Source organism: Genypterus blacodes, unplaced genomic scaffold, assembly GCF_046128005.1.
Source record: "Genypterus blacodes isolate CSIRO-AG114 ecotype Tasmania unplaced genomic scaffold, CSIRO-AGI_Gbla_v1 ptg000067l_1, whole genome shotgun sequence".
NCBI lineage: Eukaryota > Metazoa > Chordata > Actinopteri > Ophidiiformes > Ophidiidae > Genypterus > Genypterus blacodes.
In genome coordinates this window covers 16,998,887-17,138,611 of record NW_027466879.1, presented here as the reverse complement: position 1 = coordinate 17,138,611, position 139,725 = coordinate 16,998,887, and the positions used below count along the sequence as shown (strand labels likewise).

At 43.4% G+C, this 139,725-nt stretch overlaps 12 protein-coding genes across 18 annotated transcripts in view; 6 read left to right on the top strand and 6 right to left on the bottom strand.

The window, feature by feature from the left end:
- abcb10 (ATP-binding cassette, sub-family B (MDR/TAP), member 10) overlaps positions 1-1,992 on the bottom strand; it is a 7,426-nt gene extending 5,434 nt beyond the window's left edge. The window contains exons 1-2 of the mRNA XM_076156046.1: positions 865-1,992; positions 1-128 (exon numbers count right to left, since the gene is read on the bottom strand). The exon at positions 1-128 is cut by the window's left edge and continues 79 nt beyond it. Coding sequence (XP_076012161.1) covers positions 1-128; positions 865-1,267 — 531 coding nt within the window. The 5' untranslated portion in view covers positions 1,268-1,992. The remainder of the gene's footprint in view (positions 129-864) is intronic.
- Positions 1,993-2,301: 309 nt separating this feature from the next.
- On the top strand, positions 2,302-17,990 carry urb2 (URB2 ribosome biogenesis homolog). Of its 2 annotated transcripts, none has more exons than XM_076155744.1 (12): positions 2,302-2,412; positions 2,979-3,133; positions 3,624-3,800; positions 4,000-5,162; positions 5,283-5,421; positions 5,557-8,086; positions 8,356-8,516; positions 9,044-9,154; positions 10,423-10,665; positions 12,584-12,680; positions 13,532-13,659; positions 17,133-17,990. In XM_076155744.1, the coding sequence occupies exons 2-12, from the start codon at positions 3,008-3,010 to the stop codon at positions 17,328-17,330; spliced, it is 5,073 nt and encodes a 1,690-aa protein (XP_076011859.1). In that variant the 5' UTR covers positions 2,302-2,412; positions 2,979-3,007; the 3' UTR covers positions 17,331-17,990. The 2 variants fall into 2 exon arrangements, with proteins under 2 accessions (XP_076011859.1, XP_076011860.1); XM_076155745.1 differs by having other exon boundaries at positions 2,312-2,412; positions 2,982-3,133.
- Positions 17,991-21,064: 3,074 nt separating this feature from the next.
- On the top strand, positions 21,065-58,405 carry galnt2 (UDP-N-acetyl-alpha-D-galactosamine:polypeptide N-acetylgalactosaminyltransferase 2). The gene is made up of 16 exons (XM_076155597.1): positions 21,065-21,441; positions 41,521-41,608; positions 45,291-45,444; positions 47,269-47,367; positions 47,448-47,515; positions 47,612-47,677; positions 48,187-48,308; positions 49,707-49,794; positions 50,289-50,376; positions 50,488-50,591; positions 51,555-51,681; positions 52,808-52,900; positions 53,543-53,626; positions 53,812-53,938; positions 54,500-54,619; positions 54,833-58,405. Exons 1-16 carry the CDS (start codon positions 21,346-21,348, stop codon positions 54,986-54,988), a joined length of 1,680 nt encoding a protein of 559 aa, XP_076011712.1. The 5' UTR covers positions 21,065-21,345; the 3' UTR covers positions 54,989-58,405.
- A 976-nt stretch (positions 58,406-59,381) lies between these two features.
- smyd2a (SET and MYND domain containing 2a) lies at positions 59,382-68,017 on the top strand. Its single transcript, XM_076155987.1, has 12 exons — positions 59,382-59,647; positions 61,083-61,146; positions 61,631-61,741; positions 62,110-62,170; positions 62,871-62,998; positions 63,807-63,874; positions 64,279-64,381; positions 64,460-64,570; positions 64,727-64,847; positions 64,992-65,166; positions 65,274-65,382; positions 65,624-68,017. Exons 1-12 carry the CDS (start codon positions 59,478-59,480, stop codon positions 65,705-65,707), a joined length of 1,305 nt encoding a protein of 434 aa, XP_076012102.1. The 5' UTR covers positions 59,382-59,477; the 3' UTR covers positions 65,708-68,017.
- Positions 68,018-69,303: 1,286 nt separating this feature from the next.
- On the top strand, positions 69,304-84,653 carry cenpf (centromere protein F). 2 transcript variants are annotated; one of them, XM_076156125.1, is made up of 35 exons: positions 69,304-69,352; positions 69,974-70,145; positions 70,264-70,389; positions 70,516-70,586; positions 70,819-70,955; positions 71,299-71,390; positions 71,469-71,754; positions 72,043-72,245; positions 72,402-72,527; positions 72,657-72,785; positions 72,954-73,076; positions 73,220-73,355; positions 73,488-73,617; positions 73,712-73,991; positions 74,080-74,286; positions 74,532-74,719; positions 75,011-75,140; positions 75,452-75,730; positions 75,901-76,416; positions 76,563-76,736; positions 76,996-78,095; positions 78,226-78,398; positions 78,580-78,821; positions 78,925-79,033; positions 79,141-79,346; positions 79,451-79,669; positions 79,758-79,901; positions 80,005-80,194; positions 80,287-80,384; positions 80,500-80,541; positions 80,670-81,704; positions 81,851-81,983; positions 82,096-82,824; positions 82,968-83,089; positions 83,719-84,653. In XM_076156125.1, the coding sequence occupies exons 2-35, from the start codon at positions 69,984-69,986 to the stop codon at positions 83,911-83,913; spliced, it is 8,232 nt and encodes a 2,743-aa protein (XP_076012240.1). In that variant the 5' UTR covers positions 69,304-69,352; positions 69,974-69,983; the 3' UTR covers positions 83,914-84,653. The 2 variants fall into 2 exon arrangements, with proteins under 2 accessions (XP_076012240.1, XP_076012239.1); XM_076156124.1 differs by having other exon boundaries at positions 78,574-78,821.
- Positions 84,654-89,151: 4,498 nt separating this feature from the next.
- On the bottom strand, positions 89,152-97,132 carry LOC143004905 (potassium channel subfamily K member 2-like). The gene is made up of 10 exons (XM_076156082.1): positions 96,974-97,132; positions 96,616-96,649; positions 95,777-95,883; positions 95,304-95,416; positions 95,087-95,177; positions 93,944-94,061; positions 93,157-93,317; positions 92,078-92,264; positions 91,838-91,977; positions 89,152-89,686 (listed from the first exon to the last, which is right to left on the bottom strand). Exons 1-10 carry the CDS (start codon positions 97,130-97,132, stop codon positions 89,366-89,368), a joined length of 1,431 nt encoding a protein of 476 aa, XP_076012197.1. The 3' UTR covers positions 89,152-89,365.
- A 7,633-nt stretch (positions 97,133-104,765) lies between these two features.
- On the top strand, positions 104,766-110,106 carry cgref1 (cell growth regulator with EF-hand domain 1). Its single transcript, XM_076156353.1, has 7 exons — positions 104,766-105,081; positions 105,624-105,729; positions 105,929-106,003; positions 107,143-107,216; positions 107,450-107,571; positions 107,761-107,862; positions 108,076-110,106. Exons 1-7 carry the CDS (start codon positions 105,072-105,074, stop codon positions 108,328-108,330), a joined length of 744 nt encoding a protein of 247 aa, XP_076012468.1. The 5' UTR covers positions 104,766-105,071; the 3' UTR covers positions 108,331-110,106.
- Positions 109,767-111,970, top strand: drc8 (dynein regulatory complex subunit 8). Its single transcript, XM_076156078.1, has 7 exons — positions 109,767-109,788; positions 110,372-110,459; positions 110,649-110,721; positions 111,181-111,257; positions 111,474-111,516; positions 111,682-111,748; positions 111,837-111,970. Exons 1-7 carry the CDS (start codon positions 109,767-109,769, stop codon positions 111,953-111,955), a joined length of 489 nt encoding a protein of 162 aa, XP_076012193.1. The 3' UTR covers positions 111,956-111,970.
- A 516-nt stretch (positions 111,971-112,486) lies between these two features.
- Positions 112,487-120,127, bottom strand: adpgk2 (ADP-dependent glucokinase 2). The gene is made up of 7 exons (XM_076155684.1): positions 119,863-120,127; positions 117,419-117,578; positions 116,738-116,928; positions 116,481-116,577; positions 116,198-116,334; positions 115,967-116,103; positions 112,487-115,329 (listed from the first exon to the last, which is right to left on the bottom strand). Exons 1-7 carry the CDS (start codon positions 120,056-120,058, stop codon positions 114,778-114,780), a joined length of 1,470 nt encoding a protein of 489 aa, XP_076011799.1. The 5' UTR covers positions 120,059-120,127; the 3' UTR covers positions 112,487-114,777.
- Positions 120,128-120,766: 639 nt separating this feature from the next.
- Positions 120,767-126,899, bottom strand: ctsba (cathepsin Ba). The gene is made up of 11 exons (XM_076155926.1): positions 126,764-126,899; positions 124,240-124,367; positions 123,883-123,968; positions 123,548-123,662; positions 123,220-123,335; positions 122,794-122,879; positions 122,567-122,713; positions 122,298-122,414; positions 121,967-122,095; positions 121,463-121,539; positions 120,767-121,244 (listed from the first exon to the last, which is right to left on the bottom strand). Exons 2-10 carry the CDS (start codon positions 124,360-124,362, stop codon positions 121,466-121,468), a joined length of 993 nt encoding a protein of 330 aa, XP_076012041.1. The 5' UTR covers positions 124,363-124,367; positions 126,764-126,899; the 3' UTR covers positions 120,767-121,244; positions 121,463-121,465.
- A 1,129-nt stretch (positions 126,900-128,028) lies between these two features.
- xkr5b (XK related 5b) lies at positions 128,029-135,586 on the bottom strand. The gene is made up of 11 exons (XM_076155310.1): positions 135,478-135,586; positions 135,120-135,286; positions 134,455-134,588; positions 134,225-134,303; positions 133,937-134,106; positions 133,551-133,662; positions 133,253-133,420; positions 132,974-133,164; positions 132,798-132,863; positions 132,484-132,667; positions 128,029-131,996 (listed from the first exon to the last, which is right to left on the bottom strand). The coding sequence occupies exons 1-11, from the start codon at positions 135,555-135,557 to the stop codon at positions 131,404-131,406; spliced, it is 1,944 nt and encodes a 647-aa protein (XP_076011425.1). The 5' UTR covers positions 135,558-135,586; the 3' UTR covers positions 128,029-131,403.
- A 2,989-nt stretch (positions 135,587-138,575) lies between these two features.
- eva1ab (eva-1 homolog A, regulator of programmed cell death b) overlaps positions 138,576-139,725 on the bottom strand; it is a 6,869-nt gene continuing 5,719 nt past the window's right edge. For 4 of the 5 annotated variants that reach the window (XM_076155333.1, XM_076155332.1, XM_076155334.1 and 1 more), the window contains one exon: positions 138,576-139,484. In XM_076155333.1, the coding sequence (XP_076011448.1) occupies positions 139,372-139,484 (113 nt within the window). In that variant the 3' untranslated portion in view covers positions 138,576-139,371. The remainder of the gene's footprint in view (positions 139,485-139,725) is intronic. The other variant, XR_012963966.1, reaches the window with a different exon arrangement.

The window sequence follows — 139,725 nt, the reverse complement described above, 5'->3', positions numbered from 1 at the left end:
CGACGTCAGGGAGGCCGCCATTGTCTCTGCGTCTGTTCCGGTGGCGTAAATGGTGTCTATGACTCGACCCAGGAGGAAAGGAGCCGACATGGTCACTGCACTGGAAACAGTTAGGAAGCCTAATGCACCTGGAGAGGAAATAGACACAAGGAAGTGAGACACAATTATTACTGAGGATGAACACAACTGATTATGGTTTTATTTTAAATTTGGAAACGTTCTGGCAACATTTACTGAAAAGGTGTATGAAAGCTACATGACGTGTTTTTGCCAATGTAAAGGGTTAGGGTTACATGAACAGCAAATGAAGGTCTTTTGACTAACTGTAGATGTTTTGAATTTGGGGAAAGTAGCTCTTAATCCTGTCAAAGCAGGTTAGTACAGGTTCACATTCACAATGTGAACTATCAGATCTCAGGGAGCAAGGCAAGGAAACAGGAACTCACATAGACAGGTTATCACTATCTGGGTCACCACACTGATGGAGGGCCCCTAAAACTGTTTCACTCTGAACTAATTTTAAAACAGGATTTAGACAAAAACCTATAACAAAGCCCTTGCTTAAAGACAGTATGCGGCAATGTTTCAGACGCTGTGTGCAATAAGCAGGAATGTAGCCATTTTCTTCCCTGTGACGACTTATTTCAAATCATCCGTCTGTTAGGTGCGTGAACGATCATGAATCAAGCCTCAGAACCAGGTTGCAACTATATTTAAACTTGTTGTGTGCTTCAAATGTAGTTGAAAGAAGAAGTACAGAGATTGAAACTCACCAAATATGAACTTTAAATGTAAGTAATTGGGACTCTAGACCAAAACAACACAATTTGTGACTCATTATACACACACACACACACAGAGTACCTGCCAGTCTCCATCTCTCAGGGTGAGCCAGTCTCAGAATCCTTTTAACATCATCCAGGGGTAGAGAGGTCGACGTCTGGCCTTTCTCCTCTGTGCCCGCCTGGGTCTTCACAGAATCGGTCGGTGTCGGTGTGGAGGCCGCTGACGAGCTGGCAAAGGCAACAGGTGTGTGTGTGACAGTCCGTGTGTGTGGGCAGAACAGGAGCGACCTGAAAGGCCCGTGTGAGGAGACGGGACGCGGGGGGGAAGCTGAGGCTTTGACCCGGGCTAGCTGTGCCTTTCTCCGCAGGGCAGCACAGCGGGTGAGCCGGTGGTCCAGCCAGGACCGCCCGGACTGGGTGAGCTTCAGTTTGGACAGATTCAGCCCGCTTGAGCACCCGGAGATGCGAATTAAAAGGCGCATTGTATTTGTGAGAATTACACGCCAAAATGTGTGTACAATATCCAAATAGTCTTAAATTCTTCTCTGTATTCGTAGATTGTCAGGATCGGGGCGTCGCTTGATGAGATCCAGTGGGAGGAATCATGCTGTCAGTCCCCCAGCCGTCAGGTCAACACTCTTGTCTCCACAGCTGAGCACTAATGGAGATCGTCGCTGCTCCATCGCTGATTTTCAACCGTTATTATTCGTTTTATCTGCACCTGACAGCCGCTTTCAACAACAACATCGCCTTGTTTATCTCTTATCTCTAAGTAGCTACCAACACCCTGCCTGTCACGTTCATCTGTCGCCAAATGCCCCACTCTGTTAGCCGGGAGAGTAGACACACGAACCGCCCACTAACACCGAGAGCAGTCGGCGAGATCCAGGTGAAGTGAGGTAAAGAGAACCAGCGACCAAAGGTGACCCTGCTTTGGTTTGGATGGAGCCAGACTTGTTTCCTCTGCTGGATTCAATGGCTGATCATATCAGCAAAGTTTACCAGACACACCCAATCAAACACCGAACACTCCTGCCCCTGTCATAACAAGCGATAATTGACTCGATTGACACTATGACACGCAATTCTTCGCACTCAACTGTAGCAACAACAACGACGACGACAACAAAAACAACAACAAGTAGAAGAAGAAGAAGAAGTTTAAAGACAAAATATAATAAAATGTGACTAAGTATACACATTCGACAATAATGATATGGAGATGGGGATATTAGGGCCATTGTTAAAAAATTAAAGGATGATTTTGAGGCTTAAGTTTAAAAACTTCGACATTTTTTCTCTAAACATTATCACTACACTCGGAATCTGACTTATTCTCTTCGCGTTTTTCCCCCTCGAAATAGTCAGATTTCTCGTGTCTGTAACCTTTATTTTTTACTTTGTTTTAAAACAATTTCACTTTACTGAATACATTTTTATTTAAATTCATTTGAAAATTGGTGCTTGGTTGACGGCGTAGCAGTCATAACTGTTCGATATTTGATTACCTTGGTCTGGACGAGAGGGTGAAAGTTGAAAGTTCATCTTCGTCTGACAACAGCCCGCACGTGTAGGCTGTAAAATAGTTAAAATACGTTAAAAGTGCTACTAACCTTCTTTAAAAAAGGTAAACATGCAAAGTTTATTAAAGTTATTGTTTTCTGTGCGTGTGTTTGGATGTGACGCGGGCCTCGCTGGTAGCTTATGTTAACTTCAGCGACGCTATGCTAGCTAGCTTCCATTAGCTTCGCCTCAGTTTGGTTAAGTCGTGGACACTGTGACTGTGACAGTGAGCTAGTAATAAGTTTCACTGCAGCTTTACTGTATAAGCAGGACTGAATGTGGTTTATGCACACACGTTTCCTATTATATGTCTTAAAATATGTGTGTATATAAAAGCCGACCTGAGCATGTGCATGTGTTTGCTTACTCTCATCCTTGTGTAATTCTATCAAATGGCCACATTTAGGATTGAGAGATTTAGTGCCTCATGGGCAGAGTAATTCGAAGCCAAACTGAAATTAAGCGATCACCGTTCAATCTGCATGAACTTTTCCACCAAGGATGTTTTATTAATTGGTTTAACTTATCACTCTGATCTACACTGATGATGATCAAGTAAGAGCTCTGTGATGCTGGGCCAGTCTCCTCATCTGTTTCCCTCCCTGACCCTTATCTTCTCTCTCACACCAGCAGCAGCAGCAGCCGGGTCAGCAGCAACAATGGCTGCCATCTATTCAGGAATCCATCTGAAGCTGAAGAGTCCTCAAACTCAATGGGAGGACAAGCTGAAGCTGGCACGTTTTGCCTGGATTTCCTCCCAGTGTCTGCTGCCCAACAAAGAACAGGTATAGCGCTGTTATGTGTTACATTATATTTATGTCTTTGAATAATGAGGACGATGCTTTATATCTGCTGGATGAGGATCTGTGGTTGTCATGGTGATTGGACTGGAATGTATTGCCTCAGATGAATCAGAAGCTTAACTATTCTGCAAAATCGCTATTGACAATTCTAATTTGATTTGTTTCATTTAAATAACATTAAATTATTTCATAAATATTGTACTAAGTTTGGTTAAAATGAATCAGTTAAGTCATGATGATCCAGAGTAGCCGCTGTGTATTATCCAAATACTAAATTAGGTTCAGTTTAACTCAGCTTTATTTTGTCTCTTATCTGCTTATATCATTCAATCTTTTGGTGTGTTCTGAGGTCACAGAGAGGTCATCTTGGACAGCCGACCATAGACTGTTATAAATGGGGATGAGGCAGCAACATAGAAAGGTAGCACATTAATTTCGACCATCTGTTTGATTATCTCCTGCCATCTACCAGGTGCTGTTGGACTGGTGCACTCACGCGCTGACAGGCTGGTACAGTCAGAAGGTGGAGTTTTCCCAGGATGTTCTGGAAGGTCTGTGGTGTTACCTTGACGACCTGCTGCACAGCCGGAAGCTCCACTCTCTTGTCAAGCAGGGCAAGACTATCAGCCTTCGACTCAACATGGCACAGGTACAGTGGCTCCAACACACACCAGGGTGCGACTGTCCACTGGTTAATCATATACTCGACTGGAGGACTACTTTGAACTGTGGCACATGACACAGGATCCTATAAACTACTATGTGCTGAAATCATTGTTGTGATTGAGGGTCAGTTGACATTTATAAATTAAGGTCTCACTGACACTTATTACTCTTTTTGTCTCCAGCTGCTACTTGACCGTCTCCACGAGTGTGTACGTGTCAGCACCAGACCATCAGTGGGTGTGTCCACTCTGCTCAGTGTGTGTAAAGGAATTCTCTCTTCGCCTGCTTTGTCATCAGTCTTCACCACTAAGTATGAACTCATGGTTGACCTAGCGGTCAAGTTCTGCTCTCTGGCCTGCCATGAGCTACAGCAACCGTCACTCTCAGGACCACTTCAAGACGCCATGCAGCCTGAACACACAACAGAGTCCGTCACACCTCACGATGAGCCGGTGACTCATACTCAGCTGATCAGTGATTCCAGCATTGCCCAATCTGAGCCAGTAGCTGAACCTCTGCTGATTGATAGCAGTGAATCCAAATCCAAGCCAAAGGAAAACATCCGTTCTGCTCATTTGTTTGAGGTTCTACATCAGTCATTGTCATGTTATTTGTCAGTTCAACGGCAACAAGCCAATCCTAACAGAGTCTTTACCATGGTAACCAACCAACTAATACAGACGATAACAGTACTCAGATACCTGCTCACCTCTGGGGAATACACGCTTTCTCGCACACATCTGTGTCTCCGCCCGCAGCTGTGCAGAGACATCCGCATAAAGTTGGACTCCATCCTCCAGTTGGCTCTCTTCCCCCCTGAGCACCTGTCCTCCTACAAGGAGGAGCTCCTTCCATCCAAAGAGGATTGTGGGAAACGTGGAGCTGGAGGGGCTAAAGGCCTCTTAAAGCCAGTCAGTAACATACTTAGCAAGCTGAGTGCCCAGGGCTTCTGTGAATCCACCCTACACTACACTATGAGGGCAAACTCCTCGTCTGTGCTGTTTAAATTCTTCCTGGAAAGTTATGGCAAAGGGAGAGGAGAGAGCGAAGAAGAGCAGAAGATGTTGTGTTTCCATTTTCTCACCAGGTTGACCTCTCTCTTGGATGTAAGTCTGGATGCTGCCTCATCCGTTCAACCAGACCAGTCAGTGTGCGTGTCTCCCCCAACCTCCCTCTGCTCTCCAGAGAGCTGGAGTCTGGCCCTACTGGCTGTGGAGGCCCTGCTGAGCCAGGCCCTGTCTGCAGATATTTATAACGTCGCAGCAGACAGAATAAGACACGGAGAGGTCCAACTCAACTTTTACAGAGGCCTGGCACAAATACTCTTCAACCATGCCCAGCCAAGGTGACTGATACACTCAATCATTTTTGTCGTATTTTCTTTGTCTGGGGATTATTGGTATTACAAAAATGCCCCTTCATGTTTTTAAATGTCTCTTTTAAAATTCCCTGTCTTGTCCTCCAGTATCCCAGCATGGTACCGCTGTTTGAAGGCGCTATTGAGTCTCAACCACCTGATTCTTGAACCAGACCTGGACCAGCTCCTATCTTCAGCCTGGGTTAACGCTGAATGCATGGAAACTCGAGTGCAATTGGCCAGACAGGTCAGACAGTTAATCATGTTGTACTGTACTGTCTGCCAGTGCTATTAAATTCAGCAGTCAAGCTTTTTCTTAGAATTCAGGAGGTGATCCCAGAGCTTCATTTGGACTCAAGACAAGATGCTTGTTTCCCTGCAGGTCCTGGTGTCTAGTCTGCTCCAGACCTACACTAAGCTCCGTCAGCTCCCACGACTCTTCTCTGTGCTCCTGTCTATCATCTGTCAACCGGCCCTGGATGATCTTCGACCTCCTCTGCTGTCTGAGATGATGTCCGCCTCCCTCAGGTCCTGTCTTCAGGACACACCCCCTTCCCAGGTCCTAGAGATCTGCTCGTTGGTGTTGCAGAGCATAAAGAGTTTTATTCTGCCCGGTTTGATGAAGGACACAACAGAGGTAGAGGAGATGGAGTTGGAGGACAACGGAGGGGATGAAAGAGAGAGTGGAGAGGAAATGGCCGATCAAGAGAAAAGAGATGCATCTCTAAAGCTCTTCTCTCTCAGCCAGCTGCTTCATGCAGTTTTATTCAATCTGAAGACTCTAGAAAACGCTTCTCCTCTTCCATTAGTCAAGCAAAGCCGAAGCCTGATGGAGGAGATGCAGCTTGTAGTCAAGGAGTTACTACAATTGGTATCATTAGAAAAGAAGAATTCTAATGGTGTACAAACTACCAAGGGTTCAACTAAAAAGACTCCAAAGAAAGGAAAAACTGATTTGGACCATAATCACTCACAGAAGGTCTCTGATTATGAAACAGTGGTCATGTGGACACAAAAGACCCAGGAGGCTGCTCTTCTTCTCAGGTACACCTGGGTGGAAGTGGACACACTTTTCCATATCCACTGCAGCAAATACACATCTCTTGAATCACCCCAGGCCATTGAAGGCCAGGATGAAGCCTGCGCTCTTGTCTTATCTGGTGTGAGCTTTCCAGCCTCTGTGAGCTCCCCCTCTTGCAGCCCCATGAGCTGTTTGCTTCTCAAACTCCTCACTTTGCAACAGATGAAGAAAGCTCTGTACGAAGCTCCCTTACTTGCCGAGCCCGGCACAGCAGCACTTCTGAGCACAGCGGCCCAGTTCATTTTAGCTAGAGGGGAGCTTGATGTCAGTGTGGATGGAGAGCAGGTATGGAATGGGCAGATTGGCAGTGTGAATGCCAGCTCCTACCCAGTAGCACACTGGTGTCTTGTCACATCCAATTTGCCGTTGATTGCTCCCTACCTGTCCATGGAAGATTCAAGCCGCGTAGCCGATGCTCTCGTCAGTTCACTGCTCAGCGGGCAGACGAGTATAGGCAACAACCGGCCACCTGGCTGTCTGTCCGTCTCCATCATATCGTCGCAGCTTCTCCAAAGCCCCATTCTCAACGAGTTACAGCCACTGTTTTCTGCCACAGTTCAATGCCTCAGACAAAAGATTGTTAGAGTTATCAAGGCAGCAGATGGATCCCAGGTTTGTACAACACTCCTGAAGTTTGACGTCATGGAGAGAGAAGTTAACCAATCAGAAAGTGACCCTAGTAAGCCGATGCACACCGAGGCTGTAGTTGAAGAGATACTGGCAGCCTCAAAAACTGGAGGGGCCCCTGTATTGTTGTCTGACGTACAGACCAAAGAACTGTCAAAATTACTCCAAATTATAACAAACCTTAACTCAGATGGGATGAGCTCTGAGGATCTCTCCTCTCTCTTCCTCCTTCTCTTGTTCATGCTTACCTCCACCTGTAGTCAAACACACCAGGTGGTCATGGAGCCTCCTAACTCTGGTGATTATGCTCTGCTTCTGGGGAAGCTGCTCAGACTTCTAACTTGTCTCTTGGAAGGCAGAAACTTCCAAAGTGTGCTGAAGCTCATGCACGGAGGCACTCTTCTCCAAGTTGTTGTGACCTCCCTGCTCCGTCTTAGCAACAGTGGACAATTTCACTCCACAGGCAGCACTGATTGGCTGGATTTAGTCACAGCGCTGCAGGGCTTCATCAGGTCCTTGGTCAGGTTGATCATAATCAGAAACAGCAGCGTTCGCCTCAACCTGGAGCAGTTTGCTTCCTATCTTACCAGTGAAGATGTAGCAAGAAGGGAAATTGTTGCATCCAAACCAGCAGAAGCAGCCGTTTCTGAAAAACCAGATGCAGGAGCAGCCATTTGTGTCATTCATCTTCTCCTGGCATCGCTGAGCTCTTTTTCACAAGAAATGACTAGCAACCTGGGGAGGAGTAAACCAATAGATCAAACGTTGACGCAGATGCTTGCTCGGACTGCTGCTTCACTGGGGCCAACTATCAAGGCCGCCCTGACACCTCAGACTGTCAGCGAGCCTGCCATGGAGTCGAGCAGCGTCCTGGGTCAGGCCTTTGTAGTAGAAGTCATGACCGTTATGATGAACTCTGAACTGTCCTCCCTGTCAGTGGAGAGTGAGAACATCACCAAAGCCACCATGACTCACAGGGCCCTCTATCAGCGCTTTTGCCAGCAGATCCTCAAGGAAATGACCTCTGCCCCAAGACCCATGGACTTCCTGTTGTCCTCTCTCACCTTTCTGTCCACGTTCTACAAAGCTGCTGAGAAGACGGTAGGAGAGGGAGAAGAGGAGGGAGGAGAGGAGAGGAAAGGAGCAAAAGAGTTGGACGAGTTGTACGTTCAGATACTGCAGATCGTGCACAGGCTGCTGGCAGGTACACGCACACATGTAGCCAACAAAGAGACAGAGTTGTAAATATGATTAGATTCAGTTTATCTCATTCCAACCCTTACAGAAAATGAGTGTGCACCTTTGATGTTCTACTGATGTAGTCGTCAGGGATCAATCATCACAATCATCACAACAGACAGCATCAGTTAGGCTTTACGCAACGAGCTTTACAGTATAATAAAGTGTACACAACAGTTGGGTGGGGGGGGTTTGGACTGCATTCATTCACCTTTACACTCATTTTGCCCTCAGCTCCTTGGCTGTCACCAAATGACATTGGTGAGCTGGAGCCTTCTGTGGTGGAGCTGCTGCGCCATCTGCTGGGGAAAAGCAGCACCAGTCAATTTAACCTGCTGCTCCTGCTCATCAGAGAACGATTGGATGCCGTCAAGCTGAAGGCAGGAAACTACAGGGTGAGACCAGGATCACACTGAGCTCCACACACATTTATGTTGCTGCCACCAACCAAGATCCTGTAGTTCAGATTTACAAAGGCAAAACTAAATGTGCTCACGTTTTGTAACACAGTTGTTTGACGTTCAATTCACCTAATAATTCAGCAAAGATCTGTTTAGAGTTATTTTCTAAATGTGAAGATATGTAAGGAAAAAGGATTTAGTTAGCAAACACACAAACCTAGTTTAAATAGAAATCAAAGCAAAAGCATCTGCACCAGAAATAATAACATGGTAACGTTTTCTTATCATGACTCTTGTGATCAATTAACACTCTTTACTTTGTGAGATCTGTAGAAGTTGAATGTATGCCTGTTAATTACAGTACAAAAGCCTTTTTAATATACTGACATAGAAAGCTCTCACATTTGAAGGATGCGCTGATTTGCATTACTTTTTCCCTAGGATTCATATTTGCTCTCATATAAAATATCTTGCAAAATGATGATGATGTCATCCCCCACCCCCTCTTTCCTGTTCTCTAGGAGGTCCTGTCTGCAGTAGTCGTCACTAAGGCGCTTTCCTGTTGTCAGTTACCTGAACTCTGCTCTAAAGCTCTGTGGCTCATCACGCCTCAAATCATATCTGCCATGGTGGTGAGAACACACACACAGGCACATGCTGTATACATACATGAAATGCCCCACTGGGATTACGGTGTCATTTGGGATCTATTCATTGTGTAATGGAGAGGAAGCTAAGCAATTTAACCAGTCATGTGACACAGTTGCTCTGCCCCCATTGAATTTGAAATGTGTAACTAAGCTGACAGGATATTATCTTGTCTCAGCAGCCTTACATAACATAAGAAACCCTACCCAGGAATGAACATATATTTTTTTAAATCTTCAACCTGTACACAGCTCTGTCCAAATCAAAGAGGAGGTTTCTTTGACTAAATTCAATGGTAGCCTGCTGGGTAAAGGTAAGATGGCTATCATTACATTTTGATGCTGCTGTCACTGAAGTCATTATTTCTTCCATATGTACACAGAAGGAAATATGGAACACTTCAAATAATTCAAATCACAAAAGCACCATGCAGAGAGTGTTTGACATTGTGTTCCTGCAGCCTCCATCAGTAATCATTTGTGTGGCAGTGCAGTCAAAGTGGATGTGACGGCCATCAGCAGCCAAATGAGAGCAACAGGCTGCTGCTTTCAATTGCAGCTCCGCATTTGTTGTTATTCCAAGTGCAGCTTATGTAGGCAGTGTGTTTTCTATCAGGCCATCTAGATGGAGCACGCACAGACTCCAATGATCTGCTACACACACACACACATTCACTATGCTTTACTATCTTAAAGATGCTGTTCTGTCCTTTTGGTGTTGTATATTTTTATTAAAGCAAGCGTTTGACATGACAGTGCGCATACAGTTATGGGACATTTTGGAGATCATTTTTGATACAGAAAGAGGGGGAAAAGGAGAGGGAAAGAGAGAAAAAAAGACGGTGTTATTGTTATTGTTGTTTAACATTTTTCAAAGAGAGGAAGAGAGACAAAGGAGAACTTAGACCCTGAGGTGAAATAGGCAATATGAGGTACAAGTAACGTTTTATATCCATACAGTAAAGATCCTACTGTTTATACATTGCTCATCCAGACATTTTGGTAATATGGTAATGTAGTACAATACACACAATGCTTTATTCATCAGAACTGCCTCAAGGACAGCTGGACTTGTTTTTCCTTTCCCTCTTATTGTTCATTGTTGCTGTCTGCAGACAGCTTTGAAAAAGTTCCTAAAAACAACACACAGAATATCTCATTTTTGAGGTGTGTGTGTGTGTAGGTGTGTCAAATTTCAGTTTGATTTCATAGTTTAATCTCTATGCATTCCTGCGTGTCTTAATGTTTTGCAGTTCCTCGTCAGATCCTCCAGCCAGGATACTTCTATGACTGTTCCCTTTACCATTCCAACCGTAAAGTCCATGACGTTCTTGCTGAGGCAGGGGGAGGGGCGCATCTCCAACCCTCACCATGTGACCTTGGTCTTTGGAGCGCTCCAGGCGGTGCCCCTCGATCACCTGAGCCCACTCGTCTATCAGTCTGTGTTCCTGGCTGTTCATGAGGCGCTGTTTGCCATCATCCAGTGTCATCCTCAGGTATGAAGAGATGGTCGAATGAATGATGAAGTGAATGAATGGAAGCAATAGCAAATATGCAAGAGGAAGCAATCGAAATCAGTTTATGTGGCTTCAAAAGGAAGATGAATTTTGAGTATATTTTGGTAATAACATCTGGGGCTCGGATGGGAGAAGGATAGTGTAGTTTGCTATAAATAAAATATCAATCAAAAGATCAGAGAAACTGGTGCAGCTTCTGTCAGCATGCGTACAGCAGAGATATTAAATACAAATTAGATGAACGATGATGCACAAAAACCAAATGCCAAATGTAACCATGAGTGAGATTAGAGGATTATATGGGGAGAATCATGACTGCAACATGACTGCAACATGTACATCTCATATGTTTTTATCGTTTGTGTCCACCGGGGGGCACACAGTGTGAACGTGAAGTCTGCAAACTTTACACCTCTTAGACACCATTAACCTTATCCTTTTGCAAGACTCTGCCATAAAAAGCAAAGACATCGTTTCACATTTTTATGACGGCCATCTGGAGGCAAGGGAACACGCAAGCTCGTTTTACACCACATTTATAGCCCATTTACAGCTTCCAGCTCAGCTCACCTACATACGAGTGTTTGCGCCTTGTAGAGCCGGGAAATTGATGACATGCAATGACGATCATAAATTGCTGTTTTTGGTTATTCAAAGTGAGTGCATGATGGGGCCTCAGATGTGCTGAGCCCACGGGATGCACCACAGGAATGGAGCTTTAGACCAAAGGTTATTGCAGCGCAACAGTGTGGTACAACAGCTGTGTGAAAAAGCTCCTATCTGTGAAATGTTCTGGTTTTACTGTAACCCAGTCTGCCAAGTAAGAGCAAACACATTGTGACCAAGACATGAAAACGCCACTAAAACCATTTGCTTGGTTTGCCAACTGTATTTTGGTTGTAATGTGTGATCAGTTTCTCACATGCTGGATTTTCTGTGCTTAAAACGGTGACCAGAGTGTGGCAGAAATGGGGCCGCTGCACCAAATAGAACTGGCGGGCACCAGCTAACTAGTATCAGATGTTTGTGAGGACAAAAGACAACGAGGAGGGAGGGGGAGTTAAATAATGAGAGCAGGGGAGGAAAGGAGGAACGATGGACCTGATATATAAAAGGTGGGGCCGAATGGAAAAGCTTGGGATGGAGACGAAAAGAAGGTACAAATGGGACTGGAATGTGATATAGGAGGAAGGTTTTCAGCACAAGAGAGGAGAGAGCTGTGATAGGCAGAGCGGGGGAGGAGGGGAAAGAGGTAAGGGGTAAGGGAGCTGGCATGCTGTGTTGGCATGAGGTGGGCTTGGGTAGATGGAAACCATTACCAAGCTCCAAACAGAAGTGGTGACATCATCCCTCTCATTTATATTCTCTTTCTCCTTCCTCTCCATCCTTCCATCAGTCATCCATAGGCAATGAATAGAGAAGGGGGGAAGAGGGAGGTTTGTTGGGACAGAAATGCAAACATAGCTCTTTTTGGGAGTCCAACTTTTACCCCAGTAATCTCCTGAGCTTAAACTTTACAGCTGAAGGGAACTGGCTGGGATCTGAGTCATGTTTCTCTCTCATTAGACTGGAAGCTGTATTGTTTCTCAGTAACTATGCTTTACAATGTTTAATAAGTGGACTACACTGGGTGCTCTGTTGAGCACAGGGGAGTTCTGAGATTGATGTATATAGCAGAGCTGCAAATCTGCATTCACACATTGTGAAGACAATGAGATATTGTCAGAGAGATAGATACTGTCACAAAGAATGCTTTGTTTGTCTCTTTGCCTGTCAGCAGTACCAGGTGATCAGCTTTTAGCAAACACACCACCATAGCCAAGTTCATGACTCAACCAAGGTTCTACCCCGCCCAGTTACATGAATGTAAAACTGCATATGCTCTGTGTTTGTCTAGGTAATGTTGAATGCAGCTCCATCGTTCTTGAACGTCTTCTATCGTCTGGTAGCATCCATTATGCAGGAAGGGCGGCAAAGAGGAGACGCTGACACAGGTAATAAGTACAAACACACTCGCACTCAAACAAATGACAACACATTCATGTCTTTATATACATTCACACAGGTGTTGGTCTTGAGAGGAATGTTCTAATTTTATCTAAGGAAACTGTATGATCAGGGAGTTGATGATTAGAACATGTGAGTGCAAGTATTTTGTATTAACATTCTGTAGAAGACTTCAATAACGGGGTGTGTTAGTTCCCCAGCAGCAGCGTCCTCCCGCTACTACAGAAATGTTAAGTGAAATCGATTTATAAGAGAAACCAGTGAAGCATGAAGATAGAAAAACACAGCAAATGTCAGTTAGGTTTAAAAGCCATGGAGAATAAATAGGGTTTCAGCCAAGGTTTAAAAGTAAACAGTGTCGGAGCAGATCTAATTTTAAGGGGTGAACTACCACAAAGGCACTTTCACCCCTAAGGTTCAGCCGAGCCCAACAGCCAAACTCATCTGGTCAGAAGACCTCAGTGACCTAGAGGGAATGTGGGCATGAAAGAGGGCTGTGCTGACACATTACATGACTTCACAAGAGACAATAAAGTCAATTCTAAAACCAATTTAAGTGCATTTTCAGCATTATGTTTGTTCATTCACTATTTGAACCTTCTACGGAAAAAGGATAACTCGGGGATTGAAAATAATGAAGTAACATCAGTGTGTGTGTGTGTGTGTGTGTGTGTGTGTGTGTGTGTGTGTGTGTGTGTGTGTGTGTGTGTGTGTGTGTGTGTGTGTGTGTGTGTGTGTGTGTGTGTGTGTGTGTGTGTGTGTGTGTGTGTGTGTGTGTGTGTGTGTGTGTGTGTGTGTGTGTGTGTGTGTGTGTGTGTGTGTGTCTCTCTATATGCAGACAGTGACGTGTATGTCCAGTGCTCCAGACTGATAGAGAGAATGTACTCTCACATCGCTGCCACGGCCGAGAGCTTCACCACAATGTCTGCCTTCATGGTGGCTCAGTATGTCACAGAACTGCAGAAAGTACGTATATGCACACAGACTTGCACACATATGTCTGCTCCCAGTTTCTTGTTATGTCTGTGTTCAAATCAAGAGGAGAGTCAGTAAGGAAAGGAGGCACATGGGTACAGCTGTGCAAAAAAGAAAGTGCCTGCATACACTCTCTGCAACATAATCACCCAGAGCCAACACGCTTCCTCATCCAAAACCTGTCTGTCAGCACACCATGATCTTCTACAGCGGTGACACACTTTAGACAAACGCACACTTGTGTAAAGGGGGCAGCAGACACTTAGTTTGCTCGTCCGTGCACGTCGGGTAGGCGACATTCAGCCGAGCAGAGCGAAGAAGAGCCCGACGAGCAGAAGCAGAGGTGGGAACTGTTTCCATTGCCTGCTTCTTGAACATTTACAAATCCCCGACATGCAGGTCCAAGCTTACAGGAGCTCCACGCTCTGAATTAGAGGTTTAGGGTGGATGCTCCCTCAAAGCGGTGAGTCATGTCTGGTCATTAAACGTGGCTCCTCTGTACTGCCAGACTGTATTTAACATGATGCCAACCTGACTCAGCTTTTTCCACCAGCATTGCACATTGATGGGGACACATAGCTCTACTCCGACAGACAGACAGACAGACAGACAGACATGCAGACATGCAGACAGGAAGGCAGTTAGCTCCATAGGCAGATAGAGAGGTTGGGACATGGCTGGGTGTTCAGGGAACAGTGTATGACTCATCTAATAGGCCACTGCTAAAGCTCCATTGATGTTGCACTTTTCACAGTCTTTTGAAAGAAATCAAGTCTTGCTTACTTCAGCTGAATCGGGACTATTTCTGATGGCTCTTGGCCCTAACTGAACTTTTCATGCCGCGGGCTGTATAAATGAAAAAAAGTAGTCAGAAAAGCATATTAAATTTGAAATTCATTATTGAAGTTTAGGCTAATAAATCACAAATTCCTCTGCAATTGCCAATGGACCCAATAAAAGATAATAAATATTCAGTTTGGGTGAGACGAGCTTCATGAAGGTAAAGCCAGTGATTCACCAGGCAGTTCATCTCACAGGCTGACATGCACCAAACTTAATATGGTGCAATTTGCATCTCAAAACTATAGCTACTGTATGTTCCCATTCAGGTTTTGAATAAAATCTAAGCAACCACATGTTGCACATGTGTGACTTCATGTTTGCCAACATGGCACCCCAGTTCCTGGCCCATGAAAGCATTCTTTTTTCTGTCTGATATTACGCTTGTGTTTGTCTCATATTTGAGATTCAGGAAAGGTTTGCCCATTTTTGATTTCTTCACATTGCAGCTGCGTCACAGACAGAAACCACTCGGATGTCAAAGTGAAAAATGGGTTTTTAATTCACGTTTTTTTTTCCCATTTCCATTAAGTTTTTGTTTTTTAAATTGCATAGGAATGGTGGAGTGTGACATGCAGTGATGAGCTGTTATCTCACAGTCTGCAGGAGGCTTTAACATTAGCAGCCAGCACCGCAGAAGAACATAACTTCAGCCTGACCTCATTACAGTCAACTCCCACTGGTGGAGCTTGTTGTTATCTTTGGTTAACACTGATACCGGAGCAGGTGTAGTAATACTAGGTACTTAGACGGCTGGTGCACCACTAACTAGCTCAGGTAAAACACTGCTCTACATGAGATCAGATAGCCAAGCTTTGTTCACAGAAAGCCCATAATAAACTGTTCCTTAGGAATTATTTAGGGTGTGATTAACTGGGATTCATGTAAACCTTTAAAGCGAGTAGAACCAGCAGCATGTGCCACCGCATACACTTACTTAATCGTGGACTAATGAATATGTAGTTTGTAGTTGAGTATTGAGAGTGTGTGTGCATGTGTGTCAGCCAGTGTGTGTCAAAGAGGGAGTGATAGTAGAAAGTTGGCTTTGGCATATGTGTGCTTAATAGCAGTGTTGGTTTACCTGTTTGGCTGTACACTCTGCCCTCATTCACTTACACAGGTAACAGTGTGTGTGTCTATCTGTGTCGGAATTTTTGACAGGTGCTATTGTATCCAGACTAGAGTGTTGTGAGTTAGCATTGTGGCTGGGATGGTGTTGTATTAGGAAACCAGATCTGGATCAGATTGTGTAGATGTGGGTGAACTAAGCTGTTTTGTTTCAGATCTGAGCCTTGATACAAAATCCTCTCAGCTGTGTCGCCCATCTACTTTTCAGTCCAGTTGAGGACAAAACAATGAGACCGATTGATGACGGTTATGTTGATTTGGAAATACCAAGGCCAATCATTGTCGCTCACATTATGACACACATGCAGCGCAGCAGACTGGAAACATCGACAGCATTATGTTGTACTCATTCCATTTTGTTTTGTAGCAGCGTAATCTGTATTGATTCTGGTTTCCCCTTGGTCACTTTAAGCATCATTTCATTTCTTCCATTTGTGATTCTCAACCCTGGTCCCCAAGGAGCTCAGCACTGCTTACTGTCATCACTCTCACACCTTACAAGCTACATCAGGTGTGTTTGCTTGATCAGGAGCTGGTGCTTCCCAGATCTTGATGGACTAAACACAACTGATTTAGCTGCTCAGGTGCCAGCAGAATACGAAGAGATGGAAACTATGCAGTGCTGTAGATCAGCATTGACAAACACTGTGTGTTTATCAATAGAAAATTGATGGACAAATTTAATAATCAAAAATAAATCATCAAATTAGATATATATAAATTCAATATATTTTATATTCTTGTAAATTGTATAGATGTTTTTTTCTCAGAAGCAGTTCAGCAGTTTAACTTGTTTGCCCCTGAAACTGTTTTTCGACATTTTAACAATAAATGTATAATTCACATTAACAATAGACAGATTCATTAATAATGTAAATGGTCATTAGTTACAGACCCTAGACACTTGAATGCAACATGCCCAGATTTATGCACGTCTACCCTCTAAACCACCTTCCCTCTCCCTTCACTCAATCAATATTTGTGATATGCTCCAAACGTAAGTGATTGATCATGGGCATAGCCCCATATTTAGCATTTGCATTAACATTAATTTTGCCTCTTGGGTTCCACCTGGGATGAATATTACAAGCATCCATCCTTTGATGACATTCTCATTATATTCCCAGTTACAGGAAGTTGGGTGTGTGACACTCAAATGAGTCTGAATATTCATCCATCCTGACACATCATTTATGTAGTGATGTGAGTGCCTCAGGCCGCTCCCCGGGCCATAAAGGATGGCCACATATCATTATGTCATTAACTCACAAAGAATGAGCTGAAGATGATCTTGTCAAAAGTGCTTAAGGGAGAAGCAAAGGCGACAGGGGGTCAATGTGAGATAATTACGCACTGCCTAATGAGGGAAGTTGGGCCGGTAAAACAAAGACGTTCCTGACAAATTTGATAATGTGGAAATACTGTATAGGAACTCTTTGACCTCCATTCAATCTGTTCTGTCCTTTGCCCTCCTCTCCCGCAATTCACCTCTGCAGGTAACTCTTCGACCAGACATTAAGCTGCACCTAACAGAGGGCATCTATCGGATACTGGACCTGTGTATGGAGCAGGATATCAAGTTCCTGACGGCTGGACTGCAGATGGGAGTCAGAGAAGTGTTCAACGAGCTGTACAGCAGCTACACCCACTACCACAAAACACAGAGGCAAGGAGAGGACAAGTACACAGCTTGAACTGCCACACAAAGCAGTGCCATCTATCCTTCCTTGTACGTTTAAATGAGTCCTTGCTATATAAAGACTATGATGATGTGTAAAATGTGCTTTTGATAAGTTAGATATGCAGCAGTATCATGCAGCTTTTGATGAGCAGAAAAAGCAGCTGCAGATACACAGATTGTATAAGTGGTTGTCATTTACAGCTAAGATGCTGTTGTAAAGTGACTAATAGTAAAACAAGTGAAGCACACATGAGCTTCTTCAACTTTGAGTAAGAAGGTTTTTACAACCTCAAGCAGCCACTTGGTGACTCAATGAGGGAAAACACCCAACCATACGGCTCCACAACACATTCAGGTGTTTGGCGTCTTTAAACAGGTCATGCTGAATAGGTATGACTGCCGTGGTCCACAATGGCATGAATAGGGTTGAGACCTACTGGCAACAAGTAGGCAGCTGGCAACACAAATCTATATCAGATTGTATAAACAATAGAGTTTACGGACTGATTTCCTTATGACACGATCATTTTATTGAACTGATGAACAAAATATATTTTTCACAGCTGATGTGTGAAGTGTACAGTCTCTGCTGTATTGTGTATGTTTTGTTGTTTTTGTTTTACCATAATTGTATGAATCATGCCAGATGGATTTAAATATGTTTCTCACAAAATTGCATTCTTTATTTATTTCTATTTAGACAAGATGGGTTTATAGTTGTGTTAAACATATTTGAATGTGATGATAGTGCAATACATAAACACTGTCGGACCAGAAACAGCACCAGGACAGGAATGATGAGCTTCCCTTCACCTTTGTCATGCAGCAGTTCCCTCTCAGGCTGACTTTCACTGCAACCATTAACAAAGGTCAAGGTCAAGACAATGAGTGAGTGGCATCTAAGTCCCTTAGCCCCTTAGATTCCTCACAGCAGCTCTACACGGCCGTTTCCAGGGGAGAGCTTTGCTCTAGTTGGTAGAATCGAGCGATTTGACAAGGTTATAGGCTGTTTCATTATTGAACTCCACAAGAGACCTAGCAGGAGATGTATGACACTGATTTGCTATGCAGTTTATTTAGATAAACTGTGCTTTGTGGATACTGGAGCAGTACTGTAAATGTCTACTGTTGCAATCCCTGCCAACCCCATAAGCTTTTTATGGATAAGATTTTAAGGGCTATAGGCTCCTTTGGGTAAAGCACAGAATGAGAAATATTTTCTAACTTAGACAATAGATTTTGGACCTTAACAACTATTTTGTTTCAATGTCAATGCTGGAAACACTTGTTACCCCGGCTTCTTGTTCAGATGACTTGAACTGATTCATATGTCATAAATAGGAACATATGTAATTTATATGAATGTGGGCTTCATAAATATTCATTAGGACATTTTTATACAGTATCATTGTTCTTGGATGAAGTAAAGTTTACTGAACGACAGCCTCACAAACACGAGGCGTTGCACTTAAAGTTCAACAGGAAACCACACCACTCTTTCAGCTCTTCAGAGGCCGTTTCAGATGTCTGTGGGTTATGTTGCTTTTATGTATAATCTAAATGTACATTCAGCACTCAGGGCTGTAGTATTTGTCATGCTGGCCTACATGCAACCAAATGGAACAATGACATTAATTCAAGTAGTTACACACCTACTTTTCCTGCTTTGACAAGTGAAAATGTGTCATATCAAGTTTTCAATGCACACACTCACTGACTTGTCACCAAGTAGGTGAGCCCCAGAGTTTCAGTTTCAGGTTATTACATCACTGAAGAATGCAAGTGTCCCCATCTAGCCACAGTCCTGATGGACTGAAATGTTGGCAAAGTAACTCCATGCTAGTTGACAGTTTTATGCTTGTGCTCGATGTTTCTCAGAAATCTATGACTTGCTGCTAAATATTTCAGTGTGTGATTCATGAGTCCATATTCCACATCTCAAAAAAGGTTTCACAGCAGCAGTTCTTCCTTTTAGGCCAGTTTAGTGCATCTGTCCTGCACTTTTAGAGTAACATTGGTTTTTTCAACTATGTGAAGTTGTATCTGACATAAGTCTGGGGTTTGAACTGCCTGGGAATCTGTAAATCATTTGATTGTGTACGTCACATTATTTACACATACTTGGAAACTTGTTTGTTTGGGATTTGAGGTGCCCATAACACTGATTTAGAAGTGGAACAAAGGGCAACCAGCTCTAAGAAAAAATGCTTTAACTGTACCTCTTCAGCTAAAACGGCAGAGCATCTGTTCCTCTGCCTCAGCCTTTAACACAACCCCACCACTCTCTTTCTCAGTTTGACTTCCACCCATCCATGCTGTAACGCTACTGTAGGTAATATAAATACATTCAGTCCCTCTTCAGACCACCGTAGCTGGACTGACTATGAATACGTAGCTCTGTGTGTGCATGTGTGTAATACTATTGGGACTTTTTTGGGGGGAGGAATAGTACAAAGTGTGCATTGATAATAACTTTTTCTAAAACTAGCATTTTGTTCTGAAATTCAAAAGGGCATTTTGTCAGCAAGATGGAAAATAGACTGTTTGGAACACGCTGAACATTAACAAATACCTCTGGTTTAGTCAAAGGTACTCCAGCTGAAATTCCTCCCACAGAGAAATGGTCATACAGCCACAGACCACAGATAATCAATTTTAGATACACTTCCACATGTTTCAATTCTGACAGGAACACTTAGTCTGCAGTGTGTCTCACAAAGTATTCAGATTGATCACCTACAAGTGTTCACTTAATCATATTTCTGCTGTCTGTAAGACTTGCACAGTTGTTAAATAAACGGTTGTTAAAAATAGTGCAGTGTAAGAGAGAAGTGTGGAAAAGATGTATCAATTATTTCACAGTGTATTTGTATGGTTCATGTTCTCCTTGCTCCCTGGGATGTCACGGTCATGATCCACACTAACGTTACTCATGAGGATGAAGTCAGGAAGCAACAAAGCCTCATACAAAACACTTGAAAATGAAATCTATTACTCCAAATGTATTAATTTTTGTGGCCTCTAAGCATCGGATCAACTTCAACTTTTACTGATATTGGTTTTATTGGAGATCCTAAGTGTGCCATGTACCATGAACGAACACAGTTTCATAGTCTTTTCCATTATAGATTTCCAATGTGCTCTATGAAGACAAAGCAGATAACTCAAATAAAAGCGTTTTATTACTCTACTTCACATGTTCTCTACTGTAAGAGGTTATACAATGAGATGTTCATGATGATTGCTGTATGGCTGCTCGTAAAACAGGTTTCTATGTGGGAGGAACACGCTAACCACAGGACATGGTCTTTAAGTGCATAATAACAGAGCTGATGAAGATGCTTCGGGGGGTCGTACAGAACACAGAGCTGAAGAACCAGCGCCCAGAGAACAGATGTGGTGAACTTCTCAGTTTTGCACCAAGAATAATCATGTAGTTTCGAAGTCTTCAGTGCATCATAACAAACTATGAATCATTGAAATAACCCTTGTAATTCCACTGAGGATGGGTGGATGGATGGATGGATGGATGGAAAAAAGAAAATTATGATATGGAACACAGTGGAAGCATCTTTTCTCCTTTTAAATGGATTTTAAATGTCTTTGCTCTCTGGCTCCCCTAGCGTCGCTTTAAGGCAAAGTCCTACAGTCGGAACCTCTGACTCGAAGAGCCAAAATCACAGAAATTTTTACAACAACCATTTCCTCCTGGCTCCTGTCTCCACCCCCTCTACTTGGCTCTGCACGGCACGGCTCGCTGCCGGGACCCGGCCCTCCTCCAGGGCTCTGCCTGAGCCGGCGTTTGATTGGATTAGAGTCGGCTTGCCTTTGCCCTCTAACCCCGGTGATGTTGGCTGGCTGCTTCCTGCTGCCTCCGCTTTCCCTGACCGACTGACGAAGTCTGCCGATCCCGCACGGCGAAGTGCCCTGAACGGACAGAGCCCACCGGGACGAGCCGCTAGCCAGAGCAGAGCCACGGCCATCGCGTACACGGGCTGGCGGGCGGACGGACGACAAACGAGACAAGCATGCGGAGGAAATCGAGGATATTGATGTGTTTTGCGGTGCTGTGGGTTCTGGGAATAGCCTACTACTTCTACTCGGGAACATCGTTGAGTCGGAAGGTAGGATCCCGTTCCTCGATCGTCTATTCGGGCTGCACCGCCCGTCTCCCTGTGCGTGCGGCTTTTCTTCTAGGACAAAGCGAAGATGGGGCGGTTAAACTCGGCGCTGTTGTCCGTTTTCCTCTTTTTGGGGGGGTCGACTGGGCGCCGCAGCGATGCCGTGAGGAATCAGATAAAGGCCCTGCTAGTATCGGTGTGCATGCATTGATTTGCTGGAGATGAGTGTGGACAAGGGCAGCGGGGAGCAGAACTGGCCGGCGGGCGTGCACAGTCCTCCCGCTGTGCCTGAGAGAGTCTCCTCCGTAGCAGCAAGGAGCGGAGCACAACCACGCCGGTTAGCGTGATACAAGCTTGACCCGGCAGATAAGGTTTGCTGCTCACGCCGAATTACGGGTGAAACGATGCGGGGTGCAGGGTGTTCCTATCGGGCTGTACTGGCCTTGCTCACGGGGCTTGGAGCCTGTGGAGCGCGTCAGCATTAAGTGTCGAGCAGGGGGGGGGGGGCGAACAGGCATCAGGAAGTGGACCTATGAACGCCGGGGTGAATCTCCGCCGAGATGTGATTCATTAACTACAACTGTTTAATTAGATTGTTGTCCCGAGCAGCAGCTGTCCCTCCAGTCAGCTGATGTGTCACCTAATCACACGTTTAATGGTTAAAGCTATACCCGAGGCCATACTCCTTAAACTCCATGTCACGTGAAAGGTTTACGTCAACTCGTACATCTGTAAACTCACACCAAGAAACTGGGTATGTTTGGTTGAACCCGCTTGAAGACTTCTAGTAGTACTAATACCATTACTACAGTGCTGGTAAGACTGATTGGGTACTGGTGGACGGGGTGGATTCCAGCCAAGCCTATACATGCAAAAGTTATTTTAGGCATTTAATGAAAGTTAAGTCTCATACAGGTGATCACATGCAGCTGTGTGTGGCTGTGTGCATATGAGGAAGGACACGTTTCATTGTGTGTGTGTCTGCCTCTATCAATGTGTGCCACCCTTTCCTGCTGGGTATGTCTGAACTGCTCTGCATGTCTGATTGTCTGCACAGCACTGCTTCTCTTACTCTTCTAGGTTGAATTGTGTGTCTGTGTGTGCATGCATGCATGCGTGTGTGAGATTGTCATGTATGTTCTCCACCTGCCCCTTCTCTTGCCCTATCTTCTTTTCTCAGTTTACTTTGCTCCAGTAAACCAGAGCAGCCTTTTTGCTTTTCCAGCTGATTTGTGTGTGTGTCTCTCTCTCTCTCTCTCTCTCTCTCTCTCTCTTTCTTTCTCTCTTTCTCTCTCTCTTTCTCTCTCTCTCTCTCTTTCTCTCTCTCTCAAGGCCACCAAGGTGACACTCTGTCATATGAAACTTTCACTGGAGTTGGTGTGTGTGTGTAGGATTAATGCAGAGTCCAGGTGATCTGCTGCACCCAGCTGCTGCCATTACACAGTGGGTGATTTAATCTGTTTAAACACGGGCGGGGCAGGTAATTGTTCTCTATCACCTCGGTCCTCTATTTGGCAGAGCAAAATCAATCAATTATTTCTGCTGTCGTCATAAAAAATCTCACTGCAGGTATGTGAGTGTAATAAGGGGAAATAAAGGGGCCAAGCCAGGCTGCTTGACTCGGTTCCTTACCTGGTGAATTAGCTAATATTCAATTTGTATCTATATGGATAGTAGTTGAGCTGGGGCCATTAACCCTGTTCTTCCATGCTTCCCCGCTTTACCTGAATCTCAACATATTTCTTCTCTTTCTGGAGGTTTGAAATGGTTCCAAATAGTTGCACAACAAAGCAGGGAGGTTTCCACACTCCGGCTGCTGCTGCTGCTGCTGCTTCCTGGGTGTTGCCTTAACTCTGTGATGATTCACAAATGGATCAGATTAGATTTTATTTTGTTAGATTTTGATAATGAGATCATGATAATAATGGGATCTTGCTGATGTCTGTGTCGTGTTGAGCTGTAGTAACAATAGCAGAAAAAATGTCTAACCATAGAAATCCCACATAATTTATTCCCAGTGGCCGTAAAAGTACGTGTTAATATACGTCACATTTCTGGCCAGCGTCAATCCAAAACCACACTGCTGAAGTAGTAAAGTTAAATGGCTTGACGTTGTTGAGTTGTTTCAGTATGCAGAGTTCCATCTCTTTGCCTCAGACACACACACCCACCCCCCCACACACACACGGCCCGTCTTCCTCATCTGTGTTTATGCTGTCTGTGTTCAGAAGAGGTTCCCACTCTTGAGTAAATAAATGGACCGTTGGATTACTTGTGTTGATCTTGGTGTGGTTGCTCTTTGCTGTTGGACCCGTTGGGCTTCTCAGTTTGTTAAAGCTCTTCTGGTTTAACCTTGTCTTTGTGCTTCTCTCTGTGCTGTGGTTGCAGCCTTGTCAGACAGTTTTGATGTTTTTGTGTATCCTGATTTTCAATGGTTATGATAGTGCAGTGTGTGTGTGTGTGCTGATACACTAGTATGTTTGGGGGAATTTCTAGAGCAAGCTGTATACAATTGTACCTCTCTTCTTCTTTTACTATAGTCGGGTTTTGCTGTGCTTGGTTGGTGTTATTGTGTTTTTCCTCCCTAGAAAAGGTTGTGTGGAATTGTCAGTGTGAGCAGCTCTGTGCCTGACAGCATAATCAGGGTTCGCATTGTCACGGCAGCTAATTAAAATGCCCAATTTCCAATAATCTAAAGGACGTTGCCTGTGCCAGAGGAATTAGTTTAACTGGCTTCTCAGGCTCTGTCACACACACACACACACACACACACACACATTCTCGTGATGCTGCGGCTCTTCAAATCAAAGCTCTCGCCAATCAGATTTTCTGCTGTTATCATCTCCACACCACCCTATCTGGAATAAGGTCTCTTTTGTTGCAGTCTGTATGCCAGGGGATTTTTGAGACGCTTTGAACTGGATCTCAGTGCCTGTGTTCCATTTCTGTCTATTATCACAGTATCCTGTTCATAACTGAGGTTTCTGACAAACTAGGATTTTTACTTCATTATACAGTGAAGTGTGCATATAGACCTTCTTACTTATGTTCCCTATAACTTTGTAAACACATTTTGACTCACTTCAGCAGTTGTTGGAACCTATTTTGGTATTCAAGCGCAAAGGTTCCTTCCTGTATCAATTCATGAGTGGAGATTTCCACTTTACCAAACCATTCTGAAATAGAAATTTTGTTGGAAAAGAAATATTGTAGGAAATTTTACGAAATTCATAATTGTGCTTTTAATCTTTGCCTGCAGGAGCTGTTTTCTTGTGAAACCAGAAATCCATCATTTGGCAGCATTTGGCAAATATTTAGCATCAAATATTGCAGGGTAATTGTGACAACACAAGTAGCAAATGTTTAGTGTGTGTGTTTGACTGACTGTGTCCGTAGGTGCATTGTTGTACATACAAGTGCACAGTTAGCTCGCTGTCCCACCAGGATGTCCCATTACCCTCTTCCTTGTCGGAGAGATCTCAGAGAGGTTTTCCTGACAGCTCGAGGGGGAAAGTAACATCCTATTGTTCAGCCTCTTTTTTTCCTGCTAATCAGTGGAGTGTTTATGGAGGTTACAGGCAGATAGGGGCACCGGCGGTGGAGGGTGACACCGCAGGAAACATCAACAGACGAGGCCTCCTTATCAGCCGTTTCAGCAAAGCTTCAGTCGGTAATTGGAGATGATGAAGTAGTTAAAACAGCTTTTAGATTTTTTTGGAGAAGTGACTTGTTGGTTGGCGCTCTGCAGCAGGATGAGACACTGGCGCCTGTGTGAGGCAGCTGAAGTAGTGAGTTCAGTGAGATTCTCCCAGCTTACTGTGGAACACCCATGAATGAAGTCAGTAGGGACATTAACAGTCTGAAATGCTGGATGGACGGAAAAGTGTGGAGTGTGTATCTGCAGCTGGAGGCTCCCAGTCTTTGCCTGCCTGCGCATGTTTCAGACTGCGGCTCCATCAGTCTTCCCATGTCGCACTGTGAGGCAGCATGACGTGACTCGGCCAAAAATGTTGGAAAAACTGTGAGGCCGTTGCTCACGGTTTCCTCTGTGGTGTCAGATGATGCTGCTGTTTGTTAAACAAAGTCACGACCCCATCGTCACTCTCCCCCTCTCTGTCTTTCTGTCTCTCACTCCATCTCTCAAGGTTGCACATTCAATTCCATTTGCCGTACATGCATGCTTGAACACCCACATCACCATACAGATCACCACGCTGATTACATGTTCTCAAGTTCCCACAGTGTTACCAGTAACTGCAGTCAGAACAGACGCGGCTTGAGGCCACTGCGGTTGGATATTGTTAAAATCCCAGAATACTGTGTAATTCCAGCCATGTCTATTATTGATAATTGCATAATTGCCGTTCCGTAGAGTACAAACTAAATTAATAAAAGGTTTAAATGAAGGTGGGAAACCCTGACTATTGCAGCGTGTGCAAAAATACAGCTTTGTTTTTGTGTGTGTGACTGATTCAGCATGTGAAGATACTAAATAGTTATTTTTTAAGGCTTTACATACCAAGAACCTGCTTAATATTCACATTGGAATTCCACGTTATCAAAACTGAGCTTCACAGACGGTCCTGTCCTGTTGGGGTGAAGTATTATTAAACACACACCATGTTGCTCGGGGGTGATGAGAAGCGTACCTTTCCGCTCGGCTGTGATGGCTTTTCACAGCTGGAATGAGCTAATTTAAACCGCTAATTCGCACAAAATGGACAGAGGAGGAGGAAGCGATGATGGGAAAGATGGAGTTCACATGCAGAGACTAAGGCTGTGGGGTAAAACTGGCAGGATCCTGCAGGGTGGAGGGTTGGCAGCCTTTCTTTCCAGCAGTGGGGAGGTGTGAGGCCTGGTCTGCCCACTCTACAGCGTCATGACTGGCTGGCTGTTCTTGCTGCTGTTCTTTGATTTTTCATTTGTCAATCGGCACAAAGTTGACTGAGTGTGGCTCATTCTTCAAAAGTGCTGTATCATGAATGAAACTTTTGCTCTATTTTTTTATTGAAGAAAGCATTTAGTGCGAAATTGAGCATTGTGGTGACGGTGACATATCACTGCCTGTACAGATGGGTTGTACAGGTAATGTACAATATCGTTATTGCTGATGAATAACTCTGAACTAAAGTGTCACCAAATAGTCATGGTCCTTTTACACGGTTCCTTGTGTGTAACTCATTTTCTTTTGGAGATTATTTTTGTACATACAGACGGAAAGACACAGAAAAAGAAGAGAACTAAAACAATAAAGGGAGACCACAGCCAGCAAGGGTTATGTCAAAATAACATCTGAATCTCTGCAGTTGCATTATTATGACTTCAGTGTTGCTGGTTTGATGATCACAGCAGTTGCAAATCGAATCATTGGCTGCGGCGAGAGAGACAAAGGGGGGAAATCAGAAAAAAAAAAAAGGGGAAAAATCCCTTGTAAATCAGAGGAAGGATGATGGATCTTTTATTATTTGACAAATGTAGAGTTCAGATGTGTCGCTGTGGAAGTGGAACAGAAGAGGCGGGGAATAAAACAAAACGGCGCTCTGCTCGCTGGTGCCTCACCAACAATGCAACCAGCCATGTGATATTTGGACCAGTTATGGCTCTGAAGAGGTCATAAATAGAAAAGACAAAGGTTTTTCTTGAACATTGAAATGTGTGATTTGTTTTAAAAGTATCCCGGGGCTTGGTATCTGTGCCGCTGTTATCAGGTCAAATTATTCAAACTGGCAGAGCAAATGTAATCAGGAGCAGAGGTAACCATGACATTTTGCATGTGGCTTGCCTTTGTGGCAAGGACATTGAAAGAGCACGATACAAACAACAGGGAGAACGCTTCTAATTAGAATAATCATGTATCAATGTTAAATGAGTTGCTACATTGTCAGGCACTGAACTGTGATGAAGTTGTAATGGAAATACGTGCCGGCTTAAATGTATATCGCCAGGGGACACGGATGTGTTGCTATGGCAAAGGGACTGCTTAGATGAACAGCAGCACTGGTTGGTAAATAAATGTATAATCTCTTCTAATTCGCTGTCCTTATATGACGAACAAGTGAGGATGAGAAGTTACAGGAAGTGAGATGCAGCGCTGCATGTGTCAGGCTTTTGACTCTAATCCTACCTGAGCCATGTAGAGCCGCAGCTAACCAGCCCTCAGGTCTCTTCTGCACCATTATGGTGCTAATTCCATAGCAGGGTAGCCTGAGGGCTGAGGCGTGCTGAGCATAGGTTCAAGTCAGTGATGGATAAAGCAAAGCAATCAGACTGATGCACATGAAGCTTTATCAATCACATTACATTTCCACTTATATAATAACTTGTGGATTACCAGCGATAAAGTACACATTATGTAATGTGACCAATAGCTATTTTAAATCGGGATGTTACAGTTTGCAGTGCAGCTCACATCCCACCACACTGTACTGTGAAAGAGCTGAACACCTCTGGATCGAATGTAGTAATGTAAATGTATTCTGCAGTGATGTATACATTATAGTATGACAAACTTTAAATATTTTTTTGTCTCATTCAGTTAGAGTTCTTAAGTATTACTTTCAGAGTGTGTGTGTGTGTGTGTGTGTGTGTGTGTGTGTGTGTGTGTGTGTGTGTGTGTGTGTGTGTGTGTGTGTGTGTGTGTGTGTGTGTGTGTGTGTGTGTGTGTGTGTGTGTGTGTGTGTGTGTGTGTGTGTGTGTGTGTGTGTGTGTGTGTGTGTGTGTGTGTGTGTGTGTGTGTGTGTTCGTGTGTGTGTGTTCGTGTGTTCGTGTTCGTGTTCAAATCCATATCCAGATAGTGGGTGGTAGTCTGCCAAAGAAGTGGGTAGACCAAACAAATTCAGCCCAACCCACTGCAGCCTTATCAGCTCTGTGCTTGGGGGAGGTGCCAGTAATGAACTTCTACTCCTTGCTTGCATTTTGTTGCCAAGTTCATTGAAGAATAAGCTGATGATGTGTCAGTTTTTCCAACAATGGCGGCTGCCGTTGACCAATTGGAACAACTCTTGCCATTACTGCCACTTTGGTGGTGGGAAAGTGGCTGAAATTAGGAAAATTGTGGAGAAAAAAAACGTGGTTGAATACATCTTGCTCACATACTGTGTGTGTGTGTGTGTGTGTGTGTGTGTCCTTGCACGAAGAGGTTAAAAACTCTGCTAATGTAATATTACTGGGCAATAGTGGTAAGGGAAAAGCTTGTTGTCAGTAAAGCAGCTGATGTTGAAATAGGTTTCAGGAAGCATGCTGACTCGCCGGCTCTACAGAGCTCTTCTGATTTCTTTTCAAATACGGAGTGGTTTGAGCAACTGCCAGCAAAGTCATTGAGGCAAACTGATCACCAGAGGCTGAAATGATCTGTGCCCATAGACTCCACAGCTGGTGATTCATACACTGGACAAGTAATGACGTTTACAAGTCTGTTCGCCCCAACCACATCAGTAGGTTGCTCGAGACACATTTGAGACTCATTTTAGCCAGATGTAAATGTCTCTCCAACCCTCATATCCATCACAAGACATTACATGCCCTGGAAAATGAAGGAAATACACTTTTCATGAAATAACTATGGCTACAGATGACTGAAAGTTAAGATTCTGAGCCTAATGACACAAAAATGGTCTTTCCATTGGGTATAATTCTGGATAAATAAACGTCCCTGGCAGTAAAGCCATGGTGGTATTAATACCAGACTGCTGTGATGTAATCCTCTGCTGACAGAAACCCTGGATGGCAGTTATGTTAAAACAGAGACACACACTTAACACAAGTGTAAATTATGCCTCTATTTTAACATAAACCCCAGCCAGGGTTCCTGTCGACAAAGGATTACGAGTAACAGTGTGTCTTTAACACCAGGCTAGTTTCACTACCCTAGAAGCCTGTACAGCCTGTGGCCGATGTAATTGTGTAACAGTGTAGGTGATTTATAGCAGGAAATGCTCTTATTTCATCTAAGCAGCTGTACCCATTGGTTTGAGGCTGAAATGCCAAGACTGCCTGTACATTTTCAAGATGGTTAACATAGAAACTGGTTTAAGGACTTGTTTTCTGCTGTATTGAGATCATTTGTTTGGATGTGGAAGCACATTTCAACCCATAGATAGTGTGATTGTTTTTTAACTGAATGTGTGGAACATTTTTACATGACAAACCAGTTTGATTACTTCCTTGTTTCAGACTAATCCCTCGAGCAGTTTCCAGCCATGCCATCACAAGAGTAACAGCAAATTCCGCCACTCCCTACATTTTCTATGAGAGAGAAAGGTAAAAAAATTAGAATGTTCACAAAATTGTGCATTCACCAGCATTAAATAAGTTCACACCTGGCATAGTTCACACAGTGACTCTGGAACCCATCAGGATTATATGATTGGTCGACCAATCTGGAAAGCTGAATTGAGGCGCACATTTAAGTTGTGTAAAATGGTGAAGCTTTGAGAGGGTCGTGGTGATGTAAAAGTGCGGTGTCTTTAATCTTCCTTCTTCACCCAGAGTTCAAGTGTCTGCAAGAATGTGGTCAGGAGGTGTGTGTGCACTTTGACCTTAAAGGCTTGGAGACGCTTGTCTACATGGTTATAAAATGTCAGTGTTTATTACTGTGCATGTAATCATTCCGCCGTGTGTGTGTGTGTGTGTGTGTGTGTGTGTGTGTGTGTGTGTGTGTGTGTGTGTGTGTGTGTGTGTGTGTGTGTGTGTGTGTGTGTGTGTGTGTGTGTGTGTGTGTGTGTGTGTGTGTGTGTGTGTGTGTGTGTGTGTGTGTGAGATAAGTTCCCCAGTTTCTCTGCAGCAGACCATATGGTAATGTATTAATTTCCCTGTGCCTCTAGCTCTCTCTCTTTCCCCCTTTCCTCTTCATTTGAGAGCAGCTTTCATTGTGTTTCTTACATACTTTCCTGTTTTCATTGTTTATATGTTCTTTTGATGTAGGCCAGAAATAAATCGCTTTCCTCGGGAACCGATCATCAAACCACCATAATCTCAGTCTGTGTACAGACCTACCGCAAATATTCGGGCCTGTGACCCGTCGTGGGCCCTAGCCCACAGTTTTAGAAACAACTGGTGTAACGAGAGTAACAGAATCTCCTGAGCTGTTAGACCTTCTGCCCCTTCTCCCTTTGAAAAGGTTGGTTTGATTTATCTGTGCTTTCAGCTAGGAGGGGGTGGAGCGATGTGATTGTGTCAGACCCCATCCGGAGGAATAAAAATTGCAAACGCCATTAAACACCTTAGCTTGGGTTGATTTGAAATGGGTTGTACAAGCTTTTCCTGCTGCGTGTAATTATGCACTAGAGCCTACTGCCACTTTAGAGTCTGCTACTGACTGAGCATACATAGAATTCTTTTGTCTTCTTTAGTACATAATAACTCTCCTCACGTCAATTCATGGACAATTTCATTACGACAAGACCACCTGCTGTCAGCTGTGTTTATTCCCGACACACACTTTCCTGCCACCGTCTCGCCTCTCTGCTGCCCCTCTTCTTCCTGCTGCCGTCCATTAACGTGGCATCCACAGATTGAGTGTGTGTGTGTATGTGTGTCTGCTGATCTGCGTGTGTTTTCCCAGGTCAAAGTTCAGTGTCCCACCCAGCCTGTGAGTCATTGACCCAGAAGTGTGTAAATCCGAGTGAGATGTGGGGCACAGAACCGCAAACGGTGACATTCAGTGTTCAGACGTGGCGCGGGGCTCTTTCAGCTCAAGTCATTAAAAAGTTGAAGAATGAGCACGGCGACACAAAATTAAAAATGCCAAGTCTGAGATGAATGGCGGCATTAGCGGGTTGGCATTCTAGCCCGGCTGATCTCTGCTGATTCTCTCGTGGCAAATGCCAGCACATAAGCATTCTGTAAGGAGAGAGAGAGAGAGAGAGGCAGGCTGAATTATGTGCTGTAGCCCAGCTCGCCCTTGGCTGTCAGCGGACCGGCCTTTTCTCCGATGAGACCTAATGTGTCCGTGGAAGTGTGTGCTGTAAGGTACACAACCTGCTGCCGTGCCTCAGGAGCCTTTGTCCTTAACGCTGAGCAGTCATATGCTGTTGTATCAATGCTGTCACGATAAGGCCTTGATACTGGGCTCATATTTATTTACCAAATGCTTTCAATGCAATGGAACACAATGATTCATGATGATAGTGTGTGTAAAGGCAGGTGCGTGTGTGTACCCAGCATTATTACCTTTGATATCTCAAACCAAAGATTCCGAACTATACCGGTGATGCCAATCCCTGAAAAGTGTGTAACTAACATATAATTAGTTGAAATTGGACAAGTCTGTACTTTTACATTGTGTTTCTCTGAGTATAGCAGGGCAGGATAATTGGTATTTTTTTGAATGTCTGAGTCTGTAACTTTGCACATCCAACATGGCGAAGAATTGCATTTTACAAGCCGAGATGATGTTGTTGTCTTTGCATGTAAAATTGTGGGCTTCCTTTAATCACTCGCACACAACCACATATAGACACATAGGGGCCAGATGTATAAGTAACCCATGGAAGAAAAAGAATGTATGTGCGCAGTGTGGTTTTGTGTGTGTGTGTGTGTGTGTGTGTGTGTGTGTGTGTGTGTGTGTGTGCTTCTGTCATCCATGTTGTACAGTAATGATGTGTGTGTCTGGTGTTTTTAGTGGCCAAACTATCTTGACTTGCCATGTGTGGTGTGTAACTTGGCGTCTGTTAATGCTTAAGTTACTGCCACACATCAACATTGTGTGTCCAGCACATGTCGGGACTGAAATAAATGAAAAGAAGACACTCACTCACTTCTCCTCCATTCACTTCACACAGCAGACACACACGTTGGAAGGAAATCCCTCACACGGGTTTTCTCTCTGCCCGTCTGCCTCCAGGGCGGCAACGCTGACACGTTACGCACCGTTGGAAACTGAGCACAGTCAGCTACAATTCTAAAGTAATTGTCTGACATTTATATCTCAATGTTAATTAAACATGCAAATACTTGTTATAATACTCAGCAAATACACCCCTGCTCACATCGGATCATGATGTCATCAGGCAGCAGCCCGTCGTAATACATATCATTGGGTAACGGCTGGTGCCAAGCTATCACAGAATCCGTCTGGTTTGTGTCCAGTGTGGGTGTGTCGGTATCCACTTTTGACTCTTGGATGAACATGTGGGTGGGAATTGTCAATGTGTCTATAATTCAACAAAAGCAAAGAGGGGAAAACCTGGATCAGTGTGTATGCAGGTGGCTTAAATTGGGTGAAAAGCGACTTTCAGTGCAGGTCCCATACAAGGTTCTATCCATCTGCTACAAAAAGGCTCTAAGTGCCCTATATGAGCTTCAACATGTGAAGCCATCAGTGGCCAGAGGAAACTGAAAGAATCTTGGCTCTGGTTCAGGTTAAACATAGCAACATACACACAATACACACTTGTCCTACTCACATCCTTTACATGATAACCCACTAAAACACACCTTTCACTACTGGCTCCCAGAAAGCGCTTTGCCTTTTATGGGCAGGAAAATATTTTTAGACTTAAAGCTTTACACTGTTCCAACGAAAACTTCCCCATACATACACACACACACACACCGATACAGTCCTATGGTATGAGGTAACCTGTCATGCGTGTCAGTACTGTAATGATCTCAGCATCCTGGGAATCTGCTTCTTATCACCTGTTTGGCATTTAGTGTGAATTGAGCGTTTTATTACAATCACTTAACTCTTTCAGTTTTATTGCGTAATCATCATAACAGTTTCCAATTTTGATGGTTTTATTTCTGTCCTTTTCCCCCACAAATCTCTCTCTTAAAACACCCGATATTTTCACAAATCACTATAATTATGTAATAAAGAGCGCAGTGAAAGCACAAATCAGCCTGCAGATCATCTTTAGGATGGCGTTTAAAGTCAAAAGCACTTATTTTTGTTGCCGTTGTTGGTCACAGTAATCACAGGCAGCGACTGTGGTCCAGGATAGGACAATCATTGACTGTTGGCAGGGAGGAGTGCAGGGGAGCATCAAAGGAGGAGGAGGAGCAAGGGGGGGAGAACACAGAGGAAGCAAATGCTTGATGAAAGAGTTCAGCACAACTGAATTGGGGATTTAAACTTCCCCTCCCTCTGCACCTCCACCTCCTCCTCTTTCCTCTGCCCTCACTGACCTACTTTTCCCCCCTCTGCTGACACACTCCAATGATTCAGCTCTCTCTCTCTCTCTCTCTCTCTCTCTCTCTCTCCCCCCCTCCCCCCTCCTCCCCCGACACTTTTAAGGAAATTGAATTTGAACTTGCTCACGACGAGGAGTCATTTGTCCAAATCCCCCGGCCTCTCCACAGGCAGGCAGTAGGTGGTTTTCATAATGCCGAGTAATCATTACCACCATACTGAAATCTGACATTTTCAAAACCTTTCAGGAGTGGAGATGTAATATGGATACTTTGGAAGGATTTTTAAAGGACTTCGATTACTTTCAGGCTGTGCTTATGAGTCCCTAAATGTAACACACCCAGCACATAAAGTGTAATGCTTAAATTCATATGGATCACATTAACAAAAGATGAGAAGTAAGAAAAAAGGTTCCAATCCTCCATTGCTTTGCCTTTCTTGTCTCTTGGCTGCTTTGTTTTCCTTTTTTCCTCTCTTTGCTGTGCCCCTGGAGTCCAGAACAGAAACACTGAAGGCCTTGTCTCTGACCATCTCCTTGTACATGAAAAAGACGTGCATGCTCGTGTGCGTGCGTGTGTGTGTGTGTTAATGCCATTCTTCAACAATAGCTGTAATGGACACTATGAACCTGAGCTGTGTTTATTGTGTCTGCAGGGAAACGGTTGGTGGATCTGTGCAGAAGAAATAGAAGATTTTAAAGGAATACAAATTATTCAGACCTTGGTTCTAATACGTTGTTTCATCCATTGTGCAATGGAAATATAGATGACAAGATAATCTGTGTGTCTCTGGTTTATTGTTCCCACTGGTGTGTGTGTGTGTGAGTGACGCTTGAATTGTTAAATGATGGCAGGGAACTCATCATCTCAGGACTGAGAATATGAGAACTTGAAGTCGCTGTTAATTTGTAAAAAACCACAAGTAAGGATTTCTTGGGCAAGAGATTGTGAAATTGTGTGTGTGTGTGCGTGCTGTGTGTGTCGGATGCAGATGGGAATTTGGGAAATGGGCCAGAACTCACAATTACTCCATTGAGCTGTGGTATAACCCTGTCCCTTCCATTGACTCTTGCTCTCTCTCTCTCTCTCTCTCTCTCTCTCTCACTCCCTCCCTCCCTCCCTCCCTCCCTCCCTCCCTCCCTCACTCACACACTCACACTCACACTGGTGTGACTTGTCACAGTTTGCTCAGTGCAGTCTGAATTCTTCTCCAAGTTGAGAATGTTTAGAGAGAGAAATTATTTAAAATCTACACACACCCTGTTTGACACGGAGCACAAAATCTCTCACGCTTCTGATAAGTTCCATTGTGGAACTGCTGAGTGAAAGATCATCTAGATTCTCTGCCCTCTCGTTTGTTTTAGCAGAGATTAATATTATTTATGATATATGTTACTTTGAGATATATTTTGTTTGCCTATCAGATGCAGTGTTTTGAAATCAGCTGATACTGGTTTTCCTGATGGGCTGATAATGATGCTACATATTTTGGATGATTTCAAGTTGTTATTTTATGTCAACTGCTCCTCATTCTTCTCTCTTCGATAGAAGCTTTACTCCAAACAGATCCACTTTGGAGGAGGGATTATTATGTGCTTCTCTCCTGCAGGTGTGAGTCAATTACCAAAAAAAGATTCCAAATGTCAAGGTAGAGACGGAGGAAGAAAATGGAGGGAGAGGAGGCAACAGAGTGAGAATACAGGCGGATCAGTGGAGACGAGAGAGGAGGGATAGATAGGAGAGCCAGTAAGTGGAGGAGATGCCACGGAATGAGTTCTGAGACACTTTAAAAGAGCATAGAGAGGCTGTGAGGTATGAGGGGTTTTGGGAGGTGAGGAGTTCAACGATATAATTTGGCAGCTCCAGTGTTTGCTGCTGCAGAGGCACCAGAACAGTCAGTCTCACCTCACTGAGCTCTCAGCTCAACACTTTGTTGCTAAAAACTCTGCTGGGAGGCAAACCTGAAAATACAGAGACCTCTCTGATCTAACCCGCTCCGTCTCATCTAACCCGATCGCTCTCTGTCTCGTCTAACCCCGCTGTCTCCTCTGTCCTGTCTCTGTTTAGGCAGTTTTAAAAAGCTAATTTTAGTGTGCGTGTGCGTGCGCGTGCGCGCCGCCAGGGGACACAGAGCTGTGATTAAAGAAAAAAGTGCTCAACATTCTTTGTTCTCTTTGATAATGGCCACCACAGGGAGGCTGAATCAGGGATGTTAACACGGTCACAGTGCGCTCACGTGCACTCCTGCTGACTCAGTTCAGCCATTATGTGCAGTACACTGCACACGCTGTGTCCCTAATGTCATCATGTTGAAGGATGTTCTGACAGAGATGCACAGTAATTGATGTTTTCCAGTTTATTAGTTGCTCACCAGCAAACACAACAGCCATTGTTTGTAGTGATCGACCACATCACCCCTAATTTGTGCCTTTCACACCACAGTGAAGAGAGGTTGCTCCTTAATTTGCGGTGACATTTTGATGCGGGTGGAAATGATGCAGCGTTACAGAGCCACTTCCGACTTGAAGCATGGCGGGGATATGAGCAAAGAAGTTCCTAATTGAGTACAGAACAAAGGCACATGTGCTCTAACATGTGCAGAGGCCTGTAGCAAGTCCATGAACTCCAAAGATAACTCCCATGAGGTCCCTTGAAAATTTAGATTTTTCCACTGAATTGCAGAGCTGATGATCAGGCCTAAAAGAAGGGGCTGGTAGTGGAAGTGAGATTTTTTTGTCAATTTCTTCTCATATTGTTTGTTGGTCTGGATTCCCCATTCTACAGTTTAATCAAAATAGAAGTAATACGACTTATTTTTTATACCTACTCAGCTTTAGAAACACTATCACCAGATATGAGGTGCATTTATTGAATTCACCTTGGCAAAGCTGGCTCTGACATGCCAAACATTACTGGTCTAAAATAAGCCCTGGAAATCTTGATGAAATGTTACAGTGGTTTTCCTTTACTTGTGGAGAGTCTGTTCACATCTTAAGTGCTGTTTTTCCATTAATAACACAAGAGAATAACATATTCAGAGGTCTGAAAGAAATATTATCTGTGAATATTAAGAAAGTATTGTGTGTTCTCTCTGGTCTGACAATGACTTTGTGGTGAATCACAAGATTCCTCCTTATAAATGCAAAAAGTATTTTCTTCTCCTGTGACGGTCTTTCAATTATCGGCAGCTTTACACCGGTCTTTGTGATGTTAAGCAGCAGCCTGAGTTCATTCTTGTGTCATTATAGCATCTTCTCTTTAATATTTCATACCCAATCGTAACCTAAGGCTGTCCCTCTAGAAACACTAACCCTGAAAGTGAGCTGCTGTGACCTTCTGTGCATTTTACATTCACACGTTTGGCGTATAACACACTTTCCCCATGCCACTCAAGAAGTATACATTTTTTAAATGAGCAATAAGGAGTAGTGCAGTTTGTTAACAATAATCCTGTGACATATCATGATCATGTTACAGAGCAGTGGTTGTAAATGACATAGGGTACAATTGAAGCATTGTTGATTGATTAGTGTTCTAACTAGTTTACTGTTTGTGGAAGCAGGCAGGTCAGTCTTAAGTAACATTTAAATGGACGGTTTGGTGAAAGTATGGTTGTATTGGTTGACGGTGGCTTCTGGGAGCAACCCATGCAGCATGATTTTTGTGGGATACTGTTTTGATTCTGTCCTGGGGTGTCAAAGGTTGGGCTTGGAGCATACCTGGATTTGGTAGGTATTCACTGCCTTGCTTAAGGGCACTTTAGCAGGACTGATACTTGCTGTCAACGGGATTTGAACCTGAACCCTCCAACCTGAAGGACATTTGTTGAAATTGCTGTTATAACTCTATGGGTGTGGTATAGTATCACAAAGTACTGAGTTGAGGAGAAGACAAAATTAATTAAATTATAATTGATCTATGTGAGTTATAACGTCTCTTCAGAACAAGTTTGTTACAATGCATTGTATCTCTCCAAAGTGCATTATAGCAGCAAATGTGGTGGGTGATGACAATGTTGCTCCATTTGTGAAGTCCTCTTAGGATGTTATCAGGATTTAATCAGGCTTAATTAAGTCCACGTAGCATCAGTTGTTTGTGATTGTGCTGTTATATGCGTATACTATTGGAATATAGACATAATGTAACAAATCCTAACAGAACCGCTCATCTTGTGCTGATGGAAAACCTTCCGCTTCAGTATTTCTCCTCACTGCTGTTGTTTATGAATAATAGACCTTGAGAGTGTTTGCATTAAACTCACAGAACAAATCAGTTCATCAGAGCTGTTTGCTATATCGGAGACAGGCTTCATGCTGGACACGGTGGAATAGAAAGCAATTTTGTCTTGTTTATATTAACTGCAGAGCGTATTTCAGTTAGGTGTGTGTGTGTGTGTGTGTGTGTGTGTGTGTGTGTGTGTGTGTGCGTGTGCGTGCGTGCGTGCGTGCGTGCGTGCGTGCGTGACTTGTTTCTTTATCTGACTTAATCTATCAGTGAATTGATTGGATTACTGTGAATCAGACTGTGGCTGTTACAGACACACACACACACAGATGCACACAGACACTTGTGGGTTGATCATTTTTCACAGCTGAAATCCTTGAGGTGATAGCTATCGTAAAAGTGCAATTGCTCCTTTAAATTTAATCTAGGAATTACAACTAGGAATTTGCTCAAATGAATGAAATTCAAGGGCTGCCAGAAAGCACACATTATATTGTTCAGGTGTTCTGAATCAATTCTGCTGAGCTAATTGACAACATGCAAATTTTACATTTCTCATGTAAATACGTGAAGGATTACAGTTGGTGTGTTTCGCTGAGTACTTAAGCTCATCCAGATATATCCTCAACATTGCTCAGAGGAGGAGGAGGAGGAGGAGATGGAGAGACGGATACGGCATTCAGCACTCGGTACAATCTGACATATGTAGACATGCAACAGGCTGGTTTAAGCTTGGATTTGTCACGCCGTTTAAACATCAGACTGAATTTGAATATGGAAATATGTCCTGACAGCGATGTGTTTGTTTATTGCTGATTTACTTAAGCACAATCACCTACAGAGAGATTGCTTCTCGTGACTTGTCAGGTGTCGCGAACTCACTGGTCTGTTTTTGTATCTGCCACTTTGTGTTATAGAAGGACGCAGAGCTCAAAATAGTGCTTTTTTTCTGTCTCGCTGTGTGCAGTATGCTGCCAACCGCTGCCCTACATAAGCCAACAACAAAGCACTGAGATAAATGCACACAGCAGGGACGTAAACACCCATGGGAGCATTTAGGTGCCTTAAAGTAGGAAAACAAAGGAACACTGGAAATTTTCAGGAAAAGCAGGTCAAGTTAGACACAAACAGCTCCAGACACCATCATAATTAATGAAACCTTTCAGACTTTGTTATGAAATAGCCGGTTCATTTTCTTGACCCCATGCTGAGCTGAGAGCTGGCTTTACACCACACTGACAGACAGATCTGTGTGTCTCCCCCTCCCTTTGTATGTGCGTTCATGCGTGTGTGTGTGTTTGCCTCTACGTGTCATGTCCATCTGTCAAATGGCAGACTAAACGGCTGCCAGGGAAGACAAAAAAGGGAAGAGAGACGGAAAGAAGGAAGGAGAGACAGAATGAAAAGAGAGAAAGACAAAAGATGTAGACGGCAAGGAGTCATTTTGAACAGACTGTCCACATGGTGTCAACCAACCAGCTGTAGTTTATGTCTGCTTTCCAGGTAATTTGGTGTAAATGGATCACATGTATTAAAAACAGACTGCTGTCATCATCTTCCATGTTATGTTGATTTGATGAGAATACATTGAGCTTGTTAATGTAATAGAATTTAACCACTTTTATTGACCAAACATCACAGTGTGCACATTTGACATTCATGTAGTTGGTTGTGATTTTATTTTGCAGATTGGAGGTTACATTGAACTTCCTACACAACTAAATGGAAGCGTGTGTGACATTAGCCCACAGGTCCACTGGTCAGCTTCCGTGTCTGAATGCATTTGTGCTCTTGTAATGATGAGTAGAACTTTTCTCCTGGCAAGCTACAGTTCCACAACTCCATTTCTTGATTGGACTGAGCTGTGGCTAAAATTGTTGGTACCATTCCAGTACAAGACACATATTTTCTCTGAAAGAAGTTGAAACTGACAAATACATAAGAAAACAAATGAAAGCTGTCTGGACAAAATTATTGATACCCCATTATGAGAGTGAATAGATTGTTAGTGATAAGTCAAGCAGACTGTTTTCTTTCATTGGTATCAAAGGTGTCTTCAATCCCACACAGTCATTCAGTCAATTTCAATGGAGAAAAGGCCTCCTATGCTGCTTGGTGTCATTGTGTGCGCCACTCTAAACAAGAGAATGAAAAGAAGTCATCTGAGAAGATAAGAAAGAAAATAGTATTGTAGGTTTTTATTTTATTTTATTCAGCTGGTACCAAAACATTTAGTCCTTTGAAACTGTAAAGAGGTCAGGAGGGAGGACAGAGATTTGTGCAGCAGCTTACTCACATTCAGTCTGTTTTAATATACAGGTGGATGTTCATTGAGACATGTATTCTGTGAGGGAGGAATGTTAATCTAAAGAACAGATTGACCTTCACCCTTCTCACCCACCCACCCACTGGATGACAGTCACAGAAGAAGTGGCAGTTATTTTGATGGCTTAGAGACAAAGCATTCACAAACACCAGCAGGAAATAAGTTGTAGAAAATAGCTGCAATAATCTTCTTTTCTACGTTTTTGCTGCCTCTCTCGTTCTCTCCACCACCTGGCAGACTTAGTAGCCTCGAGTGTCACTCAATCACTAGCTCACCCAAGGTTGTAAGGAAACGGATCAATAAAACATTTTGGAGAAAGGCTGGAGGTAAAAGAAAACAACGGAAAAATAAGAGTAAGACGAGGATTTTCTAAATTCAAGGGCAGCGGTCCGGACAGAGACTGACTGACGCTAATAGCCAGTCGTTTCAGTGTATCGATCTAAGAAGAGCCGCATGCCTGTCTGTTCATTCATGTTAAAGTCAAGGGCATGAAAGTAACTTACTCGTGCGTGGTTGACCTCAATAGGGATCGATGGAACTGATGAACGCAAAGGCGAAAACTGAGTCGAGTGTGGACTGGATGAGTGAATTGATGATTTGATGGGGTGTGATGTTAGATTGCCCGCTTTCATTGTTGTCTAACGGGACTAAAACATTGATGGACTGCACAGGATACAATTGTTTAGAATTTCATATCATCAGTCAAGTCAAGGTTTTGTCGCTGTTGTAGATCGAGGCTCGTTTAGTCTCCAAGACATTTGGCTTTTATCCCAGTAGATTGTTTAGTTCTGAGGCAATTGTAGGCAGCAACCCAGGATTTAACCCTTGAGAGTAATTTAAAGCGTAGGCCAGGCGACTCCTCTGGTGACGTGGGAGTGGTGTGAGGGTGGTCCGATGGCAGACGTTGGATTCATTAAGGAGACTTGACTTGGCGTGCAATCTCTTCTGCAGTTTAGAGCAATGGCTTTGTTTTCAGGCGCCAAGTGGTGTCGCAACACACCTCCTCTGTTTGTAAGGATGTTTGTTATGGCTGGAAGGATTCCTTAACTCTTTTTACCACTTGCCATCTATCTCCAGAATCTGGATTTTGTTTTTTAAAGAAGTGACAGTCTTGCGCTACAACTTTGCATTCAAATTACGCTTGCTTGTACTAAACATTCAAATTATGCTCAGGCACTGGAATAAATTCTTGACAGAAGCAAGGAACAATTGCTTTAGTGCAAAAAAAGAGCTACTGCCTCACTATTATCTTCTCTGGAACTTTCTCTTCTGTCTTAAACTATAATTATGTATCCAAATGATGTTGACGTTATTCAAATACTGTGTGCTGGCTTCCAGGATCAGCTGCATAAACAGGTTTTTGTCTTGAGACTAAATGTTTGTTTTTTTGTTGCTTTCAGGATGATTGGGGCACCAGTGACTCATCCAGTAGGAACAAACTTCACAGCGCCGATGACAAAGTTCACAGCCTGGAGACACTGCCACCAGGTACGAAACGTCACTACCCAACATGCACCAGCACAGGAACAATGTCACTACATCCCCATGGCTGAGATAATAGTAAAGAAGACAGAGAATCCTATGAATAACAGTTAAGCTACAATTGGTGAGGTGTTCACGTGTCCGACCACTATCTCTCTAAAGGTGATGGAATAGATTGATTGATGGATGAATACCACCTGGATTGATCATTTGAGTGTGGATAGATGGTGGAGCAACACAGTCAGCTTTGCAATATGCTAAATGCTCCAGTCTAAACCATGCAAATGTTTATCTAACTAATTTGTGGATCTATTGTGATATCCCTGCAACTCAACTATGCATCTCTCCAACGATGAGAGACGCTGTTTGAAAGAAGAGTCTAACCAAAGTCAGGAGAGGAGGAGACAGACCACCACTCTTCTGTCTGTAGAACATTTTTCAATTGTTTACCCTCTGTGTGGCTCAGCGCAGCAGTGTCAGATTGCTGTATGTTCTCTGAACTCAAAGGACAGGGAACAAACAGCACAGTGCTATAACCAACAATGGCAAAGGTCCAGTAAACACTGAGTCACAAAAAGATACATTCAAAACATTATTTCTGATTGCGAAATATGGCCTTTTTTCTGATTATGTCCGATGTCAGCACCTTCAATTTTGCCAAGATGTCGATTTTGAGATGTCAACATGTATGAGTCAGACTTCGTTTTGAAGCTCAGTCATGAATGATTTTTCGAATCTGAAAGCTTTGTTCTTTGCCTAAGCAGTTTTTCAAAGAGACGACAAAGTGGAAGTTTGAACAGTTTAGAGAGGAGGTACAGCTTATTGAAGTGTTGTTATAACTTACAGGTTTTTAATTAAAAATGTAGAATCAGATTTACATTTCTAAATATTTTTTCTTTATTTGTTAGTTTTAGTTTAATTTGTATTGTCATTTCCCCTTTTATTGAGTCATTTTAATGATAATGACCTTGAATTGGACACATTCTAATCAAATGGACCACTGGAAATTAAGTACAATTTATCAAATTGGGCTTTTTTGATGTCTCAGTGCCTTTATTACACAGTGCAGCATTATGCCATCATATTATCAGCCAGAAACACAGCAGAGAGAGCTCATGGAAAAGGGGAAAACGTATTGGAAAGGATCAATAGTTGTAAACTGATTGAATGAGATGCTGGTAAGGTGTCATACCTCAACACAGATGAATGACAACGTACTGAACGTGAGGCCTGCATTTTCATTGTGACATTATCACAATTATCACAGATTAGCTCCACAGATAATAAAAAAACAAGCAGTCAGCAGCTGTGGGTAGGAGGAAAGAGTGAGAACTGAACCAATGTAGTTGTCGACCAACAGATCAGCTGGGACGTGATGGCTGCTGCACGTTTCAGTGTTGTTATGTCCTTGCTAAGTATCACTCATGGCTGCAGACAGTAGTGTCCTTCAATTAATACATACTTCAACATAGCCGCCATGCTGTGTGTTTGTCTGTGCTACGATTAAAGCTAAACTCAGGATCAGGTGTGTATGATGGAGTAAACAGGATTCCTTTGTTTGCAGAATATACATATTCATACAGCAGGTGAGGAAAGAATCCAGACTATGAGACGGTGGATTGGTTACATGCTTGAGTGAACCAGTTGCGTAATCTAGGTCTGTTTCACTGAGCCGGGTATTTCATTTTATGAAGAGTTCGTCATATGTGTTTATTACGTTACAGTCAGTTATACAGGGTTCATTTTGTTGCCCCCTCAGTTGGGTTTTTGGAGACAAACGTGTAGAATGTCTGGGCGATATTGCATTTTCTGATTATTTCCTACATTGACTCCGAGTGCACCACTGTTGACTTATGCTGATTGTGATTGAAGTGTTTAAGTAGAACTTAAAAAGAACAATGATTACCTGTATTGTAATAGAATCAAAGTCTGAATTTGCATGTATGTGACCTGAGGGTGTATTCAGTGATTAGAGGTAAAGATTAAGATTGTTTTCTCGCCCTTAAAGGGATAGGAAACACTGAGCCGGAGACTTGGAGAGTGAGATGTCGAAATATTATTGTCAGGACATGAATTAATTGTTGGCTGATGCTAAACGAGAAAATCACCAAGGACATGGCACACAATGATGGCTAACTGCACCTCTCACATTGACACATGCAGCAGTGTGAGAGGTGCAGTTAGTCACGGGCACAGCATGGCGTGCGCTTCAGCTGATGAACATGCCACACACACACTCAGAAGCTGTCACATGCGCGCATCGTTCTGTCCCCCTCTGTTCAGCTCGCCTGCTCTCTGTCAGTTTGTCCGTCTCTCTCTATCAGACACAGACACACACACACACACACACACACACACACGCAAATGCTCACTCATCCTTACTGAGAGTGTAATCTTTCACTGCCATATGCTTTGCACAAGTCATTAGCATGGCAGCTGTACACAGTTAATTAGATGCGTTGTTATTTGCGTGTATGTTTGCTTGTGTGTGTGTGGCAGCAGTCTGGGATAAACTGTGAAATTAAACATGACAACTTTATCTGTTTAGTGTGCGATAATCTGGCAGTGTGTGTGTGTGTGGGGGGGGGGGGGGGGGGGGGGGGGGGGGTCTGTGTGTATTCCTCAGCCTTTGCATTAATTCAATCTGTTGTAATGTTATAAATGATAGGTGAATTACTAAAACGTGTGTGTGTGTGTGTGTGTGTGTGTGTGTGTGTGTGTGTGTGTGTGTGTGTGTGTGTGTGTGTGTGTGTGTGTGTGTGTGTGTGTGTGTGTGTGTGTGTGTGTGTGTGTGTGTGTGTGTGTGTGTGTGTGTGTGTGTGTGTGTGTGTGTTTCATGCTGAGTGCACATCTGTGGTATTGTTTTCTGCAGCTTTGTCACAATAGAAAGCGTGACATGTGTCCCGATGCTCCTTTTCCATATTTCAGCATAGGTTTCATTTTGGCCGTGCAGAGTGCATGTCTGTGCAGTCAGGCTGTCGGCTGCCTCCTCCATTTTACATTCCCATTCCTCCATAATCCTATTCAGTGTTTTTTGCTTTCTGATGACAGCATCAACCTGACCTGAAACCTTTTTAAGATCATATGAGGGACATACAGTATCTGATTGGCTCTCTAATGGCAGCCTTTGATGACCTTTCAACATACTAACCTATAGGAAGATCACAGCATAACATTTAATTATATTCATGCGCGTGAAATGTTACTGGCACCAACATAGAATAGAAGAACATTGTGTGTATATAGGACATTTCCACTCCAAAAAATTCTAAAATTCAAAAAAATCTTCAAATATTTCTTCATGAATCCCTTCTTTTGGAGTGAATGATTTATCACAGAATATCCACATATTTTAATAGTTTTAATTCTCTGCGGAAAGTTCCAGAGGTATGTGGCATAATTTGAGAACCACTGTCTCCTAGTTTAGCATTTTTTGGGGAAACTTTATACCAGGAAGGAATTAGGAACTCACTAGCTGATCGATTCTCCATATAAGATGGGCCACAGGAATGTTTGTTGAGGTTGCCAGGTTGCAGTGATACAGTTTGAAATTTCATTGAAATGATTCCACATTGTTGAGCCTGTTGGAATATTTCGTTTCCCGGCTTTCTGTCCTTCCAAACCCACGTACCTATATTTAGTCTTGTAGTAACTGGAGTTGTCTGTCTGTTTGTCTGTCTGTGTCCAGGTAAGGTGCGCTGGCAGGACTTTGACCAGGACCTGTACGTCGGAGCCACGGTGGTCCGCGCTGGCCAAGACCCCTACGCCAGGAACAAGTTCAACCAAGTGGAGAGCGACAAACTCCGTATGGACAGAGCAGTGCCCGACACCAGACATGACCAGTACGTTGTATTAATGTCATTTATTATCAATGTTATCACAGTGACCTAGGCCATCATTGCAGCATGTAGCATTGACGTCACACATGCAGACACACACAACATAAACCACAAGACTCTATTGCTGCATATGTGATCTGATTGTTGTGTGCGCATGGGGGGGGGGGGTCCTTTGCTGTTTGTCCAACACCCTAATTGCCTGTTAAATGGATAAAATCTCTCGGAAAGTCCCGCTATTGAGGCTTATCAGCTGAAACCAGGAAGTAGCAGCGGAACAGTCACTTACTGTTTGGTATCTATTCCTGGCACAATGGCCTTGCGGGGGGGGGGGGGGGGGTGCTGGGCAGAAGAACGACCCGGTTTGAAAAAATACCCATATTGAAAAAGGACAGAAAGAACTTGGAAATTGAGTGGAACCTGTGCGTGTCTCCCAGCCCGGTGCGACTCCTGCAGCGTCTTGGCGGTCGGTCTGTCGAGCGCTCGTCTCCGAGCCAACCAGGATGCTCCCAAACACACAGCATCCTCTTCTGAAAGAACAGAGCGCTGCTATTTTGGTACCCCACGGAGGAGCGCTCGCTCAGTGGAACTGCCTCACGCTTTCTAGCAACAACGCCTGAAGATTCTGGCACGCTGAAACATTTCAGCTCAGCGATTATTTCTAAAGTAGTTTGATAACAGAATAGTTGCTTGTATCACTGTTATTTTTACCCCCTATCTTCCTACTGGTGTCACTAATGATGTATACCGTTAGTACCACAAGTCAGAAATAGTACTACAGCCCTTTTTTATTTATGGCAATCCAATGCTTTTAGCTTTAGGTCTGTAGTTTCTCCTCCGCACGGTGATTAAACACGCTTGAGGGGAAAGTGAAACTACAGCTCACGTTGTCTTTGCTGTGTGTCGGCTTTTATAAAGGCAGTGGCTTGACCTCAGTGATGTATTGATCTCACTTAGACAGCTCGGGCGATTAGCCGACTATAACGGCGGTTTCAGTGTCAGCTATTGATTTTCTCGTGACATGTCATTTACCCAGCATGCAACAGGCTGACCGCTGAAGGGCTCGGACCAGGAGTTACTATAAGACGTGTACGATCCGAATGCAAATCTGCCCTTTGCCATTACGGTCAAAGCAACGTTTGCTGTTGCCTGTCAAGGAGACAAAGGTTAACAATATTGATCATTGATCCAAAATTCACTGGAAGATGATTTAAAATTGAAGATTGGACCACAGTCATTGTGGTCGCATCTCATAGGAATAGTTAGGTAAAGACTAGTTTGTCTTTATATACACACACACACACTTGTTCATGTGATGTAATGTGATGTGTGTACAATCGGGTTTGATGGACATGTTGTAGGATTGGATAGGAAGATGTCCTGCACCCTCTTCATGTCTTTGGCTTACTCTTCCTCCTCCTCCTCCTCCTCCTCCTCTCGCCTCATCCTGTCAGCCATTTCCATCACTCTTGTGTCCGAGGAGGATTTTCTTTCTGTCAGATGCGCAAACACAAACACCTACACACACACACACGTGGGATTTGGCCTATACGCTTTGAAAAATCGGTTACAGCTTCTCTAGAATTCTTCGCCTACGCGTCTTTGTCACTCACGTGTGTGTATGAGCGCGTGTACCTTTTTTGGCACCTTGTGATGCGCTGAATTCTATTTCCTGTGATCATGTGTACAAAATGTGTTCGGGGGAGCGTTTCCAGCTCACAGCTTGGCTCACACGTTCAGCTGTGTGCTCGTGCGCTGAGGAGGAGTGTTCTTGCATGTGTGTGTGTCTTTGAGTCTTTCAATTTTATATTTTCCTGTGTGTGTGTGAAGTTGCAGACATAAGCAGTGGAAGTCCGACCTGCCTGCCTCCAGTGTGGTAATCACCTTTCACAACGAAGCCCGCTCTGCTCTGCTGCGGACTGTGGTCAGGTATGTGTCCACTCTATGCCCTGGACTGATCATCATGACACCTTTGAATCTCCCCGTGACCCCTGTCTTCCTCTGTACAGTGTGCTGAAGAAAAGCCCCGTTCATCTAGTCAAAGAAATCATTCTGGTGGACGACTACAGTGACAACCGTGAGTAATGTTATAAAAAACACGTGCAGAAACGTGCAGGAAAATACTTTGGACTTAATGAGGAGGAGCGTCTAAACTCTGATGTGTGTGTTTCAGCGGAGGATGGAGCTCTGCTGGGGAAGATTGAGAAAGTGCGTGTGTTGCGAAACGACCGCAGAGAAGGTAATTACAAGGGGATCACAAAAGCTCCCTCCAAACAAAATCACCACAGTCTTGTTCCCGGATGTGTTTTCCTCAAATAAGATAAAGCTCCGTCACCACATGCCTAAAATTGATGATGACAGCCTTCCCTTTTGCAGAAATGTTGCAGTTTTTAATTAAGATTGGAGTGATTTTGGTCTTAAACCTTGAAATTTAAGTAGCAGTATTCTTTTGATCCTTGAATGTGTGTTTAGCGTGAACTTGTGACTTTTTTTTACCAGTTCAGTTGGCTCATTGTTGAACTCCCACAGTGTTGTAGTGTCAATCATAAGTCATAATTATGATATTGAACTGTTTATCGGCCTCCTGGGAAGAACAATGAGGCAGCAGCCATAATTAGCATTTCCCACAGCAGGATGTTGAACAGCACGCTAGTCTGACAAAACCTCCCCGTGTTCCTTGAGAAATATGTTTCGGAGGTGTGTTTGAGGTGCCTGTAAGAACATAGACTGAACCTCTGTGTCCCTCAGGTCTGATGCGTTCGAGGGTCCGCGGTGCAGACTCTGCCACAGCACCCGTCCTCACCTTCCTCGACTCCCACTGCGAATGTAATGACCACTGGCTAGAGCCGCTGCTGGAGAGGGTTGCAGAGGTACGCACATGCACACACACACACCTCCTCGTTAAATACAGCTAGAAAAGCTGTTGTTTGTCGTCCTCTCACTTCCTTTAAATTGAGCTTCCATCAACCTGAACATTCCAGCTGTCTTGCATACGTTAATAGTAAAGTTTCACATCCTTTTTCTCTGGTCACAAATACACAAAACATATCAAACAACCCTAAAATGGCCTCAGAGAGGCAAACTATATGATACCAGTATTTTTAACATCTACACGCCCATCGCTGAACATGGTGTCAAACTATTGTTGGTGTTGTTTTCACGTGTAGGGAGGTTGTGTTGGGTGGGCTCCTCTTCACAGGGGGGGTCAGAGGTCAGGGTCGGCTTCAAAGCAGCATCCCTGGAGTGCACATTGCATCTGTAACACAAGCTTGTTTGTAATATTTGTTCATGTTTTCACACACACACACACACACACACACACACACACACACACACACACACACACACACACACACACACACACACACACACACACACACACACACACACACACACACACACACACACACATACACACAGATACACACAGTCTTCACCCCACCTGGAATCATTTAGAGTTCCTTTTTATTACACACTCCCACACACAGTCAGGCGCACAGACGGTAAACCTCATGTGATATTGAATCTTGACATTTGAGCAGATCACGACTTTCCCTGGTGTGGTCAGTAAGAAGTAAACACAAACAAAGGATTCACTTTATCTCACAAGACTGCTCTGGCTTTTGAAGGATCACGACATTCAGATTTGACTGTTGTTAAAAGAGGAATGCAGCTCTGTAACCACAGCACCATTTATCCAATTTCAATATGACCTTTTACCGGCTTCCATTTCTTTATTCTATTGTCAAACAGCTGCTCTCATAAAGAAGTCGCGTAAACAAGACTTAAAGCTGTCTGCTCGCACAGAATCTAAGAATGAGCTACTTAGTGGAATGTCATCTGAATCTGAAGAGAAGGCACTGAACAAAATGGAAGATGTTCTTTAAATATTTATCTGCTTTGGCTCTAAATGGCCCCATTCCACATGTGGTCACCCAAACTTGGCTTCTTGGTCAGAGGTAATGAGTCTTTTTTGCTGTGACAGTAAGTGACTTCAAAAACCTTCTACAAACGGAGAGAAGAAATGAAATGTGTGTGCACGAGACAAGAAAAGCTAAACAAATAACCACACTCAGCACCTGGCAGCTTCTTTCCGACAACTTGAGCAATCGGCTCTCCGACTGTAAACAAAGCTCCTGTAACTTAATCCCCATGGAAGTGATTTGGTTCGGAAAAAACAGCTTTACTTCCCTTTCATAAACTGTGTTTTTTGTCATTTCTCCCTCTTTGTGTCTCCCTGTCCCTCTTTCTCACTCTTTCCTCCCCAGGATAAGACCAGAGTAGTGTCTCCTATTATTGATGTCATCAACATGGACAACTTCCAGTATGTCGGAGCCTCAGCCGACCTCAAAGGAGGTACAGTACACAAATGGACACAGACATGGACACGTGGGACCCATTGTAGTCATTGGAAGCTTCAGTATCTCAGATGTTGCATTGCTTGGCTCTGCCCATAACTTGGGTGTGCTAAGCATATCAGGAGAGGTGACAACTCCTTTTACTTGAAATACACCTGATTTAGCCTATCAGGTGTCTATTGAAAATATGCAGGATTGAAGTTCCTGAGGACCAAGATTGAGAATGACTGGTCATGACAAATTGATACACCAATATTAGTCCAGCCAAGACCTAAATGCATCCAATAGTCTGACTAAGGATTGGCTAAGTTTAGTCTGGATAAAAAGTGGTGGTATTGACTGTGTGTGTGTGTGTGTGTGTGTGTGTGTGTGTGTGTGTGTGTGTGTGTGTGTGTGTGTGTGTGTGTGTGTGTGTGTGTGTGTGTGTGTGTGTGTGTGTGTGTGTGTGTGTGTGTGTGTGTGTGTGTGTGTGTGTGTGTGTTCTCATTCAAGGATTTGACTGGAACTTGGTGTTTAAATGGGACTACATGACTCTGGACCAGAGACGAGGCCGACAAGGCAACCCCAATGCCCCCATAAAGTAAGACACACACACACATAGCCTCTCTTTACCTACAGTGTTTAACACTACGGGGAACCATTTGTAATAATACTCAATCTGCTCCATCATGTCCTTCATCTCTCCCTCCAGGACTCCCATGATAGCAGGAGGTCTTTTTGTGATGGACAAGGACTACTTTGAACTGCTGGGAAAGTACGACATGATGATGGATGTATGGGGCGGAGAAAACCTGGGTGAGTGAAGTCGGACGTAAACTTTGGCAGAATAATCGCAGCGTATCAAAGTGGAAGTAGATCGGGACATGGATCACGCTGAGCTTACCCAGCAGAGAATCACACAAAAGAGAGACTAAGTAGAGCAAAGTGGCCCGTGTGGAAGTGTGTCGGTGTGTTGCGCCCCGATTGCATCATGAGCCTCTGCGTTTGACAGCGCCGTGAGGAATTTTAGGTGCTCTCGGCCCTTAAATCGAGTTTCTTTCTGCTATGAATGCTGTGCTGTTCTGCTAATTTTACAAAATCCTGCACCGCTCTACTTTTGGCTCTGAGGCCAGAGTTTCCTTTGTGCTTGTGAAATCTCCACTGTCCTGTGAGATTTGGTACTAAAGCAGCACCCAGGATGTGGCTCACGCTGTGGTCATTTGGTGAGATCATCCGGGTTTAAGGCCAAGAGCATTAAAAAAAAGGGAATTTCAGGGGAGTAGAACGCTAAGTGTTGAATCCTCCCGAGTACAGTCATAGATCATGGATCATAGACAATTACAGTGATAATGTGATAATGATCCGGGTGTGTGATGATCTAAAATGACCCCAGTGTACACAATCAAGCTGATTTGCAATAGTGCAGTGACATAATAACAGCTGTGTCTCCCTCACAGAGTTTGTTGTTTGACTTTAGTGGGGAAAGTAGCAGCTGCTGGAATTCTCTGTGCTTCTTCCAGGCAGCGAGATGATTCCGATCTACAGTGACAGTTCAGACGCCGGTTCAGTTCTCATTAAGCCAACGCGGCTACAGCGAAACGTTAGAGCCTTGTGTATTTTCAGACGGGTGTGCGGGAGACGGATATCAACACGCTGTAATTACGCGACTCGCATGCTGTTTTCAGTAAACTGTGATAGATTTATTTGAACAGCCCGTGGAGAATAGGACATACTGTGTGTTAATGTGTGTGTGTGTGTGTGCGTGTGTGTGTGTTTCAGAGATCTCGTTTCGTGTGTGGCAGTGTGGTGGCAGCTTGGAGATCATCCCCTGCAGCAGAGTTGGCCACGTCTTCAGAAAGCAGCATCCCTACACCTTCCCTGGGGGCAGTGGGACTGTGTTTGCTAGGTAGCAGACGTGCACACACACTCCCAACACCTTTTAACACACGTTCACGATCCGGGGCTCTACCTGTCTCACACACGCACACACACACACACACACACACACACAGAGTCACTAATATTCCCACCCATCTGTTCTTTATGCTGGTTTATCCCAAACAGGATCTAAGTGAGCTGAAGCGTTGATACTGAAATGATCAATTATATTTCCTACACATGTTGCTGCTAATAGTTCAACCTTAGACCATCCTGGACACACTGTTCTTTCCTTACGGTTGCCTGTGCACAATGCTGATCCAGTCCAAAGTCACACTCTCACTCTGTTTCAATACTTAATTAGAGGCAAGTGGGGAAATTGTCGCTTCGATCGACATAAATTAAGCAAACGTTTGCATTCTTGCGAGTTTGCTTTGCTGTGTATTATTCTCTGATTGCATTATTCTTGGCTCTGACTGACTTACAGACCCTGATGATGAGGATGAGAAAAGTTGATTCCAGATAGCAGGCCGGTTCAATAAGGATCGAATCGAACCGTAAATACACAAATTTGAGAAATGTTTACTGCGCAAAGATCTTAGATGGATCAAAATCCTCGATAGTCTGCAGTCTAGTTTTGTAATACGTAATATTTTGTTGCCCAGTGCTACCAGTGATTATTCACTGTGTATATTCTGATTACAGTTGTCTGATTCTGATTACAAATGTACTGTACTTGAGCTGTATTATATAAAGTGAAGGATCTAGGACTTCATAGGACTCGAGTCAACTCATAGTCCAATAATATCAGTGTGTTCATCATCAGAAAGAATCAAATTGTCCAAATGTCCTTGCAGCACAGGGATCCTTTGTCACCCAGAGCAGCACACATCTTCCTCACCAGTGGAGTTCTGCCCTCTTGTGGTTGTATGGATGTAAATATTGAAACGGGACACTGAAACACTGTAGTGTGATTTATGTGACTTGACGTGTGGGTACACAGCATGTTTCCCTCTGAGCCTGAGAAACATATGGGTGACACGTTGACACACACACACGCACACACACACACACACACACACACATCTGCATGTCGTTTGGATGTTTGTCCTCACTCTTCCTCCCTCTCTGTGTCTCCCCTTTCGCCCTGTCAGAAACACGAGGAGAGCAGCAGAGGTGTGGATGGACGAGTTTAAAAACTTCTACTATGCCGCCGTCCCCTCGGCCAGAAATGTCCCCTACGGAAAGTAAGAACTTTTTACTGCTAGTTGGACAGAATCGTAGTCCGCATAGCTAGAAATAGAAAGTTTCAAAGGCGGCCGCAGGGTTGTGTGAATTGCCAATTAGCAGTTTTAAAGAAGTTTGACAATTTGGTGACCCGAGGCGGTTAACATGGATCCCTAAGAGAGAGTTGGAAATCACGCCAAGGCAAAAGAACCTGCATAGATAATGAGAGCAGTGATCAGAGGGCAAAGCTGAAAGTGGAGACGGATATTAAATGTATGATTTTTGTCAGCCACTGCTGACAGTTTGAGAGCCGCAACACATTTTAAAGCGGATAGGGGCCGAAGTGGAAGCACAAAGGAGATGCGTCACGTAGTTGTTACTGTTATTTAATCTTCTGTATCCTAGTTAACTGTTTACACACTCCTGTATTAAGTGTTGCTTTATGATGTCATATTAATTATCCGAGCCGATGGGAACGCCCTCAGTATTTCTCAGCTGTGACAGAACGGAGAAGTAGCTATTTGCAGACATCCCATAAGTCTTCCCGGTGCGCCTTCTCCTCTCTGCCCTCTCAGAATGTCTGAGCAGGTCTATAATTTAGTAAATCCACCGAGGGAGATGAGTGATTTACCTCTAATTCTCCTGCTCTCCTTTTCTCTCAGTATCCAGAGTCGTTTGGAGATGAAGAAGAGATTAGGCTGTAAACCCTTCAAGTGGTACCTGGAGAACGTCTACCCTGAGCTGCGGTAAGGCAACCATGTAATGAGGCGGTATGATGAAGACATGAAATGATGGAAGAGATTTCAATTCCATCTGGCAAAGACCATTCACCTGGATAACAGTACAAGAACCTGCTTTCCAGTTTAGCAGATTTAATGAACAGAAACCATTAGACGGCGTGTCACATTAGCAGCACTGTGTGTGTGTTCAGGGTCCCTGATCATCAAGACATCGCGTTTGGAGCCTTGCAGCAGGGAGGAAACTGTCTGGACACTCTGGGGCATTTTTCCGATGGGGTGGTGGGCGTCTATGAATGCCACAACGCCGGGGGCAACCAGGTAGCGTACCCACGACAACACAAACAGGTCAGCCTCACCAATACTTGCGCCAGAGACACCTTGGTGTCAGGTGGCACTTGTGGTGAGGCAACGGGGTGAAGGGTGATGATGTCACACATGCTTGTCTTTTGAGGCAGTTTAGTGTAGGACTAACGCACTGTGACCCTCCAAGCAAAACAAAGAGCCCTACATATGAACAACAGCAGAGTTTGAAGTTTATGAGTTTTTCATAATGCTTTCTGTTCATTTCTATACAAAAAACAACTAAACTCAGGCGTAAATGTGTGCTCCACTGAAGTCGCTTCCTCCTCCGGATATAAATCAGATCAAGTGGCCCAAAACGGATCCGGAGACAAATCCCATCTGTGTGGACCTGTAGGCCAAAAAATCAGATGTGGGCCACTTGGGTCTGTAATGTAAAGGAAGCCAGTGTTAGATTTGGTTTAAGATGTAAGCTGGTGTTTTTCTGTTACAGGGTGATTTGGCTGTTAAGCAGGATCAATCTGTAAATATGTGTTTATAGTAATTTTTTGTAATATTTTGTCCTTGTGTTTACCGAAGGAATGGGCTTTGACTAAGGATAAGTCAGTTAAACACATGGACTTGTGTCTCACCGTGGTGGACAGGACAGCCGGGTCCCTCATCAAACTACAAGGCTGTCGAGACAATGACAGCAGACAGGTGTGTGTGTGTGTGTGTGTGTGTGTGTGTGTGTGTGTGTGTGTGTGTGTGTGTGTGTGTGTGTGTGTGTGTGTGTGTGTGTGTGTGTGTGTGTGTGTGTGTGTGTGTGTGTGTGTGTGTGTGTGTGTGTGTGTGTGTGTGTGTGTGTGTGTGTGTGTGTGTGTGTGTGTGAGTGAGAGATATCATTATTTTGCTTTTCTTCACCCTCTGTAGAAATGGGAGCAGATTGAATCCAACTCAAAGCTCCGTCACGTGGGCAGTAACCTCTGCCTGGACAGCCGCAGTGCCAGGATGGGCGGCCTCACTGTGGAGGTGTGCAGCCCCAGCCTCAACCAACAGTGGAAGTTCTCCCTCAATTTACAATCATAGGGGGGAAACGTGCAACCCCCCCCCCCCCCTCCTTCCCCCCACCTTTGGGAAGAATCAAACATGGGACAGACAAACAACAGACACTTGACGCGCAGATAAAACGATGGATGTAGACACAAGGAGAAAGATAAACTTGACGGATAACAGGATCCTTCTTCCTCCTCCGGTCCTTCGGGTTTCTTCCTCTTTGTGAGTCACGCAAGCAGCCAATCCTGTACACCCCCCACCCACCCCCCACCCCCTCCGTCTCCTGCCCCCCGACAAAACAGAGCCACACCCTTGAGGGGAAAGGGGGGTGGAGTTTGTAGACCATAATGGGAGGAAACCAGAAACTGACACTTAAGTGAATGGATGGTGAAATCAATGTTCACGATGATGATGATGATAGTGATGAAGAGGCGTCCCATCCAAACTACGTACCTCAGTGTTTTCATTGATGGTTCCAGAAGCAAATGAGTGTTCTTTGTGTTCTGTCTTTCTTCTATGCTGGTGAAATAGAACTCCGATGTTTTGACTTTGTAATTATTTTATTTTCATATTAATATTTTATTGCTTATTTCAATTCTCCGCAAAGGTGTGCAGGAGCTTTTTCCTTTTTTTTTTGGTTTTAAGGAATGGATGTATGCTTGGTGGATGGTGTTGTTGCTCCAGACTTGCTCGTGGTTCTTGGGTAAGATTTTGGATGTGGACTCGATTGCACTGAGCCTCTTCCTCTTGTTTACTCAACGGCTCACTCATCAATGGACGAAAGCGAGGAGGCCAAGAGCGGAAAGCGCCACGTCGAGTTTGACTTTCTCTACAGTTTTGCCTACCGCGTGTGTCGGAAGCAGGGGTGCGGACCTCGGAAGTGGAATTCCTGAAGCCTGGAAGTGTCTTGAAACCCAGTATGAGGATTTACTGTTTGTTTCCAGACTGTAGCACTGGCTGCTACGGCGTCCTCACTTCTTCACCGTTATCTCTTAAAGAAACAATACACAGAAAACAAGATCTCTTATCAGTCTGTTTTGTTTACTTCAGTGGACAAATGGAGCCTTGTCTAAATGTAATGTTCTCCCGGATGCTTTGTTGTTCCAGCTATACTGTAGAATAAGCAGAAGATAAGAGGAATAGGTGTTGTTTTGTTCCATTTTTTTTTCTACACACACGCTCGCCGCACTCTGCAGGCTCCACAGGGAGTGTTTCCATTCTTTCCTTCCTGCTGACCATTTCCTCCAGTGTTTGATGCTCTGTGTATTATAGATCCGCTCCCATACACGTGACGGACTGGAGGGTTTCCTCAAATCTGAAACAGCTTCCTGCTGTTCCGTGGTTATAATAAGGGAAAGAAGGTTTTCAAAGTGGCTTGCTGGCTTTATTAATGATCCTTATTATTTTATTATTATTAATGAAACCTTCTCTTTCTCAGTCTTTCAGTCTCTCTCACACACACACACTTCCTTACTTGTAAATTCTCCATTTATTTTTGCTGACAAAGACAGCCGATCATGTTTGCTCTGATGTCTGATGATTATTTCTTGTATCCTGACATTTTTGTGCTTTGTTACTGACATTTGCATTTTTTCGTCTTATGCATTCATCCAACTGTACTGAGGCTGGACAGATCAGAGAAGGTCCCTTACAGTGGTTGACTACCTATCCTGTGACTTGATGGGCTGTGGCGTCGCTCTGCTGGACCATTGGGTATGAGGCCAGAGTGACGCTCGCCCAAAGCCAAGCTTAGACAAGACGGTAGTTTTATGTTGCCATGGTGACCAGGCTCAAGGGCCCAAATCCACTTTAGAGTCTCACTTAGATTTCATGATACGGAACTGATCATGAACCAGGAGGTGCATTTTCTTTTTGGTCATTCTGGTTAGAATTTACAAAAGAAAATGATTTATAGATTCAGTTGTTTCTTTATTTCTGAAAGCTGTTGTCACTCGTATTGTGAGTTGTTCATTGTATTTGATGAATCGATTTTAAGTTGTGACCAAATGGTGTCTGTGGTCAGAGCAAAGGCTACTTGAGCCTTTGATGACGTGATTGTGACGGGTCTGAAAGATTTCCTGTGATAGTTTAGGTAATGAGAGGAGTGTGTGTCACTGGGATTTACAGCAGCACGGATGTACTGAGCTGTTGCGGGGTATCATGTCAGGCACAAACCCACCGTACCGCTAAAAGATGAAATTCGCACTACACCACACTGCAGTCAGTGATGCCATAGCAAGTGTAGATCCTTTCACAGCTTACAGCAAACGGTTGCTATGACATCACTGATAGAGATGTGGCCACAAGTGTAACATACTTCAAAGCGTGAGTGTATTATGAGCACCGCAGTGCTTCATCAAGGGAAAGCTTTATTTTCCATATAGAGGCGTGTGGTGCCCTCTGTCGCCACACTCGGGGTGTGTTACAGTTTGAGCAACATGAAAGGAAGGAGATGGGATCCTCTGGTCACAATCACGTGATGGTCAGCGTTCCAATGAAGAGTGTCAGGGTACTCTGAAAATTTCCTTCATTAATCTCCTCCACAGAGCAGATTATCCAGAAGTCGGTCTGAAAAAAGACAATGTTAAAGTGATTACAGGGAGAAAATTTACTTGATTGATTTTTTTCAGTTTATTTGCATTATGGCTATATGTTTCTTCTAATCTAAAGGCATGACAACCAAACTCCATGTTACCTAACTGACCACGGCAGTCCTGTCTGCAACAACATTTCATATGTTGGTAAAAGTCTTTTGTTTTTCAAAATAGTCTTATTCTTGTGAAATTTTAATATTTTATTTTATTTTTTACATTATATATAAAGAATATGTAATAATTAAGGTGGCCTGTAGAGCACCTCATTTTGATTGGAAGATTAAATGTTTACATCTTTAGCACAGCGTGCCAAAGTTCCTTCCTGTCTTGTATGAGGAACAACGAAGGACAGTTTGTGAAAGTACAGAATGAGTAGCAGAGATCTGGAACAGTCGTGGGTGTGTGTGTGGCTGGTGGTGTGTATCCAAATGTTTCTACTCTCATTTGTGCCTGTGGGAAGATGGCTCTCACGCTGGTCTGGTGTCAGTTTTACAGGGTTATATTTGGAAACACTTCACAGTGTAACACATCTAGATGTTAATGATGTTCTGCTGATCTGAACCAGCAGAACTAATTCTGGGTGTGTGTGTTGTGCTTAAAATATCTGGGACCATCATCATCATTCAATAATGTCAGTCTGTTAGAAGACGGGCATCTTAGTAAACAATAAAGGAGAGGAAACAAACAGATCATAGAAGAACATCTTCACCTCTGAGCCATTAGGAATTTACTCTCACCCAACAATAATGGAGCATCACATCACGATTAGTTCAAACAAGACCAGCCCACCTCAAACTCACTTTTTGGGGAAAAACAGAAGTGGAACCCTTCATGATATGTGAAAAGCCTCACTTAAGGTGCCCAGCTCAAAGGATTTAAACTTAGCTCATTGCCCATCCTTTCTACATGTGATTGTAAAGGTGTAAATGTGAATCGGGGGAATACACAGCGGGCAACATGCACATGGACAATAGGCTGTAAAGACTCATCAATGGAAACTGTAATCAACAGGGATGTGAACCAATGGGTTATGTGTTTTATGAGAGGACTGTGTCTTTTGTGAAATGGCCACGGTGTTAAAGGGAGCAGGTGGGCGATATGGCATAAGAGTTGACACATGTAAAAGTGTATATTTTTGTATATACCAGGTCAGTGTGTGTACAGTATGTACATATATACACAGTGTACCCAGCCGCAGTTCCTAGTTTTGTTGTCAGACTGTACAGCGCTTCTAACTGTTCCCTGTTTTATAGATCCTGCAGAAATTCAACTTTGAATGAGAAGAAATGATTAACTTAAATAAATGCATTTATATATATATAAATAAAACGGTGTGAAGTGTTTTGGTCTGCTTCTCCACAGGTATAAAGTATGGTGGCATTGTTGACCTGTTGCACCTTGGTCAAGGTACTTTAATGTTAGTGTTGGTTGAAAAGGATAATCATGTTTCAGATTTTATATACAATACAATGTCGGTATTTTGAGGTTTCACAGGTGTTGGCAGAAATATTTATTAATTCCTACAACAGTTGAGTTCATTCATTTCGACAGTGTAAGAGATGATATTGAAATTTTAGTCAAATCCTTTATTTATGAAAAAAAAGTAATATCACAAAATATTCTATAGCAGTTACAAATCCTGAAACCTGCTAACTAAAAGTATTCGTGATAAGTTAGAACTGTCAGGTGGATATTTTGGAGTTTTGGCTTATATAAATGAAATGAAATGAAGAAAACACTGAGGACCTGAAGAAGTTGTACGTGTGTATCGCCTCCTGTCCAGCAGGGGGCGCGGAGAGTCTGATGAGACACAAATACTTGAGAGCAAAGAAGAAGAAGCGCCCCCGTCAGAATAGAAGCTTGTGTGTTGCAGTACAGGTGGTGCTCAGCAGTCTGTGTGTGTTTGTTGGAACCTAATTACACGGGCCATGAACGAAGGCATCGAGGGGACGGAGCGCTTCCTGAGCCCGGAAAGAGGCAGAGGCCTGCGGGCGCTCGGGCACTTCGCGGTGGGGGAGCTGGTGTTCGCCTGCCCTGCCTACTCCTACGTGCTGACAGTGAATGAGAGGGGCGCCCACTGTGAACACTGCTTCGCCAGGTAACACACACTTACACAGTTAACCGAACCGAACCGACGGCGCAGAGGCTCTTCCAGCCGGTGACTTGGTGGCTTGGTGCAGGTTAACCTGGGTTAGTTCCACGCTGTCTGGCTAAAACGCTCACCGACTAGCTTAGTCTTTAAACCCCATGGACTCAAGCTGAGCCTGTGTGGACTTAAATGGGTCACTGCAGTATGGAGCCTCACCTGACGGGACTCTGCCGGTCTCACTGCTCTGCTTCATGCAGGTGACATCCTTAGAGTCTATCAACGTCAAATACTTTTTCACTGACGAGTTTAAACCCTCACCACAGTCAAGTGGGAGCAACTACTCAACAAACTTACACCTGATGATGCGTTCAAGCCTGAAGTTTGGTTCTGATTTGCTGTTTGGTCTACAACAGTTAAGTTGAGCCAATAGGGGCCCAAAGTCGATCTTGACCAGGTTTGCGTTGTTGTTGTTGTCTTTTTCTGTTTCTGCCAACTGTTTTTGCCAATGTAAACATGATTAATACAGCCTTTGGGCCCAGAATACAGGTGTGTGTCAGATCACACAGGGTTTGATATAGATCTGGGCTGTGCTCACTACATTGTGTTTAAACTTTTGGGGCAGGAATGAGTCTGTCTGACTACCTCTCAGTCTGTGTTTGCCTCATCAAGTGAAGGATATGGATTTGTTATAAAGTACCAGTTTACCAAAGGACAACTGGTTGGAAAGCAGTCAAGTGGTTCTTAATCAGGTTTCAGACCAGCCTAACTTCTTGTCTCTGTGTCTTCTCTGCTCTCTCACATTCACCTCTCTCCACACTCTCACACTCTCACTCACTCACTCATTCACACACATGTACAGACTTTAACCCCCCTGCCATTAAGATTCATATAGCAGCAAAGGGTTAGGGTGCTAAACATAGTCGTCCATGTGTTCAGAGAAAGCAGGAGCCAAGAGACGATAAGGCATGGAGTGTATGTGTGCATTCAGAGGAGATTCTGGCTGTGTGTGTGTATTATGCAATACGAAATACATTTATAGTTTCACTGCGTCAGCCTCACTCTGTATTGTCTGTCGCTGTAATTAATTTGTCACTAAAATAAGCACAGAGTCTCTTTGAGCCAAATTGTGTCCAAATGTTAGGGGATCAGAATTGGCCTTAATCTGAGGCAAAAAAAAAAGGAATGGGCAGCAATCAGTCTGTTTCTGTAGCTGAGATGATGTGGTGTGGTGTGTCTCCTGCCAAAGTTGCCACAGGACTGATTGAGCATCAGTAAAGCAGTAAAGATCCAATGCATCTGAATGTTTTTGGATTGGGACTGTGCAGGCAGACGAGTGATCACACACACACAGCGTGTAAAGATGTCTTCTCAGATGAAGGTTTACAATGTTCTCTTACATGTGTCCCTTTTAATGTGTGTGTGTTGTGTCTTCATGTGATTACAGGAGAGATGACCTATTCAAGTGTGGCAAATGTAAGCAGGCCTACTACTGCAATGTGGACTGTCAGGTAAATACACCATGCATGTGTTTTGTGTGTCTGTTTGTGTCGGCTTCAGTGTTTGTCGGTGTCAGAGAAAGATGGGGGGGGGGGGGGTAGATTGCTTAGGCAGAGCTCAGTTAGCATGACCCTGCTTGTTACAAAACCAGTTCCCTGCTGAGTCGCATTCATCCAGCATAGCAAATGAATCCACTGAAAACTCTGTCACAAGCATTTATGTGTATTTGCTTTTTACACCGCCACTGAGTCTTTCTGGGAGCCACATTGGGATCTTGCTCCACACATTGAGAACCAATGCAGAAGAACGGTCCCATATCGCGATCAGTTTTATCAAGGCGGTGGAGGCAGAGGAGGGAGCTCAGTCTGTTGTTGCTATGACAATTTAGTTGGTCCATGCGCTTTTTTTCCTTCCTTTTTGGATGTTGTAGTAGCTGTGATAATAGTAATTTCTTTCTTTACTCACCTGTGTTTGTGTTTGTTTGTGCACATGCAGAGAGGTGACTGGCCCATGCATAAGCTGGAGTGTGTAGCCATGTGTGCCTACGGGGAAAACTGGTGTCCATCAGAGACGGTCAGGCTGGTGGCCAGAATCCTCATGAAACAGGTACGGAGGAGGAGAGAGGAAGTGAAGGGTTAACTTTGTTCTTATGTTCCACTCCACAGAGAGACGATGTCAGTCAGGTGTAATGTTAGACTAATGTAGCTGTTATTAGTAAGTGGAATGCGACTAATTTCCTGACTAATTTCCCTCGGGATAATAAACTTTTATCTTAATAAAGGGAAGTGGTTTCATTGTTTATTGTCTGTTGTTAAATAGAACGCGGCTTTATTCATTTTGATATAACAGAAGTAACAGACAGAAGTTACCTGTTTTCCTCTGTGATATGATAAGGAAATACAAGGAAAAAGGAACATTTATTTGTTGTATATGTATATTTGGTTTTTATTGGTTGACTGTGTGTGTGATTTCAGAAAGTAACCACAGAGCGCACACCTTCAGAACGGCTGCTCCTCCTCAGAGAGTTTGAGGCCCGTAAGTCAATATGTGTGTTTACATGTAGTTACATGTGTGGGTACCCTGGGTTACATTTGCACTTTTAGTTACAAGTGTGTGTCTGCAGTTGTATGTAGTAGTTGTGTGTGTGTGTGTGTGTGTGTGTGTATTAATAGCCTGTGCCGTAGCCTCCAGTCCTAGCTGTGTCGCTTCCATTCACACTTAAGTCTGCAGAGCTCTGGGACTTAAATCCCAAACCTCTGTGTGCTGTAATTTCATGTTCTCATCCCTAATCAACCATCGCCCTTGAGCAAGGTACTGAACCCTGTGTAAAAGACTGAGAATGTTACTTGTCGCTTCCCATCTGCGAACTGACAAACCGTGTCTGTTGTCCCATTTGTTGTTCTCATTAAGCCTCAGCAGGAGATTGTCACAGAAATTAACCCCACACACCTGTTTGTCACAAATGAAGCACAGAGCAGTGACCAGCTGCTGCCCACTCCAACCAGTCTGTCTGCGTGACTGACACACACATGTGGCCAACACATACACTCTCCTTTACGACCTCTCCAGTTGTACTATGGAGCCATGTGATGGGTTATTATGCTGCAAACCAAAACACTACAGATCTAGTAGATACACATGGCAGTCTAGTTACACATGGGTCTGTTCCTTTCTGTCCATTTTTGTCTTTGTTTTGTCTTTATCTGCTTCCTCTGAAACTGTTTTGTTGCCTCAGATTTAGATAAGATGGACAGTGAGAAGGAGGAGATGAACCACACAGACATCGTGGCGCTGCACCACTTCTACTCCAAACACATTAGCAACCTCCCGAACGATCACGATCTCACCGAGCTCTTTGCACAGGTAAAACCAAGTACACAAACAAATTATCATGTGGAGAGATGTTTAGCGTTTGGTAGAAGCATAACCTGTTCTGAAACCCATTACAATGGTGTTAGCAGTTCCAAGATTCTGATCTGAGCCAGTGTCAATCAATGGGCCTCAGCTGATCTCTTTTGGGTAAACCTGGATGCTTGTTCATATTTGACGGCTTGGTGCGTGGGAGCTCGGTTCTTCAGACGGGCGTAGACCTTTGCTGGTTTGCAGAAGGACATGCTGAAAACAAACATGCACACAAAAAGATTATTAGACAAACACTGTGTGCAAACAGAATGTCTGCATTTACTCATCGCTCACACCAACGCGTATTAAATGCTCCTCACGCAGCTTTTTCCCTCCCCCTATTCATCCACTGCACTTGTTTGCACGTTGTCACATGAAACCAGGATGTGTACACACAGTAACACACTCACTCCTGTTTGATTGTACTCTTAGTTTGATCTCATATGAACTCTATTGCCTGATTTCCTTTTCTAGCAGCCTGTTTGTATTTATTCAACCTTCAGTTGACAGCAGGAACCACATTGGACAAAGTTGATTGTTTTCAGCAGGATCAGTTTGAGCTGATCTGTTGGCTTTAACATTTTCCTGAATGGGACTGATGGGATTAATAGTACTGTGTGAATATATTTAGATCTGGCCGTATGAGTGAGTGGGTGGGGGGTTGTTGGAGCACAGGAGAGTACACAGTGATCTAAGTCCTGTTATCATATTACTCACCCCCCAACTTTTGTTCCTCCCGCTCTCTTTTTTGTCTTTCTCTTCCTCTCAGGTTAACTGTAATGGTTTTACCATCGAGGATGAGGAACTCTCTCATCTAGGATCAGCTGTGTTTCCAGAGTAAGTGCTCATACATGTCCACAGAAATCACACCACTGTTCCCTCAGGCTTTGACTCAGAACCGCTTTACCATTCAGTCAACCACCAGTTTAGTGTTTTGTATAGATGATATATGAAAGGACTTTATTAACCAGCTTGAGAACTTAGAACTTAAGAATTAAGAAATGAAATCCAATGAGGATTTCTCTATCTTCTCTGCCTCTGTGTCCTTCTTTGTTACGCCCCCCTTGTAGTCGTGGGAGGCCTTCCTCTGCCATCTCTTATTTGGTTTATTCACCATCTATTAATACCCCCAACCGCCCCCTCCTAGTTTGTATGTAGCGCTGCATGTGTGACTAATCAACATCACAAAGTGCTTTACGGTGTCCTCTTGCTTAGTCTTTCGCTCTCTTTTTGACTTGTAGTGTAGCACTGATGAATCACAGCTGTAGTCCCAATGTCATCGTGACCTATCAAGGCACAGTGGCTGAGGTCAGAGCTGTTCAAGAGATCAACCCTGGAGATGAGGTGAGCAACAGAGGTTCTTCTCATTCATGTCACGGTATGAGTGAGAATATGAATTATAACCCTCTCTCACTCACCTAGGTCTTTAACAGCTACATAGACCTGCTCTACCCAACAGAGGACCGGAGAGAGAGGTTGTTGGATTCCTACTTCTTCACATGTCAGTGCACCGAGTGCGCCACCAAATCTAAGGTGCAGTGGATTTCTGTGTTTCAAATTCACAGGCATTTGCTGTATTTTTCACGCAGCGTCAACGTTGGCCCGATGCTGGCTTGTCGCTTGGTCGTGGCTCAGTGTCTTTTCAAACTATCGCTGCATCCTCATCATGACTTTCTTGTTCACGTTTAGGACAAAGCTAAGATGGAGGTAAGGAAGCTGAGCTCTCCCCCAGAGCCGGAGGAGATGCGATCCATGGTCTGTTATGCCAAGAATGTCATCGAGGAGTTCAGGAGAGCGAAGCACTACAAGAATATCCTTTCCCACGGCCTCTTGTCCATCTTCCCATTTGTTTTATTTTCGTGTCTTTTTATAATCAATGACGACCTTTCACCTCCCTGCTTGTTTTCCCCTTGCTCGATCGTGTTTGCGTTGCTGTTCCTTGACTCTCTGGCACCCCCCAGTGAGCTTCTCGAGATGTGCGAGCTGAGCCAGGAGAAGATGGGCACCATATTTGCTGACACCAATGTCTACATGCTGCACATGATGTATCAGGCCATGGGTGTGTGTCTCTACATGCAGGACTGGGACGGTGCTATGAGCTATGGAGAGAAGATCATTCAACCATATAGGTGAATTGCAGAGTTGTTTGTATTTCCCTTTCCCTTTGTGGTATACAAAACTCAGTCATGTAAATGTGTTGTCCTTTTTATGATGCGTGATTCTGTTCTTTCTGCAGTGTCCACTACCCAGCCTACTCTCTCAATGTGGCCTCTATGTATCTGAAACTGGGAAGGCTGTATTTAGGGCTCGAGAAGAAGAAACAAGGCATCAGAGCTCTGAAGAAGGTAAACCTGCAGACAAAATGCATATCTGGTCTACCAGTAAAATTATATTTGAGGTCATGTAAATGGCTCTTAGAGCTAAAATGGCAATAACAACACTGGAATTAAACATAAAAAGGCCACTACACTTCTTGTATTCAACAAGTAGTCAACTTAAATATGTTTCTGGATACAAACTAACATTAAAGACCTGTGCATGCATACAGAACTACCAGATGTCCCACACATGTCTTCCTTTCTCCAGGCACAAGCCATCATGGAGGTGGCCCATGGGAAAGATCACCATTATGTAGCAGAAGTGAAAAAAGAGATTGAGGAGCAGAAGTAAAGGAGGAGGAGCAGCAGCTGAAAGAGCAAACTGATTGCGGTCTGAAGTGAGGACCCTCTCAAAAAGCAACAAAAAAGCATCACAACTGCACTGCATGCATCTTATACCTCTCAGTTTTTAAACTGTGCAACATCTCTTAGTTAGTTCCCGTGCGTCTCTTCTACCTTTAACATTATCTGACTGAGGATGACCGCATTTGGACTTAAAAGCAGAGAGATGAGAGTCCAATGTTTTTATCTAAAGCAGATACTTTCTAGATTCTGTCGCCCAAGTTTTTTTCATTTGTACATAAATCAGTTTAATTGCTTCAATTGCATGACATGCTCATGGCTGCAGTTTGAAGTTTGTATTTTCTAAATTTCTTTTGAAAGTGTTACTGGATCTCATGGGAGAGATTTAAAAAAAAGAACAACGGCAAAATTATGCCGACTAACAAATGGAGTTCATGTGAGGACTTTGAGAGGTTTGAGAGGAAGTGAATTTTTCCCGACTTTGAGTCGAATCATTCTGCGTCCTGTGATCCTGAATGGATCCACTGACAGTGTTCGGCCATCGATTTGTTCACTGGCAGCTATTTTAGCTGCATAGCCTTGATCCAGAGCATTTTGCTCCTTGATTCTGATATCCAGCTGTTGCAGAGTCATAATGGAAGGCGTTGCTGCGTATCTGCAGTCGGTGTATCTACAAAATATCCAACAAGACTTTCTGGCCTTATTGAACTGTGAAGAAATATTATTAACCATATGCATCAGGTATTCTGTAGCAATGGAAAAGAGAATGCAAAGAACTGTTCCTGACTTTATATAACAGTGAATTGGTGGCTTGTCTTAGTACATTTTGCCTGTTTAAAAAAAACAGAAAATGTCTTGCATGTTTTGTGTGTGTTTTTTAAACAGGGCTTGTTGACCAAAAGGGGCCACGGGTTTAACAGATGAACCAGCTATAATTGTGTATTCACAGTTTATCCTTAAACAGGGGTGCTGATCTGAGACCAGTTTACCTCTAAAGACATTGGTATCATGACCTGACCAGTGATCCTGGGTCAGAGCCCCTTTGTTCTCAGGAATAAAAGGCGCAGCACTGTAGCTTTTGTTGCATTTTGTCAAGAGATACTTTATTCTACCAATTTAATTTATCGCAATCCACAAATTCAGATTGTTGAATTCCACAGAGTGGAGAATTAAGTCATGACAGCAGTGGAGAGATTATTGACATTTACCTGGCAAGAATGAGGCCCCTTCATATATTTGCTTAAATTGTCATTAAGGGGAACATTGTCTTTTAATATTACAGTTAAGGATGAAAACTAGTTCAAATGTACAAATATGTAGTTGATACAGTGGCTGCAATGATGAAAACTGATCAATATCCTTTTCATCCTAAATGCTGTTGATAACAGATTTCAATTCCTTCTGGGAACTCCATCACTGAAATTGTCAGAGGAGAACCTGTGTCCTATCTGCTTTAATTTCAACTTTGAATAATGACATCTGAAAAATCCCCAGCTCAAGTAAACAGGACTTGCAGTCTGGGGCAATGCAAAGACCATCACCTGAGCCTGACATCACTGAAAGGTTCTTCTTGCACTCAAATTAGGGGAAAAATGATGTCAACATGGCATGTTTTGTTTTTTTTATTCAGTCTTGCAGTTGACAGTTGATCTGGACACCTGACAGGATCTGTACTTGCTGACTGAATTATTTGTCATTTCATGGCTGTAGCTTCTCTATTGATGGAGTTTATGCACTACATGAACATAGAATACTGAGCACTACATGGTCCCTTTCCACAGCTTTCTGTGGACTTTCTCCAACACCCTGATTGCTGACACATTGTTACCTGAAAAATGCACCTGCTGTGTCCTTGCCTTACAACTCTGCCTACATATAACAAACACACCATTTTAAACACACAGTCAATTTTATTGTATTCTTTTTGTAGAAAACAAAAGTCAGGATTATAGGCTGATGGAGTCTGAAACCGTCTAAACTCCTTTGGCTTGATTGAAGATTTTGATTTCTGAACAGAAGAAGCACATCTGTTTCCCTTTCCTGTGCTGTAAAGAACAATGACACATGCAGCACTGCAGTTGGAAGACATATTCATATAACATAACTTTCTGCATGTGATCAGCCAATGACTTTACTGAAAGACCACACACCATGTTTTCTGTAATCAAGTGTTACTATATCAGTTATTTGGCATGGATGTTTCTTCAGTGGAATGCATAATTAAACCTGAACCTCTGATTTTCTTCCGTATCATGTCAGTGGAACTTAACCCCTTAATAAAAGGAAGTGTGACACCTTCCGTGTGTTGGACTTATTTATCAAATACTGCCAAAGCATAATTGATGCTGTATTGTCCATGCATTTTCAGGCCTGTTTTGTTGTTTGTTGTGGTTGACCAATAAAAAGTTTGAGTCCTCATTCTTGCTACCCGGTCAGGACTATTGCAGCATTATCAGCACCAAAGTAGAATCCCTGATGTGACGACACTTGAATTTGTGACATGAATTGCACTTGGTAAATTAATATAAGGAGATGAGATGTCATATTGCCTATTGTGGGAACTATTATTCAAAATCATCAGCCATGACAGCAAAGATGAGAATAAAGCTTTTCAAGTTCATTTGTCAACTGCTCAATAAAACACAAGGTCCTTCTGTACATTAAAATTTCTTGTGACATGGCAAGCAACAACAACATATTGATATTTGTGTAAAGTACTCAGCATTAAAGACCATAGAGTTAAAGTGCAGTCCAGACTGAATAACAGCAGAGTAAACTATTACAAGTAAATATTAAGTGACGTGAGTGCTAGTGGGTAAAGTGTATTTGTTTGCCGGGACTTAATATGCTACGTTTTGAAAACTGGAAAATGCTTATTTTACAACTTGGACATTGCAGAGCAGGAACCCATCGTCGTGGTCAGATTCCATGCAAAAAAACCTTGAAATCTTTGAACAATGAAGTCTTTATACACAGCTGCTGCCATCTACTGGCGGTGTTTGGAAACGGCATGCCTACGTCAACTGCCATTTATTTAAATGCCTACATTTTCCTCTGTAATTATATTCTCTTGTACTTCTTAATGCATTAAACTACTTTAAAATATCCTTTATTTTTTTCTTATATCTATTTTATTTGTATTTATTTGTCTGGTTGACATCCATGTGGATAAAAAGGCGGCCCGGGATATAAACAGATGATTTTTTTAAATCACGTTTTTTTTTCGTTGGAAACTCACAAGAAGGGTTGTTGGTTTAAGCCTGTGCAAATTCTGGTCAATTCCAGACAAAGATATTGAATTGCATTTAATAACACAAATACGCATTGTATTGTTTTTACAATAGTTTGAAGAAAACGTTACTTCTAAATGTATAGCACGAATTGTAGTGTAAGTTTTTTATCGCCAGCATCTTATTATTCTTCCCTTTGATGACGTCATTGACTTTGCTGCGTTTGTATGCCGAGGACTGTCACGTGGTTGGGCAGGAACAGAAGTTAACCAATAACGTGCTCCCTTTCCTCAGCGCGCAGCCAATGGGAGCGGAGCTTTGAGGATCACAGATCTGGCGGACATTTGAATTTTTCAACGAAAAGAACAGCAGTAGACTCAACGTGAGAAACCGTCGCGCCTAAAGTAAGTGCAGTTAACAACAACTATCAATGTGTTTTTAATAAATCAACGGGATTTTCATATCAGAGTTTACATTTTCAGCCCGTGCTGTTGTGTGATGTGTAATATTCATATACTTTATTTAGCTACCACGCTAACAAAAACAAACAGATATTATCTTTGGGCTGATACCGTTAATTGTGAGGTTTTATCTTCAGCGTTGGCATTCAAGTTGACCCGCTTTATCAACATCTCATATGTTTAGTGCTTTACTAAATAAACGGTCTCCAATTCACTAACATTTAACTGCTTCATTTGGGTCCCACGCCAGCGCCGACTGGCCGCATATCATACGGTAGCTACCGGCCATGATGCTTGACACTAGCCTTCAAAGTTTATTTGTGTGTTGTGTTTTTACACGGACGAAGGTATCACCACTTAACTAGTTACATTGTTTCTTGCTAAATACAGTATGCGGAATGTCCAGTTGACATTCCCCTCTTTGTATTTCGAAGGCGGCGTCATGTTGACATTCTGACAGTTTTACGTTAAATTCTCTAGAATGCTGTTAGCAAAGGCACTACCTTAGACGTTTAGGTTTTTTTTTTCCCCCTATAAAATTGAGTTTATGAACTATTTGCCAAGGTTTCTAACCATGAGCTGGGTGGTGGAGGAGTGGAAGGATGGACTTCCAGGGAAAGCCCTGCAGAAGATCAAGGAGATGGAAGTTCAGCTGGACAAACTGAAGAAGGAAAGGACCCAGAAACAGTTCCAACAGGACGCCCTGGAGTCTGCCCTACAGAAACAGAAGCAAAAGGCCAGTTGTGGAGCATGGATGGACGAGTGAACTTAAATGAAGCTTAATTGATCCTCATGGGAAAAGAAGGTTTTAGGAACTTACTAAATTCCCTCTCTGCGTCTGTTTCCTCCTGCAGATGGACAGTGAACGCACTGAGACTTCTTCTTTGAAAAGAGAGAACCAGTCTTTGGTAGAGTCGTGCGACTCACTGGAGAAAGCACGGCAGAAGGCTGTTTATGACCTCGGGGTCAAAGAGCAGCAGGTCAGTGTTGCTGATGTAATGTGGGGAAACTCAAACTACAGTTTTAGTGCAGCTGTGGTTATTTTGAGTCTATAATCCTGTGATTTCTCTGTTGTGATATGACTAAATCCCTGCTCCTAAACTCAGGTCAACTACTTGGAAGGCCAGCTCAGCTCCTGCAAGAAGACCATCGAACGCCTGGAACAGGAGCTTAAGAAGTGAGTCAGATGTTGATGTGCAGTTGTGTGTGTGTGTGTGTGTGTTTTTGAGAAAGCGGGGGATTGTGTGTGTGTGTTTTTCATTGCAGATCTGTTGTTGATTGTTGCAGATTAATTCTCACCGTAATATGATCAAGTTTCGATTTGAGTTCAATACAAACCGGTGAAAATTATTATTATTATTATTATATCTTAATTTACTGATGATATTTGTGTTTTGCATTCTGCTTAGGTACAAAAATGAATTGGATCGGTCTCTGCCCTCCGGCTCTTCCTCCCTGTCAGCCTCTTCCTCTGAGCTTCAGCCATACAATACTCCGCAGAAGAGTTTCCCCACCCCAGCTGCTGCCTCTGTTTACAAACACCAGGGTATAACACACATGTTTTTATCCCCTGTGTTAACCTTTAGGCTTAAAGACACATTTTTTTAAAAGAAACTTGCATAAAAGGGTTGTTTTCTGACAAATCCTTTTTTTCTCTTTGCACATTTCTTATTAACCCAATTATTGTGCTCACAAACTGTGTGTTTGCCTATTTCTGTACATGATAAGAGTGTACAACTGTATGTGCTATAGTAGATGGCAGCAATAGTTATTGTCGTTGTCATCAGCTTTTCGTGTAGTCGTATGTATGTGTCAAATATACTTATTGGATGGGATGTGTGTAGTGTGTTATTGTATCCTGACATGTAAACTGCATGTGTGTGCTACAGATAACAGACTAGAGGAGCTTCAGGAGAAATACAGCCAGGAGGTGGAGGAAAGGAAAAGACTGGAGACGGAACTCAAAGTCCTGCAGGTCAAAGTGAGTGTCTAAGTCACATTTATTACTGTGTGTGTGTCATTATTTGTCGACGAAGTTAACTCATTTCTCCTCTACTAGTTCTTGAACCAGTCATCAGTAAGTTTAAGCCACAAGGACATTGCTGCTCGCCAACAAGCAGGATCTTCCATATTTCCATGGCAACAGCAAGATCACACACAGAGCCGTCCATCCCAGGGTGCCATGGAAACGCCCCTGAAGAGGCGGTGTGGCACCGGCTCATCCCTCTGGGACGCTCACGAGGAAACGCCCATCAAATCCAGCCAGCAGCTCAGCTGTGCACGAGCAGTCCAGAGTCCCAGCGGCTCCACCCAACCCATGGATCAGCTCCGGGCTCTCAACCAAGGTTCATTCTTCATCATAACGAGCTATAGACATATTCCCTCCATAGCTCTGAACGGAATATGTCGTAGTGTATTTGTCACTTTTTACTATACTAGGTATCCATTTCTGCAGGTTTTTCACCTGGAATTTAAAATGAGATATTTCTGTATAGTTAGTTAATTAGATACAAGTGATATAACATTATGATCCTTCTTTAACGCTGCGATACTGTGTTCCAGTGTTTGACAGCTTTGCAAGGTTCTGTTGTAGTATTAATATCTCTGATTGTCTTATCAAAATTCTCTGTCAGAGCTGCGTGGCCGTGTGTCAGAGCTGGAGAGAAGTCTGTCCTGCCAGGAGAAAGAGGTCCGTAACCAGGCCTCTAAACTGCAAGAGCTCCAAACCCAAGTGGACAAAGCCCGCAAAGAGCTGAGTGAGCGGGACAGAGACCTGGCCAGGAACGGCCAGGAGCTGACCCAGGCTAAAGATAAACACGAGCAGCTTGAGGCCAAGGTAGGTTTCCATCTTTGCTTTTAGAGTTTGATGATCTAAGTGAGATATATTTTAAATTTCAACCGGATGACAAGGTTTATATTAAAGGAGTTAGTAGCTAAAACAGAGGGGATTGATTACATCACTGGTATGACATCTTCTGCTGTGTGTTCTTAGTGTTCATCGGTGGAGCAGAAGCTGAAGCAGGTCACAGAGGAGATGAGCTGTCAGAGGCACAATGCTGAGAGCTGCAAACGAGCCCTGGAGCAGAAAATAAAGGACCAGGAGAGAGACAGTCAGAAGGTCGAACAGCCTTTTCCACACAGCTTCAATGACTGCATGCCTGTCGTATACTGTCCCTCTATTTGTGAATCAGCTATTACTAATAAACAGCACTGTTTGAGATGATGTGTATTTGTTGGTGTTTTGTAGGAGCTAGCTCAGTTCCAGACCTCTCACCAGGCTTTGGAACAACAGTTCAACCAGACCAGAACAAAACTTACCCAAGACATCCAACAGTCCAAAACAGACTGCAACGTACTCCAGGCAGACATGGAGAAGGTAACCTGACTCTGTCCTTCACTTCTGTTCTCCTTCTTTGATTCGTCTCCAGCACCTCACAGCTAGAATTTGTGTGACAGCACTTCTGTGCTAAATTTAGATTGAGGTTTTAGGCAGTTTGAGTCATTCCTTTGACTCTATTTTGCTTTTTGTTGCTCTCCTACTCAGCTAAGCCTCCAGAAGAATCAGGTGGAGAGGGAGGTGGAGGAGCAGAGACATAAACTGCTGAGGTCCGAGCAAAGCCTCCAGGTCAGCCAGACCAAAGAGCAGGATGTGCGCAAGAAGATGGAGGTGAGTCTCCTCTGTGTGCGCGTGTGTGTGTGTGTGTGTAGGCTTGTGTGTGTCAAGTGTTAATAAAGGCTATGATATTGCAGCTGTCACTTCATATTGAGTGATTATTCACATTTCCTTGTTTCTCCTCATCCTCTCTTTAGGAGCTTCAGAAAGAAAAGAACAGTGCGTCTGTGCAGTTGGACCAGAAGAGCAGGCATCTGTGTCAGTTGGAGGAAGAGAAGAAGAGCTTAGACCAGAGCCTCAAACGCACCCAGTGTCTACTAGATGATCTCAAAGGTAAAGCAGTGGTATGAATGGAAATCGCAGTATTAGCTGTTCTGGTAATAATCTGAGGTTATCTCTGTATTTTACCACCTTTGCAGCTACATTGTAGCTAACATTGAATATGATAATGTGTTGGCTCTGTAGCTAAATCAGAGGCACAAACGGAGGAGCTGAAGAGGCTTCAGGCTAAACTGGAGCAACAAAATCTGTCATCATCCCAGGAGCTGACAAACTTCAAGAAGTCACTTTCTGAAGCAGAGAACAAAAATGAAAGGTCATTGTGTTTTCTATCACATTTTGCAAACAGAATTATATTTGCATATGCTTAGTATTTAACCTGTAAACATTGCTGTGTTGTTTTGCTCTAGCTCCCAGAAAGAACTGCAGAAACAGAAGATGGAGACAGAGCAACTGACCACGAGGCTCACAGTTGTAGAGAAGGACAACCAGGAGCTGAAATCCAGTCTCACTGCAAAACAGAATGAATGTGTGGAACTGAAAGAAGAGCACCAAGTGCTCCTGGAGTGGAAGAAAGAGAAGGAGACGCTGATCAATGAAACTGAGGCAGTGCAGAAAGATCTGACTGAGAAAATCTCTGACTCCGAGAAGAGTCTCAGATTGCAGATTGAGGCTAGTGATGAATTAAAGGTAACCTGTGCACTATTACCAAAGCACTTTGTATATTCATTCAAAAAACTTTGACTCCTAACCATCATTATGTTTCCACTGGGTGCAGAAGCAGATTGTGACTGCAGAGGGTGACCGAGCCACTCTGTCAGCCCAGATTGATTCTCTGAAGGGAGAACTCCTCAACAAGAGCACAGAGCTTGTGGAGAGGCAGCACCAGTACGAGGAGCTCCAGTCTGAACTCTCTGAGGCCAGACAGAAACACACCAAAGACCTGGAGAATGTCTGCGTGCAAGTGGCACAACTACAAACACAGGTCAGTTTATATTCAAATGCTATACTACAAAGTACTATGGGATCATAATGCGTTTTACATTTTAGGAGGATTCAATGGAGAACTATATTCTATGTCATTGAATTAGACTGCACTATTAATCTAATACCGTTGCATGCCATTATAAGCAATATGATGCAAAATGAGACATAGCAGCACTCAATGAAACGAACAAGGCTGTACAGAACACAGTTGCAAGAAAAGTAATCCTGTTTTTATTTGAACAGATTAAAGACTTGGAGTCACGGCTGCAAAAGGAAACGGTTCGAGCAGAGGAGGCTGAGAGTTCCTATGCCCAGCTGCAGGACCTGGTCTGCTCCAAAGACCAGATCGTTGAGTTGAGCCAGTCTGAGATCAGGCAGCTCAGGGAGAGCCTGGCTCAGGCCACCGCACAGCACCAGGAGCAAAGTGCCAGGTGGGACATTTCCTTTTTTTGTTTGCCTTTTCTTTTTATCTAAAAAATAATAATAATAATTCTACACAAATGAAGTCACATCTGACTGAATGGAAAGGCTGATCTCAGTACCTGGTCATTTAATCAGTGACTGTGATGTTTGCTGTTGTTTCGATCTGTTCAGTCAACAATAGTCTGGATATGTTTACGTTCAAATAGTATTCTGGCAAATGTCTCCTCAGTGGAAACCCTAAATGATAAAGATTCTTCTAATGTGCGTGTTTCCTGTCTGTTGCCTCTGATGTGTGTCAGGCTGGCGGAGGAGAAGGCGGCTCTGATGAGGCAGTGTGAGGAGAGCGTCACAGCAAAGGCTGAGGAGGCTGAGCAGATCAAGCTTCGTTTGGAGGAAGCTCAGCAAGAGCTGCTGCTCACCAAAACCCAGGTGTGTTTCACTTCACTGTCACTGGGCAACTTAACTGGTAACATATTGAACTAGATTGTCTGCTCTTATTGTATTGTTTATGATGATTATGTTATTTTATTGTTTATGTTAATGATTAATTGGTAATATTGACTCCTGCTTTGTTGATCAGTTAATGGAGTTGAATATTTCAGGCAGTAGCTGGTATTTCAAAACGGTGTGTAAAACTGGAACAAGGCTGGAATTGATGAAGTAATCAGTTTGTCTAGCATGATAGGATTACATCATAACATATAAAAACCATAGCTGAATTCTTATCTTCCTGTCTTCAGATCAGTTCCAAGGATCAGGTCCTGAAGGTCCAGGAGCATCTGGGAGCTGAGCTGCAGAGACAGATTAAGACACTGTCTGAGAGCGAAAAGGGGCACAAACGGATGTTTGAGGAGAAATCAGAAGCACTGGAGCAATTAGGAGAGCAGCTCAAGGATCTGCAGAGGCAGACGGAAGAGAAGGAGAGGAAGGTCAGAGAGGCTGAGGCCAAGATGACCTGTGTGGAGGAAGAAAACGCTGAACTGCAAAGGGAAGTTCAAGAGATGAAGAAAGAAGCAGGGGTAAAATTATGTTTGTTTTCTTTTATGTTGTACTACATTTCCTCTTATCTGGGGAAAAACTATTAATCTTGTAGATTTTATAAAAACAAATTGTGTTGCTTTTCTTCTTGATCTCTATCTGACTGTAAAGACTGTATAGTAGCCTCACCTTCATTCTATTTGTTCTTAAGATCCTGCAGCTTAATCACTGTGAGAAGATCAACAACCTTGTTGGGAAGATATCCTCTTTGGAGGGCGAGGTAACTGAATTCAAGGATGCAGCAGAGAAGCTTCCTGTCTTGAAAAATGAACTGGAAGCTCTGGAGAAGAGTCACTCCTCCACTGTTGAAGTCAACTCAAGCCTGGAGAAAACCCTGACAGAGAAAATAAGTCTGATCCGTACTTTGGAGAACGAGGCCAAAGAAGTGACGGAGACGATGAGCAGAGCGTCAGAGAGCCACAGCTCAGAGATCCAGAGTCACCTCAGTGAGCAGAGGAGCCTTAAACAGCAGCTTAAAGCCACCAAGCGATCAGAAACCGCTGCCAACATGGAATCCAGTGCTCGTCAGAAGGACATCCACTCTTTGAAGGCAACGTTGTCAGCTGCTTCACAAGGCCTGGAGGAGAGAGACGGCCAGATAAAGAGTCTGAAGGAGAAGCTGAATAAAGTGGAAGCAGAGCAGACCAAGGCCATGAACAAAATCAAGGTCTGGTTAATATTATGTTCATCACTTAAGAGTTAGAGCTCTGCTTGTTTACAGTTTTCTTGCATAGAAAAGAAAATTACCTTGCTGTGTTACACCAGTCTGCCTCAGATTTAACCGCTTCATTTCCTTCAATTGTCCACATTAAGGTTCAAGTGGAGATGCTGCAAATGGACCTGGACGACAACGAGGCAACCGTGAATGCTTTTGAAAATCAGGTGGAGGAGCAGAGAGGAACTATATACTCACTGGAGGGTAAGCTTGCTCACAACCAAACCCAGATGTCCGACATGGAGTCCAGGCTGGAGGACAGCAAAGCACAGGTAGAGACACAGACACACTGAAGTACAGAGCAGCACTTCCATACTTCAGTCCATAATTCATGCTTTTGTTTCATTTTGGCCTCAAATAATGTAACTGGTATACAGAAAGTCACCCATTGGCTGAATATGGCATCAGAAATTCATTTGTTTTTTAATTTTGTCCTGCACTTCGCACCTCTGAAGCACTTTGTGACATAAGCTTTTGAAAGGTGCTACACAAATGAACTTTAGCATAAACATACTGTAACTCTGATTTTAGGTCTCTGTCTTGGAATCCCGTTTTGATGAGGTCCAATCCCAGAATTCTGAGCTTGAGTCACAGTACATCACCGCTAAGGAGGAATTGTCAGAGAGGAGCTGTGAAATAAGTCGTCTGGAGGAAGATGCTGCCAAACTAACCCAACTTGAGGAGAACGTTGCCGCATTAGAGTCTAAACTCAGTGAGGCCGCCGAGCAAAAATTGAAGTTGGAGACAAACCTCAGACAGATAATTGAGGACAAAGACCGTAATCTCTCTCTGCTGCTCGGGGACAAAACCAGCCTTGAGGTTACTTTGAACCAGGTAATGAATGACAAACAACAAGGAGAAACTGATTTGATTCATGTAATTGCAGAGAAGAAACATCTGGAAGCTACTCTAGACAAACTCGCTGAAGAGAACAAACAGCTGCAGGTAAACCTCAAGCAGTTGACTGAAAAAATCCAGCAAGCAGAAACCAAGATCAGTCAAACGATCTTAGAGAAACACGAAGCTGAATCGACCTTCAGACAGGTCATTGATGAGAAAGCCCAGCTAGATGTCACCCTGAAGCTGATAAAGGAGGAGAAGGTTGATCTAGAAGCTACCTTAAACAAGCTCTCTGATGAGAACAACCAGCTGGAGACAAGCTTGAAGCAGACAGTGGAGAAGAACCAGCAGCTTGAGGGCGACGTACGCCGCATAACCGAAGAAAAGCTTCAAACAGACATTAAGTTAAACCAAGTAACTGAAGAGAAACATCAGCTAGAGGCCAGACTGGAGCAGCTGCCAAAAGAGGAAAATGGATCTCATGATGCAAACATGCAATCAGAGGCAGTTTGTGATCTAACATCTCAATCAAATGAGATGTTGTCTGACGAGAATCAAGAACATGAGACGCTTAAAATAGAGATGAACTCTAATCAACTCGTTGAAGAGAAGCTCACACTACACGCTTCCCTGGATCTCACTGCTGATGAGAACTGTGAAGAAGAGATGACCTCACTCACAGAGAACAACTGTCCCCAGCCCTCCATCCTGTCCTCAGCGCAGGAGCCCCAGAACCTGCAGGAGGAGCTGGAGATGAGCGAAATGAGGAGCGAGGAGGAAACCAGAGAACGGTACGCTGCTTAATCCATACGTGTATAAACCTTTTTGGATGTTCACATCAGTCATCGGGCCTCTAGCCGGCTCCCGTCTGTCTTTAACTTTACTCATTTGCTATTTTTTGCTAATTGCGTCTAACCCAAGGTGTGAGGAAGACATTGAGGAGGAGGAGGATTTGCTGCGGGCAATGGAGGAGGAGAGTGAAATAAGCTGTGACCAGGAGGAAGCAGCACAGCTGGGAGCCTCCCAGTCAGCACTGCAGTCAGAGTCACAGCAGGAGCACCAGCAGCCCCCCGCAGATCAGGATCAATGCAGCAGTGAGTCATTACACGGTGCTTCAAACCGATTTCACCGATGCAGCATTTTAGTTTCCATCACTGCAAAGTTAAGACAAGGACCTGGTTAGACTATTGATGCTCCTTTTGTTGTTAATCAGACTATGGAATATGACTTAACTGCTCATTAATGAATCATGTTCCATCTGCCTGTCAGCCACAGAGCCCCAGTTACAAGATGATCTCAACCACTACAAGGAAACGGCCGGAAAACAACAAGGCGAACTCCAGGCCCTCCACATAGAGCTCGAGCTGCTGAACTCAGATCTCGCTCTAAGAAAAGAGCTGAGCTCCGACCTGGAGGTCCAAGTTCAGACGCTGGAGGAGAAACTTCAGGCAGCAGAAGAAGAGGCAAGTGGAACAGCCCAGAAGCTGAACAAGGAGAAGAAAGAGCTCGCAAACCAGGTAGAGGACAGGAAGTGCATCGTGTCATTATTAATGTTGTCGTTCTATTCTGCAAACGTTACATCTGCCGAACCCGACAGTAACCGTGTGTGTGAATGTTTAGATATCCCAGCTGTCAGAGGAGCGGGAGGCGTTATCTGTGCAGCTACAGACGACTAAATGCCAGCTGACTGATGTTACGGATATGCTGGAAGGACTGGAGATGGCCAAAGGTAAAAGATCCTGCGCTGCACTCGGCAGATGCAGTTAACGTCTCACACTATTTGTGAACAATCACCCGAGTGTGGTCGTAATTTAAAACGTGTGATATGTTCCGCAGGTTGCTGGGATGAGAAGTTCCTCCAGCAGAGGAGCGAGCTGAGTCGGGTTCGTTCTGAGAAGGCCAACCTGGAGCTGCACATCCTCGGCATGGAGACCGACCTGGACTCGCTGCAGGTGGAGAGCGCTGGGCTGAAGGCCGAGGCGGAGAGCCAGAGGAAGACTTGTTCATGCATGGAGGAGAAGATGGAGACGCTCCTGGCTGAGGTAATGCAAAGTCACGTCTTTGTTCTGGAGTGGATCAGTAAGCAGTGAGGCAATGTGCATATTCTCTAGCAAACACCCCACTGATCAATGATGTGTTCTCATAGACGACCCAGCTGAGGTCAGAGCTTGTGTCGTGTACCGAGGAGCGAGATGAGGTGAATCAGTCTGTGGGCAAATGGAAGGAACAGGTCGACAGTCTGGAGAAGACCAACTGTGACACCAGACAGTTGATCTCCATCCTGGAGGAGGACATCAGAGCGGGAAAGAAGGAGTGTGACGCCCTGCAGAGCAACCTGGAGAAGCTGCAGCAAGAGAGGCAGCAGGTACAGACATCAGTGATCAGTCATCACCTGCTCGGGAATTGGTTATGTTGTGATTTCTATTAAGAGTTTATTTTCTCTTAAACCGAAGCTGTTGGAGCAGATCAGAGCCCTGGAGGAAACCATCTATCAGCAGAGGGCCGAGACGGAGGAGCTCAGTGGGCAGCTGGACAAGTTCAGAGCAGACGAGACCTCGACCTGTCAGAACGCAGAGTCCATGGTCTCCAAGATACAGGTGAGGGGACAACAACAAATCATTAAGGGAGTACAAAATAGTTTTAAGTAGTCAGAAGCAGACTTTAAGAGTTTTAAATCTCCTCCTCCTCTTGGCCCATAAGGATTTAGAGGGAGAGGTGAGTCGTCTCTTGCAGTCTCTGGAGTCGTCTCTGCTTGAAAAAGGGGAGATCGCCTCTCGCCTGAACTCCACACAGGACGAGGTCAAGCAGATGAGGAGCGGCATAGAAAAGCTCCGGGTTCGCATCGAGTCGGACGAGAGGAAGAAGAACAAGATGGGCGAGCTGCTCAAAGGTGACGACTGAAGAGACCGAGCTGAGCGTCTTACTGTTGTTGTTGAGACCTGAGGAGAAGTTGTCCTAACTGTGACTCTGTGAACTCCACAGCTGCCCAGAGGAAGTCAGACTCTCTGCAAGACCGCATCGACGGGCTGGAGAGAGAGAAGGACGAGGTGGAGCAAAGCCTGGAAGAGGCTGTGATGCAGGTAATGACACGATTTAGAGCCGCTGCAATAAATCAACACATCAGGAGATCAGATAAGCTCACAGCTCACATCTCTCTCTCTTGTATTAAATATGATGTGATATGTACTTGCACAGGCGGAGACGGCCAAAGATGAACTGGAGGAGGAACAGAGAAAGGTACGGTCACATGCTTCTGTGTCATGTTCCACTTTGTTGCTCGTTAGAAGTTTCTATTCTTCTTCTCTCTTTTGAACTGAGGCTTTTCATTGAATTTGTCTCTAATCTTCCCACCATCTGCCCCTCAGGTGGAGGAGGAGAAGAGAGAGATCGGGGACAAGCTGTCTGAGCTCTCTGCCACCCTGGACACGCTGAGATCTGAGAAAGAGCACATGGAGAAAGAGCTGGAGAAGAAAAGCCAAGAGATAGAGGAGCTGAAGGCTACCAAGGAGCAGCTGGAGAGGGGGATGGAGAGGGCCGAGATGGACAGAAGAGAGGAGGAGGAAAGGCAGAGATGCAGAGTGGAGGAGCTGGAAAAGGGGATGAGAGAGGAAGCGGAGAACCAAAACAAGCGAGTAGGTGAACTCCAGGATCAGCTGGAATCTTCTCAGCAGAGGGGAATCTCCCTGGAACGCAGGAACGCAGAGACGGAGGGGGAGAAAGAGAGGATGCAGGCTCAGCTGGAAGAGCTAGCGAAGGAGAGAGAGCGTCTGGAGTGCTCTGTGGAGGAGTGGGCGAACGAGAGGGCCAACATGAGGACCCGTACGCAGAGTCTGGAAGAAGAAACTGAGGCGCTTAAAACACTTATAAAGGCAGAAGAGGAGAGAGCTACGAGGGAGGCAGAGAGCAGAGAAGCCTCACACCAATCCATCGCTTCTCTCACTTCAGGGAAAACTCAGCTGGAGGAAGAGAAGGCACGACTCACGGAGGAAAAGGAGAAACTGCAGTTAACTTTGTCTTCAGTCGAACAGGAGAGAGACGACTTCTGCTGCACTCTGGAGTCTGTGAGAGAGACGCTGGCAGTGGAGAGGGAGAAGCTCTCCTCCAGCCTCGCCTCCATGGTGAAGGAGAAGCAGGAGGCGCACGATGAACTGCATTCGTTAAAGCGGGAAAATCAAAGAATAGAAGAGGATAAATCGAGGCTGGAGGGAGAAAAAGAGAAGCTGCAGAGCTCCGTCGCTTTGAGTGAAGGAGAGAAAGAGAACCTGAGCTCTGCGCTCTCTGCACTAGAAGAAGAGAAGCAAAGAGCAGAGACGGAGAAGGAACAACTAGTGACGGAACAAGAGAACCTTCAGTCTGCAGTCGCCTCTTTGGAGAAACAGCTGGAGACGAAGACAGAGCAGGTAAGTGCACACACACACACACACACACACACACACACACACACACACACACACACACACACACACACACACACACACACACACACACACACACACACTTGCTATTTGTTCAGACCTGATGCAGAGTCTCTGTCCGGCCCTCGCAGGTGTCGGAGTTGTCGTCCCGAGGCGCCCGTCTGGCTAAAGAGCGAGACTCGGCCCTCAGTAAGATGAACCTGTGGATGAAGACCTGCAAACAGCTGGAGCAGGAAAAACAGGAAGTGATGTCACACAGCCCAGGTGAGCACACAGGCACACATAGTTTTTGAGCGGAGTCCAGTTAACCATGTGACCACACTCAGGTCTGTCCCGCCTCACGCCTGCCTAAAGCACAGTTGAATGTTTGTTACAGGAGATGCAAAGAGCAGCGAGGAGACGCAGGCTGAGGTCAACCAGCTGAAGAAGGAGGCGGAGGAGCAAAAGAAAGAAGTGCTGGACCTTCAGGCCGCCCTGGAGAAGAAGACGCAGGAGGCAGAGGAGAAGAGGAGCGAGGCAGAAGAGAGGAGCAAAGTGGCGGAAGAGCTCCAGGCTGCCGTAGACGAGAGGAGGAAGGAGTTGGAAGAGAGGGAGAGACAGCTGGAAGAAACCAGAGAGGACCTGCGAGAAGTAAACCAACTTCTGGAGGAGAAGAGCAAGGAGGCGGATGAGAGCATGGACAAATACTGCAGCCTTATGGTCAAAGTACACAAACTGGAGGAGACCAACGAGGCTGTGACCACACGGCTGGAGCAGATCACAGCCAGCCAGCACGCCAGCCACACCAACGGCCACCCAAGCAGCGCCGACAGGGCCACTGGGCAGCGTTCAGGCAGGAAGTCTTCCTCCAGACAACAGCAGGAAGTGAAGAGCAACAACGCAGAGAACACGGCTCCTTCAACTCCTCGCGCGTCCCTCATTCCCGTGTCCCGCTCATCTGGCAAACGGGGCCACCGCAACATCAGCGATAAAGACGGCGCGCAGGAGGCGCTGCACAACCTCACCAAGAAGCTACGAGAGAACGCGGCAGGGACGACCACACCCAAACGCGAACAGGAAGAGGACGAGTTCAAGCCGGAGGGGCTTCCCGAACTGGTGCAGAGGGGTACGTACAGGGCGCTGCCACCCGGTGTCGAGCTACAGCACTGCTGCGTGTCCCCGTCACTCCTCAGCAGCACATTAGTGACGATTGAGCGCCACATTCTCTTCATCGGTATTGTTCTCTGACATCATCTGATCTCCATTCAGGTTTCGCTGATATTCCCATGGGGGAGGCCAGCCCCTTCATCATGAGGAGGACCACAGTGAAGCGCTGTAGCCCCCGACTGGCCACCAGACAAACGGGTACGACCGACGCAGCTGACAGCAAGGTGAGCGACGCAAAGACACACCATCGTCTCTCTCAAATATCACCACAAATGAACCTACAAGGGCTGAAAGTGAAGGCTGAGACACACGAGCACACCAGCAGACAGGTTTGATGTGCAGTTACATTCTGGGCCCAACAGGGGGAGATGAGCATCAATAAAACTGTTATGAGGATTAACAGAACAAGCTGTTTTTCCAAAATATTCATCTTATAATTAACTCCTCAGTCATTAACTTCTACATGTGGAGAATGTTTTGCTTGACTCACCCATCAGTGACTCATTACACAGTATTTTCCTTCCTCTTAGATTAATCTGCACATAATGTCACGCAGCTTTTTACAAATGGCTTAACAGGGCAAATTCCCAGATACAGACAATTTTCCAGGTCAGCAGCTGCGTGTTAGTTCAGGTTGCAGGGCCCCTGATTTGTCCCCGGGGTATCCGGAAGCTGCCATCCGACTTTTGGATTAGTCCAGGTCAGGTCAGCTTCTTACTGCTCGCAGGTCAACTGAAGTAAAGCGAGGTGGCGGGTTCGGATCCCACCTGATGGGCCTCCCCCACTGACTCGCCAAGTGAACTTTGGTCCTCTTTGGGTAATCTCTGTTTCTCATATTGCTCTGTCTCTACAGGTTTTGGGGCCCCTCCCCCTTCTTAACAGCCCATCTTCCACCACGGTGACCGAAGGGTCAAACGGGAAGTACACTTCGCCGAGCCGCGACGAGAAAACCGCACGGCGCTCGCTGAGGTCGGCACAAACGCCCGAGCAGACGGAAAGTGGCTTAAAGGAGCGGGCAAAGCAGGAAGAGAACTGCCACGTTCAATAGGGAACACACACACACACACACACACACATCACTTATCTAAGACTTCACATTCACACTTTTTGCAGAACACTCTCACACACCTTGTATATATGGGTCCATCTTATGTGTTGGTGTATTTTTTTCATGTTTTTGTAAGCCCGTTCTGTCTGAAAGGCATTATGGGAATTGTAAGTGAACTGGTGAGACGGCGAGGGAAAGCGATCACGCCAAAACAGCCACTCGGGTGCAGCCGTCAAGTAGTTTTCTATGTTTTGCATCTCCTCCATCTTGCATCTCCTTGCTGTTGTCTCCGTCCAGTCACATGCTTACTAATGGCAGCTATGTAGATTTTGCATCTTTATTGGATTTAATATTTTCTCTTTTGTTTTTAAGTCACTCCAGAAACCCCAATCTGTTTCTGAACTAATTTTAGGGATGTGTGTCTTTTGTATTTTCAGGTTCAGTCTGGCCCCAGGTTAGAGATCCAGAACTTTAAAGTTTTGCCAATTTTGACTTTTTTAAACCACTAAAGCCAATACATTTGAAGAATCCAATAAATAACCCCACAAGATCATATAGAATCACTCATTTCAACCAAAATGTCAGATAGAACCGTATAATACTGAGGTCATCATGTGCTTCAAGCAGTTTGACATGTTTTTTTACCTTTTTGTTTACTTGCAGGTGCATAGATTGATGTTATTGATCACTGTAAATATTTTCCTTATGTCAAATGACTTTTTTCTAACTAAACTTTCCAATTTTACACAGATTGTTTGGTCTCTTTGTCTTATTTTATACACATCATTCATATCAAAGTGGTGCAGATTATTTTTCTGAATCAACAGCAATCTGTTTCAACTCTTAAAAATGACGTAAGAAGCAATTCATCAGTGATTAATGTTAAATCACATTTTATATTTAGATTTAGAATTCTTGGCTTTTGGAGAGAAATAATGATTCCAAATTAGAGCGTCGAGTGAACATAGATTCTTAGTTCATCTTCCATATTAAGGTTCACTAAAGCCGTCCTCTGCTGCTGCTATGCACGCTGCGTCCTGCAGGGGTCACAAGGTCACATCTTCCCGTACATGGAGCCGCTTACTAAGCCTCTGATATCATCTGCTCCTTTTCCACTTCAAATTAGTTCATTTAGTTGGTTTCTGGGAATTGCCAGTCCGGGAAAGGTGAGCCGGTTATGTCATCCACTTTCTCCCAAACAAAGGCTCCATTTCTCGGCCGCATTCAAAGTGGAGAAGTCGAGTCATGCGACTGAGAAAGAGGTTTTTCAAATGACGCAGCCTAGATCACCTCACTGAGTACCTAATTGGCACAATTGCTTATGAAGAACAAGAGCGCGTTAACTTTTCCTGGTGATGGAGTTTGTTAATAATCAGACAGTGACTCTCCTCAGCAGCTCTGTGTTATTAAAGCCATTTCTTCCCTCGAGAGCCCAAAGGAGGCTGAGTGTGCAACAAGACCATTATCTTGGGGGGTTGCTGGGAAATGTCAGAAATGATGAGGATGTTTTCTTTGAGTGTGTTTGACAAACACTGCTTTGGATCAATACCCATTGATCTGCTGTACTTGTGTGTACAGATGTTAGCGTCAACCTTCTGTTAATCACATCATGTCCTAAATCAGTGGGATGACCCTTTGACCTCTGGTGTGTGTGAGCAGGGAACTTTTCTGTTTCTGTTTGGATCTTTCATTCATATTCAAGCAGGAATGCCAGAGGAACGTATTATCATCTCTCCTTCTCTGCAAGGCAGTGAACAAGGGAGCACAGAGGCATGCTGGGATGTGGTGTGAATACAGAAAGTGATATCACACACATGGAGCTCATACACTCATGCTCTCCACGTGTTTCCATCTGCAGAAGCTGTGGTGCCCCAACCAACTCTGGTAGAGAACATGTGAAATGAGGAGACGGGTCTGATGAGCTGTTATCACTGGTGTGTGTGTGTGTGTGTGTGTGTGTGTGTGTGTGTGTGTGTGTGTGTGTGTGTGTGTGTGTGTGTGTGTGTGTGTGTGTGTGTGTGTGTGTGTGTGTGTGTGTGTGTGAGACTGACAGACTGACCGACAGTAGATCCCCTCCTGTATGCATGATTTGCTCCTTTCTTTATCCATGAACGCTGTGTAAGCTGCACTTCCACCAGGCAGAGTGACTCAGTCAGGAAACGTAGGCCTGTGTGTGTGGATGGAGGTGTAGAGATAAACCCACGGCCTTAAAATGAACATTATGTCATCCGTCGTTCTTAAAATAGATCTGCACCGTGTGAGTGAAAGGAAAAGAGAATACACACAAAACTGAGCTCAAAGTGACGTCAACAAGTCGTCTGTTCCAAAACAAGAAAAGCAACAAATCGCCTCGGTTGAAAAACAGGAAGCTGCATTTTCCTCGACAACAAACAAGTTTGATTATTACAATTACTGTTGATCAACTTGTTTTTTCAATTGTTTGATCATTTCAGAGATTAAACAATTAAAATTGTCGAATTTCTGCATAGAGAGCTAAAAAAAGTCTCGGAAAAAGTCCCAGAATAACGAATAACTTCGGTTAACTTCAAAAAACTTTGTGTTTGTTTGTTTCAGGGTGTGTGTGTGTGTGTGTGTGTGTGTGTGTGTGTGTGTGTGTGTGTGTGTGTGTGTGTGTGTGTGTGTGTGTGATCCAGTGTTGATCCAAGGTCCAGGTATTTTTTAAATGATCCATTAACAATGTGAGATGGTACATTTTTTATCAATTCCAAAAGTACCAATTTATTTTACCAATTTCAATACTAAAATGAGACATAATGATCCTATGACAAATCCAATAGGTGCAGGTTAGTGACACTGAGAAACATTTCAGGAAACTTTCTTATGACAAATAACACACTGAAGTCCTTTTATTTTCATTTATTGTTTATAATTCTTATTGTCTGTCCGTCTATTCATCAAAATATCTGCAGATAATCTGAGTGATTGTGGAGATGTGGTGAGACTGGGAAAGAGGATGGAGAGTGGAAGAGAGGGACACACACACACACACACACAAACAGATACACACATACATCCACGCACTCGCACACGCACACGCACACGCACGCGCACGCACACACACACACACACACACACACACACACACACACACACACAGGGCTATTTCTGCTGCTCAGATCTCCCAGTGTCCTGAGGCTTTCCTTTACAGCACCTTTCCAACAAAGAATCGCCTCCACAGAACTAAAAATAGAAACCATTAAAATAGAATCAGCATTAAAGCAGCTGGACGCTTCAGTTCATCTGACTTCTATTAGAGGGTTGCCATGTTTTGAAACATTAACCCCTCCCCCCCTCAGGGCAATTTCTTTAAAAGACTGGTGGTTAGAAAGAGACCGGTGCTCCTCGCTGCTGCTGAGCTGAGGGTCAGATGTGTAACGCAGATTTATGGTTTAAAAGCTTTTTTATTATGTTTTATATGACGGCTTGTTTGCAAAGGTTTAAAACATACAAATATAAACCAAATCTTATTCAATAACCTATGATTGTGGCTTTGAACTTCCATCTTACTTCAGCTGATTCAACCCCCTCAGACTTTCACGTCATCCCTAACATGTACAGCACGGACGACTAAGAAGAGAACTGATGTGAAACAGTGATGGAATCCCTCCAGCATCAGGCAGGAGATTAGATTCAAACCCAGGGCGGCACTCAGCTGTTTGTCAGAACTGAACTTTGTCAGCCAGTTACAGTTGATTCGCCCAAATTGGAGGAAAAGCTGCATAAAAAAGCTCAAATTGGCACAAAACACAAGGCACAAATGGGCCTCAGGAATCCAGGAGAAAAAGTGAACTTTGATTCTAAGTTACCAGCCAAAAATTAGTTAAAAGTAGTAGAGCGCCATTATCAGGCCAACTTCATGACTTCCTACCGCATCATGTCCAACCTGACAGCCAAGGTTCATGAGGTTTGGTTGAAAACGTTCTGAGTAATCCCACAGACAGACAGACAGACAGACAGACAGACAGACAGACAGACAGAAACGCTCTGGTGGGATACATTTCATTTGTGCTGAATCGTGGGTTCCCACGCTGAGTGTGTGCTTACAGTGTACAGGAAGGACATGAGCGCCATACTGTAGCTGTCTGAGCGTGTGCTGTTGATTCTGGTCTGTACTTCCTGCTTTGATAACTTCACCTCACGCATCATAACACCTGCTGCCATTGGCCGGTGGGAGCCATCGGACCACCCTATCACCAGCAAGTATCTGCCAACATCCAGGAAGTTTCACAAACGCTCACAATAATCAACAGCTCACTGGGTGTGAGAGAAACTGATGCTATTGATTAAATGAGTGTGGACATTTTGGCACATTTGTCAGCAGTGTGGAGGGGGGGGTGTCTCACCAATCAGATTTGATGCTTTTTGGAAAATGTCACTGCCTCACTTTTACATTGGTAGTGAGGAACATTCAGTGTCAACTTTGGAGAAACAAAGTAGATACAAAAAGGTTTGTAAATTTGAAAATGTACTGAAATGTCTCATTTATGTCTCAGATTATGAAAGAAAAGTTCCTCCAAGGCAAAACAATCAGATAACAGTACTGCCTTTATTACAGCATTACACTGCTGGGTATTAGTTTTCATAATATGCAAGTGATTACATGTGATAGTAATCTATGTGATACATTAATACTTCTTATCTGATCTCACCTGATGATAACCAGCGTGAAGCTTCAGATTCATCAAATTCTCAGAATTGAATATAATCATAAACAGGGAACTCGGATAAACTTTAAAAGAGTATAGAGCTCAGTGAAGATGCCGTTCTCCATCTTTGTATTTTAAATGCTAATGCTCCTTCAACATCACATCCCAACAGCTTTGCTTTGGTCTCTTTTACATTCTGTTTGAGTTTTGTTCAGTCATCGCCATGATCACAGTCACACTCTGCAGACATTGTGTCTGACACTTATTCCTTGACCATATATGGACCTGCAGCACCATCACATCTAAGGTTGAACAAGCAGCCCAGAGCTGGTGTCCTGATTATCACCATCATGATTGTCAGGGTGAAGTTATGTGTCAGAGACCTTCCTCATTCAATATATCATTCATAAGTCATAATGTCCATAATGAAAATGTTGTAGTGCTTGAAGTGCTGACAATGCAGATAAGCACCTTGGAAACACTGATCTTTCACCATAATGTCAATGTGGAGAGAATGCACAGCAGGCTGAGCAACATGTGAATGACAGACAGTCTGTAAACGCATGGCGGCGCTCATCCTGTCAACACGCTCAGCTGCAGCGTGTCTGCCTCTTCTCCTGAGGTCACTTTGAGCATCAGAGTGGCAAAGAAAGCAAAAGGCAAAGAGTGTCTGTCTGTTTGACTCCCCCTCAGTATCTTGAGCATTAATCTGTGAATAAAGCCGTCTTGGTGCTCTGTGTGGTCGCTCTGGGTGGAGATCTTGAGAGGTGTTGCTCCTTGTCGTTCTACTTGAGCTGCTCTATGATGGAGATGTCTCCTCTCTCTGGGTCCAAACCGTTCATGAACAAACTATTGTTTCTTGTCAGGGATGCAGTTAGCCCCTGCACCTCTTTCTCGTTCTTCTGGTCATCGACAGAGCTAGTTCTCCTTGGCAATGTGAGCTCGGGTGCAGGACTGAATCCCAGCTCGGAGGACAGCTTGCGTTTAATCGAAGCGGCGCGCTGGAACTTGTCGTAGATCTCAACACTAACACGTCTGCGGGTTTCTTTAAACTCTGCTGAGACGTTGGCCGTCCACTCTGCGGCGTGAGCACGAATCTCCCCTACCTGCAAGCAGAGGGAAAGAGAGAGAGAGAGAGAGAGGGAAGGAGAGAGAGAAAGAGAGAAAAAAAGAGTCACTGTGTGCTAATGAGCAAGACAAGTTCCATGGATAATACATACAGTTAGAATGACATATAGACACAATATAAGAAAACACAGAATCTAGATATAAGGGAGGGAGAGGGAGAGAGAGAGCAGAGGGGGGAGATGGAGATGCTGATGTTCATGCTGCACTAACCAGGAAGTCTGCTCAATTACATTAAACCATGCATCTGCAACGAAACAGGCCTGCACAGAGTAATCAGAGATGGAAAATGTGCAAAACGTGACAAAAACACACACCCACACCTTCACACACACATCCACTCACAGAGGGAGAGAGAGAGAGAGAGAGAGAGTTTAAGAAGCTTTCCATTTGTAGAGTACAACCACATGAAAGCATTTTAAATATCAAATATTATCTTTTACTTTACAAAGCATGTTTACAGAGAGTGTGTGTGTGTGTGTGTGTGTGTGTGTGTGTGTGTGTGTGTGCGCGTGCGTGCGTGCGTGCGTGTGTGTGTGTGTGTGTGTGTATCCTAATAGCTACAGAGCATATATGAGTACAGACATACTGGGAATAAATTAGAGAGCGAAGTGCAGCATTGATCACTTTGGATACAGAACTGAAAGATTGGAAAAAGTGGATAGAACTGAGACACACACACAAACACACAAACACGTTTCATATCAAATCTGTATATATAGAAAACATATATAGAATATAAACCCTCTTCATATTAGCTTTGTGTTTGTTCTTCTTCCAAAGTCTCAATGAGCTTTTTTTCTCTGCAAACAAGTTATAATGGAAGTTGGACATAATACTGCTGTTATTTTCTTTATAAATGTTGCAAACTCAGCACCTGTGTGAGGCTTAATGGCATAATAAGCCCAATGGAGCAGCAAATACTGGAGCTCTCAACCATAATATGCCACCAATGATAAAACTGGACACAAAATATCATTACATAACACAGAGACCCTATGATATTACATTACATTAAGATCATTTGACAGATGCTTTTATCCAAAGCTACTTACATTACCACCCTTCACAGAGGGGGGAGCAATTGAGAGTTCAGTGCCTTGCTCCGGGGCACCTCAGCAGGGACTCGAACCGGCGACCCTCCGGTTCCCAAGTGGAAGCTCTACCCACTGAGCTACTGCCTCCCACACTGATATGGATTTGTATTTTTGCACAAATGAGTTCAGATTTGTTTTATTAATACCTGAAAGAAGTAGGAAAATGTTGTGCAATTGTGCAATATCTGGATCTAATATAAATGGTTATTACAGCCCCGCCACACACACTCACTCATTATTCAATTTCTGGTTGATAAAATAAGTGAATTCTAAAAACCCTGGTTCACCCTGGACCCTGGTTAGCAGCAACTGACCATAAAAAAGACCCCAAACCTTCATTTGGAAACCGCTGCTTATTACCCGTGTTCACAATCAGCGTCCACACAATTGAAGCTTAATCTCCAGATAAGTTCATTATCACACATCGTCCAAAAGCCGCCCCTGTCCCATCCACTGTCCACTGTCCCTCTGCACAGACTCACAGTAATGATCACAGACCGTGTTTATGTGTTTGTATGGCAGACAGATGATTGGATTAGAAAACAGTCAGATCATTGAAATTAAGTTAAGCAGGGGGCAAAAGTTGAGATGAGGGCACTGCACTGTAACCAGAAAGAGGGAAAGAGAGAGAGGGAGAGGGAGGGAGGGAGGAAGAAAGGTGAGTGAGGAAGAGGAGGAGAGGAGAAAGAGGATGGACATCTAAATACTTAGAGAGAAAGTGATGAAATAAATCAAATTAGAAAAGTAGTTTCTGTGGTGTGATGAAGTATTGCTGGAGTTACTGAAGTACTTTGAACTGGCGAAGAATGTGTGTGTCTATGCTGTACCAGTAAGTTTGAGGTATTTGAGGCATTGAGTACTAAGTGCCATAGTTGTGTGTACAGTTCTGTGTAGTTTGTTGTGAATAATATGAAGAGAATAAGAAGGAAATGAAGAACCACAGAAGAACAAGACAATACGAGGCAACCACATAAAGATTAAGCAGAAAAATAAGAATCAGAAGAACAACAACAACAGCGGGCAGCAGACTGGTACCTCCTCTTTGGTCCTCTTGGTGATGACTCTGAACCAGTCTCCTATCATGCTGAGGATGGCAGCGAAGTAGGCCAGACCCACCAGGATCCAGAACCATACAACTGGTTTATAGTAGTCTAAGTACTCAATGTCTGAACCACCTGGAGAGAGAGACAGACAGACAGAGAGAGGGAGAGAGAGAGGGTGAGACAGCTATAATCTAGAACCATGTAGACATTAATTCACTGGCTGTGTTTGTACCTGCTACAAAGTCCCCAAATCCAATGGTTGTCAGGGTGATGACCACAAAGTACAGAGACTCCAGAGCAGACCAGCCCTCAATGTGTTTAAATATGGCGGCCGGCAGCGCCACAAACAGCAGGCAGCCAAACAGCACGAAGAGCAGTGTGGATATGACCCGGATCTTAGTCTGAGTGATGTCCCAGTGCTGAAAGAGCACATATAGAGAAACAAGCTGCTCACTGTTCAGACACAAGCAGACCCAAGACCCCCACAAACACACACACACACACGGGTTCGCCGTTAAAGTATAATCACATTACTCCTTAAATTGGTCCCCTGTGTGTTACAGGAAAGATGAGGCATTCATAGCATTCACAGAGGAAAATGCTGCGGTCACACACATTCCTGGCATAGAGCAACACATACACACGCACACACACACACACACACACACACACACACACACACACACACACACACACACACACACACACACACACACACACACACACACAGACTGAACTTCTGTCCTCGGCCTCTATCATCATATTCATTAGTGACTCCCCTGGGTGCCCTTACAGGCCCAGCAGGAGCAAAGCATCCGGAGTGACAGGTTGTGGATCCTGCTCACTTCATTCAAGACATGAAAGCCGACAGATCAAACTACATTATTCTCTGTCGCTCGTTTGGTCCCAACTGAGCTCATGTTGTCATACTGGAATCTGTAGGATGATGACATTACTGACCAACCTTTAACACACACACACATGGTGTATTTGAATATGTATGAAGATCTCATTTGCACAGTGTTGGTCGCTGCCTGGCTTTGCATTGGAAGGGTTAATTTTCAGAAAAAATGAATTCCAAACAAACAAAGCAAAAAGTGAAAAAACGGAGAAAAACTTTTTAGTCATTTAGATCTTTTGTGTGAAACATTCAGTTCACCCACACACACATACACACACGTCAGATTGCGGTCTTGGTAAATCTGACCTAAAAGAGAAACTGTGAGACTTCGGTAAATGGTGTGTGTGTGTGTGTGTGTGTGTGTGTGTGTGTGTGTGTGTGTGTGTGTGTGTGTGTGTGTTTGGACTCACCACAAACATCTTCTCTACTCTGGCGATGCCTTTGCCGAATATTGTGCCGAGCTGATCTCCAACACCGGCCAACAGGAAGCCGAACAAAGGGATCCCCAGCAAGGCGTAAACAATGCAGAAGATCCTTCCACCCTGTGTGTGTGGAGAGATGTTCCCAAAACCTAGAAAGCAAGAGAGAGAGAGAGAGAGAGAGAGAGAGAGAGAGAGAGAGAGAGGGAGAGAGAGGGTGAGAGAGGGTGAGAGAGAATTGGTCGGAGAAATGTTTTCAGACAGTGAATCAGCAAGATGTTTGTGATCAGTTATCTCCGGTCCTGAGTCACAGAGACAAATCAGAACTCCAGTCCAGTGTCTCCAGCTCATGGACACAACAGGTTGTCAACAAAAGGATTTAAACCAGCAACTATACGTGCACATGTTATAGACGAAGGAGAGGAAGTGTGTGAGGGGAAGAATGGAGCAGAGAGGGAGAGGGATAAATGGCGCACACACACACACACACACACACACACACACCCACACATGCAGACGTATCACCATGGGAATAGTGTATGATGGTTTAATTATATCCAGGAACCAGATAGAGAGTCAATAAAAAAGAAGCCTGCACACTTGCCACCCCAATCAGTCATATTATGTAACTGTGTGTGTGTGTGTGTGTTTGTGTGTGTGTGTGTGTGTGTGTCTGTGTCTGTGCATGCGTGTGTATGTGCGCGCGCGCGTGTGTGTGTTTGTGTCTGTGCATGCGTGTGTTTGTGTGTGTGTGTGTGTGTGTGTGTGTGCACCTTACCAATTGTTGTGATGACGGTGCCAGCAAAGAAGAAGGCGGAGCTCAGGTCCCACAGACTGCTGTGATTGGTCAGAGTTCCTGCAGGGTTCACGCCTGCACGCACAGCTGACACCACTTGCTGGGGAGAGAAAAGATTTGTGTTCATTGTTCAAAATAACTTGAACATGCTGCTAAAAAGGCTTTTTAAATATATATATAATGTGCATATTTGTGGATTCCTGTCCAGCTTTGTGTCAAGGCTGCTGCTGCTGTGAAAAATTGTGTCTTTGTGTTAATGTGTTTGTGTGTTTTTGTTTGTTTGTTTGTGTATGTGTGTGTGTGTGTTACCCCTTACACTCTGCTTTGCAAAGAAAAGTGTTTATACTGCCCTGTGTTTCACATCATGATTTGCTTTAGCTCTCCATGGAGAGGAGTGTGAGGAGTGTTTTGTATGTGTGTTGTTTTGTGTGTGTGTGTTGAAGGCAGAAATGAAATACCAGAAGTTTCTGTGCCCTCCAACTTTTCCCTTCCTGCATTGTTAAGATGCAGGAGCTGTCCGCGGTCCTGAAACCTCTGCCTCGGTAGATGGTGAGTACCGGAACGAGTGTGTGTGTGTGTGTTTCAGAGTTTTTTCTCCTGTAACTCCTTTACTCTGCCCTGCATTTAACAATACATCTGTGGAACCCTGTGTGTGTGTGTGTGTGTGTGTGTGTGTGTGTGTGTGTGTGTGTGTGTGTGTGTGTGTGTGTGTGTGTGTGTGTGTGTGTGTGTGTGTGTGTGTGTGTGTGTGCGTGTGTGTGTGTGAAAGGTGTGACGGTTAGGCAATAAGCTCTCTCAGTATCTGTGAACACACAGTAAACACACACCACAGGCTCCTTAGAGAGATATCTTTTTTCATCCTTTTCAATTTATTCTAACTGCCACTCAACTTCAATGTGTATGTTTGCGTGTGAGAGACTGAGTGAGTGAGAGTGAGAAAGAGCGTGTTACAACTTGCCAGTGAGTTAGAAATGGCTTCTGTTGGAGACCGCGTCCATTGTGTGTGTGTGTGTGCGCGTGGGATGATGAAAGTGGAGAAGAAAGCACATACGTATGTGAACTATTTCAAAGCTAAAAGAAAGTTCTGGTGTGAGGCCAATTAAGAGAAGCAGGCGTCTCTCTCACCTTCACCAGCTCCTCCAGCTGGCTGTGGTTAACACACGAGTGTCTGGAGAGGAACTCTAACTTCTGAGACAGGATGGCCAAACGCTGGGCGCTGAGAGAGAGAGAGAGACAGAGGGAGAGAGAGGGAGAGAGAGGGAGCATCTTACGTGATTTGTTCCTTTCCTCCATCATTTGATTGCAGACCTGATGGGTCCTGATGATGCATGTGGGCTCTTACCTCTCGTGGGGCTGCTCCAGGCACCTGAAGACTATCGCTCCCATCACCAGGTATAGAACCACTAGGAGGAAGATGGCCGTCACCGTCTTCCATTTCATCACTGTGGTGATCACCTACAACACTGCAGCTGATCAATCAACCGGCACGATCCATCGCCCCACATGTGTCCAATAGCCTCACATATACAAACAAAGCTCTGTCCTTCTGTTTGTTTCTGCTAATTTCATATCTACATGAATAGAAATCTGAGGGACGCATCAGATTATAAAGGTGAACATTGAACTGCATCAATATGACACATTAAAATAATAATAATCAATTAATTTGGCCAAAAATTTACCAAATAAAGTTGAATCACACTCCTACATTGTATTCTTGGTACTCCACAGAAGTTTACAACATAATGTCAAACTCATATTTATTCTCCATAATCTTCCATTTTCCCTTTGCAGTGCCTGTGGCTCCTCTCTCACCTCGCTCTCCTCGCGGGGGGTCAGTGTGATGTGCTTGGTGGAGAAGGAGAGGCGGGGTTTGGTGTTGTGGGTTGCAGATTTGGGATCCAATAAGTCTGGAGCTGCCACTGTGGGGGAGGGAATTGATTATTGATAGAGAGAGAGAGAGAAGGCTTGCATGTGTGAACGGTGAAGCAGGTAATTAGACTGACACACACACACACACACACACACACACACACACTACAGCCCAAAACATTCAACTGGTAATGTTAAAAGCATTTTATCAATAAATCATCCTCAACTGTAAAAGCCAACACTGACAAAGTTAAGATTCTGTTTATTCTCTGGCTATTTTGTCTATTTAAACAACAGTGCTTGAGTGTTTATGTAGACAGAGAGAGAAAGAGGAAGAATAGGGTGTTACCAAGGAGAGGAAAGGAGAGGAGAGGAGAGGAGAGAAGAGAAGGGAAGAGGAGAGGAGAGGAGAGGAGAGCATTTGCACTCGATTTACAAGATGCAAATCTTGATCCAGATTTCAGTCACACAGCTTGTGGCTCAAATAGTCCCACATCAGGCTTCGTCTCTCTTTAACTTGTCGATCTACTCATCTTCATCACTTGCGGTCAGTACAGATCCAAAGTTTAGTATCAAATTAACTCTGTGCATTTGTCATCGTAAGACTCGCGACAGAGGCGGAATATCCAAACTCTGACATCTGTGGCTGTCCCCAGTCTCACTTTTGTATTTTCGAGACGCAGAGGCGGTTGTGTGTGTGTTTCAGAGGCGGTTGTGTGTGTGTTTCAGAGGCGGTGTGCACGCTGGTGCACTGAAACAAACAAGCCGAAGTTCCATCAAACTTACTTCTCGGTGTGATCTATCCGATGCCCTCCGCTCTCCTCGTCTCCCTTACTTCGTCTCGGGGAATCTTTCCTCCTCTGTCTTCTCCCTCTCTGCGACGCGGGGACGCAGGGACTGACAGGCGCTCCGTCGTCCTTCTCCTCCTGTCCTCTTCTTTTGTACCGCGCAGGGAGGTCAGACTTGCTGCCTCCACATGTCCCAAAGCGTCTCTCGTCTCTCGTCCCTCTTCCCCCCCCGTCTGCCTCTCCCTCCTGTCGTGCGTAAAGCTGCTCCGGCTCCCCTCTCTCTCTCCCTCTCTCTCTCCCTCTCTCTCTCCCTCTCTCTCTCTCTCTCTCTCTCTCTCTCTCTCTCTCTCACCGGTGTAGCGGTGACACAGCACCGGGGCGTGGGGGCGGGTGATGAGGACACAGGGGCACTGGTCAACAGATTCCACTGCGTTTCCATGTACCAAACAAGTGCACCAACCAGATAGGGCATACCTCCGCCAAGTCCGAGTAGCCCTCCAATCAAGCCCATGAGGCCCTCGCCCTCCCCTATAACACACTTTTCATTCCATGAGGTCAGGTGCAGAAGTTATTGACCAAATGGAGCTGTTGTGGTTGTTATAGCGCCACCATCGGGTGGATTGATGCTTACATTGTTTCTTTCTCTTTTTCGCAGTAATAGTGAGGGAGCATGTCCAACAAGTTTAGTAACAGTGGACTCATTCATTCAGGAGATAATACCTGTTTTGGCACCAAGAAGCTATCAGATAAACAAACATGAGCTCCTTGGCAGAGGTACTGATGCTACTTTAACTCACAACATTGGACTGAGCACAACATCCCATCAGATGCTTTGGAGCAAATCCCTCCATTCAGTTTGGATGCAGGTTGTATTTATCTTGCCCATGGATAAGATGGAAAAAGCCGTTTGAGAGCCAATGACAGAGAGAGTCAGAGAGAGGGAGTTGTGTGTGTGTGTGTGTGTGTGTGTGTGTGTGTGTGTGTGTGTGTGTGTGTGTGTGAGAGAGAGAGAGAGAAGAGCAGAGAGTCATGTTGAGTGTTGATACTGTCTGGTTCTGTCTGGATCTTTAGAGATTTAGGTGGTTTACAATCTTTGTTTTGTGATTTCAGTTGCATACCAGCAGGATAAATCTTTCTAAAACACACGCACACACACACACACACACACACACACACACACACACACACACACACACTGTTTGATGGATGTAACATTTCCCACAATTTATCAACGCTTCAATGTTCCTCGCAAGTTACAACATTCAAACATGAGTCATTTTACTGTAATAGTGCTGGACTCTTGTTTTCTTTATACAAATAGAACAAAAACAGTCTATACATTCCAGTGGCCATATAGACTGGACACTGTTCGAATGGGGACTAATACATATGCACAGGTGGAGTAAACCCAGACTAACGTCCCATGTCAGTGAACACACCGCGGGGAGGTTATTCAGTCTCATTTCATGACAATCAAAATCACAGTATTTGCTCATGGATGTTGACTAAGTGTATACGAGCACTTTGAGACCAGACCCACACACACACACTCACTCACACACACACACACACACACACACACACACACACACACACAGCCTTTCTCTCTCTCACGTCTTCATTTTTCTCCCCCTTTCCTCTATTTGTGTATCGGCCCTTGATGGGAAATTATTAGCAGAGTAAATGTTGATATTTCCGCTTCATAACTCTGTAATCTAAACATGAATCATGTGCTTGTGTTGTCATGTTTGAATTGTCTAAAGATAGACAGTGTGTGTCTGTATGCTTGATTTTGTGTTTTACCTGAAACTCACTTTGCCTCAGAGGATGATGTCATATCAGCTTTGGGAGCTGTTTGGTTAGTCTAGGTAAGGACTTGAACCACGATGCAGCACTGCTGGTAAGGAGCGTTTACTTGTTTGAAGGAGTTTTACCAAACTTCATCAATTCCAAAGCTCAGAAATAATCAATCAATCCTTCCTCTTATAATTGCTGATATTTCTATACTTTTACTGAATACTGCAGTTATATGTCTGTCTGTTTCCCACTAGAGAGGTGACATCATGGCCAGAATGCCAGGGCTCAGTCCAATGAAGCGCCCTCTGCCTGTGCTAAGCCCTGGACCCCTATGTCTTCCCTTATGGTTTTCCAGGGCTGAGCCTGCCTGGGTGCCATGGGTGCTGGACTGGGTGCCATGGGTGCAGGCTGGGTGCTGGGCTGGGTGCCATGGGTGCAGGCTGGGTGGGGGCTGGATGCCTGGGTCCACGAGGAGGCCCTGGTTTCTCTATCTGGGCTGATGAACCCCTCTCAGTCTGGCCCCTCACCTGCCATTCAGGGAAGTGTTTCTTCAACTCAAGCAGTATCAATGATACAAATCTCAGATTACAACAGCAGGTGGGTCTGATAATCTACAGTATGATTGTCTGTGAGCAGTAATCAGGTTTACTCAGCAACAGGTTTGGTTTGTTTTGACAAAACCAACAATATTTCCACATAATTTGCTCAGTGGCTACTTAATGAAAAGTCTGCAGCACAGAGACTCAGCTCATATTAAATTACTGATGATGACATCTAGATAGAGTTATTATTTCAGTCGTAGCTCGCGTGTGTGTGTGTGTTTTTGTGTGTTGGGTCCTGTGTAGCAGATGTTGACTTTTTATTACTTAATGATTGCTGAGTCAATTATGTGTAATAATAGTTGTTGAGGCAGACGTTCTGTCACAGTCTATTTAAACAGCAGCAACCAAAAACAGAGCCACTGATTCGTTTCTGCTTTATTCTTATTTATCAGTCTGAAGAGCAAGCAACAATACACAAATGCAAATGTGACAGAATTAAATTGTATCAATTTCATGAAAGTTATGTGAACGACAACAGGCGTGTGGGTTTGAATGCTTTGATTAGTATAATTAGTATAATTGATTGTCAGTAATAGGGATTGAATGGTATTTATTAGTTGTATTACTTTGTGCATGATGGACCTGGAGAGAGAGAGAGAGAGAGAGAGGGAGAGAAAGAGAGAGAGAGACCTCTAATTACGACATCAATTGGAAAACACCAACTCATGATTGATTATGTCTTCATGCCACAGTGCTGTAATATACTGCAGCTGTATTTACACTCATTTATCAACTAATGCTGTTTTCCACACAGACACACATACAATACATCTATGTTTAGCCGGCTTAAAATAAACTAATACACTGTGTCAGTCTGAAGTATTGACTATTGATTGAGCAATGTTACTTTAGGAGAAAAATGGAATGAAAAGAGAAAAAGAAGTATGAAGTAGAAAGTGAAGACAGAGAAACAAAGAGAAAACTTCCCTGATGGAATCTGAGTCTGAGCCGTCTGGACCCTTTCTCTCCTCACCATGATAACCTGACCAAAGCAGGTTGGAAGAGATGTTTCCATTACCATTAGTGTGTCTGTGCGTGACTGAGTGTGCGTCATCTACATGTATACAGAGTGTGTACACACACGTGCAAGGTGCGGGCTGTGTTTGTGTGTGAGCAGCAGAGCTGATTGTACCGGTGATTGGGAGCGACAGTGGTGCCCTCTTAGATGCCTGTGGAGAAATGGCACCGCAATTAGATACCCATGAAGCAGAACAGGAGTGTGTGTGTGTGTGTGTGTGTGTGTGTGTGTGTGTTTCAGTGCCATGTAACTGGTTTGTATAACTAATGTCGGAATTACTGCTTCCTCTGCTACTCCAACTCTAATGACCCCAAAACATGAGAAAGCATGTGGAATGTGACAGCAACTATTTCAAACAAACACGCAGCATAGGCCTGTATGTGTGTGTGTGTGTGTGTGTGTGTGTGTGTGTGTGTGTGTGTGTGTGAGAGAGAGAGAGGTGTCTAACTTGGATCACAGAAGCCAAAGAAACATGCAATGATTTCACATCTTGTAAACCCCTAAACACTGCTCTTATATGTTGTATTTAATGTCATAGTTTTCTGATCTGGTGTCAAAATTTAATTTCCAAGGATCTAATGCAGTCATGATTGCATATCTGCTGTGTATTCTGTGCTAAAATGCTGAAAATGCAGTTGGATCATCACACTGCTGCAGAACAAAGCCGGCAGAGACGCTCCAGTGCTTCCAGATCCTTCCTAATGTTCTTCTGTACACCAATATTGACCCACTCACTTGGCTTGGAAACAAACTTGAGCTCCAAGTTTAAAAACACACACACACACACACACTCACTCACTGACCAGCTCAAAATAGTTCCAAATCTGCAGTGTAGTAACAAGGCTTGGGGTCATGACCTCAGATGAGGGTCTGTGGCGTGGAGCAGGGAGGTCCAGGCACTGAACATCAGAGCAGAACACGCCTGTAACTTCTGTTTGCTTTGCCATTGTTGTCGTAAGCATCTGTTGATATTTTATCAGGGTCCAGGGTTAAGAATAGTTCAGAGTTTTCACTTTTGGGGGCCACGAAATAATGGAGCCTAATCCTTGTTATATAACTGAAAGGATGAATGGCCCTCTGAGTTGGACCTGTGGTAGCAAGTGTGTGTGTGTGTGTGTGTACGAGAGTGAGAGAGAGAGCATGAGCCTGCCAGTGGAGGTGCTTGTGTGGGAATGCGTGTGATGTGAATGCACTCGGGCTATGCTAAAGACAAACAGAGCGTGCAGTTGCGTGACATGATTCTGGGAAGCGGGAACAGCCGACGGAAACGAGCGGCGAGCAGCGAGCAGCAGGTGATTCCATTTGGTCCAATTTGACCCAAAACAAAATTGTGAATATGGGTTTAGATTGAGATTATTGGTCCAGATTTATTGCTCACTTTAGGGACACCATTCAAATGTCAGGCTGGGTTCAGGTCGCTCAGAGCTTCACTGTTTCACTGTTTCCTCTGAGTGCTGACGCAGTTTGTTAACTCACTAAGAGGTTTCAGGTTGTCAGGAGCTGTCGGGACTTTCTGTTCTCTGTGTGACCTGCGTCTATGCATTTGTTCTACATTTTCTTTCCATGCACTTGCCTGCTGTGCACAAGAATGCCAACACATACACACACACACACACACACACACACACACACACACACAATACAAACACATATAGGTACACACAGACGCATGTTAGCAATTACACAGTAATCTCTCTTCCTGTAAGTGAGTGTCAGTAGGCTGTTTGTGTATCAACCAGCTGTGAAATAATGAGCCAGCAGTGGCCACTCAATAAGTCACGCAATGTGGTTGTTTGGGTGTTTGTGTGTGTGTGTGTGTGTTACTATTCTAGTGGGCCTCGTTGTTTCCTGTGGATAGTTAGAGACTTTCCTAAATGACCTTCAGACACGTCTGTACCTGTGTATGCATGTGTGTGTGTGTGTGTGTGTGCGTGCGTGCATGAAAACGAAGCTACGCTTCATCTTCATTGTAATGCTTTCCTAATTTGAGCTCAGCACTGCTGTATAACTTCTATTAAAGTCCGATCTGCACAAAAATTGAGATGAACACAAAAACACCCAAAGGAACATTTTTGTGTAAATGAATTAGATTTAGATGTGTGTGAAGTTCTGACACTACTATTTTATATTTTCTTTTCAGTCTACATTTGACCTGAAATCAAGAGATGATAAACAGTGAAATACTTCTTCAATATTAAAACCCATGTTTTGGTTGTTAGGTAAAGTTACTCAATATAATAAATGTGAAAACACCCTTACATAACATGGGTATATGCCACTATTTTACTGTAATCGTAAGGAGGAATTCCTCACATCCATCTACACCCATTGCAGGCAAAAAGTGACAAACACATGAGATTTCGAGGTAAAACCACACTGCAGGCACAACCAAACATGAATACACTGACACCTACGCTGTGTAGATGATGAATGTAAGGATTGATGATGACATTGGGCAGGTCAGCGGCGTAGTTACTCCTGACACTGTCTTTCAATCACAGAGCTCAGAGCTCAGAGCTGCCAAACAGACGAGTTTGTCCCTTGGGCTCAATGAATGATCCCAAATAATGAGATCAGTAAAGAACTCCATGACAATGGTATGCTGGTTAAAGCCCAGCAGAGTGTGTGTGTGTGTGTGTGTGTGTGTGTGTGTGTGTGTGTGTGTGTGTGTGTGTGTGTGTGTGTGTGTGTGCAATTCCAGGGGTAATGGTCCAATCATCCGGCTGAGTAAAACTACAGCATAAATATACAGAGAGAGAGAGAGACTGTGTGCAGTTTACAGCCTTTCCTATTATTAGACGTTTCAGTGTAAGAGTCAGATGATGAGTAGACACAATACTATAACTGAAACAAAACAAAATGATGAGACAGAAAGAAAGACAGAAAGAAAGAAAGAGAGAAATGTATCTATGAACAAACACAAAGTCCAACTTTAAACAGCTCTAGCTTATCTTTACCTTCATTAAAGACCTCATAGAGATGTTATAAAGGCCTAAGCTCTAAATGTCCCTCTATACATAATTTACATGTTAAAATGTGAATCTGAAAGTGTGCAACACATCAAACCATTTATATATAACAATTATTCAGACAAAAAATAAACCAGTTGACTGTGCTACATTGATTGTATCACACATTGACATACAGATGTGCGTTATCCCAACAACACTCCAGTTTATGACAGACTGTCATACACTGAAGTGTGTGTCCACACAGCACAGAGCTAAAGCTGTGTGTAGAACAGATGATGGCACGTGTGAGTCTGAGTCCACAGGGACCAGTGAATTAATCCTGAATATATTGTTGACCAATGAGCATCTATCCCCACATGTCATAAATAGACAAATACTTTAAACACTCAAGGGAACACTTAGAAGCTGTGAATATGGGGAAACTTACCTTGACCTGTTGATCAATATAAGTATGTGTCAATCAGACAAGTGAGCGCAGGTCAGGGTTTAACAGACACATACACACACACACACACACACACACACACACACACACTGTGGTCACTATAACTCATGCGTATGTTGTTCTATATCTGCCACATGTCTATATACTGGTCCTTCAATAATCTTGAACTCATTAAAACATGTATAATGACTTTGTACAAGGTTGAGACTCATTTGATGTCACTTCACTTCCGTTATACAGCGACTTAATGAATTAATATTAATAAGATATAATGGAAAACGAGATGAACTCCACATCTTACAGTATATTTCAGTTGTTTCCCTTGAATTTTTACACTGATAAATACAGCAACTCAACAACTACTTGCTTCTTTGCTTGGATTTGATGAGCCTAAGAAATTGATTTGTCTTAACAATTTCCATATACTTTTATGATAGTATAACGTTACTAGAATTTCTCATATTTTCATCGTTTAATTGTTGTTAAAGTGAGGTGAAGCAACGCTTGCGCGAGGAGCAAATGACATAAAGTTCTACTGCGACACCCTGTGGTCAGATATTAGTACTACAACTAAATCTGAATCGCACGATACAGCGTAATATGGTTAACAGGTTACGGTTAACTTGAAACTTTCCTTTTGATTTGTTAATCAGACAATGACCTTCATTAAATGTTGTCTTCATACAAAGTTTCATCAAACTCTCGGTGGACCAATTAAATATATACATATATATATATTTTTTTTTATTTTTTATTTATATATATATATATATATATATATATATATATATATATGTATATACTATATTATTTACTTTTACTTTTTCTACCTCTGCCTCTCTGTGTTGTTTATATTGTTATTATTATCATTATTATTGGTATTATTTTTTTTTATTACTATTGTGTCTATTCATCCTCACTATTATATTATATTATATATTATCATTAGTTGTTAGTGTGTTTATAATTGTTAATTTTTGTTTCACATTGATCCTACTGAAAGCAATGTTGATCAGTGTACGGGCAATGTGCAATTATTGAGGGGATGTTAGGGGATGTTGAATCAGTGCTCAACTTGTAATGCCTTGTAGCTCCAGTAGGGGGAAGCACAGTCCGCTTTCTCATTCAACACGAGAGAAGGAGGCCAGTTGCTCTCTCGTGACTCCCCAACCGCCGTAGTTCTTGCTGTTTACTTCCGGAAAACTTCCTCAACTTCTTTCTTATTGGTCACAAAGTTCTAGACGGCCCGCCTTTTTGTCGAATCACGGGTGGGAGAAAAAACGCTGAACGCTGACGTTCCCCCAGCTTCTGTACAGAATTCGCCTTCCCCGGAGCCAACGTGAGGACGTGGCGCGGCGGAAAACCCGGAACGTGGAGTAAATACACACCAAACCGGACTGCCTGCTCCGCTCTTCCACGTGGACCCTGTCATTGACCAAAACATGGTCCGGGCTCCGTGGCAGCAGGGAGGGGGCGAGCGGGGAGAGGTTGTGTATCCGCCGTTGCGCAGTGCAGACCGGGAGGCGGCGCAGGGCGGTGCAGGACGGGACATCGGGACATGAACATATGACGGAAAAATATCTACGACTGAAGGGTTTGGTGTTTACACATCAGCTATGCAGACAGGTACGTTTATTTACATATGATTAACATGCAGAATGCAGCTTGCGGTTTTAATACATTGATAATCTTACACAGGGCTCCAGTCTGCGTCAGCCACATCATGATTCCGCTCATCAATTTACACAATAAATCCGTGATCAGCTACTATTAGGTGCTGTTCATCTTACATTAATCATAAATATAGTTGATAGGGAATATTCCTATTTAGGCTGTATGCTGCAGTGAGATGTGTGAGTGTGTGAGCTTCCATATGGCTGTATATATGTATGTGTGTGTGGAGTTATAGCAGAATAGCAAACTGTACACACTCCATTACAGGTACCAAAGCAATAAGAGTCACATAGCTCTGACAGACACCTGCTAAAGAGAGGAGATGTTTAATTGATGCACACCCTTTTGAGACAGACCATGCTGAGCTCGACAAAGATGGAGTCGTTTTTAATGCATTACAGCTGCAGAGTGACAGAGGGTCATGAGGTGAAAGGTGTGATATGAGGTCATAACATGGCTGTGATATAAGGTCATAACTTGGCTGTGTGTTGTAGGTGTACTAATGGACCCTCACCTGGGCAGGTTGTTCCCACGTGTCCTGGCTGTGCTCCTGCTCATACACATCTGCCTGGCTGCTCCGGGGCTAACAGCCTCACAGAGGTGACCATGCAACCTGCTCCGATGTAGGCACACACTGTATCTGTGTGTGTGACTGTAGCTACAGGAAGCACATCATACTGAAACAGTGTTTACGTTGATGTGTCCCTCTGTAATTTCATAGAAGTTCAAATAAAAAGAAATGAAAGAAGGCTCCAAAGTGTCTCTGTTAATGTTTGTATTCTCCATTATTACCCCACAGGGAGGCTTCTGTCGTTGTCCCTCCCCCGTCCCTGGGGTTAGCAAATCCCTTTGGTTCTACAGAGGAGGACCGCGGGTGAGTGACCAATGGACAAGCGGCTGTTTCAAATCCAGCTCAAGAGTTCCAGTCAAACATTAGTAGCCACCTGTGAGGGAGAGTCTTAGTGTGTCTCCACAGCAGCTGATTATTCTGTGGACTTTGGTCTCTGTGCTAATGGTGTGACCTGCACATAGCAATTAGATGACGTGTGCAATACTCCTCATACACTGACATATCCTCCTTTACAGAGGCATGATAATGAAAATATTATTATTCTTATACTATTAGTATCATTATAAGTATCCTGGCTGTGTAATATGTACAGTTGTATGTACTGAGCCATTACTGACAACATGTTGAATTCTTTCCAGGCTCAAAATGAGGGATGTAAACACTTAGTGGACTTTGAGTGTGGTTGATGATGTGGCTGCATGTTTCCAATGTTGAGTGATGGGCTTTCAGCTTGCTGTCAATAGAGTATTTAACATGGTGCTTTGTTGTTGCTGTCGATATGATTGTCACTTCCTTTGACAAATCTTAATTCACAGTGAGCATAAACACAGGACTTTGTGTAGTCTGAATGGATAAATGTGCCTTTAGTCTTAAATCATTTTCACTATTTTAAGATGGCGTGTTGCAGTTTGATCGTGTTGCCATTGATGTGAGCACTGCTTCATCTCTAGTCTGTTGTGTTCAGAAAGGAGTTCTTCATTAGCATTTCTCTCATCTTTCCTACTGAATGAGCTGTGAGATGCAGAAGGTTTGCAGCCTTGTGGAAGCTCCTGATGTGAACTTGCAGCATACAGCCACGTGTATACCAGAGCAGAGTAGACAGACATGAATCAGCACTCATGTCTATATACACTTGAGCTGCTAAGCTTTTATGGACAAAGGAGCAGAACAGGATTCAACAGATCGACACAGGAATGAATTAAATTTTCCTCTGAACATAACTTCCCGGTGATGTGGCACCTCCCAGTGGAGCAGAAAGTCAGAATCCTGCCCTCTGGTGGCTCAAAGTCATACAGACGTCAGCCACTGGAATGTGTACTGTACTGTATGCTTCTGGACTGAGCCATTCATCACTGATTACATCATCATCACCATGTTTGACAATGTGCGACCAGTCTTGGAGCATCTAACTGTGGTTGAACTGTTTATTCTGCATGTCACAGGTTGCTGCATAGTTTCGTTCAGTCCAGTCTGAAGGATGGCCAAGGAGAACCAGAGATCAGCACCTGGGAGCAAGGTAGACAGCTCCGCCTACTGGCCCCTCTATGTACCACTAGTATAGTTCTAATACAGGGCTTGTGTTAATAATGTTCTTTCATTGATATTTCAAGATCTTTTGAGATCTGGATAATTGTAGTTTATATACTGCAGTATAGTGTCTATTGGTGTCTTGGACCATCAACATCACCAAATATCCAAATGTGTACATGTTACTGAAATGAAGCTGGCCATTCTTCTGTTTTGTGACAGAGGTGTTCTTCCTGTTTGGGCTTCATGACTATGATCGCAGTGGTTTCTTGGATGGCTTGGAGATGATGAAGCTGCTGTCGGACTTTAACTCCCACAATGTACCAGCAGTGCAGACCAATGCGGTGAGGAAGAGTAACCAAATACGCATGTACTGTATGCTGGCAATTTGTTACTAAATATGTGTGTGTGGGAACACCACATTATTCCTCCCATTTCCATTATTCTACCTCTACTCTTCTGTGTGTTTGCACTGATACTGTGTTTGTTTGTGCGTTCTGCCTCTCTGACACTGACTCTGTGTGTGTTTTCAGGTGGTGTCCATGGTAGACTTCTTGCTGCAGACACAGGATCTAAATGAGGATGGCCTACTGGCCCCATCTGAGCTGTTATCTCCTCCATTACCTCACACACAGGTACATGCACACACACTCCTGCCTGTATCCACTTACACACACTCAAACTAGGTCCAACAGAAGCAGCTACATTATCTGCTCATCGTCCTGTTGATGTTTAATCATCAGTTTACATCTAGAGAAATGTAGTTTTCATGTTTGGACTGAGCTCTTCATATATTAATGCAGAGCTTCATTTCTTTTCAAATTTTCATCATCATTTTTTTCCAAAAGGACTCCAGCAACAGCACTGCACCTCACCAGGAGCAAGAAGGGATGATAGAGGAGAACCTGCCAAACCCCAATACTGAGGTGGAGGAGGAGAAGGCAGCAGCATTGGAGGAGAAAGAGAAAGCCCATGAAGAAGAGCAGCAAGCAAAAGAGGAAGAAACACCTGAACATGAAGTAAAGACAAAGGAAGAGGAAGTCTTACAGAATGAAGAACACAAGCAGGAAGTCCCTGTGCATCAGGGTCAACCAGAGATGTGAACACACACCACTTCCCTCCAAACTGAGATTGTGACCACTTGGGTCCAACCTGTGGAACAATGAAGCAACTGCACCCTCAGTGTTTTTGAGTTTTTGAAACTCTAACATCCATTTCACTCAACCGATGAATAAGATGATTTAAACGAAAAAGTGAATTGGTTAACCGAAACGCTGCCCAATTATTTGCCTTTGTGTTGGACTGTTGTTGAAGTTTATAGTCGACTGCACTTATTTATAAATGATCTCTGGAGGACAATCACAATTCTGAATTGAGCAATATCCTGTTAGAAAACCTCATGAGCAAAGCTGTCTACGTTCTTGTTATTAATAATAAGACTTTATGTTATGCATGTGAATTGAAGTACATTAAGGTATCTGTGCCTTCTGTCTGCTGACAGCCTGGCTTCCTCCTCCAGCAGCCTGGTGTATGTATGATTGCACACACTGGACTTTGTTAAACAAATTCTGCAGTGGTGCTGCACATTCATGCTCCAGCACCATCCTTACACTTCCAAAATAAGTCGTTATATGCACATTTGTATGCATTTTATGTCCGTTTCAATTGCATGGGTTGTGTTGGTAAAACTTGGTAAGACCATCATACCCAGAACCTACGAAGAATTGTTACCGTTTGCATTGACTTCGTATCATTTTACTGTGTTGACAAGTGAGAGTCTTCCTACCTCACTCTGTCTGACCCAACTCTTAGCTTTTGCACATGGATGTTATGCAACAAGAGTGCATCTGGTAGTTAAATTAGTTTCTTTTACATACAGCTCAGCCTACCCAAAGAGCATCAGCATAATAAGTCTTGTTTGAGGTTTTTCTGCAGGGGAAACAATGTCAGAAGTTGTTCATTTACTGAATTGAATTAGATTTAACATTTAACTCTCATGCACTGGCCATGCATCTTCCTATATAGCATTAAACTGGAACCAAGCTGCATTTTACTTTCAGAAGGCTCTGAGTCTGACTAACCTGAATCCCTGCAATCTCTTTCTTCTTTGGAAGAACTATTATTTGGCTGTAAATGTCTTCTTTTTTTAACCACTTGTATGTTTTATACAGTCGGGAAATTAAAGCAGAGGAGTCTTTTTCCATTCCATTCTTGTCCCTTGTGTCTCTGAACATTGTTCTGATGAAGCATTTTATGATATTGGTCGGAGCTCAGTTTTAAACAGCTGGTCCACTGGTTATATGATGCCAACGTTTTGTTATTATTCTCTTCAAAGCTTTAATGATCTTTAAAATGCTCATTTCTTAGCTGCTGTGTGTTTTCTCTTTTACTTTTTTCCGTTAATAATTGTCACTTTTATTTGCTCCCCAATAGAAATTAAGGAAGATTGTTTTAAATTGTACTTATTCAATCTTAGACTGAACGATTACATGAAAGTGGTGAGCCGGTTTCTTAGCAACAGACTCAAACAAAAAGCATGATGGAGCGCAGGCAAAGTGCAGGTTCGTAGTAACCGATAACTGCTTCTTTTAATTACGTTCATTCTAAAAGCAGCTAAACGCCTCACGTCACATCCAAAGCTGCGTTTTACGAGTGTTACATAAACGCTCTTTGCATGAAACTTCAGAGTTAGCCGATGCTAATGCTGTTAGCACAGAGTCTCGTGGTGCCTTCAAGTTATATCAACAATATCGTAATTCGTAACCTATATCCCTAAAAAGTCATAATTTTAAACGTTTCACTTTACACGGGCTTACTCACAACAAAGTCACTGTGGCTGAGGCAGTTGCATTGTTATTGTTTCCATTTGTGTTTATTCATTATTACCTAATATGATACAGATAAAATGTTGTTGATGTTAGAGTAGCTGATGTATTCCTAAAAAATAGCAAATAAACATAATGTTGATAAATGCTTTAACATGACTGATAAAATTCCCAAAGAAACACACACACACACACACACACACACACTCTCTCTCTCTCAATCTCTCTCTCTCTCTCTCTCTCTCTCTCTCTCTCTGAGCTCTTACCCTTCCTAACCTTTGACACTTTTCTTGGTTCTCCCTCTGTTTGTGTTTAACAGCAGAGTCCATTTTATCAGAGACCCACAAGAAGATCAGAGCAGCATTCAAGACCTTTGACTATGTGTCTAACAACACAGTGGATGTCCGGTGAGCTCTCAAACCAAAATATATTTTGGAACTGAATTTGGTGTAGAGTGATCTGACATACTGCTTAGTGAATAAAATGTTGGTGCTTTGACGTAGAAGTGCTGAACATATAGTTTATGTGTCCAGCTTGAAGAAAGTGATAGCAAGTGAAACTGCTCTGTTCATTTCCTGCATGTGTTTGTTTCTCAGAGAGATAGGCACCATCATGTATTCCCTGGGTTGCTTCCCCACTCAGACACAGATACACGACTTCATAGCGGAGGTGAGAAATGCCCTATTGCTCTCATGTTGGGTGAATCAAATAGAAAGTTGCATTTTTCAGGTCATTGATGTCTGAACACGGTCGCTGACTTTGTTGTCATATAAGGTTGCAGCATTCTGCAGGTATTCACTTACTTGCTCCATCTGCTTTTGAATGGACCCTTATGGAACCACAGCTATAGCAGCTATAATATATAGGTACTATTTTCCTCACAACGCCATAACATTCTCTCAGCTACATCACTTTAAAAATAGAGATGTTTCAAGGACCTGACTAAACTGATAACTTCATGTAGAATAACTTTAAGAGGGGTTTAAACGTGTTTTGCACAGGGGTCCATCTAAAGGCAGATGGACTTCAGACAAATGAGAATATCATGAAATTCATCATTTGTAATTTTAAAGCTCATCACATTCTGAGCTGATGAATCATTGTAGTTCAGTTGTCCTGTTTCCCCAGGTAGAAGAAGACCACACAGGATTCATCCATTTCAACAGGTTCCTACCGGTCATGACCAAAGTGCTGCTGGAGCGCAAGTGAGACCACTCTGTCTTTACCAAAAAACATATCATGTCTCTCATCCTGTGTCATTCTGCTCCTCTCTTCCATCCTCCTCCTCCTCCTTTCCCTCAGAGGAACATTACTCCATAAGTAAAATTGGGTTATTCTCATAGGATCCCTTTTTTACATTTGAAGGCTAAGCTGAAGCAGAAATAATGGTGTGTGTGGTTTTGTGTGTGTGTGTGTGTTAGGTTCCCTCCTATTCCAGAGGACCTTGTGCTTGAGGCCTTTGAGGTGAGACCTGCTATAGTTTCCTCAGTGTTGCTCTGTAGAAGCTGCATACAGGTTTGTTATCTGGTATCTCACAGCAACAGCACCAGATAATCAAGCAGCCTGATCTTTCACTAAGAGCCTTTGAGAACATACTGACTGTAGTAAACAAGGACATTCCTTTGCCAGGTTCTGGATAAAGAAAATCAAGGCTACCTGAAGCCGGAGGAGCTGACAAAGTACATGACACAGGAAGGTAAAGCTAAATGTGTATCCCTCTAACATTGTCACAAAAACTCTACCATGTTGTATTTCCCTCATGGCTGCTGTTGCCTTTAAACCAGGTGAGCCCTTCACTCAAGAGGAGATGGATGAGATGCTGACAGCAGCTGTTGACGATGAGAAGAACATTATATTTTACAAAGACTTCATCAGCAAACTGACCATAGACCCTGGCCTGTAGACAAAGCTTGGAAATGAACTCAATCTATAAGAATGTCTTTTACCATTAATCTTCTACTTGTCATGAGTGAACAACATTGAAATCCTTTTGTCATTTACTAAAAACTCCCTTATTATGAATGCTGCTGAAACGTTCACACGTAAATAGAATTTGGTTTCACTGCTTTAACAATAGTGATGTTTCTCAATGAATCTTGCCAAATATGTGTGAAGTATAATAACATTTATACACAACTATATGGACATTAAGTATGTTGCAGTTACACCTGTGCTTTCCCCAAATCGTGCTTCTCTGTAATCTCCACTTTGTCGAGTTTCTGACTGGATGTGAGCCTCAAGTATACTGACCAGAGTTGCAAAACAGGCTGCAAACAGCTACTGAACAGGCCGTAAATGACGTTTCAAATTCATGGTTGCGTGCAGCATGGAGAATAGATTGATTGCTTCCATGCAGTGAGGGTCATGAAGTTTAACAATAAATCAACATGGAGCATGATATTGCAACAGAACAAACAGAACTATGAGTCATCCATCAGTGTAACATATTTTATCTTGTGACTGTGCACTCAACACAAAACATCATGCATGAAACATTGAAACACAGCTTTGGAACACAGATGACTTATCTATAAACTTAGATAAGCATGTTTTGATATGATTGCAAACACAATCGAAGCACAAACTCTTGGTAAATTTCTGTTTTTGGACAATTTCAAGTCACAGTTAAAACACAACCTCTTTACTTCAGCTTACTGCTTGAGAAGATGATGGAAAGTAAAATGATATGACTAAATGAAAAGGCCCACATTTAAAAAAAAAAAAAAAGACTCCCTTTTATTAAACACCAAGACCCAAAAGATAATAAGGCTAATTTGTCCTCAGTGTAATCAAACAGCAGCATCAACACAGTGCAGCCTTGATACAAAGACAAACATTTGTATTCCTTTAACTTGCACTTTTGTTTTTCTCTGTCTTGGCCTCATGTCTGCTGTAATTAAACAACATTATGGTGTTTTATGCATAAAAGGGGGCTCTGCTGGTCAACAATCATATTTAGACACAAATAAACAGAACATAGACAAAATAAATTCCCGAGTACATTGTGTAAGCAAGGAATGATACAAAGTGTACTTGTGAAGGACTCAGTTCATTATGAGGAGAGAAACAAAACTTAAGTTGGATCTGTGAAGGAATGTTTGATTTATTACAGTGAGTGGACAGTTCACGTCCAAACACATTTGCACATACGTATAGTTTCAAATGAAAGTGATTCCAACATTGAAAGAATGTTACGAGACTGAATTCAGCAGGCTGTTCTCACCGCTACATTAACTTCATATTACTTCTTTCAAACAGACATTCAGGAAAGAAAGTGGTATTGAGATGAATGAATGAATCCAGAACATCATGAAGCCTGATCATGAGTAGAGCACCATCATTATGAGCTGAAACCTAGAGGCTGGAGATGAGTATTTGGTCCTTAAAGAGCCACAAATAATGGAAACAAAGTGAGGATACGGGTGGGTAAGCCAGGAATAGTTCAGATAACAGGGCAGTGAAAAGTGGCAGAGAAAAGATGACAGTGAAGCATCAAAAGGTAAAGAGGAGAAAAAGAGAGGATGGAGGTAGAGAACATTTTTGACATCATACCCAGCTACCAACAGCCGTCTTGTGACGCTGTTTTTGCAATATTGCACTGCAACTGAAACACAGAGGAATGACACATCAAACACACCCAAGAGCAGTATGTTACTTCTTCACATATATGGGAAGGTCCCATGTGGTCGACGGGAGGCGACCTTTCAGCAGTCTGAGAGGCTCTTTCACCTCCCTATCGCCTGACCTTACATCCTTCTTGACCTCTGTGGACGAGACCAGAGAGGCAGAGACAGAACATTGTCCTTTAAGGAGGATCTCTGACCTTGTGAGAGTGGATAATATCTGTTTACTTTACTCAACCTTGGGTTGGCGTCTTTTGGAATTATATTTGTTGACGGGCTTTGTCCTTCTTTATTGGTTGAAATGCAGATTCTAACGAGGTGAGTGCATCCAATTATCAGCAAGGCCACAACACCCCTGGATACATTTGCCGCATCAGGAAACCCTAGATTTAAAATCTCTCATCACACAAAAAACATATCCTTTAGAAATTCAGTCAGCTACAAACCTTAAGACTTAATCCAGGGGCAAAGCATACTTATAATGTATTACATTCACTCTTACTCCATAGTTCAAACATTTCAATACCACAGGCTACCCAGGGGCCTTCTCAAATATTTTAGCTTTATTCTTGCGAATGACCTCTTAATCTCATCCTGACTGAAGGCTAAATCTCCTCCAGACTCACTGCCTCAGAGAAGTGGAGACAGGCAGGTCATTGTGATCAGATTCAGAAGGAGGCTGTTGTATGTTGTGTTATGCAGCGCTCAACCCAAGGTTATACGTAGTTCTACAAATCAAATGCAATCCAGCAAAGACATTCTGAATTGACATATGTACTCCCAATAGCTAAAAGAAGAGGGATGAAGCAGGCAGCTGAACCCCATATTCAAAATACAGTGGTTTACCCTGATTACCAAGCCACTGTAACAGATCACATGACACCTATAAGTGATAAAGACAAATCACTTTTTTCCTTATGGTCCACCTTGGCATTAGCTGCGAGGGTGCATAGCATTAGCCTGATACCTGCCTGAAGCGGTACTGTGTTTGCCACAACGGCCATTACACATCACATTTAGATAAAGTCAATTTCCCCAGACACACCATTTGCCAAAACCGAGTTAGCATTAATCACAGATGGACCATTTAGCTTCCAATTTTTTAGATCTGCAGCACCAGTCCTGCAGCGGAGATGTTGTCCCCACCACCTGCAGTTTGGTAAACCTCAGTGCAGACCAGCACCGGGGCCACGCAGATCTCATACTCCTCCTCATCCCAGCAGCTAACAGGCCTGGTCTCCTGCAGCGGGATACGCTGGCTGCCCTCCCTTCTGCTGACAGCGAAGGAGTCGTCCATGATGAGCCGAGCCTTGCTGGGATCGATGTCATTGGAGCCGCAGACGTGGCGGTTGGCTGTGAGCGAGGCCTTGGCGGTGGCCGACATGGTGTTCTTCCACTGGGAGCCGTGCGTTACAATCATGGCCTGAAAGGCCAGTGTGTGGACATGGAGTCGGGTCAGTGGCTTACCCGTAGCTTTGGGACTTTCTGCATTGGCATCTTGGTAACGCTGGTTGACGAGGCGATAGAGCTCCCTCATCTGGTCGAGGACAGTAGCTACACGGGGGTTTGGGTCAGACAGCACTGTGATATTGGAGCCTTTGAGGAGACTGAGCAGGTTAGGAAGCTCCTGTTCATTCATCCCTAAAGAGTCCGCCTGAGGAAGCACAACCAGGACCATGTGAGTCATGTGAGTCAAGGATTCATTATGGCAATGTCTGAACATTATTTTGGTAAATTTAGTAGTTATTTTTTGGACACAAGCCAAAATAAGTCATATATCAGTTATATGTGCTGTATATATATAAATACAGTATATATATGAACTGTATATGTATATATGATGTATTACAAGATGACATACAAAGACAACATAACAGCTTCCCTACACCTGCTCCCAAACTTTAAAATGTATTAGTTGGACATTTCAGAGGACCTTTAAAGGACGATCACTGTTGTCCCTATGGTGTTAAAGCAGGGGAGAGTAGAAGTGGAGCAATGTGGTGTTTGTGCATCAAAGATTTGCATAGGATTCAAAATAAATGAAAATGAGAAGATTGAAATGTGTATACTGTATGTTCCCTTTCAGGCAAATTCAGTTTCATTCAGTCTCACTGTTAACAAATGTCTTCATTTGACTAACAAATGTTAGAGGAACATGCCACCTGTCACAGTAGCATGAGAGACACCACAAACCTTTTCACTACACAACTAGATTCTATCAATGCTAAATCATTCCATTCCAAGGTGTGATCTAATGTGCTAAAATGACCCGGTTGTTCAGTCATACATACATGGGGGACCACATAGTGAAGCAGGTCTTGCATGATACTCTCCTCTACGAAACTGGCCATCTCAAAGTGCACGCCGATCTGTGGGGATGTGGTGGTGAGGAGGGTGGCCAGGCGGGACAGCAGGGCGTCACGCTCACCTAGAGGGATGGCGGCAAAAAGCGGGAGGTGATGCTCATGCTGGACGAGCCACAGCAACACCGGACGAAAAGCTCCTCACATTCTTCCTCTTACCTGACTGGAAGGGGAAGTTGTCCATCATCTGCAGCCCACCAACAACCACCAAGTCTGGATGAAAGTCAGTGAGTTTCTCAGCAAACTCTTCCATGGAGTCCAGGTAGGGGTTATGGTCGTCACTGTGGATGATGTACCTGAAGCACACAAACTTCTTGAAATGTAGCTGACATATATGCCTTTATTTAAAATGAATTCCGTATCCCAAGTAAGTAAGTAATCAGTAATCAGGTTATGTCTAACCTTGTGCCCTCCACAAACTAGTTTTTTCTTTAACACGTACCTGTTGGCTCTACGTGACGTATAGCGTCCCCAGCTAGCGCCAGATGGATACTCCAGGATCAGGTGAATGTCTGGCTCGTCCAATACATTACCTGCCACTGAAGAGGAGAGTGAGGCGGAGAGGACGCAGGTGAGATAAAGGACAGAACGGAGAGAGAGAAAGGGATGAGAAAATTATGGATAGTAGTAAGTAGAAGGCAATGTCATGACTAAGATGCATTTGACATGTTAGTAAAATGTGTTAGTGAGTGTGTGTACCTGTAATGTGCTGGGACAGGACATCAGTAAAGTCTGGGCTGAAGCTTCCCCCTAGCAACACATCACAGCCCTCGGTTGCCATACGACCAGCCATGACCGGGGCATTGCCGCCAACTGCCCACCTGTTTCCAGGCAAGTCACGGGATGCTTCCACCAGCTCACTGAACAGGGTGTCGTTTAGCATGAACCGCCTGCAACAGAAAGGAAAACAACGGTGAAGCTGAAAGAACCACATTTGAATCGACTCTTCATACACACTCTTTACCTATGCTAATGGAACAATGATCAATCTGTATCTGTCATTGAATAATCCATTGAAATTGCAACCTACACTCTACTCAAGTAGAGCCTGGAAAGGTAGATACTGGATTTCCTAACTAAAGGGCCATGACAGGTCACAAACATTAACACAACCACAACAACAACACACCCAACAACTACAGCAGCATACTTCACCAATCACTATAATAATGAAAATGGAGAAAAGACACACTGGGATGTCGAATGCAACACACCTTTTGTGTCAAGGAAAAGGTGACACAAAAATGAAATCCTTTTACAAACACGTCATGTTTGTAAAAGGATAAAGGCATGTGGAGTGGAAAAACTAGTTGAGAGTTTGGAAGGAGATCAAGATCCTTAAAAACAAACACACACACACACACTCGCACACGCACTTACTCTGCAGCAGCTCCCGGTGCAAAGAAGTAGGCAAAACTCTGGGCCAGCTGCTCTTCATTCTCTAGGTAGTTGTGATGTAGCGGCTGATCTGTGGTGGGCAGACCGATCTTATTCAGCAGAGACACCCCGTCCACTATGAGGTCCACACAACCTCCAAAACCTGAGAGAGGGACAGGAAGAAAGGGTTAATAAGCAAGAAAAAAACATCTTGCGAGTCACACAGGTATTGTAGACTGAAGTCATGACAGGATAAATATGTAAATAAGTTTGTGGCTTTACTACAATGAAGAGAAAAGTGACCTTCAACCTCCTGTTACAAACTTCTGAATGATTGTCTGGTGAGGCAATATCATCATTTCGGTCATGACTTAATTTCAGCTGTTACATTAGATATTGGTCACGACACACAGCTCCAACAGTTAGTGTATTGTATCAGCGCAAGTGTGGGAGAACGACTTCACACTGCCTTTAACGACACGCTGCATGTGACAGAAGATCAGAGCTGAGAGCGTTTAGTAGATCCGACATTTGACTGGGTTTTAAATAACTGAGCTAAGTTGGTGGAAGGTTAACTTCAGCCCGCTTTATCTGCAAGTTCTCTAAAATAAAACAAGCACATATGCTCGGGGACATGATGGCTGAAAAAGCAACAGTGAGGCATTTGTTGTATCTTGCACTGCTGATTGTTGTTGTGTTGAAGGAGTCACTGTGACGTTAGATAAGGTGGCCTGTGTGACATGCCAGTGATGGTTACTGTAGTGGTACAGTTTCGACAGAAGGTACTGTATCTGACTGCATGGCTGTGACTGTTGAACTGGGTAAAGGTTAGACAGCTGTGTGTGTGTCTCAGTATCAAGGTCCAATGATAAAATTCTGAAGATTAGAACAATATGATCACTTAGTAGCCAGCATCCTGATGAGTGACTACAGAAAGCAGCTGGAGTTTGTTATCTTCAGCTGAGGACTTAGCACTACTTCATATCACCCTGACCCACTAGGTGACTGATACTACAATGCTAAAGGAAGACCACTAACAAACAAGTTCACTCCCCACTGTTACCTTCATTTACTCTGTAGAACAGTGTCATTACCTACATTCAGTCTACACATCTAAGCACTTTACAGGTCACATTTAACAGTTGTAGCAAATATAGGTAGTTTGTTTTGTTGTTGTTTGTTGTGTATACAATCCTCCACTTTGCAGTTCGAGACTAAATCCTTAGTCATACTGAGCCAACATGGCCAACAAGGCTCCTTCAGGTGTGCCTTGATCTTGCCTGACATTGGAGGCCACAGCAGCATGACCTTTGAAGCCCAGAAGTTACTGTGCACTGATGAGTTGGATAATGGAGCATTTAGGGAATCATTGTTAACTGGTACAATCTATAAATACCACAGGATCACATTCATCTAGTTAGTATTCAGTCATCAGCAGATGAAAATATGATGCCTTTGAATGATAATGGGGAGTTACAAGGCCATTGCATGATGTAAGGCACCATGGGAATGTCCTGTCTCCAGCTGGAATGCACCCATACAGCTGATAGTGTTTGTACATCTGACTTTGAAAGTGAAGGAGGACCAGCTGAATGTTTCCCTTTCAGGAATCTGCCACCTTGGTTGTGAGGTTCCTAGAGAATGCCTGGCTGCTTATTTGGGACACAGCTTCTGTCTCAGTTGTGTTCTGCTGCCTGGCGTTCCATTTACGGTTCCATTTAGAGTTTACTGCAGTATAACAAGGTCAAAGCACACATTAGAGACAATTTAGGGCGCTTTCCTCATCACCTTCAATGAAACCTTTGACCCTGACGTTTGTTAATGGTTAGTGCCAAAGCCAGTTTGACAGGGAGTTGCCGCCTGACAAAGGTGACCCATGAATAATAAAGGAACCCACAGTTTTGACACGTAAACTCGCTGTAATTCCCTCATTGTTTTGATTAATAATTTAGTTAAATGTACTGATACTTTAGCAAACGTTTAAACATATTTAAATGATACGTCATAAGATCTCTTATCTCCTTCAAAGTGTGACAGTTGGGCCACTGCTCTATGGCGCCATAGTTCTAAGGCAGGTTTTCATAATGTTTTTAGTAGGAGCATTCAAAACTGCCCAAAAAATAAAGTACTAATGGGCATCCTTATTTATGTGTGTTTTATTTCGGTGTTAAGGTAATCAATAAGTAAAATACTGAATTATATATAAACGCCAACAAATACCAGAGATCTGATATCAGTGTACTACGGCTGTGTTAGCGGTCAACTTTTCTGTTTCTCTGAATGTCCTCTTGGCCATGAAATTATAGTAACGGATAATGTAGTGTGACCCGAGTTGATCCGGTTTCTGTTTATTCCGATTCTGATACATAATTGACACAGAATTTAGAAGAGCTCCTTAAACATGTTAGGCTAGCTAGCGTTAGCTCAGCGCTGCCACACTCACTCACCCACAGCCACTCGGGGTTTAGCGACGTTATTCATCCCCACTTTGCGTTCAGCCCGGAGTAACGACGTCAGGACGGCGTCCAGTCGGTCGTCCAGCACACCATGCTGTGGTGGCCGGAACCAGTAGGCCAAAAGAACCACGAACAGGGACACAACAGACCCGTATTTCACCAAAGATACCCTGCCTCCCCCCTCCATCTCTTGCTAGCTACGTGCGGCGGCCGGCTGGTCGCGCTGTCTGTGAACCCGCCCTGAGCTCGAGCCTGCTCCTCTGGTAGTAGCAGCAGAGAGGGGGTGTTCGTTTTGGATGTCAGGGACGTCCGTTGTCAACATTAACCGGGCGGATTCGGGACACAAACTTACATTTCACTCATTTATCTATATTAACTGTTATATGTATCTGTAATCATCACCGCTGCATTGGGTTTGGTAGTTCAGAATTGTTCCACAATGTACTTTTGTGTCATAAAACAGACGGCTAGAGCCATTATTGTTTTGACATTTGTCGGCACCGGTATACAAAACGAACGACTATGTTATTCTGGTGATAGGTAGGAGTGTTTGTTGACAACAAGGCGGAAGTATCGCGGCTTTGATCGGTATCAGAAACTCGGCAAACATTTTAACTTAAAAAAAGGCTTCCAACCTCGTTTTATAACACGTTGGTCCGCAAGCAGTGAGACCGTTAATGTTTGTCAATAAAGTTGGTCTAAAGTGGAAACCTCGATTCTTGCCTCATCCGCCTCGCACGGCATGTGTACAGGATAAACAGTGTAGTATAAGGTAATTAGAAACATGGGTAAAATAGATAAATATTGGTTTGACATGTGTCTATATAGACATTTTAACTGGTTACATCCGTTCGTAAATGTATGTAAAAGGTAACATTCTCAAAGACACAGAAAACCACTTTCTAACTTTATTTCATTTCAGAACATGAAAACTTACTTCACCAATGCTTTGATCAATACAGAAATAAAACACTTCGAACCATAAAATCACATTGGAAAACATGAAACAGGCACCAAATACAGTGAATGCTTGCTGCAAATACAAGTGAATACCGAATGAATGACAAATAAAAATCAGTGAAAGTTAAAAATTCTAGCCACATTAAAAATGGCATTGGCATGAATTAGCAAGAGAATTGTTTTATTAATCAGTAGCTGTATTGGCTTAAGTTAAAGACATAAGCATGGTTCTACGACAGCAAAGGGTCTGCTTCAAACAGTGAAGAGAGAATGAGATGAAAACATTTCCCTCCTGTGCAAACTTTTGATTAATCTTGGCTTAAATTGTGCATTAACCCCAGGGCCTGGGCACTTAAACATGTTGAAGTGGTGTTTCCCTCTAGTGATTCAATGTCAACACTGCAGCTCAAAACCTACAAGACAAAAAAGCCACAAAGCACACAGGTAAGGCGATTTTGAACACATTCAGGCCATTTTTAGACCTGAAATCTAATGGAAGGTACAGATCAGTACGAGTCAGTTTGAGGCTAGAGCGCAAATTCGTCTGCTTTCTAAAATTACATCAAACTATGTGTTCAAAGAACGGTGGAGTTGTACACACACTGAGTTGTGATGCGTTGTGAGAACTTACATTTTATTTGGGAAGCCCTCCCACAATCTCAGACTCGATTCCACAGTGATCCTCCCCACGCAGGATCTTAAAGAATCCTATAGAAAACAAAAACAGTTTAGAATTGAATTAGTTCAGACTTCGAGAATTAGAAAACTCGACACCATGGTTATATTATCAATTATGTAGTTGTTGGATCAGTGTCTCATAAATGGAGGAGCATGATTGACCCCTTTGACATCACAAGGTTTACTTCTCACTGGTGTAGCAGGCCACAAAGAAAACTAAAGCCACTCTTAAGAGGTTGGGAGTAACCCTTGAGTCATGCATTAGCAAACTGGCTTCAGCAGTCTCATCAATACTTCACTGGAGTATGCGCTTTGTTGATGCAGTCTCTGTCTGTTGCTGCAACTTTGTTCTCCATGCAGTGCTACCAGACCTTATGTTGTAAGATAATGTGCCTCTGTACACTACACTCAATTACAATGTTGTTAAAATGATGACAATGCATTTCTATCCCCTCACCGTTATCTCCCCAGTCAGTGTTCCAGGAGTTGGCACAGAGCCAGTAGGGGACACCCTCCTCCTCCCCCCAGCCCAGCATCTTAATGGCATGTCCACCTAGTGCAGACCCAGACACGTGCTGATACACGCCTGGAGAGAGAGGAAAGAAAGGTGAGGGTCAATAAGTTGGCTGAGGAAATTTAAGAATTTTAATCTTTTAAGAAAGAACATTCTGAGCAAATTCTGCAGCAAGTGTGTTACCTCAGCAGTTTGGGACCATTCACATTTCCTCAGTATTAAGAGCATATACATTTCTGTCAGTGGGTGTGTGCGAGAGTGAGGGAGTACTTACCAGACTTGTACAGCAGAAAATCTTCAAAAACAGTAAAGGCTGCCTCTACTGGGCCATTCTGGAAGAGCTCAAGCTGAATCTGCTCCTGCTCTGCTGGCACGCTATAGGACGACTTACCTACATAACACAATGTTTTAGGATTCTGTGCACTGTGTGTCCAGATATAATCATGTTACATCAGCGGAATAGTTGCGAGGGAGCATACAGGGAACATAGTAGATACATGCACACAAACAGTAAGAAATCCTATAGCTTCTGCTTTTCCTTACCAAAGTGTTTGTCTTCTGCGTAGGCGGGTGTGTATCCACTTTTACACTGTTTCACACACTTGGGTGTAGTTCCACCCTCTCCAGTGCAGGAAGGTCTGGTACCGTTGACGTGGTGCTCACAGGGGGGGATGGAGTAGGGCCGGCAGCCTGTAGATACAAAGAGGATGCTAGAATGCCCCACACTTGACACCTCTGCAGAGGAAAACAAATGCTCCATCCTAACTCACCAAAGTTGGAGTCATAGAGACCACCAGACACCAGTCCAGCTTTGGTCCAGAAGTTCCAGGCAGCTGAAGGGTAGCCCCCATTGCAACTAGAAAGATGGGAAAAGTTGAATGTTTGTATATACATTCACATTAGTAAAGAAAATCACCATGCACACCATCTAAAAATGCTCTCACTGCAAGACACATTTTTTTATTTCAGTACTCGTAGCCATTACCTCGTGAGCACATTGGTGCACATAGGTGAATCAATTCCCTCAGCATTGAATATATAACAGAAACTTCATTTTAATTTGAATCTGACTTCTAATCTCAATAATATCATTTCCTTCTAAGGTCTATAGTGTGTAATCATACAGCAGCTCAGTGACACTTTCTAGTCGGGACGTTTGGAGGTGAAAACGGTGTTGACATGACGCTTCCTCTCACCCCATGCCACAACTGTGACAGCAAGATAGCAGATCCTCTGAGGAGATCTCCACCCTGACCTTAGCATTGCTATGGATACACACACGGTCTGAGATGGCCTCTGCAGCACCAAAAGCCTGTGGACGGAAGAACCAATACACAACACAGACAAACAATTAATTATCCAAGAATCAGACAAATGCAAAATTATAAAGCATTCACATAGGCACATGTATAACCCTTGATCATGTTATCAACCACAGCTGAACATTATTCATAATTTGGTATACAAATGTTTTCAAAACAACGAGCTTGTATAATCATATTAAAATATAAAAGTGTGTCTCACCCAGCAGGATCCGCAGGATCCTTGATCTCTGATCTCCTTCAAAGTGGTGCAGTTGGGCCACTGCTCTCTGGCATCAAAGTTCGTAGGCAGGTTCACAGGCCCAGCATACTTCACCCTGCAAAGACAACTTTGATCAATAACCCTTCAACAGATCAGCGTCATTACTGCAAATGAACATAGTGTCGGTATGATTAGTGACTGTATAAGAGGGGGAAGTTGATGCTTTCATTGATAAACAACCATAAGATGAACTGTGACCTCATGTGATTCTCATCCATACAACAACACCATCTAACCTCCTCAGACAGACACTGTGCATGTGATGCGAGACTCACATGACGGGCAGTTTCGGTCCATTCAGCAGTGTCCCACAGAGTTTCTGTACATAGCTGTAGTCGACATTATGGAAGTTGTGTCCAGCCTGCAGAAGTGATACAGAAACCTGTTATCAGAGGCTTCAGTACCCAATCAGGACCACATTTCATTTTTGGCACTATTGAAAATGCATCACACTGAAATTAAATCACTCCACTCTTTCTGGAACTGCATTATATACTTATTCCCTAAACTCTACAATAATCAAAAGGTTACCAAAAGGTAGCCCTCGTAGTCCATACACATTATTTCCCTTGCCCATTCTAATAGGGTCTTTGTATTACCGACTTATTTTTAAACAACACAATAACACTCACCTTCCAGGTGGTGTTGACCTTATTGATGTAGTTGACCATCTCACTGGACAGCGGCTGCAGACGCGGCCTGGCCAGGCTGACTGACAAGCTGGCAGCCAGCAACAGGAAGGCTGAACGCCACATTGTGCCTGTGAGATACAGAATAAGGAGAAAGCAGGTTTGTTTATTCAACTCACAATATTCTCACAAATTCAATCACTTAACTTTGCCACAAAATATCTGAGACCATGAATAAAATCAGCGAAGGGCAGTTATGAATCTCACTGAACTATAAAGAGACACTTCTGCTATGTAACCAATGTAAGCCTGAGACTCGCTTTCCTACAACCACAGGTTTCTAATGAAATCCTCACTCGTATTGTGAGAGCGCACTGAAACTTCACAGTCAACTAGACATAGTGATTCTGATGGTTTAGGGTCCTCAGATGTCAAGCAGACCAAACCTCTCATGCCCACCCATGCTAGACCAAGATATCTCCCGTGGTTGCACAGCAGATTCTGACTCAGCATTGGCAGTCAGCGAGGCGTGAACGCTCAACAAACAGTCCACAGACTTAATCACTAGTCATTTCTTAATCCTATACTTTACATTCAGAACCAGCACACATTACATTCTACTTAGGAATATTTGAATGTCCAATATTCACAAAAAATAAAGTACATTGGTTTTCAATTCCTACAGATAAACACTATAGTACATAGTAGTAGGAAAAAATGAATAAACTTCACAGAAAGTGCATTTGTATAAAATAATGAAATGTGTCTTCTCTTGATAGGCATAAATCCAGGGCATAAGAACAGAGGTGAAGGCTCCACTGCATATCCAATCAGCTCCAGCCAACAACGGCCTGGTCCATTAGAGGATCATAATGTAGCATATACAAAAGAAAACAGCAGAATGTGATGTGCTCTGGCTGGTTGAAGTCCAACCAGAAATAAAAAAATCAATAACAATGCAGACACTGTTCTATTATCTTATAATGGCTCTACAGTTGAAGTTGAGCCAGTCCTCAGTGCTTCCACCACATAACTGGCCCAGTGAGCCATCTAGAAACTAAACATGTCTGTTCAGGTACATGCTGTCTATTCTCAACACTAAGCGATTGAGCTGATAAGTTGTTTTGGTCACTGGCTGTTTGAATGTTAGACTCGCTCATGCTTTTATCTCCTAACCATCAATCAGAGGGAGTTCGCTGAGATGGCTGTGATATCGCATGATTTAAAAACAATGAGCTTAATCATCTAAAAGTGCAACAGAGAAGTGAAAACATGAAATTCCCTGTTAGAGAAAACCATCTTTATCCGACAGATGTGCTGCTCCTTGTAGCCCAACCACCCAAACATTCACCCAAAATACAGTGCACAGCAGTGGTTACTTACTTACTGTGTGCTGTGGAAAATGTAGCTGAATTAAAGAATGAATGAATGACAATGAAATAGCTTAATCCTTTAGTCCTCAAGAAGAATTAAACTGCATTTCAAGATGCGTTTGAAAACCACAGAGGAATTTTTCTGATTCATTTTAGAGAAGTGGTTCTAACTCTCAGATTTGTAGCTGAGACCATTTCCTGGGTGTGATTGAGGGAAGTGTGCACTTTGGGTCTTGTGTTTGGCTGCATGACCATTTCACATGTTGATGAGTGGGATTCAAACCGTCTCTAGCTAAACACTGTTACATTTCCTCTGTGTGGGAGGTTTAAACATGAAGACAGAAACTAGTGACGTCACATTAGGTTGAGTTCAGCTCAGCTAAAAGCTACAAGGGGACATTTGATGCCTCCAGTATAAAAGGTCAACTATTTTCTTTTTCCACTTCCTTATGATACCTTTCTTACTCTTTTATTCCAAGCATGGCATTGGAACCCACAAACTAGAATCAAAGATATGCTGTGATGTGTAACATTAGACTAAGACAATGTGAAGCTACAGCCTAAAAATGCATATGGATTTGAGACTAGAATATGCATTTGGTAAATTTTTGTACTAAAGAAAAGTGAACAAAAAAAAAAAATGTACAGGCATGTGAATGAAGGACTTAATGACCAGCTGTCAGGGAATAAGTCAACACAATGACTTAAAGGTTTCATTTGTATGACATAAAACTGATTTGACTACCATTCCCTCAAAGTAAAAACAGTGCCCAAGGGTTAGGCAGAATTTGACACAGACAGACATTTATCACTTTCCATTTCTCATTTTTACTGCTTCAGGTTTCGAGCTCTTTTTAACATAGTAGCTCAGATGTTTTACACCAAAGGCGACGCTTCCATTCCGCAGGTGAGTCGGACTCATTTCAGTAAATTAACGTCAGGTGTGTAGAAGAAACAAGAAACCCCGAATATAAAGTTTAACACTTAAATGACACGCAAGGACTCACGTTCACATTTTAATAAGCGTAAAGTATTAACACGTGTTGTCTGAACAAGATTATGGGAAGAGTTTGGATCCGATTTCACACAGTAACAGCACTAAATAAACCACCTGGAGATGAATAACGTGAAGAACAAAGTAGTAAATCAGTTACCTGTAATCTCTCTGCTGGAGTCAACTTGCTTAAGGCTTCAGCTTCAGCTTCCCACAACGTCTGTGTAACAAAACAAATGTGCACGTTAATCAGACTCCTCCTCTGCTGTTGTGTCCGGTAAGCATGTGATCCAGTCACGTGTCCTTCTCTCATGTGACCTCGTTCCTCTTTATGGGCCGGGCCGGGCGTCGTCCCTAAAGTAGACTACGAGTAAATTAATACATTGAAATTGCTGTTTTCATTAATTAATTAATTAGTAATTCATGAAAGGGGACACGCTCAACACAAAATAGATTAAGGTAACGGCATAGGCAAGAAGACAGACAACAAACTGTAATGTTTCAATTTCACAGCTAGATGGCGCTACACCGCTTCATGTATCAATCCGCCTGCCTCCACTACGAACCATGAGCTACCTGCCTGTCGATATCACATTTTTAACCCTTTCCAATAGTTTGACTGAGGGACTAATTTGTGTCTCACTCACCTGCACACTGCTGCAAGTAAGACTTTGTTTAGTTTTTTATTTGACTAAATCATTTTTGCAAAAAGCATCTCTGAATATATGTATGTATATATATAAAAATAAAAGGTCAAATAACTAATAATACATTAAACAGTGGGTGTCCAGCAGGCACTCTGATGTCCCCTTGTTTCACAAAATTAGGCCAAATGAGCCAAATCACAGTATCCTATCAAAGGTATTGATGCAAGTGAGATGTATAGTATATGGCTAATGGTCATTTCTACGTTTGTAAGCTGTCATTGTTCTCACCTCTTATGTTATTGCTTCTTTGGGTGTCCAGTGATCTAACTGATGATGAATGACTGGCTCACTGACCACAGGCGATGCCGACTATCTTAGGCAGCTGCTTTCTCTTCCTCTCCTCACTCTGTCATCTGACCTTCAAAGTGATGAGATGGGAGAAATACAGTTTGCCTTTATTAAAGAATATGTCCTTATATGAACCTAGTAAGAGACCGAAATGCCTCTTTTAACTTAGTGACAGAGAGCACATTGTTTGTTTTAATCAAAAGACTTACCTAAACTATTACTTTACAGTCTGAACCTGAGCTGCAGCGTATATATCAGTTGGATCAGCTGCCTTCAAGTCACATTGATAAATATTACATATATTAGTGTTATTTCATATAAACATTATGTTGAGAGTTTAGCGTTCCTAGGTAGCTGTCTTATTAATATTACAATGTCACTCATTTTAAATAACTGAGTCAGCATTAAAATACACCTTTGTGATCATTGATTGATTATTTTATTTTGCCACAACAACAGCAGTTACTGAATAACCACCACCACCCACAGTTGCTTTGGGGAAATCCTTGTTGATACGAGGTGTTGCATGTTGTCCAGTGATGAGGTGAACAATTAATCAGCACACAAATTCCAGCTTACCAGTGAATTTGACACTATGTTGTCTTGTAAAACTTCAGCATTAAACATTTACCACAGCTGTTCACATGTCTTGTAACAGTAAATGTGGCCAAATAAAAAAGATCAGAAACACAAAGTACAAAGTGACTGAAAATAGAATCAGGTGAAAAGGCTATCACACACCTACACGCACGCAAGCACACACACATCAGGCGCACAAAGCAAAGCACACTGTACAAAATATAAGGCAGTGCAGTCATGGACAAGCATGGCAGCCAATACTTGTGTTTCTACAAGGCGGGGACGCTGACTCATGGTGATCTAGCAAAGGCATTTAGCGATGCATTTAAAGCATGTGAGCATTCTGTTTATCTCAGTGCACTAAGATTACATTTCACTTAAGCTGGATTATTGCTTTTGCACACAGATACATTCTAGCAATTGCATTTGACTAATGTAATATGTGCGGTTATATTGAAGTGCTTTCTGTCTCTATGGCAGTCCATGTCTCTGTGTATGAAAGAGTAACATGCAGTGATTGTGTCATCTATCTTCAGGTCATGATACTGCACATAGATAACAATTTCACACAGTTTGATAAAGAGGTTCTGCCACAAGCATGCTTTGCTTTACTTTGTACTTTTGTTCCAAAAGCTACACGACATTTTACCGTCTCTGCCCCATGTGTCATAACCTTAAACATGAGAAGCCCAACCACTTTCACTCTATATACAGAAAAGGTGAAATAACATTAAAGTAAACAAATGAATAGAACATATAAAGAGCAGCTCAACAGAAGACAAATATGTCACATTCTATGTTTAAAAGGAGATTTTACATTTCACAATAAACACATAACTTTCATAACATTACATAATACTGACTTTGACATGAAACATAGCAGCTCCTACTGTATATTAATCAAATCACATCGTTTCTCAACCTTATTTCTGAATGTTTTTGTCACATTGGGATTCAGATTGACTGAGGTAGGAGTTAAATTGATGGACGGAGGGTAAAGCAACTGAACCGTGGGCTTTACAGCAGAGTACAGATTTCATATAGAGTTACAACTGTTTGTTGTTTTCACATTTCGATGCATGAGGTTATAAACATAAGCAACTTTAAGTAGTTTTTGTTCAAGAAGACGCTGTAAATATTCAAACCCCATCAGTGCTACAAAACCGTTTATAAGTCATTTTGCTTTGTGAACACGTCCCTTTCTTCCTGTCTGTGTCAGTAGAGTGTAATGTCATGCATACACTGCTGAATTGTGACAGAATAAATAAACTCTTGACAAAACCAAATGAAGGGTTTATGCTCGCTGTGATGGATTATCGTCACCTGTGGAAGTTGCATCCAATATGACATGACAATGAATTGCAACATTACCAGCTGAGCCCCAACTTAATGAACTACATCGTGTACACACAACTGCAGGAACACTGCATAGTCACAACATAGACGATGGGCACAAACTTGAAAAAACACACAAGCATTACATCCTACAAAACTGGAAGCTGTTCTTTAGCAGCTGATTTCAGGCACAGCTTAAATTACTCAGTACACTGGTTCACAATTACATCTTTAACTTTCTTTACAAAGCAGTTACTCAGTTTCTACATAAGCAAAATGAGCAACACCACATCCAGCATATTAGTGATGTGGTTTGAAACCTAAAGGGTGACAGTAAATGATGCTGAATACAGGAAGAACAGAAGCCATGCCACAGGTAAATAGAAGAATGCCAGATTTGAAACTTTAAAGCACCGTTTTGTAATGTGTTTTTAATTTGGTCAGAAAAACATCATCATTAGTGGCAAACTCGACTTCTGTCCTGAAACATGCAGGATTGGTGCCACAGAAATTCACACTAACAGTTCGGAGAAAGTTCACGTCAATATGGCTGGATTGAAAATGCATCTTTGCTTCTGTTTTGTCCTTCTGCCAACACTAAGAGAACTAAAGACCCAATATTAGTGTATTCCTGCTGTTCCCTTTTTTCATTAAACCAATGTACAATAAAACAATGATTGTCAGAGATGTTCATGATCGTAGCTACATCCTGTCTGCTTCAAACAAATATATACAGACACCAATGATGTTCTGCAGAAATTGTCTATATCTTGTATGTTTCCTTGGACATTTATGTAGTCAGAACCAATGTATTTATTCATACTTTGTGGTAGGTTCATTAAACCAGGCAAAAACAAATGTATTAGTCTCAAATGCATATAATATAATACAAATAAGAGGGGAATCGACCTTCCTTTTACTTTCTATATAGCTGCTAAATTACCCTTGGACAAACTAAGATATTATAATATAATAGTATTATATTACACATTTACAGGATATCACACTTTTAGCTGTACCTTTCTACTGTAAAGTGCTGACTCACTAAAATGATTGCATTTACAATATATCTTTTGACATTTATCAGGCTGACAACCTTAGGAAATAAAGACAGCTGACTTGTTGTATAACTGACGGGGATGCTGAAAATTTAATTTTAAAAGTTTTGCAAAAATAATAACAGTATTAAATGGATTATATTTGATCATTATTGATTTTATGTTGACTATTTCAACGAATTAAGGAAAGCACTGCGATTATTAAATGAAATTCAATTCTGCACAGCACCATGGCATTTGGTCTTGAGTTATTTGGTCTTTTTTAACAAATCAAGCCATTATTTCTTCCAAAATCTACAATTAGCAAATGGGACGGATTATTTTATGTCCTATTCCTTTTTATTCCCCATTAAACGTTCATGGACTAATTGCTGACTCATGGATGTCATCAATGTGTCCTTTAACATCAGAAAATCCATCATCACACATCTCAGGATTTATTTTTGAGTAATATGGTTGAGTTCTCTCTTCAACTTCACCAGTGGTAATGTAATGTAAATGTACTCCCTGAAAAGGAGAGATGCTTCATTGCATTAGATTCTCTGTGGTTAGAAATCATTAAAAAGTAACAGTTGATGTTCAATGACATGTCATTCAACATTAACCGTATGTATATTGTCCAGTGTCTGTTGATGATGTTGATGAGTAACAAAGTTCTACACTAATTTATTCTCCAATTCTATTATACAGTTTGAATCCAAATATCTGATATCATGTCAGGGGGGAAAATGTGATTAGGGATTGATAGAATATATCATATCAAATCCAATAACTACGCATATCAAAATCAATGCACCTAACAAAAATGAAAAAGATTTAAATATGACTGCTCCTTACACTGCCCTCTCTCTAGGGTCCACCAGCTGGACTATCTGTTTGCGAGCGTGGGAGATGACTGGAGTAAGCGGTGTGATTGGAGTACCAGGTGTAGAAGCAGCGGGGGTCGACGCAGAAGGGGTGGACCCACCGGGGGTCCCACTGGGGGTCGGGCCTGGTGTGGTACCAGGGGTGGCAGGGATGATAACAACAGGTGTCAGGCCTGGACTTTCTGCCCCAGCTCGGGGCTCCAGTCGTGGAGTGGATGTGACAAAACGGGCCTCTCTGATCCGGTACGGGCTTCGGTAGCTGGAGATGGGTGACAGCTCGGAGCCCCAGCCAAGATAGCTCCCGCTGGATGGAGACTGTGCATCGGCACTAAAATACAGTGTTGTACTGGACTCTGCTGGCTTTTTCTCCGGGGAACCAATCACGAGAGGGGAGCGCCGTTCAGGCGACCAGCCGGGGGTCTTGATATCCAGAGAGCCTGGTGAGGACGAGGCCTCAGTCAGGTTTGCAGCAAAACTGTCGATGTGGCGCAGGCTTCCTGGTTGCCGGGGAGATGAGGGCGTTGGTGAGCCGTAAGCAGCACTCTGAAACTCCTCATCACCTTTGAGACATAAATCAAAAGGTGAGGTTGGTATAAAACACTACAGATAAAGGTATGTTAGAGGGCAGACTTCTCTCAAGGACTACAGTTGCCAAATGTGTGTGTTAGTGATAGTTATGTAATCTACACATAGCTTGGCTATGCTGTTCAAGGCTATAGTCAAGATGAAGGACCATTTATCAATTAGGAATGTAATTAACAAAAGTCAATAGAATCAAGAATAAAGTCTTCCTCTCTAAGAGAAGCGGGCCCCCCTTTCATAAACAACAACAGCATGCTTAAAGTGTCATTAAAGGACATTGAACACTGATGGACTGAACATCATCCATCAACCAACCTAGGGATGTTAAGTGACACACTCATATCTGAACTGTTGGTGAGTCACTGGCTTTATCTGTGGCCCAACACAGTCCTTAACAGTGATTCTATTTGTCTGGTCCCTGTGTGTATGCTGTTAGCTGGGTTCAGTGCTTATCACATATCCAACCTTTATCTTCTGACGGTAGAGCGCTGGAATCTTCTTCAGCAGTCTCTTCAGGAAAGACTTCCTGGACTGGGATGAGTTCTGGGAGCTTCTTCACAGCGTGGATTGTTGTGGGAGGAGTTTTTCTCACTGGTCTGGCCACCACAGTTGAGGGGACGGGCTTTGGTGGTTGGGCAATTTCGATCACCTGGGGGCAAGCACAGGTCAACCTTTGATGGCAGACATTTAACTTAAACATGGACAAAAACATTCTATACAAAATGTCTTTATACTGTTCAGCTGTTAAACAAAGATCTTGCCTGTGGGGGTTGGATCACCTGTGCTGGAGCTGTTTGGGGAGCTGGGTGTAAAACTTGAGGAACCTGTGGTGGAAGAGGTTGGACCTGACAAGTGAAGAACAAGCATCCACTTTCATTTCCACAGCATTAGATGATATAATAGTTAGTGTCGCTACTATTGCCAACATCTCTCTGACACCAAACTGACAACAAACCTGAGGGATGTGAGACTCATCAGGGGTGTGAACCTCCTCAGAAAGACCCATCAATCCAGCCAGACCTCCCTCGCCATAAGCAGACCAGATTTTGACCACATCCCCCGTCTTCAGAGCCAGGCGAATCAGCAGCCAGTGGTGATGTTTCCAGCCTTCCCATTGGTGAGGAAGGTCCATTAGGGTCCCACCTCCTGATGAAGTGAACAGTAACAGTTATAGAAAGACATTCTGATCAACCAAAAGCAGAGAGATAGACAGACTGTTAAAAAAGGAACAGACCAGACAGTGTTGCATGGCGATGGAAGGTGGGTGTGGCTTTCTCCTCCAGTGACAGCGTGGAGCCCCTCTCTGTGCACGCTCCACCTATCCCCCTGTGACGAATACTCTGGAAGATCTCGAAGGACTTGGGGTGGAGGAAACGGTAGTACAGCACTAATGCTATCACTCCTGCAGAGAGAGGACCAGACAAATGTGAGGATGAAACTAAGAATGTGTGAGTGCACAGAGGTATCAGTCCCATCTAGATGGTACAGATGTGGACAGCATCTTGAAGAAAGTAAGATTCCTGCAGACTCACCAATGAGGAAGCAGCAGAACACAGCAGCTGGGATGCCCACAGTGTCCCACGATATCATGGTAAACAACCAGGAGGAAGCCAGAAGAAGTAAAGCGTTCTCCAAGAACATGGCCTGAAGAACAAGGGACAGAAACAAGACTCTACCTTCTTCCTTCATTTCCTACATCTTGATTCAAATTCAGCTTGAGTCTTAAATTCAGCTGTTCTATGTTTTGGAGAGCATAAGAAATTGTTCATATATTTACTCAGTTATGCACAAATTCATTTATTATCTCCATTAAGGTTATGGCTGCTATATGCATTATGAAACTAGGAGATTTAAATCGATGACAAATAAACACAAGCGTGACCTACACAGACAGACACACACACAAAAACACACATACCAGGTAGAATCCAGCCATGCGGTATCTGGATTGTCCATATTTAACATTGAGGAATAGGAAGATGTGAATGGCTCCCAGAACAAGGTTGAAGATTCTCCATCGGGTTGTTGAGCGGATGATGTCAGTCTGCTGGGACACCATCCAGAAGGTTGCACCCAGCCAATGCACTCCTGACACACACACACACACATACAGTTTGCCCACATGAAAAAAGCCTACGATTCATGTATATAAATACCTAAACTAGCAGGATGGGTTATAGCATAAGGTCTAGGTGTCCTGACTCACCAATTACTCCCAGAATCCACTGTTTGAAGATACGTGTGAACAACATGAGAACGGCAAATCGAGATCCCAACATACTGACCTGTAGACAGAGAAACAAACCTGTCACATTCACCATCTGTCCCACTCTCACTGTCTCATACAACCACACAAACAAAGCAGTTTAAAACTCAGAACACACACAGGCACATTGTTTCAATATATAATAGTCAATATAATAAAGACCCCCCCACCCTCCACAGCAGTCGACAGAGAATGGCAGCAGGGGTCATTTGTAGGTGTCCTGGTCTGATGAGAGAACAGGCTCTGGCATAGAGGACCAGGGCCCAGGCGAGGGACAAGAGACATACTGCAAAACACACTGAGGCTGGAGGGGACAGACAGGGAGACAAGGAGAGACAAGGAGACGGACAAGAGACAGAAGCAAAGGTGAACACATTGTAAAGCCTGATAAATACTAAAGCCTGGCTGATACTGGATATTTCAGGCTGGAGCTGATACAGATATTTGAGTCGTAAACTCCAAATACAAAAACGTTGTAAACAAGCAAGGGTAATGTGTTTTTTTTTACAGTAGGACAATAAAACTGCAAATGTTAATATAAGGTACAGTACTATACAATATAATTGATAATCACTAGTAACAACAGTAACAGTAACAATACAAACATGTTTCAAATCCACATATGAGGTTCACCATTAAATAAGCTAAATGTGCTGATTCATCTTTCAATAACTGCAGCATATTTAACCTAAAGAAACATCTCTGATGGACAAATCTCTATAAGATAGGGTCCATGAACTAATCCAGATCTATATGTGTGCTGATCCATGATGTGTATATGTTCAGTGATCCCTGCTGCTGCCCATGGACAGATCATCTCCTCCTGTCTCAGTACCTGGAGATTTGATTCCAATATCAGTGCAGATGAGTACGTAGGTATGCAGCAACGTTTGAGGCAGAGTGACCAACAAAGCCTCCAGGAGACGCAAGGCAGACACATCAGCCTGCTGCATGATCTCGCCATACACATCCTCCTCAGGAAGTCGCATACACTCCCACAACCTGTGAGTGAGGTGAAAAGGAAGCAGGAAGAGAAGACAATGTAATCATATACAGCAATCAACTTTCACATAATATTTATTAGTCTCATACTATAAACTGTCCTTCTCCATCTGTGCAGAATCATTCATTGACAAATCAAAGCAAATGACCATCCCAGTTTCTCATTATTCCCCTCCATCCCATTGTCCCACCTTTGGAATATACCCAGGTGCAGTATGTGTGTCCAGGTGAGAGACTTCCTGCGGATGCGTCCATCAGACAGGTACCACATGTAGCTGAGCCACTGAGGAAGCCAACCTATATGAAAACAAATAACATGAGGAACATATACAGTATCTGTCTCTGCATACTAAATATAGTGGTAGAAGAGAGTCCTACCTCTATAAACCCTCCCACCCGAGAACATGAGACATTACTGGCTTAAAAACAGACATTCAATATGACTTAAAGGTCCTGGTGCTAATGTCATACAGCAGCACACAGCTTCGACCAGCTGGGTGGCACAAGTGGAAAACACACACTGCTAGGTCCTTTTCAATACAACTAGGCATCTGTGATCATGTCCCTTTTGTAGCACTACAGCGACCCCTACTGGGAGTTAGCAGCAGCAAGGAAAGTCTACTACCAAACATGTAGTACTATGACTCTGTGTACAGTGATGAACCCTTTGGAATTATTCAAGAATATGTTGAAGAACCTATTCTATCTATCATCTGCTTTCTCACCTGGCAGCAGGAACAGTGCAATGAAACCGGCGAGATGGGCGTAGCAGTAGTTGTGGCCAATCCACAGATAGTACACAAAGCAATAGATCACTGCAGAAGGACAAAAACACAAACATACTTTGACATCTTTACTTAGACCATAAATACTTACATAAATACTACACAGCAAAATGAAGTGTCGTGATTAGAAGATTAGAGACTGGCACATCAAAGTGATCAGTTACATCACAATTACATGTTTCCATTTTCTCCCAACACACACACACACACACACACGCACACACGCACGCACGCACGCGCACACACACACACACACACACACACGCACACACACACACACACACACACACACACACACACACACACACACACACACACACACACACACACACCATCTACCACCCTCATCATACCCTTTATAAAGGTTACTTTGTGATAGAGTCTGTTTGTTCTGTCGTTGATGATTGGAACATGACCTCTCACTGTGTATCATTAAATAAATTATATACAGTAAATGTGTATTTAGAAGAGCCGTACCAACACAGCACAATCTCTGACGCATAAAACAACGATAATACAAATGTAATACAGTATAAGTGATTTTACTGTATTATTATATTACAGTTGTCCCTGAGTGTTGTTAGTATCATAATACTAACATTTTTTATAGTGCTACTTATGTTAAATAGTGCTTGGAACAGCAATAATAATTAAATAAATAAAAGAATTAATGAAAATGTATCTTATCTCATAATTTATCATCATTATTAGACATTATTTATTTGTGATGTGCATTTATAAACTCAGAGAACATATGAACATATCACATATCACCATCAACGAACACCACATTAAAACAGTAACAAGAGTTAAGGAATAATAATAAAATAAGTAACAATACATATGTCTGATAGTCCAGACATGTAAGATGTAAAATTCCCTGGCCACCGGTGTCCTTATTCGGTCCCACACACACACACACACCACACACACACACACACACACACACACACACACACACACACACACACACACACACACACACACACACACACACACACACACACACACACACACACACACACACACACAGGGACACCACCCCACATCAGGGCCTGTCTGGGGCTCTGCAGCTCCGTAGCCCTGCCTGTCTCCATCACCTCGCCACCCTCCATCCCTCCAAACATGAAACCTGAACCGTGTTAAGCTGCAGACCAGGCGGGCCGGGCCTCATCATGGGATCCGCCCATCATTCATCCAGGCACCAAAAAGCGCGCTGAAACATTACAAGCATCCGCATTGTGTTTGGGAGAAACTCAGCCTGTGCAATAACGCAACCGCGAAAACAGATGTCATGCATGAGTCTGCAGTTTTGCGCGACACAGTGTGTGAAGACCGATTCTGTTATTTCACACAAACAAGTTTAACTCAAACCACAACTCTGTCTCTCTCTGTGTATATGTGATTATTCTAACATAACCAATCATGTGTGTGTTAAGGCGCACAGGGTTAACGTGTGTTCGTACAACACAACACGCACGCGCACACGCACTGTCCGACAAAGTCAAGGCGCACACATTCATGCACACGCACGCACACACACATTTTCATGTAGCATCTGCAGTTAGTGAACGACCACTAAATAAGGGCGTGTATGTGTGTGAGCGTATGTTAGTGTGGGCGCGTGTTTGTGTGCGAGTGTGTGCGTGCGTGCGTGTCCCAGGTAGAACTCACGCGCCGTCCTCTCTGCGACGATGAGGAATGCGGTAAAAGCGAAGATGCAAACTTTGCAGCAGGAGCCGCAGGAGCCCTCACGGCTCGGCGCGGGCGCGTAGTGTCTCATGGTGCACGGGAAAGATTGTGCTTCTTCTGCTCAGTCTGGCGGTGAAAACGCTCCGCAGCACGCAGGCCAGGCAGCGCTCCGGTCCCGGTCGGGAGTCGGCCCAGCGGCAAGCAGCCCGCTCTCTCAGTACCGTGAGTCTCCGGCCCAACGTCACAGCCCGTCCCGTTAAAGCGATAGCGCTGATTCCACTGTGCTGCAGAATCCAGTGTGTCACAGCCTGGACGCTCCACTCTGGCTTCAGGAGGAGTTTTAACTGAAGTTTCAACCCACATCATGCCCCAAACACAAAAGAATTTGTCTATTTGCCAATATGATCAGAAACCATCTATGATGCCACTCATAGAAATTAGTAATTTACTTTTATCTTATTAGTAATTTACTTTTATCTTATCTTATCTTATCTTATCTTATCTTACTATAGTTGCCAGGATACACTCACAGCAACTTTACAGGTGTTTTGGACATAAGGAAGATAAGGACAGCCTGAGTAGGTTGGTGTCCAGGGAGCGACTTTACTATAAGGAAAGAAAGACAGTTACCATCTACAAGCTGTATATCTACAGTTATGTTCTGATATAACTGATAGAAATTCATCTTGAATAGCAACAAAATCTCCCGAAAAAATAAGGTCCACTATGTAGGTTTCCTAAGTCTCCAAGCCATGAAGGATACTTAAGTTATACACAACAATACAGACTGACGCATAGAAATGTGAGTCTTTTTTATTTGCATAATTGATTCGCTCAACAGCACATCAAATACATTTCACAAAAACCTGGAATTTCAGACACGGATCAAAACATGAAACACACCACTAGAGGTTAAGATCCTCTCAAACCTCTGCCTGGATGACTGTCAGTAGAATGGTTCCGAATGAGCAGCACCTACAGAGAGAATGAGTCACAGTCACAGCTAAATTGGCATTCTTCCCATTTGTTTGGAGGATGTTGAATTTGCTAGAGGATGCAGAACATAAACATAAAGCTTCGCCCAACACTGTGGTTGTCCTAAGCAGTCATTAGACCTAATGAGGCATCTAAGATCCATTTCTCCTTTTATTCTCCTTCTGTTCTCCTTTTCAGACCCTTTTCCTGAAAGCGACGCTCTGATCCGTGTGTGTGTGGGTGGATTTGTTCACTGTTGAGCTCCAGAAAAGTGCAACAATGCAAAACCTGCAGGGATGCAGCCTGCAGAATGACCCCATTTAGCTCCTCTGTGCTCTCTCCTTATTTCTCTGGGGGGAAAAATGAAAAATAAACATACATTTGTACTTACAATAGTGTTGTTAGCAACAGTGACCCACTGCAGTGACGTAATTAGTCTCCAGGTAGAGTTTTGGACCATTGTGGTGCTGTGATTCTGATTCTTCTTCTTCCTCTTCTTCTTCTTCTTCTCCAATGTCATTCTGTTCTAGAGGACTGAATTCATCTATTTGTGTTACAGTGTTTTTATTCACTTTCCGTCCTCTGGTCTGTCTTTCCGTCTACATGTCTCTGTCTCTGTCTGTCTCACTGTCGTCAGTAATATCTGTTCAGGCTCTGGGTGATGGTGCTGATGTCTGGCTGTCCATTCATCCAGATCTCACGGAGAATCCTCTCTCTATCTTCTAGCCGCTGGGCTCGGTCCAGCTCTGAACACACACACAGACACACAGATACACACACAGATACACACACACACACACACACACACACACACAGACACACACACACACACACACACACACACACACACACACACACACACAGAAAAGAAGAGAGAGAGAAAGAGAGAGTTAGAGCTTATCCCAATCATACACTGTCTATTCACATAACCATCAAAGCACTCATCACTATCACATTCAGTCTGTTGTATGTGTAGTGTGTATAGCA

Excerpts from the sequence above, each read along its gene's own strand:
- drc8 (XM_076156078.1), top strand. The coding sequence starts at position 109,767 with ATGGAGCGCAGGCAAAGTGCAG. Across the intron at positions 110,722-111,180 it reads TACACGACTTCATAGCGGAG|GTAGAAGAAGACCACACAGG; the intron begins GTGAGAAATGCC and ends CTGTTTCCCCAG. Across the intron at positions 111,517-111,681 it reads TTGTGCTTGAGGCCTTTGAG|GTTCTGGATAAAGAAAATCA; the intron begins GTGAGACCTGCT and ends TTCCTTTGCCAG.
- LOC143004905 (XM_076156082.1), bottom strand. The coding sequence starts at position 97,132 with ATGGGCTTGATTGGAGGGCTACTCGGACTTGGCGGAGGTATGCCCTAT. Across the intron at positions 93,318-93,943 it reads CACCGTCATCACAACAATTG|GTTTTGGGAACATCTCTCCA; the intron begins GTAAGGTGCACA and ends CTTGCTTTCTAG. Across the intron at positions 89,687-91,837 it reads CCAAGAGGACCAAAGAGGAG|GTAGGGGAGATTCGTGCTCA; the intron begins GTACCAGTCTGC and ends CTCTGCTTGCAG.
- urb2 (XM_076155744.1), top strand. The coding sequence starts at position 3,008 with ATGGCTGCCATCTATTCAGGAATCCATCTGAAGCTGAAGAGTCCTCAA. Across the intron at positions 8,087-8,355 it reads CGTGCACAGGCTGCTGGCAG|CTCCTTGGCTGTCACCAAAT; the intron begins GTACACGCACAC and ends TTTTGCCCTCAG. Across the intron at positions 10,666-12,583 it reads TCATCCAGTGTCATCCTCAG|GTAATGTTGAATGCAGCTCC; the intron begins GTATGAAGAGAT and ends GTGTTTGTCTAG.
- smyd2a (XM_076155987.1), top strand. The coding sequence starts at position 59,478 with ATGAACGAAGGCATCGAGGGGACGGAGCGCTTCCTGAGCCCGGAAAGA. Across the intron at positions 61,147-61,630 it reads ACTGCAATGTGGACTGTCAG|AGAGGTGACTGGCCCATGCA; the intron begins GTAAATACACCA and ends GTGCACATGCAG. Across the intron at positions 61,742-62,109 it reads CCAGAATCCTCATGAAACAG|AAAGTAACCACAGAGCGCAC; the intron begins GTACGGAGGAGG and ends GTGTGATTTCAG.
- cenpf (XM_076156124.1), top strand. The coding sequence starts at position 69,984 with ATGAGCTGGGTGGTGGAGGAGTGGAAGGATGGACTTCCAGGGAAAGCC. Across the intron at positions 71,391-71,468 it reads TCAAAGTCCTGCAGGTCAAA|TTCTTGAACCAGTCATCAGT; the intron begins GTGAGTGTCTAA and ends CTCCTCTACTAG. Across the intron at positions 73,356-73,487 it reads TCTACTAGATGATCTCAAAG|CTAAATCAGAGGCACAAACG; the intron begins GTAAAGCAGTGG and ends TTGGCTCTGTAG.
- galnt2 (XM_076155597.1), top strand. The coding sequence starts at position 21,346 with ATGCGGAGGAAATCGAGGATATTGATGTGTTTTGCGGTGCTGTGGGTT. Across the intron at positions 21,442-41,520 it reads GAACATCGTTGAGTCGGAAG|GATGATTGGGGCACCAGTGA; the intron begins GTAGGATCCCGT and ends TGTTGCTTTCAG. Across the intron at positions 47,516-47,611 it reads GGACGACTACAGTGACAACC|CGGAGGATGGAGCTCTGCTG; the intron begins GTGAGTAATGTT and ends TGTGTGTTTCAG.
- adpgk2 (XM_076155684.1), bottom strand. The coding sequence starts at position 120,058 with ATGGAGGGGGGAGGCAGGGTATCTTTGGTGAAATACGGGTCTGTTGTG. Across the intron at positions 116,929-117,418 it reads GCACCGGGAGCTGCTGCAGA|GCGGTTCATGCTAAACGACA; the intron begins GTAAGTGCGTGT and ends TTTCTGTTGCAG. Across the intron at positions 116,578-116,737 it reads CCTGTCCCAGCACATTACAG|TGGCAGGTAATGTATTGGAC; the intron begins GTACACACACTC and ends TCTCCTCTTCAG.
- xkr5b (XM_076155310.1), bottom strand. The coding sequence starts at position 135,557 with ATGTGGTACCTGTCTGATGGACGCATCCGCAGGAAGTCTCTCACCTGG. Across the intron at positions 134,589-135,119 it reads TATTGGAATCAAATCTCCAG|CCTCAGTGTGTTTTGCAGTA; the intron begins GTACTGAGACAG and ends TGTCCCCTCCAG. Across the intron at positions 132,864-132,973 it reads ATGAGTCTCACATCCCTCAG|GTCCAACCTCTTCCACCACA; the intron begins GTTTGTTGTCAG and ends TTCACTTGTCAG.
- cgref1 (XM_076156353.1), top strand. Across the intron at positions 106,004-107,142 it reads TCTACAGAGGAGGACCGCGG|GTTGCTGCATAGTTTCGTTC; the intron begins GTGAGTGACCAA and ends TGCATGTCACAG. Across the intron at positions 107,863-108,075 it reads CTCCATTACCTCACACACAG|GACTCCAGCAACAGCACTGC; the intron begins GTACATGCACAC and ends TTTTTCCAAAAG.
- ctsba (XM_076155926.1), bottom strand. The coding sequence starts at position 124,362 with ATGTGGCGTTCAGCCTTCCTGTTGCTGGCTGCCAGCTTGTCAGTCAGC. Across the intron at positions 123,336-123,547 it reads GATCCTGCGGATCCTGCTGG|GCTTTTGGTGCTGCAGAGGC; the intron begins GTGAGACACACT and ends TTCCGTCCACAG. Across the intron at positions 122,880-123,219 it reads TGTCACAGTTGTGGCATGGG|TTGCAATGGGGGCTACCCTT; the intron begins GTGAGAGGAAGC and ends CCATCTTTCTAG.